The sequence below is a fragment of the Schistocerca americana genome, chromosome 2 (assembly GCF_021461395.2).
Source record: "Schistocerca americana isolate TAMUIC-IGC-003095 chromosome 2, iqSchAmer2.1, whole genome shotgun sequence".
Classification (NCBI taxonomy): Eukaryota; Metazoa; Arthropoda; class Insecta; order Orthoptera; family Acrididae; genus Schistocerca; species Schistocerca americana.
This window is the reverse complement of record NC_060120.1, coordinates 645,514,451-645,658,629: the sequence shown is the minus strand read 5'-3', so window position 1 is coordinate 645,658,629 and position 144,179 is coordinate 645,514,451. Positions and strand designations below refer to the sequence as shown.

General features: G+C 44.8%; 1 protein-coding gene across 1 annotated transcript; it reads right to left on the bottom strand.

The window, feature by feature from the left end:
• Nucleotides 1-39,293: 39,293 nt before the first annotated feature.
• Nucleotides 39,294-143,942, bottom strand: LOC124595270 (toll-like receptor 4). Its single transcript, XM_047133945.1, has 6 exons — nt 143,607-143,942; nt 102,043-102,374; nt 91,814-92,324; nt 64,021-64,545; nt 52,292-52,475; nt 39,294-42,619 (listed from the first exon to the last, which is right to left on the bottom strand). The coding sequence occupies exons 2-6, from the start codon at nt 102,329-102,331 to the stop codon at nt 42,371-42,373; spliced, it is 1,758 nt and encodes a 585-aa protein (XP_046989901.1). The 5' UTR covers nt 102,332-102,374; nt 143,607-143,942; the 3' UTR covers nt 39,294-42,370.
• Nucleotides 143,943-144,179: the final 237 nt, after the last annotated feature.

The window sequence follows — 144,179 nt, the reverse complement described above, 5'->3', positions numbered from 1 at the left end:
TGGTTTTCTAACCAATTTCTCAAGGTTGTATCTTGAGAGCGCTCCTAGGATAACTTCACACGAATCTTTGCTTCTGCCCCCTGTGATAAACGTGTAATTTTCCCAGTCAATGGATGCTAGATTAAAGTCTCCACCTATAACTAATGGATAATTTGGATATTTACTTCCTATGTACTCAAGACTTTCCTTGAAACGTTCTGCGATGTTTGTTGTGGATGCTGGTGGTATATAAAAACATCCTAATACAATGGTCAGTCCTTGCCTGATTGACAGCTTTATCCAGACTATTTCATAGTCCGACGCAGTATCAATCTCAACTGCGTTTAAACAGCTTTTAACTGCCCTCCCATAGCATCAGTCCTATCCTTCCTAAACATTATCCAATCAGAGTTCAAAATTTCACTGCTTTTTATGTCTGGTTTCAACTAGCTTTCGGTACCTAGCACAATATTGGCATTGCCACTGTTTATTTCGGAGATTAACTCGGGGATCTTGCTACAGACACTTCGACAATTTACTAACAAGAGATTAAGCATATTTAAATTCTTTGGAATGGCCTGTTTAGGCGAACTAACAATTTTTACAGTTGGCATACGCACACCAGGTAATCTCAAAAACCCTCATGTGCACGCTACAAGTACTGTGTTACCCCTTGTTGCTGCTTCCTGTGTGTGGTGCACCCCTGATCTATCGAGGGGCGTCCTACAACCTTCCACCCCATAGCTTAGGTCGAGGAATCTACAACCATTTTCGTCAAAGAGTCGACGTAGCCTCTGGTTTTTAGATTCTCCACTCGACTCCAAGCCAAAGGACCCTGGGTACGATGCTGCAGATTGTCAGCTTGGCTTCCACTTCTCGAGAGATGGAGGCCGCCTTCACCAGTTTAGCCAGCCGTCGAAAGGACCCAAGGATTTCCTCGGAGCCCCGACGACAGGCATCGTTGGTGCCGACATGCGCAACAAATTGCAGCTGGCTGCACCCCGCACACTCAATAGCCGCCGGAAGAGTCTCTTCCACATCCCGGACAAGGCCCCCCGGCAAGCACACCGAGTGAACATTGGGCGTCTTCCCCGCCCTAGCCGCTATGTTCCTGAACCTCGTCGGAAGAACGATTCTTGACAAGCCTCCGCATTAGCTCCAATTCTCGTTGTGGCCATTTCTTGAGACACATATGGGAGGAAGTAATATGTTGCCCTACTCTTCCCGAAACGTACTCTCTCGGATTTTCAACAGTAAACCTCTCCGTCTCTTGTAATATCTGCCACTGGCGTTCGTTGAGCATCTCTGTAACGCTCTCGCGCCGACTAAACGATCCCGTGACGAAACGCGCGGCTCTTCGTCGGATGTTATCTATCTCGTCCATTAATCCAGTCTGTTAGCGTCCCAGACAAGAATCGGTCCAAGTCACTTATTTCGTGTGCCAGTTTTAAAGTGAGCGATTTGTAATGGAGTAAGAGAAACTTTATTTATGAACGAAAATTGTGTCACAAACAACAATATGCACATTATTTCACTTTTCAACATTGTCACCTTGAATATTCAAACATTTGTCAAGGCGTGGCACCAGCTTTTGAGTTCCAACATCAAAGGATTGTGCCGCCTGAACGTTAAACCAGTTAGTAACAGTATCTTTCAACATGTTATTTTCCTAGCGCTTTCCACCAGAAAATTCCTGGTTTTGGAAACAGATGAAAATCTGATGGTGTTAAGTCGGGGCTGTATGCTGGATGATCCAGTAATTCCCAATGAAACTTGTCCAGTTGCGTGTTTGTTGTTGCCACAACGTTAGGCCGAGCGTTGTCGTGAAGCAGAACGCCGCCGCTAGAGAGCAGTCCCCGCCGGCGATTCTGAACAGCGCGCCTAAGCCTTAATAATGTTTCACACTACCTCCCAGCATTTATTGTCATTCCTCCTGGCAAAAAGTCTAACAGGAGAATGCCTTTCCGGTCTCAAAAAACCGTGGCCATGATTTTCCGTGTTGGATGTTCTTGTTTGAATTTTCGTGGTTTGGTCGGGGTGTTTGAATGATGCTATTCACTGGATTGAAGATTATTCTCTGGAGTGTAGAACTCAAACCAGTTTTCATCATCGGTCACAATGTCACCATCTTTGTGAGAGTGCTCGAAAACTGACCAGGAATGTGCAATTCGTTTTGTGTTGTGTTCTTCTGTCAACATTTTCGGCACCGTCTCGCACACATTTTTTTGTAGTGAAATTTACCAGTAAAAGTATGAAATACTGATCTTGAAACTTGTGGAAATTTCTGATGCAGCTCGTCAGTAGCGGAGCGCCTGTTTTGGGTAGTTATCACAGGAACTTTTTGTGTCATGTCTTCATTCATGAGAATAGGCCGTCCAGATCATTCTTCATCATGAACATTTGTCCTTCCTTCATTAAACAGCCTACACCATTTACGCACGTTTCCGTCATTCATTACACCTGCACCATAAACTACAACGAGCTGCCGGTGAATTTCCGTGGGACGAACTTGTTTTGCAGAAGCAGTATAACCCTACGACCAACACTGGCAGAGACGTGAAATTTAATGGCGGCGTAGTGAGACACTGGCCAAGAGTTATGGACCGTGAACGGACATAGCGTGACAGTATGCGCGGAACCGATGTGTTATCGATTCTTACTTTAAAAACGACTCTTGTACATTACCTTATGGGGTTCCATGCATCAGCCTGGCGTCTGCTTTTCCTACCACGAGGGCGAGTCAAATGAAAACCTTAAATATTTTTTAAAAATATTATTTATTGTGCACAAGTGGTACAAAGCTGTATCACTTTTCAACATAATCTCCCCCACGCTCAATGCAAGTCCTCCAGCGCTTACAAAGTGCATAAATTCCTTTAGAAAAAAAATTTTTTTGGTAGTCCGTGCAACCACTCATGTGTTTTATGTGTTAATTCCACTTAAAGTTGCTCCGGAGGGTTACTCCTAGAGATTTTACGGAACGTACTGTTTCCAACAATTTGTCATCAATAGTGTATCTGTGCAAAGTGGTGTGTTCCTTGTCCTGTACGCTCATTGTGTCATATTCATTTACGGTCAGGGTCAACTGCCAGTCCCTGCAACATTCATCAGTCCTCTTCAGGTCTTTCTGTAGTTTCCTACTGTCGTCCGACCTTGCTACCTTCTTGCAGACAACAGCATCGTTTGCAAACACCTCGGGGAACTTCTGACATAATCTACTAGATCATCATATGTAAAATCGGTAAGCGGATCTAAATCCCCTATTCAGTCACTCGTTGACCACGATGGCACCGAAACAGAGGACGACCGAAGAAAGGCAGAAATACTGAATTCAGTGTTCCGAAACTGTTTCACTGCGGAAAATCGTAACACGGTCCCTGACTTCAGCCGTCGCACGGACGCCAAAATGGAAAATATTGAAATAAACGATATCGGAATTGAAAAACAACTGCTATCACTTAGTAGCGGAAAAGCATCCGGACCAGACGAGATACCCTTAAGATTCTACAGTGATTATGCTAAAGAACTTGCCCCCTTTCTATCAGCAATTTATCGTAGATCGCTGGAAGAACGTAAAGTACCTAGCGACTGGAAGAAAGCGCAGGTCGTTCCCATTTTCAAGAAGGGTCATAAATCAGATGCGAATAATTATAGGCCTATTTCGCTTACGTCAATCTGTTGTAGAATAATGGAACATGTTTTGTGTTCTCGTATTATGACGTTCTTAGATAATACAAATCTCCTTCATCATAACCAACATGGATTCCACAAACAGAGATCATGTGAAACTCAGCTCGCCCTATTTGCCCAAGAAATTCACAGTGCCGTAGACACTGGCGAGCAGATTGATGCCGTATTCCTGGACTTCAGGAAGGCATTTGATACGGTTCCGCACTTACGTTTAGTGAAAAAAATACGAGCTTACGGAATATCGGACCAGGTTTGTGATTGGATTCAGGATTTCCTAGAAGAAAGAACACAACATGTCATTCTTAACGGTTCAAAATCTGCAGATGTAGAGGTAATTTCGGGAGTACCGCAGGGAAGCGTGATAGGACCTTTATTGTTTACAATATACATAAATGACTTAGTTGACAACATCGGTAGCTCCGTGAGGCTATTTGCAGATGACACGGTTGTCTACAAGAAAGTAGCAACATCAGAAGACTCGTACGTACTCCAGGAGGACCTGCAGAGGATTAATGCATGGTGCGACAGCTGGCAGCTTTCCCTAAACGTAGATAAATGTAATATAATGCGCATACATAGGGGCAGAAATCCATTCCAGTACGATTATGCCATAGGTGGTAAATCATTGGAAGCGGTAACGACCGTAAAATACTTAGGAGTTACTATCCGGAGCGATCTGAAGTGGAATGATCACATAAAACAAATAGTGGGGAAAGCAGGCGCCAGGTTGAGATTCATAGGAAGAATTCTAAGAAAATGTGACTCATCGACGAAAGAAGTAGCTTACAAAACGCTTGTTCGTCCGATTCTTGAGTATTGCTCATCAGTATGGGACCCTTACCAGGTTGGATTAATAGAAGAGATAGACATGATCCAGCGAAAAGCAGCGCGATTCGTCATGGGGACATTTAGTCAGCGCGAGAGCGTTACGGAGATGCTGAACAAGCTCCAGTGGCGGACACTTCAAGAAAGGCGTTACGCAATACGGAGAGGTTTATTATCGAAATTACGAGAGAGCACATTCCGGGAAGAGATGGGCAACATATTACTACCGCCCACATATATCTCGCGTAATGATCACAACGAAAAGATCCGAGAAATTAGAGCAAATACGGAGACTTACAAGCAGTCGTTCTTCCCACGCACAATTCGTGAATGGAACAGGGAAGGGGGGATCAGATAGTGGTACAATAAGTACCCTCCGCCACACACCGTAAGGTGGCTCGCGGAGTATAGATGTAGATGTAGCTGTAGATGTATGTATGTGTTATCAATGGTAGCGGTCCTACCACACTTAAGAGCGACGTGCTGAGAATTATCTGCAGGTTAATCCTGAACAGTCGCACAACTGACCCGATACTCCATAAGTTCCTATTTTTTCCCACTAAACTACAGTGCAGGATTGTATCAGATACTTTCCTGAAGTCAAGGAAAACGGCATCAACCTGAGCACCTATGTCTACGGTACTGTGGATCTCGTAGAGGAACAGAGCGAGCTGAGTTTCAAAAGATATCTGTTTGCGGAATCCGTGTTGATACTTATAGAGCAGATTTGCGTTCACCAAGAATGCAATACGTGAGCATAAAATATGCTCCATAATTCTACAGCACATTACGAGCATCTGCTCTATAACGCTCACTGAAAACAGGGACGACCTTTGCTTTTTTTCCATTCGCAAGATGCCCTAGTTTCTCCACCGGCCTACCACAAAAAGTACACCTCTGTAGGTACGCGGTCGGCGCGGCGGTTGTTAACGCAAGGGGTCCGTGTTCGATTCCTTGCCGGCTCGGAGATTTTCTCCGCTCGGGGACTGGATGTTGCGTTCTTCTTATGTTCGTATCGCCAGAAGTGACATTCCACCGTTGGAATGTCTGTACGGGCACGTCCTAAAAGCCAATAAAAATAAAAATAATAAAGAAAATAAGACTTTAAACAAACAATATTTGGAACTGGAGCGAGCTCTTTCGTATAATTTCTGTAGAACCTTGCGGGTATCTCATCTGCTCCATATGTCTTTCCACTTTTAAGCGATTGTATTTGTTTCTGTGTTACACACTCACTCACCTCAGTATCTGCTATTTCGACATTCGTGCGGTGATTGAAAGGAGGTGCCGTATTACGATCTTCTGCGGTTAAACAGTTTCGGAACACCGAACTGATTGTTTCGGCCTTCTCTCTTTGATTTTACGTTTCGGAGCCAGTATTTTCATTGAGTGAGTGTACAAATGATTTCGATACGTTTACCGATTTTACGTGAGTACAAAATTTCCTATGGGCTTTAGTCAGATCGGTTGGTAAAATTATATTTTCAAATACGTCGAACACTTCTCTCATTGCTCTCCTTATGCTCATTTTCGCTACGTTCTCCTTTTGTTTGCCAGCTATTTTTTGACCTCGCTTAAACCTCTTATTACGCTCACTTTGCTTACGTAGCAACTTTCTAACACGGCTGCTTCGTGCGTCTTTCCCACCCGTTAAAACCTCTCTTGGAAAATACTGCTTGTATAAGGCGTGTCGAACGATTCTTTTGAAAATCAGCTATTTATGCTCCACATCTGCATCCTGTGAACTGAATATTTGATGTTAGCTGCTCAGATACGGTGCCGGTTTAAGGCCCAAGCGACACATTCGCCCAAGCAGTTAGGGGCGCCAGAGGCACTACAGCTCTCGTAAGATCTCTACACACACAACGTATCACAAGCAGTAGCGGCTGCTTTGGGTGCCACTCTTGAGAAGTGTGCCAGAAGCGCTGTACTGCATGATGTGTGCACAGTGCATACCGCAGTTATGAAATGAAATGAAATGATCGTATGGCATTGTTGGCCGGGAGGCCCCATGCGGGGAAGTCCTTTTTAGCTGACGCCACTTCGGCGACTTGCAAGTCAATGATGATGAAAGGCACACAACACCCAGTCATCACGAGGCTGAGAAAAATACCTGACCCCGCCTGGAATCGAACCCAGGACCCAGCGCGCGGGAAGCGAGAATGCTACTGCAAGACCACGGGGTGCGGAAACTGTCAGGGGTAAAGGCGCGAGAGGGAAAAGGTGCGAGTAGGGGTTCGTCGAATGCTGAGTCGCTTGTATGCAAAATTATCTCGAACCTGCCCTGCTCAGATACTCTGAAAAGTAAAAATATTTCCTACCTTTCTGAACATTCCTTACAACACCCGTAGTCATTGGTGCTATCACAGCTTCATGGTGACTGATGCTCTCCTGTGCGTTACCTAATTCGAAAAGTTCAAGTCGTTTTGTTGCTAGGAGGTCCAAAGGATTACTCTCTCGATGATTCTCTATTTCCTAGATGTAACTTTCGGGTGAGACATTCGCAATAATGGCACCAGTTCCCCGTTCTATAACTAGTAAATTCATATGACCCCCTATCACAATAGCGTGATCAGAATACATACGGTATTTTCCAAGTTCTCTCTGAAGTGTTCTGCCAAGACATCTGATGGTTCAAATGGTTTGAGCACTATGGGACTTAACATCTGAGGTCATCAGTCCCCTAGAACTTAGAACTACTCAAACCTAAATAACCTAAGGACATCACACACATCCATGCCCGAGGCAGGATTCGAACCTGCGACCGTAGCAGTCGCGCGGCTCCGGACTGAAGCGCCTAGAACCGCTCGGCCACCGCGGCCCGCTAATACATCTGACGCAGGCGCTCTACATGTGCATTCAGCTGCCATGTTTGACCCACCTTTGACGCTTAAATTCACCCAAATAATTTCATATTCAGAATCTGTAATAAGCTCACAGATATTATGCACTTCTTCACTGCAATAAATACGCCGCCACCATCGTCAGTTGTTAAATGCTTCTGATATATAGGGTAATTCAAGAGGAATGTCACACAATTTGTGAGGTGATTCTGCATGAGAAAGTAACCCGAAAAAGTCTTGCGAACAAGTGTCGGTTTTTTCATCTTTACGGAACTGGAGCAGGTTGAAGACTACATACATCCATCAATCATTATGAAGACAAGTGTGAATATTACTTACCGAAATACTATGTTGGCGCTGTGGTGGGCAGAATAATAGTGGGACAGATGACTGATCCAACCAACAAGAGGCGTTCAAAAAGTCCCCCACCCGTCTCCTCACAAATTGTGGTCTCTCTGCATATTACAATGTGAAAATAGCATTTCGTTGCTGTTCACTTCCGTTTTCAACAAAATTTCTGTTCCTAATACTATCTGGACATTATTACCTTTAATAAGCAATACTGATTTTGGGATCTAATCATGGCTGCTCCTGCAGTTTACTAATATCATATTGTTTGTATTGTATTGTATGTTAACCGTGGGCCTAGAAACGACGCAGAGGCTCCGTCCCCACAGCAGCCGCAGTGGTCCACAACTCCATTACGAGCCGGCCTCTGTGGTCGACCGGTTCTAGGCGCTTCAGTCCGGAACCACGCGGCTGCTACGGTCGCAGGTTCGAATCCTGCCTCGGACATTGATGTGTGTAATGTCCTTAGGTTGGTTAGGTTTAAGTGGTCTAGGGGACTGATGACCTCAAATATTAAGTCCCATAGTGCTTAGAGCCATTTGAACCATTTGAACCCCACGACGACTACCGCAGTCCACTTCACCCTCCGTCGTCCCACACCGAACCACTCTTTCAGGGTTATTGTGCGGACTAGCCCCCGTAGGACACCCACCCCCCACCCGCCTCCCCCACCCCCCAGGAAACGTCTCACATCAGACGAGTGGTAGAGCCATGGTGGTATACGCGTACGTGTAGAACTTGTTTGCGCAGCTATCGCCGACATAATGTAACTGATGCGGAATAAGGGGAACCAGACCGTATTCGCCGAGGCAGATGGAAAACCGCCTAAAAAGCAGCCACAGATTGGCCGGCTCACTGGACTTCGACACAAGTCCGCCGGGCGGATTCGTGCAGGGCATCAGGCTCTCCTTCCCAATCCAGAAAGCCGTGCATTAGACCGCACGGCTAACCGGGCGGGCAATATCACATTAATCTCTTTTATTTGCGATGAGCGTGGACGATCGTTCTGTGAGAATAATGTAGTTGATTTATCTTCTATTTCGGATGGCAATTCATAACCTCAAGGGATTTCTGTAACTATAAAATCCCGTGCTCACACGAGACCTATCCGCTAACCCAGTAGCCGCTATTTGCATATAGTGGCTATTGAGGAGTCATTACAGTTCTCCACCTGACAGCGGACATCGAGAGATTCGCATTCGGTATCGTCGCAGAATAGCCTGAGTCTCTGGTGTCAACCTTATATTCCAAACCAGAGGACCACGATCGACTCTGGGTGCAAAGCTACAAATTGAAATAGAATAACTACAGTGTTGGACGGATCGCGAAACAACACAAAAGTAAAAACAAGTGTAATTTTATTTTAATTTAGGCTGGAATACATTTTTCCAGATTTTTCCAAACTTTCCAGTTTTTTTTTTTTTTTTTGGGACTGAAAACATTCAATAGATTTATTCCTATCCCGGGAGCACAACAAACAAAAATGAATAAACTAAATACGTCCTTCGTATCGTCAATTACGATCATGAATGCATACAAAAATTTTAATTTTTGCAGTTTGTCCGAATTTTCCGACTTTCCATTGTAACGGTCCTGCATTTTGTGCCCTGAGAACTTTCCCAGGACCTTAATGAACAGAACGGAAAAAGTATTACACAAATCCATGATTCAAATCTTAAGTTATGGTCTTGAGTTCATACAAAAATGCCACAGAAAAAAGCACTTTTGTGTTTTCCCGGATTTTCCAATTTTCTGGGTTTCTTTTCCAATTTTTCTTTCGCTAAAAACGTTACTCAGATTGTTACGAGTATTTTTTTTTTTAAATTAGCGATATCAGTACAGCCACTCTCAACTGATGCGCTTCCCATCGAACAGCATTTAATTTCTATTTATATGCAGGTTGTTTCACAATTTATGTTGCACAATTCTAAATCTTGTAGAGGGGACTTACTAGTTTTACACAGGAACCCATGTCCGGAAACGTTATCCAACGACGCTACAGATCGTCGAAGTTACGTATGTATGTACAGGGGAATTTATTGATGATGTTACAAACTTCCTAGGGTAATGGTGAAGGATAAATGTATCACATATTGTGAAAGCATGGTGTTTCTTCTTTTGGACATGTCCGAAAGAACAGATACCACACACTATCCACAGCTGTGATTCACATCATGCAGATTGAAGGTGGAGGGGAGGGAATGGAAAGGAAAGAGGAGGAACTAATGATATCAGCTGCATCAGGACTTTATGCAAAGTCAGCGGCGACCGGGGTTGGTATCCTGGATCTCGGCACGCCTCTCTACTGACCCACGTTCCCACTTAGCGCCACATATCCGGAATCCCCGTCCATGTCCTCCATGCTCGCTACTTGAGACTCGCGCTGGAGGTCGAAGGCACTTGTGCATCCGCACTGAAGGCACTGGATTCATTGCCCGTAGAGGCGAATCAGTTATATGAGTGTCCTTGTATATACATACATTTGCAGGTGCCGGCACCTATAACTTTGCCGCTCTATAGCGCCATTGAATGAAGTTTAGGAACATGGCTTCATAAAAACTTGATCTACTAAGTTCCCTCTACAACCTCTAGAAGCGTGTAACATGAATTGTTAAACACCCTGTAGATATTTCGACCGAGCCTTCTTCTCGCAGAACCTGAAAAAGATGACTGGGTCTATTTTAGAAGCACTGTGCATAAAAACTGAAACAATAACTCGGCCATAAAGCACACTATTAATCACTTCACAGTGGTTTGCCGTGTATTTATGTAGACGCAAATAATAAACAGTCGTTGGATCTGTGAACGTTTTCTTAGTAGCGAAACTGACGTTAGTTTCCGCCTTGCCCTCTCAGAAAAGATTGGTGCTTACCTGCACGGACGGATGAAGGCGGCCCAGCCCACGGTGAACTTCTCGAACGTAAGGCCATCCGTGCAGTGGCCGTAACAGAACCTTTCGAAGCCGACAAGCGAAGTGCAATAGCGTTCCGTCGTGGCGTTGCCCCAGTCGCCGTCCTCGTACTTCAGTTGCAGCGTGAGTACGCCGGGGGAAGGCGGAAACCCTTTGCATCGGATCCAGTCCCGCAGACCGAATGTGCAGCCCCGCAACTCTACCGTCTTCGCCCCTTCTGGCGTGCAGCTGGCGGCAACCACTGCGGCTTCTGTCGAATGCGGCTCCGTTCTAGTCCGGGCCGCCCCCATCAGCAACACTAGCCCTGCCAGCAGCCGAGCAGCCATCTCCGCGGGCTCAGGCAGCACTGTGCCCACGAGGAAAACCGCGCACTCCGCTGCTTATGAACAACGGCTTCTTCCCGGAACTGCCGGAACTTGGACTGAGGAGAGGCTCTTCACAAGGCGACACGTGGCGTCCCGGTAACCTTCTATTGTCTGCAACAAGCAAGGATATCAAGAGTCGGTTTTGAAGCTCATAACCAATATACCTTAATCACTTGAAAAAGGTGCACACTTCTCGCTGTATATGGTGGAGAACTGGTACCAAGATGTCATGGGAACCTCCACGTCTGACATTATAGTTGAATTCTTTTATCTTGGCGGCTCGCGCATGCCCGCCCAGACGCGGGAGATTGCTGCGTTGCCAGTTGCACACGACGCACGCGCCAAGAGAAACAGCGCCATAGCATAGTATAGTTCGCAAGCTTACGTTTAGGGGGGAGCGCGCAGTTTATGAAGTAAAGTCACCCCAGCCGCATTAACCCTTTCGCTGCTACAGAGACGTGCTCCCCGCATTCCGCGCTGTGCGCGATTTTGTCACTGCACTGCTCGCCTGTGCTGACACATGGTGTTTCCGACTGCTTTGACACACTTATCATTCGATTCCACAAAAACTATTTGGCCCAAAAATTAGATTTTTACACATCTTCTTGACTGATACCTTCCCCCGACTTCCTTTGACTGACTGAAGTGCTTTAAAATAAAGCCAAACGCGCCCGGTGTAAATAAAACTTTTATTACAGTCGCGAAAGACGGAATATTTCTCAATATTACATACGACACCTATGTGGTACTTAACTTAAATGAGATATTGTTATACAGTAAATTTTATATGAAATTTAGGTACCTTGTCCACATTTCATTCTCAACATTGTGGCAACTAAAATCGACCATACGGAAAGTATACGCTATGGACTTTTACCTCTGCAAACTCTTCAAAATTTCGTGCAATGGTTTACTACATTTAATGCTGCACAATAACTGGGTTGAACATCGAAACAAAATTAAGTCATTTATGGGGGGAAGGTATCAGTCAAGAAGATGTGTAAAAATCTAATTTTTGGGCCAAATAGTTTTTGTGAAATCGAATGATAAGTGTGTCAAAGCAGTGGGAACACCATGCGTCTGCACAGGCGAGGCGAGCAGTGCAGTGATGACAAAATCGCGCACAGCGCGGAATGCGGGGAGCACGTGACTGCAGCGGCGAAAGGGTTAATGAAGAGACAAAGCAATAGAAATTTCAAAAAATTGCATTCAAACGAATAAAATTCCTGAAGTAAGACACTTCCATATTGTTTTAAAATAAAAAAAAAAAAAATTAGCATCGCACAAGGTTTGAACTCTTGAACAATCACTTATTAACCCAACGCCTTAACCGTTTTTTTTATTTTTTATTTTTTTTTTTACATTCGGTGTAACAATAACAAACATAAACTGCTTCTAGCATTTTTTTTAATATATAAGACGATGACTTTATAAAATAAAATTTTTCTGGGAAACGTAAATAAGTGGACTTTTTTTCCACATAATAGTGAAAAAATAAATGAAAAAAATAAAATAAAATAAAATCCTGCTTCTGTCAGTACAAAACAATAACGTTCTACGTTCCTCTTTTGGGCGCGTACCTCCCTAATCCCGTCATGCCTCGCGTTGGTGTCGGGTACGTCTTCACGTGTGTTTGTGGATCCTCTCCACTGTCCTGGTCGTTTCTTGTTCTGATACTTATAGACAATAATTACATTCTCCTACCCGGGACACCCCAACTGGGTGGGGGATCGAGCAAGGCACTCCCTAAAAAATTTGCGTAATACGTTCGATATCTCGGATGTCTCATAAGCTGTGACTGATGTTCCTGTAGTAAGGCCCAAAAGTCAAGCACATTCTTACTGCCGTCTCGGAAAAGATAACGCACAGTCAAACCTCGAATCCAAGTCACTGCGTTTGTCTTCGTTCGGGGATAATATGTCCTATCTGGGAGAAGTAGTGTGCGTGGTTCTATTGTTTGCGGCCCCACCCGAAGGAGGAAGGCGATCATTTTTTTGACCAAACACCATACGTCCGCCGAAGGACCGCATATCAGGCGATGCTCCTCAGTGTCTATAACATTCCACTGCGGACACAGTGGCTCGTCCGCCATATGAATTGTATGCAACCTGGAACGAGTCACGTATTTCCCATTTACCACCTGATACCACAGTGCGCGCGTTCCCGTATCAAGGTGTGGGTGGTGCACTGTACGCCATTCCACTGACCACGTAACTGTTGGTTGGCGGCGCTCTACGGCATTATTCGGCCGTCGTCGAGTCAAGATGTGATATATATCACGTGCCGTTGCCGTCCTGGTAGTCGGTAGTTCCTATGTACATAACTGTGTTCCACAAGGAAGGTTCGCATATGGGCAAGCGATGGTGAGATGTGAGCCACCGCTACCGGAGCCGAACGAGAAGGTGGAGCGAGTTCGTCTATCAAGCTGCCCGTCAGACTTGTCTGGTGTCGTGTCCACATCTTTATCATTGTGGTTACATAAATAGCCACTGCTCGGTCGCGTACGTGGACGAGTCCAAGACCTCCACGACTACGAGGAAGGGTGAGGGTTTCGTATCCTACCTTAAAAAGCAGACCTGTGCTCACAAAATATCCTAGTGCCGCCAGGATTCGTCGGGCCAACACCACCGGCATAGGAAGAACTTGTGCCAGGTGGGGGATGCGAGAGGCTAGATAAGTGTTGGCAAAGGTGACCCGTTGTATCATATCCAGTGCCCTTAACCTGTGACTTCGGGCACTCGCACGAATTGTTTGCAGAAGATGTCTGTAACTCAGTGCCACAGTGCGTCGAACGTCTGTAGTGAAGATAATTCCTAGGCATTTCATCTTGTTGATCGGCTGTAATGGTGCTACACTTCCTGTCGGGAGTCCTCTCCCGATGTTCATCGCTCCCGACTTTGCCATGTTCAGGCGACTTCCCGTAGCCATACAATACAAATTAATCCAATGCAAGGCCACTCTTGCCTCGTCGCCTGACCGTGCTAAAAACACTAGGTCATCTGCGTAAGTTCGGCATATAAACTTGTTGTGCCTTATCGTCATTCCTTGGAGTCGATTCCGAGCCCGCAAAGCAGCGGTTCGACAGCGATGGCATACAATATCGTTGACAGCGGGCACCCTTGTCTGACCGATCGTGAGATGGTGATGGGCCCCACCAAGCGTCGATTGACGAGCACTTTGGATGCGGCTCCGTGGAGTAGTCTCATGACGACGGTGACAAAACATTCCGGAAACTTCATTTTCGTCATCACGTCCGTAAGATGAGCATGACTCAGCCTGTCAAATGCGCGATCGAAGTCTATCGATACCAATACACCCCGGAGACGACATGTTGAAGCCAGTGCGATAACATCGCGGTAGTCGCTGAATGCCGTTTGTATATTGCTAGCTCCTCCTAGCTGGGTTTGGTCGAGTGAAATCACTTGGTGTATCACGCGTTTAAAGCGTGCTGCAAGTATCCTGGCGTAGATCTTGTGGTCGCAATTAAGAAGGGTCAGTGGCCGGTAGGCCTGTATCCCTGTGCCGCCAGGTGGTTTGTGGATGGGGATGATCATTCCTTCCACGAAGGAGGGTGGAAGAGTCACGTTGGGAGACATCAATTCGCAGTACATGGCAGTCCATCGTGGAATCATGAGATCTTTAAATGTACGATAGAACTCTAACGGAAACCCGTCGGGCCCTGGCGATTTGCGCGGCGCTCCCTTATCAATCGCTTCCATTACGTCGTCAACTGTGATTTCACCTGTTAACTCCAGGTTGGCCGACTCGTTGAGACACGCGGAGAGCGTTCGTCGGACCTCATGAAAGGCTGCCTGATCGTGTTCCGCTTCTTCATAGAGATGACCGTAGTGGTCCACGAAAGCGTTGGCAATGTCCTTTTGGGTTGTCATGCGGCGACCATCTGGCAGTACGACCGTCTGTATTAAGGTTCTGCGGCTACGTTGTTTTTCTCTGATAACGTGATACATCGACGGGGATTCTCCACGGACTCGTTCAAAGGCCCGTGCACGGATTGCGACACCCTCCAGTCGGCGGCGCGTTATGGAAATTATTTGGGCCTGTGCTCGTTGTATACCGGCACGACGCTCCTGTGAAGGTGCTCGTACAGAAAGTTCGCGGAGCATCGTGAAATAAAATTCCGTCGTGTTTCGCCTCCACATCATCTGCTCTCTTCCGTATGCATTTAACGCTCGGCGCAATGCAGGCTTAACGCATTCCAGCCACCACTGCAACGTCGTCGGATATGTCGGGAAGCGTCGTTCACACACGTGCCAAGTGTCTTCGACTAAGCGTCTGCACTCAGGTTCCCTAAGGTGTGCTGTATTCAGTTTCCAAACACTGCGACTCCTCCACACTTGTTGACGACTCAGGGAGACCGTGCATATATATGCTATGTGATCTGAAAAGGCGACAGGCCACAATTCCGCATCGAGGATCGCAGGTTCGAGACGACGCGTTACGTAAATGCTATCGAGACGACTTGCAGAGTGACTCGTGACGTAGGTGTATCCACGTCTGTCGCCATGTATCTTCTCCCATGTATCAATGAGATTCATGTCCTGTATGAGTTGCCGCAGCTCCGGGCACGAAGTATAACGTGGGTGTTGATCTTTTGGTGCGAGCACGCAGTTGAAGTCGCCTCCAAATAAGACATGTTCATACCGACCTAAGAATAGTGTTGCAATCTCCTCCGCGTAAAATCGGGATCGGTCGCGCCGTCTGTCTGACCCCGCCGGTGCGTAAATGTTAACTACCCGTACTCCCAGCACTGTGAGCGCCAGTCCTCGCGCTGACGGCAGGTACACCACGTCCTCGGCTACTATGCCGCTACGTAGAAGTATCGCTGTTCCGCTGCCGCCGTCGATAGTAGGTGTAATGTACGTATCGTACTCATAGAGGTCGGGGAAGCTCTCAACACATACTTCCTGCAGCAGAACGATGTCGACGTCTGACGCATGCAACATGTCTCGTAATAATTGCAATTTGACGGGCGTTCTGATCGTATTAATATTAATAGAGGCTGTTCGATATGCCTGCCGCTGTTCCTCAGTGCGTAAAGCGCACATGAACGCTTATGTTAATTTGTGTGCTTCTGCCCGGTGCCATGCTGTCTGTGCGTCAGTCTGCATCTTCTGCGTGGTTAACATCCGGTGGACGCAGCACTCGCCATGGCGGGTGCGTCGTCGGTGTGGGGGTCAGTATCGGAGTCGTCGGCCCAGTTCCTGTGCTGGAGGTCCAGCTCCCGTCGTGTCTCTCCGGCCTGGCTGACCGAAGGCTGTGGCGTTGCTGCGGTGGGTGGAGGGACTCCTTCCGTCGGCTTTCCGTCCGGTGTGTCTGTATTTAACCACTGTGTAGCATGATTCGCGTCGTATTGCTGTGTGGGAGGTAGAACCTCCCGTTGCGCATCCGGATGCACTGTATCGACGTTACACGCAAGTCCGTCTGATGTGGACTGCAGTAAGCAGGTATCCGACGGCGCTAGCCGTCGTTTCTTGTGGCGCTTCGGCGATCGTTGTTTGCGCGTGTGCGCCTCCGTATCCGAGTGCGGAAGTGACTCCCGGTGCTCAGGAACGAAAGCAGCAGTCGGCACAACAGCAGGATCAATTTCCATTTCTCCTACCGACCCTTTCCGCTCGGTTAAGTGCGTCGTCGGCGCCGGAGCGGCAGAGGTGTGCGTCGTTTCGTCACTGGAGGCGGTCTCTGCCGCAGTCGGTTGCCGTAAACAGTCAGGATTCTCTAGCTGGTCATTCTTCGGGATGGGATCCGTTCGAAACGCGTCCGCATACGTTAGTGGCAGCGGCGTCAACGTGGACGGAGGTACGGGTTCGCCGTTTGGAACTTGCACTATCCTCCGCTGCATACATTCGGAACGGACGTGGCCCTCTTTTCCGCAGCCTGAGCATGTTTTGGGTTGTCCATCGTATATGACTATAGCTCTGCATCCGCCGATGAACAAGTACGAGGGTACATGTTGTGTCAGTTCTATTCTGATTTGACGCACCCCATTGAGAACGGGGTAAGTAGTGAAGTTGGACCATTTTTCCTCAACGTGGCTAAGCACTCTTCCATATGGGCGTAAGGCGTCAACGACCAAGTCAGACGGAACCTCGAAGGGAAGTTCGAAAATACGTATGTTTCGTAAGCCCAGTCCTGCATGATCAATAGTTACTTCTCCAACATGTCCATCAGAGTGACGAAATTTGAGTCCATGTTTAGTATCTCGGATGATTCTGTCACATACTGCATCGTTAATCAGCTTGACGTAAACGACACTGCTCACTATAGAGAGGTGGATTCCGATAAGTTCGTTGTAGTCAAGTTTAACTTCGTCTCGTAGGAACCTTTCTATTTCGTAGGCTTTCGGTCTCGCATATTCATTCGAAAAACTAATCTTGAGAGTCGACTTTCGGTATGCATGTGCCATTCTATATCGAGTCGTCTAAACGCACGAGTACGCCGAAGAGGTAAACAACTGCGCGAGCGCGAGCGCGAGCGTCTCCGGCAGGGACGTAAACAGACGTCCGTGCCGTAGCACCGCCGAAGGCAGACTGGCCGTTAGGCTACCGCAGCTCGTCCTGCAATTACTGTACATAAGGACTATACCAGATCACGCAAAATTCTGACAAACACTGTTGGTATGCCTATGAATTACTCGCACTTCGTCGAAGTACAATAGGAAATAAACAATTACCGCTGTTCTTTATTGCGAAAAAGCGGTTCGTGAAATTGATACAAACACCTTTCCTTGCTATCGCCTGAATTAAGAGTCTTATTGCTTGTTTGGTTTAATTAATTAATAGAAAATTAAGCAATTGGTATAAAGAATGGTTTTTCCAAACTTTCAAAAAACAAGGTCTGCTATCAAGACATTGCTTTTGTTCTATTACTTTATTTATGACTGAACGTTTCTAAAACTGAAGACACTCGTCCGTGCTCTGCTCTGCAGTCGAGATCTGGCAACGTCATTCTCTGTTCATTGGCTGACTGTATTTTTTGACGTCAGATGCGCAGAACGAACCTAAACTCGGCCGCCAACATAAATGACGCGCGCTTTAGTCGTGGCAGCGAAATAGTATGTGTGTGTTCCAGTATGCTGTATTGGAATCAGCACAGCCAGAATGACAAAAATGAACTACTGTGTTTGGACCTACCCATGACCACATCATGAATGAACTTACCCGAAATCGTTCGTCTGTCAGTGCGGAGTATCCAACATGTCTACATGTATCTTTCGCAGCCATCTAATAAGGCGGAAGAACCGCACTCCCAAAAACACTCTAAACTACCGGGTGATCAAAAAGTCAGTATAAATTTGAAAACTTAATAAACCACGGAATAATGTACATAGAGAGGTAAAAAATTGACTCACAGGCTTGGAATGACATGGGATTTTATTAGAACAAAAAAAACCTCATATTGCTAGATGCGTGAAAGATCTCTTCCGCGGGTCGTTTGGTGATCATCGTCATGCTTGGCCTCCAGGTCCCCAGACCTCAGTCCGTGCGATTATTGGCTTTGGGGTTACCTGAAGTCGCAAGTGTATCGTGATCGACCGACATCTCTAGGGATGCTGGATGACAACATCTGACGCCAATGCCTCACCATAACTCCGGACATGCTTTACAATGCTGTTCACAACATTATTCCTCGACTATAGCTGTTGTTGAGGAATGATGGTGGACATATTGAGCTTTTCCTGTAAAGAACATCATCTTTGCTTTGTCTTACTTTGTTATGCTAATTATTGCCATTCTGATCATATGAAGTACTATCTGTTGGTCATTTTTTGAACGTCTGTATTTTTTTGGTTCTAATAAAACCCCATGTCATTCCAAGTATGTGTGTCAATTTGTACCTCTCTATCTACATTATTCCGTGATTTATTCAGTTTTCAAATTTATACTGATTTTTGATCACCCGGTACATGGAGGGGAAGCGAGTGCCACGCAGAGTTACGCTAAAAAAAGGAGTGGGGAGAGCAGGACGTAGGAACTATCCGAACGGAGAGTGGAAATCGGTAAATTTGTTGTACATATGCAGAAAAACAAATAATTACAGTTTCATAGAAACTGAGTGATTTATTCAAGAGAAAGAGCTTCACAAATTGAGCAAGGCAGTATCTCTTTGGTCCACCTCTCGTCGTTGTGCAAACAGTTATTCGGCTTGGTGTTGATCAATATAGTTGTTGGACGTGCTCCTGAGGCGTACCGTGCCAAATTCTGTCCAATACCCGCGTTAGATCTTCAAAATCCCGAGCTGGTTTGAGGGCCATGTCCATAATGCTGCAAACGTTCTCAATTGAGGAGAGATCTGGAGACCTTGCTGGTCAAGGCAAGGTTTGGCAAGCACAAATACAAGCAGTAGAAACTCTCGGAGAGTGCAGGTGGGCACTACCTCGCTGAAATGTAAGCCCAGGATAGCTTGCCATGAAGGGAAACTAGACGGGGCTTAGAATATCGTCGACGTACCTCTGCACTGTAAGTCTGCCGCGGATGACAACCGAATGGTTCCTTCTGTTAAAAGAAATGGCATACCAGACCATCACTCCTGGTCGTCGGGTCACATGGCATATGACAATCAGGTCTCATTGACTGGAGTAGAAGTTTCTTTAGTGACGAGTCCAGTTTCGAGTTGTCCCCCGATGGCGACCGAAGCCATGTCTGGAGACGTCCCAGAGAGTGATGGTATCCCGACATGACTGTCGTCCTCCATACGGCCCTACAACCACTACCATTTCTTTTTATAGCAGGACCCATTTCGTTGTCATTCGCGGCACCCTTACAGCACAACGATACTTCGATGATATCCTACACCCTATTTTGTTGCTCTTCACCTGGCGCTTACATTTCAGCAAGATAATACCCGCCCGCTCACGGCGACTGTTTCTTCCGCTTGTCTCCCTGTTTGCCAAATCCTACTTTGGCCAGCAAGTTCGCCCGAACCCTCTCCAATTGAGAACGTTTGGAGCATTATGAGCAGGGCTTTCCAACCAGCTCGGGATTTTGACCATTTAACGCGCCATTTGCACAGAATTTGACACGATATCCCTCAGGAGGACATCCGACAATTCTGTCGGTCAATGCCGAGCCGAATAACTGCTTGCGTAATAGCCAGGGCATTACTGACGTGCTCAATTTGTGAAGCTCTTTCTCTTCAATAAATCACCCAGTTTTCCTGAAATTGCAGTCAGTTGTTTGTCTGTACATGATCATCACATCTACTGCTTTCCGTCCCATTCGGATAATTCCTTGGTGGAGCGTCGTTATTTTTTCGTCTCTCAGTGTATAAGCGAAAATCCTTCTGATGTCTGACAGTGGACTACATGTGCTGTAGCTGCTGTTGCTAAGTTTGTAGACTAGACAGCTCTCAAAACAAGAAAAAAAGTCCTGTAAAGAATTGCTCTAAAGTTCAGACCTGAAGAGCTACGACCACTTATTCAGCTCTGCTACTGCAGAACATATCTCGTCTACTCATTAAGTGCCCAGAGCTCTTAAGGTGTGAATTTCAGATCCAGTATTCGCTAAACGTTTTTTACTTGTTTTGATCGCACTATTACCTCTGAAACTCATTTACCGTACAATATTAGCAACAACAGTACTGATATATATTTTTCACTATAAGAGGTGTCAGAACGATTTTCGCTTATAGATTTACACCCGGTCGTTTCCAGACCACGGCCTTTACATCAAATTGATACTTCTAGTTCTGGAAACATTCAGGCAGCTTTTCACCAAGCCGAAATAGACGGTGTGGTCACACTCTGAAATAAAAAATTCTTTCTTAGCTTTCCACTCAACTTTGTCAATTTTTGAACCCTGCATTCGTCAGGTTAAAAAAACGCTTCATCTGTTTCGTATTTTTTAATAATTTTGTAGCTGTTGGAACACTAATTCCAATTGTTCAAAAATGAAAATAGTTCTTATTACCCACAAAGTATACGAGACATTTATTTACCTTCACATATTCCCTCTTCAGCGCGTTAAAAACCATTTCCCATGTTTCTGAAATTGTTTTGATTAATGTGCAGTGTGATATTCGAGTGCTGTGCTATAAACTAAAGCAGCTCTCCTGCATCAAGAAATCACAGTGTCACTGTCGCCTCCCTTCTGCACATATAGAAGTTCTCAAGAGAATATTGGTTGGGGTTGTTTTCCGGGGGGCAGACCAAACAGCGAGGTCATCGGTCCCATCGGATTAAGGAAGGATGCGGAAGGAAGTCGGCCGTGCCCTCTTCAAAGCAACCGTCCCGGGATTTGCCTGAAGAGATTTAAGAAATCACGGAAAACATAAATCAGGATGGACGGACGCGGGATTGAACCGTCGTACTCCCGAATGCGAGTCCAGTGTGCTAACCACTGCGCCACCTCGATCGGTCAAGAAAGTATTATATTTTGTAATATGAGAATGCACTTTACTGAGCAAATACTGAAATACACTCTTATCCACGCGTAAGTAATTTATGTATAAAACTTGACATCCTCCACTTGCGGCTCTCGTAAGAAATTTTCCTGAATGTTTTTACTATCTCGACGTAATACCTATGGCTTCATCCAAAGTATGTTTCCTTTTTTCCGCCGCTTTCCTTCCAAACACACACACAATACAATTGTGGTACCAGCAAGTGCAGCGCATAGTAACAAGTTGTTGTTCAGTATCTTGAAATTTGACGAAAAATATGACGACACAGTAATAACCCTTTTAAGGGCCAGGTCAAAGATCTTTGACAAAGAAATTTGACAAGTATTTGATCATATTTCTTTGTCAAAGAAATATGATAGTGTAATACCGGCCTTACGATATCAAAAGTACTTTTCGACAAATATTTAAAAGATGTTTTAAGTTACCCTAATTGCTTGTCATCTGGGATTGCCTAACTCATTGCCTTAGTTTCTTTTTATATTGTTTCTCGTGCTAACGTTAATAAATAATTCTTTTTCGCTGTGAATGTAATAGAACATTGCAACTGTTGAAACTGAAAATAACTTACAATGAATTAGCTGCAACCAATTGGTTTTATAGGCATTTAGGTTTATGATGACATTGCAAGATGCCACGCATCCCACCTTCAAATGTTTACATTTATTTACATGTTGTGAATATTGTTCCTTTCCTAACAGTATTGCAAAATATTGCAACAGAAATTTTGAAGACAGCTACCGTAAAATATCTTACATAAAGGAACAATGTTAAAGACGCGTAAATAAATGTAAACATTTGATGATGGGATGAACGTAAAATGAATGTACTCATAAAATGCATGTTTCGAGGCACAACTTGTCGGTATGATGCGTCGGAAAAGGGTGTCATTCATATCATCTACATCTACATCTACATTTATGCTCCGCAAGCCACCCAACAGTGTGTGGCGGAGGGCACTTTACGTGCCACTGTCATTACCCCCCTTTCCTGTTCCAGTCGCGTATGGTTCGCGGGAAGAACGACTGTCTGAAAGCCTCCGTGCGCGCTCTAATCTCTCTAATTTTACATTCGTGATCTCCTCGGGAGGTATAAGTAGGGGGAAGCAATATATTCGATACCTCATCCAGGAACGCACCCTCTCGAAACCTGGCGAGCAAGCTACACCGCGATGCAGAGCGCCTCTCTTGCAGAGTCTGCCACTTGAGTTTATTAAACATCTCCATAACGCTATCACGGTTACCAAATAACCCTGTGACGAAACGCGCCGCTCTTCTTTGGATCTTCTCTATCTCCTCCGTCAAACCGATCTGGTACGGATCCCACACTGATGAGCAATACTCAAGTATAGGCCGAACGAGTGTTTTGTAAGCCACCTCCTTTGTTGATGGACTACATTTTCTAAGCACTCTCCCAATGAATCTCAACCTGGTACCCGCCTTACCAACAATTAATTTTATATGATCATTCCACTTCAAATCGTTCCGCACGCATACTCCCAGATATTTTACAGAAGTAACTGCTACCAGTGTTTGTTCCGCTATCATATAATCATACAATAAAGGATCCTTCTTTCTATGTATTCGCAACACATTACATTTGTCTATGTTAAGGGTCAGTTGCCACGCCCTGCACCAAGTGCCTATCCGCTGCAGATCTTCCTGCATTTCGCTACAATTTTCTAATGCTGCAACTTCTCTGTATACTACAGCATCATCCGCGAAAAGCCGCATGGAACTTCCGACACTATCTACTAGATCATTTATATATATTGTGAAAAGCAATGGTCCTATAACACTCCCCTGCGGCACGCCAGAGGTTACTTTAACGTCTGTAGACGTCTCTCCATTGATAACAACATGCTGTGTTCTGTTTGCTAAAAACTCTTCAATCCAGCCACACAGCTGGTCTGATATTCCGTAGGCTCTTACTTTGTTTATCAGGCGACAGTGCGGAACTGTATCGAACGCCTTCCGGAAGTCAAGAAAAATAGCATCTACCTGGGAGCCTGTATCTAATATTTTCTGGGTCTCATGAACAAATAAAGCGAGTTGGGTCTCACACGATCGCTGTTTCCGGAATCCATGTTGATTCCTACATAGTAGATTCTGGGTTTCCAAAAACGACATGATACTCGAGCAAAAAACATGTTCTAAAATTCTACAACAGATCGACGTCAGAGATATAGGTCTATAGTTTTGCGCATCTGCTCGACGACCCTTCTTGAAGACTGGGACTATCTGTGCTCTTTTCCAATCATTTGGAACCCTCCGTTCCTCTAGAGACTTGCGGTACACGGCTGTTAGAAGGGGGGCAAGTTCTTTCGCGTACTCTGTGTAGAATCGAATTGGTATCCCGTCAGGTCCAGTGGACTTTCCTCTCTTGAGTGATTCCAGTTGCTTTTCTATTCCTTGGACACTTATTTCGATGTCAGCCATTTTTTCGTTTGTGCGAGGATTTAGAGAAGGAACTGCAGTGCGGTCTTCCTCTGTGAAACAGCTTTGGAAAAAGGTGTTTAGTATTTCAGCTTTACGCGTGTCATCCTCTGTTTCAATGCCATCATCATCCCGTAGTGTCTGGATATGCTGTTTCGAGCCACTTACTGATTTAACGTAAGACCTGAACTTCCTAGGATTTTCTGTCAAGTCGGTACATAGAATTTTACTTTCGATTACACTGAACGCTTCACGCATAGCCCTCCTTACGCTAACTTTCACATCGTTTAGCTTCTGTTTGTCGGAGAGGTTTTGGCTGCGTTTAAACTTGGAGTGGAGCTCTCTTTGCTTTCGCAGTAGTCTCCTAACTTTGTTGTTGTACCACGGTGGGTTTTTCCCGTCCCTCACAGTTTTACTCGGCACGTACTTGTCTAAAACGCATTTTACGATTGCCTTGAACTTTTTCCATAAACACTCAACATTGTCAGTGTCGGAACAGAAATTTTCGTTTTGATCTGTTAGGTAGTCTGAAATCTGCCTTCTATTACTCTTGCTAAACAGATAAACCTTCCTCCCTTTTTTTATATTCCTATTAACTTCCATATTCAGGGATGCTGCAACGGCCTTATGATCACTGATTCCCTGTTCTGTACATACAGAGTCGAAAAGTTCGGGTCTGTTTGTTATCAGTAGGTCCAAGATGTTATCTCCACGAGTCGGTTCTCTGTTTAATTGCTCGAGGTAATTTTCGGATAGTGCACTCAGTATAATGTCACTCGATGCTCTGTCCCTACCAACCGTCCTAAACATCTGAGTGTCCCAGTCTATATCTGGTAAATTGAAATCTCCACCTAAGACTATAACATGCTGAGAAAATTTATGTGAAATGTATTCCAAATTTTCTCTCAGTTGTTCTGCCACTAATGCTGCTGAGTCGGGAGGTCGGTAAAAGGAGCCAATTATTAACCTAGTTCGGTTGTTGAGTGTAACCTCCACCCATAATAATTCACATGAACTATCCACTTCTACTTCACTTCAGGATAAACTACTACTAACAGCGACGAACACTCCACCACCGGTTGCATGCAATCTATCCTTTCTAAACACTGTCTGTACCTTTGTAAAAATTTCGGCAGAATTTATCTCTGGCTTAAGCCAGCTTTCTGTACCTATAACGATTTCAGCTTCGGTGCTTTCTATCAGTGCTTGAAGTTCTGGTAGTTTACCAACGCAGCTTCGACAGTTGACAATTACAATACCGATTGCTGCTTGGTCCCCGCATGTCCTGACTTTGCCCCGCACCCGTTGAGGCTGTTGCCCTTTCTGTACTTGCCCAAGGCCATCTAACCCAAAAAACCGCCCAGCCCACGCCACACAACCCCTGCTACCCGTGTAGCCGCTTGTTGCGTGTAGTGGACTCCTGACCTATCCAGCGGATCCCGAAACCCCACCACCCCATGGCGAAAGTCGAGGAATCTGCAGCCCACACGGTCGCAGAACCGTCTCAGCCTCTGATTCAGACCCTCCACTCGGCTCTGTACCAAAGGCCCGCAGTCAGTCCTGTCGACGATGCTGCAGATGGTGAGCTCTGCTTTCATCCCGCTAGCGAGACTGGCAGTCTTCACCAAATCAGATAGCCGCCGGAAGCCAGAGAGGATTTCCTCCGATCCATAGCGACACACATCATTGGTGCCGACATGAGCGACCACCTGCAGATGGGTGCACCCTGTACCCTTCATGGCATCCGGAAGGACCCTTTCCACATCTGGAATGACTCCCCCCGGTACGCACACGGAGTGCACATTGGTTTTCTTCCCCTCTCTTGCTGCCATTTCCCTAAGGGGCCCCATTACGCGCCTGACATTGGAGCTCCCAACTGCCAGTAAGCCCACCCATCAGTGCGTTATCCCATAAAAATTAGCTTCACAGACGTTATATTTTCCACTTGGTGTGATGGAACCACTCAGTGGGGAGGCTTGATGTATTCGTAACTGTGATAGCTTTTAAAAATTATTAAAAGTAACAGTTTTGTCCTTGCGATTACTATTATTATTACTATTACTATTATTACTATTACTGCGATTTTCCAAGTACCTGCACTGTTGTAATTATTATTGTTACTGTAATTGTTATTATTATTATATTATTGTTTGCGATTATCTGTTATTGCGTGGCATCATACCCTACTATTACACTAAATAATGTAGTATGTCCTCTAATAAAGGAAGATAAAGTCTGGTTTGTGACTGTGTATTTCGAAGGTAAGTTTTGATTCTCTTCAACGCCGGAAATGATACTGCTGCTGAAGTAATGGCTAAAACTAGTTTCATTAGTTTTGATGCTTCAGGTAGCACTTTGCTGAGTTCACAGAAGGTGAAATATTAACTTTGTCCAAATACTGGTTGGTTCTGGAATTCATCTGAAGAATATACCACAGATAGGTCCGTCGTTAGTTGAGGAATAGCGAAATCTCCACCGTAGGAGATTAGATTAGATTAGATTAATACTTCTACCATAGATCATGAATACGACACTTCATAATGATGTGGAACGTGTCAGGTTAATAAAAGGTGTCTAAACAAGATATTACATAACACAAAATATTACATGACACTTAATATTTTTAATTTTTTTCGGGTGGGGTGATGAGAAAATTACCCACTTACTATATCCAAAAATTCATCTAATGAGTAGAAGGAGTTTCCATTCAGAAATTCTTTTAATTTCCTTTTAAATGCTGGATGGCTATCTGCCAGACTTTTGATGCTATTAGGTAAGTGACCAAAGACTTTTGTGGCAGCGTAATGTACCCCCTTCTGAGCCAAAGTTAGATTTAACCTTGAGTAGTGAAGATCATCCTTTCTCCTAGTGTTGTAGCCATGTACACTGCTATTACTTTTGAATTCGTTCGGATTGTTAATAACAAGTTTCATAAGTGAATATATATATATATATATATATATATATATATATATATATATATATATATTGTGAGGCTACAGTGAAGATCCCTAGCTCTTTAAATAAGTGTCTGCTCGATGATCTTGGATGAGCTCCAGCAATTATTCTGATTACATGCTTTTGTGCAATGAACACTCTTTTACTCAGTGATTAGTTACCCCAGAATAAGATGTCATACGAAAGCAGAGAATGAAAATAGGCGTGGTAAGCTAATTTACTGAGGTGTATATCGCCGAAATTTGCATAAGTAGCTGAACTCAAACGTTTCAGCAGATCCTCAGTGTGTTTTTTCCAGTTCAACCACTCATTAATGCATCTTCTTCTTCTTCTTCTTCTTCACGCGATCAGGCCCAGAGGACCGCGCGCCACCACAGTTAGAGCTCTCCATCCGTCTCTGTCTTCTGCTATCTGTCTCCAGTTTTCCGTGACTCCCAGCTGCAACAGGTCTTCTCTCACTCCATCGATCCACCTCTTTCTAGGTCTTCCCACTGGTCTGCTGCCTGACGGGATCCAGTCCATTGTGATTTTGGGCCATCTTATTGCCTCCATTCTAACAACATGTCCAGCCCATTGCAGTCTTTTGCTTCTCATCACTCCCAAGATGTTAGGCTCCTTGTACAGCTCTTCTAATTCAGTGTTATGGCGTCTTCTCCATTCTCCAGTAGTCTGATCTCTGACTGGTCCAAATATTTTCCTGAAGACTTTCCTTTCAAATGTTAGCAGTCGCTTAAGGTCTTGTTTTCGAGTGCTCCAGGTTTGAGAACCTTAAAGTACTACTGGCATTATTAATGTCTTATACAACCGTAGCTTCAGTTGTTGCGAGACACTTCTACATTTTAATATAGGGTCTAGAGAGTGATAGTATCTGTTTCCCGCCTGCAGTCGTGCTTTTATCTCTGCTTCAGTTGATGTTACTTCTGTAAAAAATGATCCAAGGTATTTGAACTCTTTCACATGTTTATACCTGGTGTTGTTCACAATTAAATCTTGAGAGTTCTGGAATTTTCTTCCTATGGTCATATACTCTGTCTTTTCAGAGCTAATTTGTAGACCGATCCTAGCTGCCAATAACTCCAAGGTCTGGATACTTCTCTTCAGATCTTCTTGTGTGCATGCTAATAGTGCAATGTCGTCTGCATAGGCCAGATATGTAATGTGTTCATTACCAATTTGAATGCCCTTGATGTTTTCTTTGTTGAAATCCCGCATTACCTTCTCAAGTGCCAGGTTGAAGAGGACAGGTGATAGCCCATCTCCTTGGCGTAATCCTGTTACAACTTGGAAGCTTTCTGTCATTTGATTGCCCACCTTAATCTTAAGTTTTGTGTCATTTAGGTATACCTCTCATTAATGCATACACCTAGAAATTTTGAATATTCTACCTTAGCTACCGATTTCTGATCGAAGTCTATATTTATTAATGGTGTCATTCCATTCACTGTGTGGAACTGTATATACAGTGTTTTGTCAAAGTTTAATGAGAGCCCATTTGCAGAGAACCACTTAATGATTTTGTGAAAAACATCGTTTACAATTTCATCAGTTAATTCTTGTCTGATGGGTGTGATAGCTATACTTGTATCATCGGCAACAAGTACCGGTTTTGCATCTTCGTGAGTATAGAATGGCAAGTCATTAATATATATTAAGAACAGCAGAGGACCAAAGACCGAACCTTGCGGCACCCCATTCTTGATTGTTCCCCAGTTTGAGAAATCACCAGTTTTTTGCATGTTATGTGAACTGCTTATTTTAACTTCCTGCACTTTTCCAGTTAGGTGTGATTTAAACCATTTGAGCGCTGTCCCATCCATAACACAGTACTTGAGCTTATCTAGAAGTATTCCATGATTTACACAATCAAAAGTCTTTGAGAGATCACAAAAAATCCCAATGGGTGACTACCAGTTACTCAGTGCATTTAATATTTCTTTAGTGAAAGTATATATAGCATTTTCCGTTGAAAAACCTTTCTGGAAACCAAACTGACATTTTGCTAAAATTTTATTTTTACAAAGGTGTGAAGCTACTGTACAATGCATTACTTCTTCAAGAATTTTGGATAAGGCAGTCAGAAGAGAGATTGGGCGGTAGTTGTTGACATCAGACGTATCCCCTTTTCTATGCAGTGGTTTAACAATGGCATACTGCAGTCTATCTGGGAAAATACCCTGCTTCAGAGAGCTGTTACATATGTGGCTAAGAATCCCACTTGTCTCTTTGGAACAAGCTTTTATTACCCTACGGGAAATGACATCAATTCCATGTGAGATTTTATTCTTGAGAGAGTTTATTATCTTCCTAATTTCAGAAGGAGAGGTGGGTGGAATTTCAATTGTATCAAATTGTGTGGGTAAGGCTTCTTCCATTAACTGACTTCATTCTTCTAATGGACATTTAGATCCTATTTTCTCTACAACATTTAAAAAATGATTATTGAAAATGTTTTCGACTTCCGGCTTATTGTTTGTCAAGTTTCCATTCGCTTTGATGGTAATGGCGTCATCCTGTACTCTTGGTTGCCCTGTCTCCCTTGTAATAATATTCCAAATTGTTTTAATTTTGTTATCAACACCTTCAAGGAATTAAATACAATCTCAAGGAAGTTATTCGTAATTCAAAAGTGTAAGAAATTCCAAATCGTCCAAGTCAGCATCAGTCACTTAACTGATTTGAACAAAACACGTGTCCAGTAGTACAATTTTTATGTCTCTTTACAGGGGAGGACCAAGAATCTCGAAAATGTCTGACATAATTTTTAGATACTGTATCTGAATGTGGAAGATTTGGTGTAGGCTGTCGCTGTTTGGTCATGTTGCTTTCCCTCTCAAAACTTAGTCCTACAAACGGATATATCCACAGACTTTCCGGTACACATTTACAATCTGATATTTTTTGAGGAGTCCGTTACTTTTTCCGTATTGTTTAAACAACCAAACTTTACGCTTCCGCAGAAGCTAATTGAAAACCGTTAACTATGTCCCCGTTCACTGAAACTATAGTGCATAAATAATAATATGTACTACGAAACAGTAAAATACGTAGCATGAACACCTTTAGCGGGGTAGCTTGCGAAAGAATAAGACCTTCAGAAGAGCTAGAGAACCGTAGGCGCTACACAATTATCAACTGCCTTCAACAGCTGCCCAGCCCTCCCACTCTCTCTCTAGAGGAAGCAAGAGAGGGGAAGGACTGTTAATCACTGTTGCCGGGAAGTTACAAGAGTGTAGTATGTAGCCGACGAGCCCCTGCGACCTTCCAAACTGGCGCCTGTCACACTGACAGCCTTTAAATGTCTTAAATGCACCTCGGTTAACAGCGCGTTTCCTAGTATGATGTATGTCCGCAGGAAATTGTAGAAAAAATATATACCGAGAATGTATAAACGTAAAAAAGTGCGTCTTACCTGAAACTGTAATAAGCGATTACGGCAGTTATTAGCACGCCTCGCCCCTGGGAGCACAGCTGTCAAATCACCAGACAAGACGGCACACGAGCTGAAGTAAGTATGTGAATCAGGAAACATTGCTGTGGTTGGGTAAGGTGCAAAAGCTTCACTTAGAGACTATAAATAAAATGAATTACTCGTTGGATCGCCACAAATCCTTTCTGATAAGGAATTGCAAGAAAGTGTGTGGTGACAGTTTATTGCAAGAAAAACACAGGAACACTTAATTATCAAAAATCAATATTAGTTTGTATACTTTATTAATTTCTGACCAAGTGACACTGGGAGTCAGCGTACACATTAAGGGTCACCCCATCTCGAGATGTAGCCAAGAAGTCCCCGAGAAGTTCAACCTGTGCCGAGTGAGCCGTTGACAGCCCGACAGCTCGCCAGGGCAGCTCACAAGGGAGACCCCCCATTGCAACCCCCTCAGATTTGGTAGTAAGGGAGCCCAGTGGGCAGACCATCAAAACCTGAACACAGATCAAGCATGAAAACAGGAAGAAGGTGTACCGAACTGTCAAGAAAAAAAAAGCGAAATAGAAACAGTGAACGGTCCAGCATAACAAGTGCAACCTTGAGGAAGAAGAGGAGAGACACCATGATGGTTAAGTGGTCCCCGTGTTGAACTGCTAAGCGGACGAGGCGTCTTCAAAGCTCGCTTGTGCCTTCTTTTTTATTTTATTGACTTTTTTTGCTGTTCACTGTATTCAAATTTGTGTCTGCGTCGCGGTGTAACGTCCGTTTGCAAACAGCGAGTTGTAAGGAAGATACCTGTAATGAAAGTTGGTTCTGCACAACTATTCTATTAGCAGCAGAAAGCAAGTGCCTTTCGAATGCCAACCGGAAACCTTTGATGACAAGGCAACCAGCTAGCCGCATCCTCTACTGGAAAACACGTGTCGTGTGTCACACACGGCATTAGTGACAGTACGTGTGCCATGTGATAGACCTAATTTGTACGCCTGGTAAGTGAGTGAGGTATGCCTCCTTGCCGGACGTATGTGTTCGTATGAATGTGAATGTGATCACTCCCAACGAAGTGATGAAAACATTTTAGTTTGTCACATAAGCTACAGTAAATGAACGCAACAATTTCCAATCATACAGTTTCTCTGTGCTCTATCAAAACAAAACGTTTTCGAAGTTGCGATCCGTTTTGGAAATTTAAACTCTTGAGTTCCTTTGTTGTAACATGGTTGACATCCGTTTATTTGTTTTCTCGTTTGTGTGAGACCTCTATGTGGTATCACGCCTGCTCTCACTACTCATCACACTTACTTGCGATGGTAATATATTCTTACCACCTGACTTATATTCGGTAGCCAACGCATAGTATGACAACTGCCAAGACTGCAGAAACAAAACAAATGTTTCAATGACCAGATGGACAGTTCGTAAAGTTGTGAAAAAAAAATGGGACGAGGTAGTTTAGTACCCGGCTCGCCCACTTTGGGGTCCAACGGTTTGACCACTTAACCACGACGCCATGGCTGGTGTACTCTGCTCAGTGTTACATTTGTTATTATTGGACCGTTCACTGTTCCTATTTTGCTTTTTTTTCATAGTTCAGTACACCCTTCGGTTCTTGGTTTATGTTCAGATTGCTGCGATATCTGCTGGGCCATAGTACCACTAAATCTGATAGGGGGGGGGGGGGGTGCGATGGGGAGGTTCTCTTGTCTGTAGAACAGAGCCCGCGAGCTCAGTCGTAGAGTGTACCATGGCAGCCCAGGCTGGGTTGTGTCCACTTGCTCTAGATGAGCCAGTCCGTTTGATGCACGCTAGCACGGGTTGGCAGCGGGCGATGCACGCCCCTGGTAAACAGTATGAATTGCGCTGTTAACACACAGCGCTACATACCTTCAGCGCTCCCTAACACCATGTGCTGAAAGGAATGTTCACTGTCAAGCTAATGTCAACATGGTTCCGCATAATGTATCATGAATGATTTTCTTGCCGTCTCTTTAAATCCGACTTCAGACACGTCATCCAGTGCCTCGTGTTTCATCGACGCAGCCTGTACTCAGTTTGTTGAGAGGGGATCCACTGCTGAAACACGCCATCAGTCTGTTACTCACCCATATTGGTCATATCACTGTGGGCTAGTATTTGTTTGGATGCCGCACCTCACTTATATTTTAACTTTAGTCAACTGATGAGCAGTTTCTTTTTTGGCTAATGGATACTTCTGCTTTCTACTGAAAATTAAGCGGGTGCAAAACCATATGATAGTAAAATTCATCTAGGTATCTGCAGTTCAGTTTGTGGAATGACTGCATTTAAATAAGGCAATTCGGCAGCTGCAGAGACCATTACAATATTGATTTCTAGTTCTGTGTGTGTTACTAATGTCTTACGTTTGCTTTCAGTACAGTACTGTACAGAAATCACTGTACGCATGCTTGGAAACAGACAACTATGTTATTCAGAATGAGATTTTCACTCTGCAGTGGAGTGTGCGCTGATATGAAACTTCCTGGCAGATTAAAACTGTGTGCCGGACCGAGACTCGAACTCGGGACCTTTGCCTATCGCGGGCAAGTGCTCTACCAACTGAACTTGCCCGCGAAAGGCAAAGGTCCCGTGTTCGAGTCTCGGTCCGGCACACAGTTTTAATCTGCCAGGAAGTTTCAACTATGTTATTTACTGGTAGTTTTACATCAGGCGCGGCCAACATTTTGGCTCGTGAGCCTTGCCCAGGCACGAGTGCCAAAGCGCTCAGCCTCGCTTCACATTTCCCCCATTGCCACGCCGTGCCGCCTGGAAGTGAGGAGGATGAAGAGTGAGAAAATGCGAATGCACCGCATTTAAATGACAGTGCAGTCGCACTGCATCCTATTTGGTTTTATATTTCACATTTCTCAAAAACAGGTAACAAACGAAACACATTGTCATTATTATTTCGTTATTTTGGCGTGCTGGAGACGTAATATAATTTTTGTCTGGTACAAACTGTCTACTTACGGACAGACACAGACAATTACAAGGAGTTTCGCACTCAAGTTGCCACGTCATCGTCACTTATTTAGTTTCACAATCGAAAAAAGATCTTTCGCGCAAATATGTCGATCGAAATATTATAACGCTTTTGCAACTTTACTATGGAGCTTGGAAAAGAAAAGTAAGCGTCCTTGACGGTTTTAACGTAAAAACATTTGTCATTAAAACTGGAATTACCTTGCAGATCAATCAATTACATTGGCATATGCACAGGAGGGCTTTTAACTGAAACGGCAAACGATCTCAAAAACAACACGGAAACAGATGTAAGATTGACACCGTCCTCAAAATCTTTATAAAATTATTCTTGTAATTCTTTCAAGGACGCAATGAATTCTTCAAGCCTCGTGTTTTCTTTAATAGCAGCGAGCTTAGGGAAGTGGACTGTCTCTATCAGAATGTGTCCCTTCTACAACTTGATTTTCTTTTTATATGCATCTCCATCAAGTCAGAAAGAAGTTATCTTGCTGTGTCTTACTGTGGACAGTGTGCAGTCTAGTGCACTTAAAATTTGAAGTCTGAAATCCAATCTGGATGTTCTAATTTTCGTTTGTGCGCTCTTTCTTCCTTCCTAAATTCTGCAGTAGCAATTTTTATATCGAAAAATCGTTCCAAACATGCCCCTTGACGTAACCATCGTACTTTATAGTAACATATGAAGTCTCCAAACTCTTCGTTCAGTTCCACTGAAAACGGTTGCAACTGTCAGTGAAATTTTAATTTTTTTACGACTAATTTCTTCACGTGCTACAGGCCTGCAAATTTAGCACATAGTGCTTTTTTATGTACTGTACAATGAAACCTATCTGTCGATCGTTGTGATTTTTTGCTCTTTCATTGTCATTTAAATCTTTAAATTCTTTCTGCATGGTACTGTAAAGTCGTTATGCGAACTGAGAATTCTCATCCTTCCCTTCTGTCATTACCATTCATTTTAGAGGATTGCGACGAGAGGTCACTAGACTGCCTCTTTTTGTGCAAACAGCCATTGGACCTGTGAATGTCCTTCATACCACGAACAGATAGCGAAGGTAAAACAGCGCTGACAGCATGATTCTGCTGAACTCCGCACCGCAATGCTAAATGAAATGTCGAGCTGTTCCAGGTACTTCCGGAAAAGAACATGCCGTGGCCCACCCTTGGCTCGCGCACGCTGCTCTATTTTACATCTTAACTGGAGATAAATAAATATTACTAGAAAGTATTGCTGAAGAAATAGTTACAGAATGATTTATCTTGTTGAGAATGTTTTCCTTATTACGCGCGTACGGAAATCTTGAAAATGGTTCAGGTATGCGTATCTGTCAAACAGGAACTAGATGGCTGTTTCACGATAACTGGGAGAGTTAAAGTTAGACATTATGCACTAAATGATTTGCCAGAACGTGGTTGTTGAAAAAATGTGTGCTTTTAGGGTTATCTTTATCGACAAAGGAGAAACAAGACTGGTCGCAATACTAAGCAACTCTTTGTCATGTGGAATTATTGTGTGACTGTTCACCTCAGACTCTGTTCTTAAGCTGAGAAACTTTCATCAAAATGTGTCAGCTGAGTACCAGTGTACGAGCCTGATGAGACTTTTAACTCACGGTGTGTGGAGTGGTAGTTCAGCACGAAGGTGGCTCTGTGTACTTTGAACTACTTTTTCGTGCCATGAATTTAACGTAAACCACGACGTTTATTTCAATAGTCTCGGTCACAAAGTGTTGCTCTTTCCGCTACGTGATGGAAATGGTGAAGACACTCCAATCTTCCACTGTGACGCCACTCATGTACAGAGGACTGCAGGCATACGTTTCTGGTTTGATGAACTCTCAGGCTCAGCTGATTTACTTCATCTTGTAGTCCGATTCGAAGTAACTGACATTAGGCAGCTAGCGTGCTGAGGAGCTCCCGCTCGCCAGTGAGAGCTTGATGGCTTCCACTGTGTTGCAGCTTCCGTTGCGTAGCGGTTTTTGCCTGCCAGTCCTTAGTGAGCTGCTGCAGCGAGACATGTAACGTCTGATTTTGCTTGCTTTTCAATGCGTGATCAAAGTAGACGCTATAGAGGTCTATGGGATATGTGTATATAATTTTGAGGGGCGCCAAGTGTAGATACCTCTTCATTGTCAGGGTGGTGATGTGGACCTGTAGACGTCTTTCAGCGCTAATGAAACGTGATTAGCGTGTTAACATTTGTTGGTTCAGATTTACAGTTCAGTGTATTCTTGTCGACCTCGGCTAACACCTTGTGTCAATGATACATTGGAATTCCGCTGACTCCTGTGGTCAGCGCGGCTGGTCATCAAGGCTGCAACCCCACCAGTTAGGCCCAAGTCTTGCAGACTGCCGTCTGGCTGTCTATTGGCAAAGTTGTGGTGCGGCCTCTGGGCTGCATCCAGCCCATGGCTGGCTTCAGTTCAACCCACTAAAGACATTCTGGGTGAACCTAAATTGGATATTTCCTCAAAAACACGAGTTTTGAGGCCTAATTTGTTGGCATGACATGCTGGGAAAGAGGTGGCATGTGTATTGGTATGTTACCTCATAAACATTAGCGCTAAAGACACTGCATTTTTGAGTTTATGCGGTAGTAGCATTGTTCTTGTGTTATATTTATGTGGCCTGTGAGCTTGGGTAAGTATGTGAATTAGGCCCTTGTGTCACTAAACATTGCCCATGCTTGGTTTAGAGCGTCCTTGATTCCCCTCTGGAAGATAAAGATGACCCACAGTGACCCATTAGGATGTCCATAGTCATGTAGTCAGATAATCTTAGTCTCACGTGACAGGTGGGTACCCAGAAGGGCCTGCAGCGATGATCAGGAGCAGAGGCACTGGATTGCCTGTGGTGTCACCGCCAGACACCACACTTGCTAGGTGGTAGCCTTTAAATCGGCCGCGGTCCATTAGTATACATCGGACCCGCGTGTCTCCACTATCAGTGATTGCAGACCGAGCGCCGCCACACGGCAGGTCTAGAGAGATTTCCTAGCACTCGCCCCAGTTGTACAGCCGACTTTGCTAGCGATGGTTCACTGACAAAATACGCTCTCATTTGCCGAGACGATAGTTAGCATAGCCTTCAGCTACGTTATTTGCTACGACCTAGCAAGGCGCCATTCCCGGTTACTATTGATGCTGTAAAACATGTACCGTCAAGAGCGATGTTCACCATTTATGGATTAAAGTTAAGTATTCCACAGCTACGTCCTTTTTTGCTAGTCTAATTTCCTTGACCTGTTCCAGACCTCACGCCAGCCTGCGTGAGCTAAAACGCGTGCCTTTCGGCTTCCTCTCATAGTGGGTTGGCTCTCTTGCCAATCCACAACATTGCCCTCTCACCAAGCAGTGACTAGGAAATTAGTGTCATAAGAGCCGCTGGAATTACTGATTTGGAGGATCCTCATTCTCGCCATTAACCATGTGGTAGGCCGTGACCAACCTAAATTCCTCTAGTGGCAGATCGTGGTTACTTGGACGTTGCCATCTTGGGAATAGCAACCAGCATGAGGAGTGCTGAAACGTCTAACATATGGGTGTCACCACACAGTAATAATAACTGAATTGAGTGCTATCAACACGAATGCCATCGGACCTAATGGCCAACTGAATTCAGAACTGGAGAACTGGGATGTTTATGAGGACTGGCTTGTGGTAATGACGTGGCAGCCTGTTCCTTATGACCAAATGTGGCCCGATTCTTTACCATCGTCAGCAGTTCTCGTTCGACCGTGTTAACTTAACAAATTGTTGCATGCTCTGAACTGCACTGTCTGGTCTGGCTCTGAGCATTATGCGACTCAACTTCTGAGGTCATCAGTCGCCTAGCACTTAGAACTAATTAAACCTTACTAACCTAAGGATATCACACACATCCATGCCCGAGGCAGGATTCAAACCTGCGACCGTAGCGGTCGCTCGGTTCCAGACTGTAGCGCCTAGAACCGCACGGCCACTCCGGCCTGCTTTCTGGTCTCTGAAATACGTTATAGTGTCTTGTTGCTTCATGTCACAAGACTAACAAATACGTGTGCATGCCTCTCTCTCAGCTGACTTTTTGCTCATTGTGTAACTTGTGGCGATTGGTGCTGAAGTAGCTGTGTGTGCTCATGTATGCGACTGACTTACAGTGTTCATTGCTTCTGCTTCATAGCTACAGGGTATGTTACCACCACTGCTTGGTGTTGCATGAGGCTGTCTTAGTGTGAACTTAAAAAAATTAGTTTCTTGTCCTTTTCTGTTCTGTGTCTTAACATTATGTTTCACGAGATTTTTTCGTTGGTAGAAACTTGAAAGCAATTTTCTAACACCTAGGATGGTGCGACTGTAAGGCGACTGCCTGTGGGCAGTACTTGTGATAAAGTACTTCTGGCCTTAAACGTGACGTGTTAACTAATTTACATCAGACTATAATACCAGTGAAAATGCCTGATAATATTTTGAACAACGGGAGAAATGTAACTCCAAGGGGTCTAGTCATCAATGATTTGCTTCAGCTGGATTGTGCATACCTGAAGTAACATGTGGACTGTTCTCTTCGCCGAGTTCACCTCATCAGCAAGGCTAGCGGCAGTGTTCCATGGCATTAGCGTGGTGACTGCTTAGCTGATTAATTTTTTATCCAGAACATTTTTGTACATGGTTCCTCAGAAATGCAAGTAGTTTCGCTTTTTTATTTTTTATTTATGTTCTTCTGACAGATATTGTACTTAAATAGTGTCAAATTTATACATGCAGTTAAGAGAAGACGACTATTTGGGATCAGTATCGTGTTCGTCTAGTAGACGCGCATAATTAGGAGCCAATCATTCTAAAATTAAACCTCCTGTTTCCATTGAGAGAATTCACAATTTTTTCCTTCAGCAGTTTGTAAACGTTTTCGTGAACAGATGTATACAAAGTTCTATAATGACTGAATTACAGTGAATGTGTAGTTTTCGCGGCTGAGGTCGAAAATTATTTCTATGACGACATATTGTTTCAAAGACGTAACTTTGTAGAGAATGTGTAATTTACATCTGCAAGTTCACTGTATAACCTCTAAAAGGATTTGCAAATGCTTGAGATTTTCTCAACTTACCTTTTACCAACAACATTTATAAGGAGCAGTCAGATGAAAAACATACTCGTGCGGTCTGAGGCATCTTGTCACGGTTCGCGCGGCTCCCCCCGTCAGAGGTTCGAGCCCTCCTTCGGGCATAAGTGTGTGTGTTGTCCTTTGCATAACTTCTAAGCTCCATAAATATGGAAACCACATGGCGTGAGATCGCGACTGTATGGAGATGTGTAAGGGCTTTCCAGCGATGCTTACAAAGCGCACTCTAAAAACCTTCGCAGTAAGTGGACGGACATCATCCTGCAACAGAATGATGCAGTCCGTCGGCATTCCTGGACGTTTGGCCTTGATGGTGCGTTTTTTGCAAGTTATTTTTAACGTATCGCTATGCGTTAATTGTGGCGCCGAGTTCCAGGAAGTCAATGAGCAGAGGGCTTTTTCAGTCAAAGAAAAAGCTCGTCATGACTTCCCCCGAGCTGGCGTGCCTATTTTTTCGACTGCGTTGCAGAAATTTTGTTGGGAAGCCCTTGCACGTCCCCTGTTCAGTCCCGATCTCTCCCCATGCAACTTTGATACTTTTGGAGCCCTGAAGAGGGCCGTTAATGGCTTCGCACTAAGCAGTGCACGCCTGTGTACAATCATGGCTCTGTAGGCTACCGCAAACAATTTTTCGTAAAGGCATTGACCGATTTGTCGCACGGTGGGATAACTGTACTAACAGTTATGGCGATTACTTTTGAAATAATATACAGTTTACATTCTTTCTTTTATGTGTCTCCTTTTCATTTGGCTACCTCTTACATTCTACTCTGTTTTTCATTTCTTCTCTGTCTTCCCACTTCTTCTTACCTTGACTGTTACACTTCCAAGTGCGTTTATTCGGGTTGAAGAATTTCTTATATTATCAGCAAAATACTGAAACGTTTCTTTTTAGAAAAACACACACTAATCTACTGTCCTAATTTATTAGGGGCAAAAAGGTTTCTCACAGGATTTATAATTTTAATACAATAATAAGTTGCTTTTAAAAAATTTACTGATCATACAAAAAGTTTAATCATTACAACAACGACATATCCATACAATGTTTGTGTAAAGAAACTGAGAGATCTTTTTGGGCTCTCTAAATCTCAAATTTAGAGAGCATCGCGTAGCAGGATAACAATTATTAGTAGGGGCGGACGACTCCAAGACCTTAAGCGCATGAACTAAAATCTTTCATGAGACTTGTGTAACTTAAGGTGGGAATTCAGTAGGATTTCCACAGGGAGTTAAAATATAAATATACTCTGAATACTGTGTACGCGCGCACATGTGCACGCGCACGCGCACACACACACACACACACACACACACACACACACACACACACACATCGAAATATTAAAATCACGTTCACTGTCAATTCTAAAACCGACCATAAAATTTTTTCATGGAATGAATCAAAAGCATGCCGGTTGCACAGGTAAGTGTAGCTGGCCGATCGCTGTACTAAAAATGGGTGAGCCGCTGCTCTGTATCACATTAAAATCCTCAACATGAAATCTTAGGTTAGAGTCTTCAAATATACAACATTTTAATAGCTTTATCAAACTCACGTCGTCGTTAACGAAAATAGACGACAGATCTGTATTTACATTTGCTTCTGCCATCTTGTCAAGGTTTAAAATGCACGCAATTAAACTGTGACGTACATTGATATTCGCAGCCACAAGCGTCACATACTGGAGGGTCCCCTCGTCAGTGTACGACGCCGTGTGTTAGTGGACAGCACCAAATTTGAAGACAGGTGAAGGTTAGCCGTGCGGTTAAAGGCGCTGCAGTCTGGAACCGCAAGACCGCTACGGTCGCAGGTTCGAATCCTGCCTCGGGCATGGATGTTTGTGATGTCCTTAGGTTAGTTAGGTTTGACTAGTTCTAAGTTCTAGGGGACTAATGACCTCAGCAGTTGAGTCCCATAGTGCTCAGAGCCATTTGAACCAGGTGAAGGTTACTTCCTGCTGTCTCAGAGACCAATATGAGGTACATCACGGCCGGACAGTTGGGTTCACCAAATCCAGTCCACACCCCCTCCTTTGCCATCCACTCCTCTTTCCATTATTGTAGGACTCTCTGACGTAAGAACGAGATGGCAGACTGCAGGGGAATGGCATACTGTTTTCCCTGCAGGTCTCCTTGATGCTTGATCTGCTTCCTCATTTTCTTAGAATTCCACGTCCCATGTGATACATGTCTCCCCTGCTGTTGTAGCATTTCTTTTTGCATTTTTTTGCGTCAGTTTCTTTGCTGGGTTGTAAGGCGCTAATACAATAGGAGCAGATGAGAATCTTCGTCCTTTAATGGTGCCCCATCTGCTTCATTGTTTTCAGGGTCGCCTCTGATTCTGTGCTAGATGCATTTCATTCAGTGGGAAGGCGAATTGAAAACGTAATCAGGGAACACATTTGAACAGTCGAGAGACTGACTCATCAGTGGATGCTATATAAAATCGTGACAAATATTTTAATGCTATAAAATAATGACTTAAAAGTTAGATATGGTGTGTAAGAAGTAGCACAAGCACCAGTGTTACGTTTCGCTCCTTGGGTCATTTGACACAAATGGTTACGTGCGTCAGATGTAAAATTTCACGAAAGAGATATCTCTAGCCCACCTTCAAAACACAGCAGCACCAATAGTACGTTTTATTCCTGGGAATCCGGAGCCTTTTTGTAGAAAGGGCCTAATGGGTACAAGACCTACGATTCCGTTATATAGAGAGATTGTGAATCTACTTGCGACGTTATGAATCGTATTTCAACACCACTGCGTCTTATCAGAACAGATAACATTAAAAGTTCTTAAGGGTTGACACTTGTATGTCATTACCCATAAATGGTTACGATCTATTAAAAGATAGAAATTGCCGAAAGAGAGACCATTTGCCTATTTTCAAAAACACCACAGAGTTTCGAAGCTGGATTTGTAGTGAAGATTTTGCAGCAGCTCCGAGAACACGAAAAGGCCGTAGTGATTGCGCTTGTACGGCGAAAGACATTTATTTATTTCGAGAACTGATAATGTGCGAGAACGAGTGCCATTGACACTTCCATTACAAGCATGGTTTTGTTGAATTAGAGATTAAGTATCGCTGGCAAGTGTCATAAAGAAGGAACAAATGCAGCGGCAGATAGATTTAAGAATATAAAGTTCAGATGGAGCTCAGTGAATATTAGGGCGGTTTAACAGGGCGACAATGCAAGGGAATCAAGAGAAAGAAAAGGAGCACACTAAGGAACGTCTTACTTTTGCTGCACTCGTGCAAACACCAGTTGCAAAACGTGTAACCGAACGCCTACGACGTAACAGCTGTGGAGCATGCCCAATGTCGAGACGGCGTAAGAAGATACCTGGCAGTACACAGCACTGTTGCCAGTTTTCAGCTTCAAAGCGCTAACGACTGCAGTAGCCATCTGAAGGGCTATGAGAACGCTGGGGCGTTGCCATAGAGATGTACACATAATCGCGTTACGTTATTGGTTGAGGCGGGCCCGTGAAAACGCCACGTGCAGCCCACTGCCACTGTCTGGGGTCTACTTAGGCCGATTGAACCGTAGCGCAACCTCCAGGGCGAATTTACACTTTTCAGTCTCAGCGTATCGCGCCATTGGTGAGAACTCAGCACTGGCGGCTGTCTGACATACGTCTGGATACGAGAAACCGTGATTAGTGGGCCATTGGGTTAGAATTTGGAAGGAGAGGTATTCTGTTGAATAAAAATTAATCTAGCTGTATATGATCGAGATGGCTTTTTTTCACCCCAGCTGGAGGTGATATGCCTCATAGTGAGGTTTTTACCACTGATGTAACGACACTACATACATATGTGGTATATAAATGACATAAAATTACATGGCGAGTGTTGTGAGATTTACCGACAGTTAATCAGTGCTGCGAAACGTCATTATTACTTGTGCAAACTGCTGTAGTGGCCGAAATGTGGGCGTGTTTGACACAGCGATGCAGCAGTACAGACCGGGGAATTTTATTGTAGCTAAATCTGGCGGCAAAACTTAGGGCCATTGGCGAGAGCCATTACTCAGACTTCAGTCTCTCGACGAATGTAGACATCAGCGAGGGTTGCGAGTGGGAGAGACAGGTGGGCCGAGCGCCTGCTGCAGCCTGTGGAACGCCTGCTCCGCGTACTGCGGGTCGCCCGGCTGGTGCCACTCCAGGTAGGTGCGGGTGTCCATTGTGAAGCGCAGCTGCCGCGGCAACGCCGAGCGTTCCAGCGGCTCCAGCTCCAGCAGGATGACGTAGTCACGCTGCGATGGATCCAGCGTGCGGTGGTTCGCCAAGGCCATCTCCCATAGGCACCACTGCAGCATACAGAAAAGTATAATTCTATATATCAAAACAGACTCTTTAAAAACTCTCATAACTGGCATAAATGAAAGTTACAGTGAGAATTTTATATATATATATATATATATATATATATATATATATATATATATATATATATATATATATATGTGTGTGTGTGTGTGTAATTTCATCATTACACTCAACATTCTCTATCTCTTCCCGGGCTCAGTGCAGGTCCGCCGACAATATTACGGATCTGGTTAATAAAAGAAATGCTATTATATTAGGTTGTTGCAGAAGTTCGTAGCATTTTTCCATAAATTTAATAAACACAACAGATACAAGTAGCTGAGGCTTTAGTCATCAATAGTATAGTCTCCTTCACTCTTTCGCAACAGCGGCTGTAGAAATTTTTTGGTTTTGAGGCGAAGAACTCGTCGAGCAATGTTCGGAGCGCATTTTCTTCAAAAAAAGGAAGTTCCTGGAAGGGTGTTCGATAGCGGAAAAGGTGAAAATGTGAGGACGCAGTATCAGGTGAATAAGGTGCGTGCAGTATGACTTCTCAACCCAACTCCTGTGTAATGTTTTTTGTCAGTCTGGCAGAATGCGGTTGGACGTTATCGTGGGATACCATCACTTCACGCAGTCTTACTGATTGTTGTTCTTGGACTACGTCTGGAAGACGTCTCGGTTGTTGACAATAAATGTCAGGAGTGATGATTAGACCTCCGGCAAGCAATTCGTAGTACACAACGCCGTCGCTGTTGCACCAGATGCATAACGTTATATTTTGTGGATGCGCGCAGCTCTTTGTACGAGGAGTTGCTGCTTTGCTTTTGCTCAGTCATTCATTTCTTTTCCTTATGTTAGCATCAAGACACCATTTATCGTGTCCAGCAACGACACAAGATAGGTATGGTCCGTGTTGTTCACCACCCAATTGATGAGGAGCAAGCAGAGATACAAACGCTGATTTTCGTGATTTTGGCTTAGAGCATGGGGTACCTTTACACCCCAGTCTGGAAACTTCTCAATTGTATGAAAATGTTGCACGATTGTAGAATAATCAGTTCATCACATTTACCATTTCTAGATTATACTGACTTGGATTATTTTGGATTAGTGCTTTTAAACGATCTTCATCAAATCCTGAAGGACTTCCTGAACGTGGAAAGTTACTAATGTCAAAACGATCCTCCTTAAAAGGAGCAATACATTTTCGTGCCATGCTCTGTCCAATGTTATTATTCCCATACACGGCGCAAATTTCATTGGCTGCCTGCACTGTTGTTACCCCTCTACTGAACTCAAGCAGAAGAATATGTCGGAAATGTTCCGATTTTCCCACTTGGCATCCCATTTTCTAGGGTCTACAGCGCCTCTCACTATCTCTAAATGACAAAATGTCAATATGTAAACTCAAATAGTAACAGTGAATCATAAATGAAAAATGACAATCGATAAATAAACCCATATCAACCGGACACCAACATACAAAACAAAAACGCTACGAATACATGCATCAAACTAATAAAAGAAACTGTATGATAGTTTAAAGCGAAACTATGACAATAAAGCCGTCTGTTTGAATGTTCATATTTTTGCACACCTATGAATTAAAATATGCTGCTAGGTGACATTCAAAGCCGCGTTGATGCACCCCACGCAAAGTAATACGCTCGGATTCTCCTTAAAGTGCTATCCACCAGGTAGTCGAAACGTTGCTCTTCAGGCCGGTCCCACTCTTCGACCGAAGCTCTCCAATGTATGAGAAGGGTTTCTGGGACTACTCACTGCAAATTTCGGCAGGTTCCAGACATTCTCAATCGAGTTCATATCAGCAGATAGTGCAGGCTATTTCATTCGATTTATTTCTACCTGCTGGAGGATGGCCTTCAATGTCGCGTTTTTCCTCTGTTATGTAATTTGAATATTATAAAAAACATAAAACATGATTTTTATTATAATCTTCCTACGTAAAAACCACAGATACTGACAAAGACTGCATCATCACAGACAAGTCTCTGTTTTCTGCTCTAGTTACCAGTCTTTGAAAACTTTCAGCAAATGTATTTTGGCAACTTTCCAGCATTCCCTAGGTGGGCACGGTGTTCTTGACAGTATTGTGGACAAGATGTTGCAGGATCCTGCCCCAATAAAATGGTTGCTTGATAAGTCTTGTAAAAAAGTAAGGAAAGATATTTGTTTCGTAAACAACTGACCTTACTTCTTGACGTAGTTTCCTTTATGGGATATATTATACACATGGTCCAGCTAGTCTCCAGCTTTTTCAAAACAATGGCTCTGAACACTATGGGACTTAACTTCTGAGGTCATCAGTCCCCTAGAACTTAGAACTACTTAAATCTAACTAACCTAAGGACATCACACACACCCATGCCCGAGGCAGGATTCGAACCAGCTTTTTCATCCCACTGGAAAAATAAGTTACATCAAGCTCTGCAAAATACTCGTTGAATACAACTATTACTTCCTCATTTGATGTCATTTCTACCCAGCAAGCAGAAGTTTCAAGTTAGGGAACATTAAGAAGTCACTAGGGGCTGCGTCTGGTGAACAGGTCGGACGAGGAATCAATTCAAAGCCCATTTCATGCACTTAAGCCATATTTATGATGTGTGGGATGGTATACTATCCTGATGAAAGAGCGATTTTTTTTGCGTACCAACCTTGGTCTTTTTTTAGCCGACGAAAGTTTCAAACGATCCAACAATGAAGAGTAACAGGATCCAGTTATGGTTCTGCCTCTTTTAGTAATGTAAGAGGATTATTCCTTAGGAACCCCATTCCAAAAAAAGGTGGCAATCATCTTACCAGCTGACAAAATGGTGTTTGTCTTCTCCAGTGCACTTTCACCAGCCTTTTTTCATTATTTTGACTCCCGTTTTGACTCTTAGTGCTTAATGATGAATCGAGGTTTCATAAACAGTCACAAATCGGTGAAAAAATTCTTGCGGATTACGATTAAACACCGCCAGACGTTGTGTTGAAATATTGTTCCGGGCGCGCTTTTGGTTGACGGTGTGCAATCGCGGCACACCCATGTTGGACACAGCTTCTTCACAGGTAATTCTCCATGCAGGGTATTATGCACTTGCTCATTTGAGATGCCTACAGACTCAGCAATATAATGAATTTTTATTCGGCGGTCTTGTATTACCACGTCATGGATTTTGTGAATGGTTTCCTTTGTGGTGATCTCAACTGATCTGGCGCAGCGCGCTTCTACTTCGCTGTTTACATTCATTGATCCAAACGCAAACGGTCTTCAACGATGCTGCACAATCCGCATCCAATTCGGTTTGGTTTGTGCGCCAGTCGAACCCATCGATGAAAATGATTAATAACAGCACGAAATTCCTTTTTTCTCCATTTTCAATCGCAGTCGACACACCGACCAAGTCAGACGGCTGTCAACTATGAACTGTACGTTGTACATTGTTGAAATTCTTTATGTTTTCCATGGAATAATCAAGCTTACCAACCATGAATGCGCAACAAAAATGTTTCATTCCTTCATGGAAATGCACCAAACTTATCAAACGCCACTCGTACTTCACAACCGTGAAATTACGGTTGACAGTGATTTTAGGCCTCTAATACTTACAAAGGATCCTTCCGCAAAACAAAGCTGACCCACATCCGTGCAGACCTGCATGCTTGAGGTGTGCATTGGTACCTGGCCGCCTCCATACTCTTCTAAGATGACCATCAGGAGTCATACATATCCTGTACTCATCAGTAACGAGTCATTACGCCATCAGTACAGATGCCATTCCATCTGTTCCCTTGGCTCTAACCTTCGCGCACCGTGGTACCGAGGAATCTATACTGATGTTCATAATGGACATCAAGAGGCCAGACTGATCATGTGGAGACAGTTGAGTACTATCTAGGTCAACACAGTAACAAGCTTGCAGAAGGCCAGCGCACAGTTGTGTTGCATCCTCCTCGGTTACCTGAGAGCCGTAATTTGTAAGTAGCGAGTCGGTCCCGCTAGTCTAGCGGGAGAGCACTTGCGCGGAAACCGAAAGGTCACGCCATCGCATCCCTGTTGAACTACTGATTTTTCAGTCTGGGTTTTAACCTAGCCTTCGCCTCTCAACGATGTGAGGAGTTGCCAGGAATGACTCATAGGACGGATTCCACGTTAAACTGTAGTTTCCTTTTCCCCAAGTGGATAATTAGGGTAGGTTAGGGACACGAAATTCGCCGAAGTGGCGTCCAATTGAAAGACTTACACGAGGCAACTGATCCACACGAATTATTATTTTATGTAGGTAGCTGTTATCCGCTGGAGTTGTAGAGCGTGTGCGTTCACTGAGAACCATAGGCCTCGTGATAACAGCTGAATGTTCGGGTGACGACGATGAGGTTTGTACCAATTCGGTAACAAACTTCCCGTGCTGAGAACTCTTCTTGCCGCGAAGTGACTGCCCGCATGGTCTAAGACTGCGTGAGGTGATTATGCCCGCACCGTCTAAGTCTGAAATGAGTTCTTTTCGCAGTTTAGAGACACAGCGGACTCCACTGAACTGCAATGGGAATGCAGGTTTACTTTTACCTGAACTACACACATAGCGACTCTCTGCTGTCAAAAGATTATTGAGAAAGGTAATTCTGATAAACAGACGCAAACTATGCAAGTGAGGCCGGTACAATATTTTTGACCAGTTTGTGTGAGGAAATAAGTCTCATCATTGGTGTCGAGATTCCACATTCGTCTGTATTAGTATGCCTTGTCCTGTAAGCGGCGAGAGCAAAAGTGTAGAATCAATTATCTCATATGTGACAGTGTAGATTTTTACAGTGCAGAAATGTGTGGTATGTTTGTCGAGTTTGCAGCCGGATCCTAAAATTACATCAAACTTCCGTAAAACTTCCCTACAGGTTTCACCATCTTCTCCCCATAGAGGTACTTGATGTGGGTGCGTAGGATTTCTCGACTAAGGTACAAGCATGGTTTGACAAGACTGGTAAATTTTCGTGAAATAATGGAACATTTTTGTTGCACCTTCATAGTTGGTAAGCCCGACTATTCCAAGGATCATATAAGGAATTTCAACAGCCCTCTGAATTGGCCAGCATCTCGACGCGATTCAAAATTGAGAAAACTGAGTTTAGTGCTGTTATTAAACATTTACATTTGAAGGGTTGGACTGCCGGACAAATTAAAACAGAATTGGAGGTAGTTCACACTGACTGGACACCATCATTGAATATGATTTTCTTTTGGATTAATGAATTTAAACGTCATCGCTGCAGCCGTCCAATTCACGTCAACATAAAGGAAACCACCGAAAAAATTCATAATATGATAATGAAAGACAGCCGAATAAAAATTCGCGACTTTGCTGAGACTGTAGGCATGTCAACTAAGTGAGTGCATGATATCCTGCGTGGACAATTGTCTATAAACAAACTGTTTGTGAGGTTGGTGCCGAGTTTGTTCCGGCACAAAATTTCAACACCATGTCTGATAATGTTTAATCACGATCTTAACACACTCTCTGCTGGAAGACTTCTACCGACGAACACAGCACTAGATTTCGTCAGGTCCACACGGCTGTCCGCAGCAGTCCCGTACTGGTTCATCCATGCCAGTGCCTCTCGCACTTCATCCTCAGCTAGAACCAAGAACACCACGTATCGGCATAGGCGCGGCAGATGAAAGCATGTCCCCTCATTGTTATCCCTGTCAGCCGGCTCCTCAGACGTGTAACAGTGGCTCAAGGGTGATGGCGGAAAGGAGCATCGACGGCGGAGATCCTTGACGGACCGGCCGCATGCCATTAACAGGGCCCGCCATACAGCCACTGACCAGCACTCGCGACGTGGCACATTGGAGGAGCCGTAAGACGATGAGTTTATAAACCTGTGGGGGCAGGCCATCCGTCGGAGTACGCTTTCTGGAAAGTCATGACTCACTTCATCGAAGGCGTGCTCGAAGTTCACTGTCACTATGGCACCACGACTGCGGCAGGTCGTGGCCAGGGGTATGATGTCACGGTAATCGCTGAGTGCCGTCTGAATGTTACTGTCACCACCAAAGCACTTTTGATCCAGAGAAATGACTTGAGGGATGACGCGCCGAAGGCGAGAGCCAAGAATCCGGATAAAAATCTTGGAGTCACGATTTAACATAGTCAACGGCCAATGATGTCCAACTCCCCGACCTCCCGATGGCTTGGAGACGGGGATAAGCAAGCCTTCTCCGAATTCGGGTGGGAGGGGAAGGTCAGAGTTCATCAGTTCTTCATACATCGCAGTCCAGCGTGAGCCCGTGGCGTCTTGGAATGTGCGGTAAAACTCCAGTGGAAACCCGTCGGGACCTGGGGCTTTGTTCGCCTCACCCTTATGAAGAGCATCAGCTACGTCATCAACCGTAGTTGTCGCTGTGAGAATCTCCGCAGCAGTCCCGTCAAGGGTACCTGTCAACGAACGGAGGACATCAGTCGTTACCGCCATGTTCTGGTCCTCTGCTGCATGGAATTCTTTGTAGTGATCCACACAGGTATTTGTGCTTTTATTCTGGGACGTCAACCGGCGACCATCTGGAATGTCGAGGGCGTTGACCAGCTTTCTCCGACACCACTGCTGCTGGATAATATGATGCATAGACGGGGGTTCGCCTAGTACACAGTTGTGACATCTTGCACATACTATTTTGCCTTCAAGGCGGTGAGGCATAATAGAAATTATCTTCGCCTTAATCCGTTGAATTTCACCCTTTCGTTGAACAGAGGGGGCATGACTTGAGAGTTTGCGGAGAACTGTGAAATAGTATTCCATGCTATGTCGTTGCCACAGCATTTTGTGGCGACCGTAATTCATCATCGAATGAAGTAAAGCAGGCTTGGTGCAGTCGAGGTACCGGCAGGATGTTGAAGGATACGCTGGGAGGCGTCTCATACAGTTGTTCCACGTCGTCTCTACGACCTGCCTGCATTCCGGATCCTTGAGATGGCCGACATTCAGCTTACTCAGGCCTCGACCGCGCCACACCTTCTGCCTCTAGAGCGTAACAGTGCAGATATAGGCGATATGGTCGGAGAAGGCGGTAGGCCATAACTCACCGTCAAACTTGGCAGTTACGATTCCTTGGGAAACGTAGACACGCTCAAGACGACTTGCTGAATGGCTGGTGACGTACGTATATCCAGGTCGATCATCATGCACACGTCCAAAGTATCGGTGAGGTTCAGTTCATGCACGAGCAACTTGAGTTCCTGGCATGTGGTGAAATGGGGATATTGTTCCTTCTGTGATAACACACAACTGAAGTCGCCGCCAAGAATAATATGGTCGTACCGGCCTACACACAAAGGAAAGACCTTTTCTGAATAGAATCACGGCCGTTCCCGTCGTTTGGCCGTGCCCGAAGGAGCGTAAACATTAATGATTCTGACACTGTGGAAGGTCACAGCAAGACCCTTAGCCGATGGTAGGTAAATCACGTCGTCTACTTCAATGCCTTCCTTTAAATGAATAGCTGTCTCACTGCCACCGTCAGCACATGGCGTGAGGTAAGAAACATAGCCATAGATATTAGGAAACGTCGCTAGGCGAACTTGTTGCAGAAGGGCAACATCGAGGTCCGACGCTCTCAACATTTCACGGAACAATTGTGATTTGTCATGGGTGCCAATGATGTTGACATTGTTGACATTGATGGAGCCAGTCCTGTAAGCTTGTCGCGGAATTGGGACTACTGGGAAGCTCATGACGGCACGAAGATCAGCAGCGAACACGAACGTTGCCCCAGTAGGCTGCACATTCCCATTCAGTAACCCTGTCGATTAGCAGTCGTGGGTTGGAGCAGCAGCATTCACTGCTGTCACAAAGGTGGATGTTTCGTCGTCAGACCACGCAAAGGTGCGTGAAAGGTGTGCGTCCAGTTGAGTCAGAAGGCGGCGTCACGTCGGCTGTGGAAGAGTGGAGCTGGCTCAGCTGCTGTTCAACGTCCATAGGTACAGCGCCTGGTGCATGCGAAGATGGTTGTACCTCCAACAGGGGGCAGAATGGTGCTTCTACCACGGAATCGTCCATTGGGGGAACATATTGATAGTTGTGATCCTCATCGCCTTGAGAATGCGTCCTGCATGTGTCTTCAGCGACCGTTGCTTGCGCACGTGATCTTCACTGTCTGCAGACGCCTGGGGATCCGGATGGTCAGGCACAAAATCATCGGTAGGCACAACCATGGAGTCAAGGGCCTTCCCCTGCACTAGAGACTGCTCACCACTGCCCATGACGGGAGGAGGCAAGGGCGTCGGTCCGTCCGCAACAGCCTGAAGCATTACCGGAGATGAAGCTATATCAGTAGTAGGAGCCAGTGGTGATCGCAGTCGGGGGTCGTTATGGGCAACTTCGACAAACGTCAGCCGTAGCGTCGTCGGTGCGGTCGTGGCCTGTAGGTCCCCAGGCGGCAACTGAGGGATTCTGCGTTGCAGGCAGCTGAAGCAGAGGTGTCCTTCTTTGCCACATCCCGAGCATGTCTTCGACTGGCCATCATAAATTATGATTGCACGGCAGCCACTAATATATAAGTAGGACTGGACATGTTTGGTTAGCTCTATGCGGCTCTGTCGTACTCCATTCAGAACTGAGTATGTAGTGAACTGAACCCACTTTTCAGTTGTATGACTAATCACCTTTCCATATAGGGGGAATGCAGATACCACTACCTCTGAAGGCACGTCGAAAGGGAGTTCAAATACACGTATCGTCCGCAGTCCAAGTCTCGCATATTCCACAGTTACGTCACCGATGTGTCCATCAGAGTGACGGAAAGTAAGACCAAACTTCGAGTTGCACTTAGAATTTTGTCACATATGTCTTCGTTAATCAATTTCACGTATGCCACACTGCTCACTACAGACAGGTGGATGCCAACAAGATAGTTGCAAACAATCTCGACTTCATCTCTGATAAGCTGTTCGATTTCAAGTGCTTTTGGTCGGGCATATTCAGGTGAAAATCTAATCTTCATTGTCGATTTTCTGTGGGCATAAGCCATTCTCTTTCGAAGGAAATATAGCGCGCTAAGACGGCAGAAATACGTAAACAACTCCGCGAGCGAGCTGCACGGCGAGGTCGTAAACAAGACGTCCGTGCCGCTAGCGTGCCGAAGTCGACTGAGCTACCCGAGCACGAGTCACGATCCGTCCTCACAGCCTCAGTTCTCTCAGTCCTCGACTCCTACCTTCCAAATTTCACAGAAGCTCTTCTGCGAAACTTGCAGAACCAGCACTCCTGGAAGAAAGGATATTGCGGAGACATGGCTTAGCCACAGCCAGTAAGTTTCATATCAGCGCACACTCCGCTGCAGCGTGAAAAATCCCATTCTGGACAAAAAATGTTATTTAAAGTCCCCATGGCCGGCCGGTGTGGCCACGCGGTTAAAGGCGCTTCAGTCTGGAACCGCGCGACCGCTACGGTCGCAGGTTCGAATCCTGCCTCGGGCATGGATGTGTGTGATGTCCTTAGGTTTAAGTAGTTCTAAGTCTAGGGGACTGATGACCTAAGATGTTAAGTCCCATAGTGCTCAGAGCCATTTGAACCATTTTTTGAAAGTCCCCATGGTTATGGCTGTAAAGTTTCAATCATTCTTGATGTGCACATCGCACTTGAAAGAAAAACAAGTGTGGATGTGAACTCACCCTGCTGCTGAGGAAGCTCTTGGACAGCACGATGATGACGTGGCGGCTGCAGTCCATCAGGTGAGATAAGCTGTGGTTGGCGGCGCCACTGTCGAGTCCTCGCTCATGCAGACAGACGCGGTAGTCCGGCTGGCCTTCGAGCAGGGGCACCAGAGTGCCCCCCACCCACGACTGATCGCTCCCGCTGCAACCAGGTAGCGTGCAGGCGTCAGGTACTTGCAAACAGAACGTCATCAGCATGTTATGCTCTTAGAGTGCTTCATCAGTGTGTAACAGCCATTTTCTTTCAGTTATACACTGCTCATATTGTAACGTTCCATTCGTCCTTTCGCCTCATGCGAAACCATAATCGTGATGCGGCCTAATCCACGCACTCTAGGCAATGTGCGGCGCGCGAGACAATTCGCACGTCGCACTGATCCACGGATTTAATCGGAGAGCTTTGTTGGCGGACCTGCATTAATTCTCTGCTCTGCTACACTATTAAATCAGTCTAAGTAATGCGCGCTTGCTTCGCTTTGACACGGGAGATGGGGCTAAATTTCTCACTACCCCAGTGTTAATAATCAGAGACCTACACTGGTGTCCAAAATTAAAGCAACAAACGGAAATTTTGCAAAGGTTGCATTTATTTTGCCACAAAAAATATAAACAGCTGATAGCAAAGTAGAGACAATGTAAAGAAACAAAATGTAAACAGCTGCAAAATGAAATGTCAAGTTGCGGCAATAACGCCCATTCTTCCTGCGGAGCTGCTCCCCGTGGAGAGTGGCTGGTCGATGTTGACTTGATGCAAACCAGTCTTAACAGTGCATCCCAGACATGGTCTATGGGATTCAAACAGGGATAGTGAGCAGGTTATTTCATGCCTGTAGTATCTTCCGTTTCCAAGAACACATCACCCACTCGGCTCTATGAGGTCGAGTATTATCGTCTATCAATACGAAGTCTGGGGGTACAGCACCTCGCAACATCCGTACATAGGTCCCAAGATCTAATCACGAGACCTGACAGCAGTTAAACCTCTCCAATTCACCCGTACAATTTCATGAAGAGGTGTTCGAATGGTCAACATAACCCTGCCCACACCATTAGCAATCCTCTTTGCAAAATGTTCGGGTCTCGAAATCGTGTTTCACATTCCCTTCCGATGCAGATCTGCCGAGAATCACTCTCGAGACCAAATCAGGACTCATCTGTGAGAAGAACATTGGCCTATTGTTCGACTGACCAGGTGGCATGTTGACGACTCCACTCTAAACGTTCCCTTCTGTGAAGTCGCGTCAGAGGTACGTATACAGCAGGTCTCCGACAATAAAGGCTACTCTACCGAAACCTTCTCTACACCGTTTGCCTCGATGCGGATGCTGCAAGGTCAGATGCCTGTTGCTATACTCAGGCGGTAGCGTCGTGCCCTTACAGCCAGATAACGGTCCCCTCTTTCTGATGTAACAAATGATCGGCCCTGCCATGATCTTCGGAATACAGTTTCGGTCTCTAGAAACTGTAGCCACATCTGAGAAACAACAGAACGATTCACATTAAGCCAACAGACGACATGCGTTTGCGACTGTCCTGCTTCCGTTCTTCCTATGGCCCTCCACCGCAGTGAGTATGATAGGCGTCTTCTTTGTGCTATACTACACCGTATGTGACTGGGTACACAGCGGTTATGGATGTGGGACTACCCGGCGAACACTAGTCCGTTTGACAGATGCCCTGACGTGATCGTTGGTGTGGTTTTCCGTTGACCGAAATGCCATCTTCGGTGCAGAACACGATCGTACGGACATCTGTTGACAGTTTGTATGATTATATCGTGAATTACACACAGGACGGGAAAATTGCGGTTTGTTGTTTTAATTTTGGACATCAGCGTACTTTCAAAAAGAGTCAGAGATCCGAACATTGGAATATGTAACTGATAACAGTTCATAAACCGCCTCCCACGGGTCTTTAACAATTTCGACTATAATCTCCGACCAGTAAAACAAAAACAAGGTCAAAATTCAAGGATGGAAAAGGTCTCACAAAAACAAAACATTCAAATTTCCACGGAAACAAATGGAATCTGTTTGCTTCAATTAAACCTAACCAAGTCTGTTTCGTTCAGTGAACGCTACTTCCAGCTACGTAAAGGCTCCACGCTCTGACACATTGTTTCTCTTTCTATAGTGCACTTGCGCGGTCACCAAATCGCAACGATCGCGGTGTATAACAGCAAAGTAGACCCTAAGAAGGCTTTACACGTCCACACATTCGATCGCATTTTCAAATGACTTTTAGGTGTACCGCACTGGAAAAGTAACCCCGTTGATGATGATGTCTCACTAACACCCGAATTGAGAATTTTACTAGCAAAACACCACCGCCGCCCAAGACGGCTCACGACACTCCACGAGCGCTGTCGACCGTCTCCCGATTTCGCAACATCGCAAACCGCTCCACGAGATTATTTAACATTTAGACATTACAACCAATCAGAACCAGGAGCAGGGCCCCCACTAATACTACTTCTCCAAGATGCTGATCCCTGGCAGGTCTTTTAGAAGATTCTCTTCAACACCTGTCGCAAAACACTGCCCATTTTGGAAAAATCACGAACCTTGAAGTTAGCCATCTACTCCCCGGCCACAATCCATTTATAAGGATTATAAGGGTTATGAAAAGACCAGCCGTCGCCTCCAGGCCGAAGAGCACCTTCGTCCCCCGGATACCGGTTCTGGTGCACACAATAGTCACCTGAGGAGCCCACAGCACGCTGCGAGGCGATGATGTGTTCCAGTATCTATATTCAGGTTTACCTATGGGTTTCCCTTCTGGGGATAAATACATAAAATACACTGAAGCGCCGAAGAAACTGATAGAGGCATCCTTATTCAAAGGCAGAGATATATAAACATGCATAATACGGCGCTGCCGTCGGCAACGGCTATATAAGACAACAAGTGTCTGGCGCAGTTGGTCATCTACATCTACATCATACACCGCAAGCCACCTAATGGTGTGTAGCGGAGGGTACTTTCAGTACCAACCATCTGATCCCTCCAACCCTGTTCCACTCGCGAATAGTGCGTGGGAAGAATGATTGTCGGTAAACCTCTCCATTGGCTCTAATTTCTCGAATATCCTCCTCGTGGTCAATACGCGAGATGTATGTAGCGGAAGTAATATGTTGTCTGACTCCTCCTGAAAAGAGCTGCCCCGAAATTTCAGTAGTAAATCTGTCCGTGATGCACAACGTCTCTCTTGTAACGTCTGCCAGTGGAGTTTGTTTAGCATCTCCGTAACGCTCTCTCGCCAGCTAAACGATACCGTGACGAAACGCGCCGCTCTTCGTTGGATCTTCTGTATCTCCTCTATCAGTCCTACCTGATACGGATCACAGATAGATGAACAGTACTCCAGAATAGGGCGAACAAGCGCCTTATAAGCCACTTCTTTCGTGGATGAGTTATATTTCCTTAAGATTCTTCCGATGAATCTGAGTCTTGTATCTGCTTTTCCCATTATCTGTTTTATATGGTCATTCCACTTACGGTCGCTCTGGATAGTTACGCCTAGATATTTTACGGCAGACGTTGTCTCCAGCTGTTTTTCATCATTAGGGAAGCTGTACAGTATGGATTTCTTTTCCTATGTATGCGCAATATCTTACATTTATTTACGTTCAGAGTCAACTGCCAGAGTCTGCACCATTCATCTGTTCTCTACAGGTCGTTCCGCAAATTCTTACTATCTTCTGGCGTTGCTACTTTGGTATAAACAACTGCATCATCTGCGAATAGCCTTAAAGACCATCCGACGCTTTCTACTAGATCATTTATATATATTGTGAACAGCAGCTGTCCTATCACACTTCACTGTGGCACTCCGGATATTACCTTTATCTCGGTCGATTTATTTTCTTTAAGAGCGACGTGTTGAGTTCCATCTGCTCCGATACTCCGTAAGCTCATATTTTTTTTCATTAAATGGCACAACGGGATGGTGTCAAATGTCTTACTGAAGTCAAGGAACATGGCATCAGCCTGGGCGCCGTTGTCCATTGCGCTGTGGATCTCATGGAGGAACAGAGCGAGCTGAGTTTCGCAGGATCTCTGTTTGTGGAATCTATGTTGATTTTTATAGAGGAGCTGTTCATTTTCCAAAAACGTCATAATTCTTGAGCATAAAACGTATTCCATAATTCTACAACAAATTGACGTCAACGATTTAGGTCTATAATTGAGTGGATCTGCCTTACGGCCTTTCTTAAAAACGGGAATGACCTGCGCTTTCTTCCAGTCGTTGGGTAGCTTTCGTTGCTCAAGCGATCTTCGATAAATTACTATTAGAAAGGGAGCAAGTTCTTTCGCGTAATCTTTATAGAATCTTACAGGTATCTCATTTGGTCTTAAAGCCTTTCCACTACTAAGCGATTGTAGTTGCTTTTAAGTTCCGCGATCGATTATCTCAGTATTTCCCATTTAGACGTTCGCACGACGATTGAAAGGAGGGACAGTGTTACGATCTTCCGCGGTGAAACAACTTCGGAAGACCGAATTCAGTATTTCGGTCTTCTCTCTGATATCTTCCGTTTCGGTGCCCGTGTGGTCGTTGAGAGAATAAATAGATGATTTTGACCCACTTACTGATTTTACATACGGATTTTACATCGGATACTGCTGCTACAGTGGCAAGTTATCAAGATTTAAGTGAGTTTGAATGTGGTGTTATAGTCGGTGCACGAGCTATGAGACAGCGTTTCCGTGGTAGCGATGAAGTGGAGATTTTCCCGTACTACCAGTTCACGAATTTACCGTGAATATCAGGAATCCGGTAAAACATCAAATCTCCGACATCGCTGCTGCCGGAGAAAGATCCTGCAAAAAACCAAAGACGACTGAATAAAATCGCTTAACGTGACATAAGTGCAACGCTTCCGCCAATTGCTGCATATTTCATTGCTGGGCTGTCAACAAGTGTCAGCGTGCGAACCATTCAACGAAACATCATCGATATGGGTTTACGCAACCGAAGATCCACTCGTGTACCCTCGATGACTGCACAACAAGCTTAACACCTCGCCTGGGCACGTCAGTACCGACATTGGACTGTTGATGACAGGAAACACGTTGCCTGGTCGGATGAGTCTCGTTTCAAATTGTATCGAGCGGATGGACGTATACGGCTATGGAGACAACCTCATGAATCCATGGATCCTGAATGTCAGCAGGGGACTGTTCAAGCAGGTGGAGGCTCTGTAATGGAGTGGGGCGGGTGCAGATGGTGTGATGTGGGGCCCGTGATACGTCTAGATACGGCGCTGACAGATGATGCGTACGTAAGCATCCTGTCTGATCACCTGCGTCCATTCATCTCCATTGTGCATTCCTACGGACTTGTGCAATTCCAGCAGGACAATGCGACACCCCACATGTCCAGAATTGCTACAGAGTGGCTCTAGAAACACTCTTCTGAGTTGAAACATTTCTGCTGGCCACCAAGCTCCCCAGACTGAACATTATTGAGCATATCTGGGATGCCTTGCTGCGTGCTGTTCAGAAGAGATCTGCACCCCCACGTACTCTTACGGATTTATGAATGTCAGTTCCCCCCAGCTCTACTCCAAACATTAGGAGAGTCCATGGCACGAAGTGTTGCAGCACTCCTGCGTCCTCGCGGGAGCCCTACACGATATTGGGCAGTTGTAGCATTTTCTTTGGCCCTTCAGTGTAACATCACAGTTTTCAAACTACAGAAAAAGGGCATAAGGAAAATGAGTAAAAACAGTAATCGGGGTCAGTGTAAGGATATAGGGAATTTATAATTACACCGTGTGAGTACATTTACCACGCTGTTATGCATACCCAAACTAACCTTGACAATTACTGCACATACATCTCTGTCCATGACCGTTGAAAACATCTAGACCGACTTTAAATTTACCAAGAATAAATAAATATAAATTCAAAATAGCTTTTCCCTCCAATGGCAAAAATTGTACACTAAATTACCCAAGGACGTTAAAGAGATTACTAAAGGAAACTTATTTAAAAACATAAGTAAAAAAGTATTTGTTGATGAATGCGTTCTATAGAATACATTATATGTGGGTTGCCTCTCCTAAGAGCCGTCAGGCGCAATTCATCTGCTGTTTCAGTAGATATTTGCAACTTTGTTTCCGCATTGTGCGGCTGAAGTCAGCTCAAACAAATAGTTCGCGTCACGTCTTTCATGCGACGCACAGGGTCGTCGGAAACTCTCGGTTTGTTTCTCGTTACAAACGAAATTATTTTTAAAGTGGAATGTTTCGTGCCCATTCGATAGAGCGCTCCCAGATTAGTCCAGTGCCATATTCGTTTTATCGATATGTGTTAACAGGGACAGTAAAGCACGAAGAATAAATAGAATCTAGCAGCGATTCAATAACGCTGTATGCTTGGCGTTAGTAGATACGTCAGGGCGGTAGTGTCGCTGCTTGATTCCTGATTTCGAGTTTTACTGCTCTTATTAATCCATATCGATAAAACGAATACTCTACTCTACTCTGGGACCGCTCCATCGAATGGGCACGTAACATATCGCTTTAAAAATAATTTTGTTTGTAACGGCAAACAAAACGCCGATTTCCGTCGACTGCTGGGAGTCGCGAGGAAGACATGATGAGCGTTATTTGTTTGGGCTGACTCCAGCTACGCAATGCGAAAACGAAGTTCCAAATACCTACTGAAACACCAGAGACACTGTGCCTGACGACTCTTCAGGAGTAGGCTCCCCATATATTCAACACAGATAGGGGTTTGGTAACAAACATAACTAAAGTAACTAATGATAATAATACATCTGTCAATTCATACAACACTATCGCACTATAATGCTTTTTCATTTTTTTTTCTAGAAAAGCAAATAACCAAAGCTCCAACTCGTTATAATCTTTCTGAGCTCAACGCTTCACTCATTATCATTGTTTCAGGCAAGTGAATGGCCAGTTATGGTACATAAATTGGAAACCCAACACCATTACTGTGGTCCTCATGTCAGATGATAATATGTGTAGCATTGCGTTACGAAATAATGTGTCTGTATAGTCTGTTGTGTGTTCAGTGGTGGGTATTGAGAACTGAATGGACAGCGTAGCACTATCTCTTTATCTTATTAAATAGACTCTACCATTGACCCATCCGCTACGCACCTGCTGCACGGCTTTACTTCGTTCACCTGATGTAGACACACACAATCCCGATGATTGGTCAGCAGCCGTAACACATGTACACTGCTGTTGTCACGCTCTTCGAAGTACACTGGTGTCCAAAATTAAAGCAACAAACGGAAATTTTTCAAAGCTGCACTTATTTTGCCACAAAACAGTATAAATAGGTGATAGTAAAGTAGAAACAATGTAAAGAACACATAACGTTAACAACTGCAACATGAATAACGGTAGACAAAAAACGATCTTCGTTTTTTCTAACTTAACGGATTTGCACACACATTCCGACAACTGGTTAATGTGCTCAGTATGGGGTATGGCCACCTACGGCAGCAGTACAGATCTGACAATGACGAGAAATGCTGTGAATGATGTCATCAATTTCATGATGAGGCAGTAACGCCCATTCTTCCTGCAGAGTTGCTCGCAAGTCTTGGAAAGTGGTTAGTGATTGCAACCCGTGTCCCTCGTAGATCCCAGACGTGCTCTGTGGGATTCAAATCGGAAGAGCGTGTAGATAACGCCATCCGTGCAGTATCTTCCGGCTCCAAGAGAACATCAACCACCTGTGCTCTATGCGGCCAAGTATCATCGTCCATCAATACGAAGTCTGGGCTCACAGTACCTAGAAACGACCGCACATGAGGTTCCAAGATCTCATCACGATACCTGTCATCCGGTAAACCTTGCCGATTCACCTGTAAATTTTCAAGAACAGGTGTTCGAGTGGTCCATATAATCCCTGCTGGGATCCTCCTCGATACTGGTTTCTATCCATAATGTTTGGATCCTGAAATCGTGTTCCAAGTTCCCTCCAGATGCGAATCCGTCGATAAGCACTGCCCGGACGAATTCGAGACTCATCTGCGAAAAGAACTTTTGTCCGCTGTTCGACCATACAGGTAACATATTGACGATTCCAATCTAGACGTTTCCTTCTGTGATCACGCGTCAGAGATACACATACAACAGGTCTTAGACAATAAAGGCTACTCTGCTGAAGCCTGCTATGCACCCTTTGTCTCTATACAACGTTTGCAGTGAATACTCCGAGATCAGTTGCCAGTTGCTGTGCAGTACTAAGAAGGTACCGCCCAGCCTTTACAGCCAAATAACGGTCCTCTCTTTCTGTGCCGCACGTGATCGACCCTAACCTGGCCTTCGGGATACAACCTCTATCTCTTTAAACTGTCGCCATACTCGAGAAACAACAGAACAAATGTGTGTGAAATCTTATGGGACTTAACTGCTAAGGTCGTCAGTCCCTAAGCTTACACACTGCTTAACCCAAAGTATCCTAAGGACAAACACACACACCCATGCCCAAGGGAGGACTCGAACCTCCACCGGGACCAGCCGCACAGTCCATGACTGTAGCGCCTTAGCCGGCCAGGGTGGCCGAGCGGTTCTAGGCACTACAGTCTGGAACCGCGCCACCGCTACGGTCGCAGGTTCGAATCCTGCCTCGTGCATGGATGTGTGTGATGTCCTTAGGTTAGTTAGGTTTAAGTAGTTCTAAGTTCTAGGCGACTGATGACCTCAGAAGTTAAGTCCCATAGTGCTCAGAGCCATTTGAATCATTTTTGTAGCGCCTTGGACCGCTCGGCTAATCCCGCGCGGCAAACAACAGAACGATTCACATGAAGCCAGTGCGGCACATTAGATGGTAGGGTCCTGCTTCCAACCTTCGTGAGCCCTCCAACACAGCGAGTCTGGTAGGTGTCTTCTCTGTACCATGCTGCACCCTCTGTGACTGTACACAGAGATTATGGCCATAGGTCTAACCGGCAAGCACTACCGTGTTTGATAGGTACCCTGACTTCATCGTTGGCGTTTTTGTCTGTTTCCCGAATGCCGTCTTCCGTGCAGACCATGATCGTACAGACATCTGTTGAGAGTCTGTTTGATTATATCGTTAATGAGACACTGGACGGGGTAATAGCACTTTGTTGCTTTAATTTTAGACACCAGTGTAGATCGCACTTACGTATTAGACATCTTGCTGCTAAGTAACAGTAAATGAACCTTTATATTAACTACCATCAAAGTTTCTCTTCATCATGCTTTAACAATGTAGCTTTTATATAAAAAACCGTTTACAGTAACATTCGTTGTACTGTTTTATTCTGGTTGTCGCGCTGTCAATTGGGCGTGTGAAAATGGCTGACGCTGCTTCCTGCTTCGTAGCGAAAAATTCCCATACAACACTCTTAAAAAGTGACTGTTTTTCACAAGTTTACAGAAAAAAACAGCTTTGAAGTTTTCCAAGGATTCATATTTACTGTAGTTAAGACGCAGCTCCTTTTTCGGCATCGTTATGATAAATCCGTGGATCGATGGCTCGAATCTTTTTTTCGTTCAGTTTGTAATACCTACATTTTTTAAATGTAAAGTTCATCAAATTTACACTACTTAACACGTACCTAATTATCATTCTGCTATGAAAAATGCACATCTTCTTGTTTCTAATTACATACTGCACACAAAGTCCAGTTTTCATTGCAAATATAAATTCTTAATTATCGATATTTTATGAAACATTGTTAATAAAGGTTGTTTAAAGGAAGAAAACAACAAATTAAATTTCCAGGACAAAAATGAAAAATCAAAGCCGGCCGGTGTGGCCGAGTGGTTCTAGGCGCTTCAGTCTGGAACCGCGTGACCGCTACGGTCGCAGGTTCGAATCCTGCCTAGGCCATGGATGTGTGTGATGTCCTTAGGTTAGTTAGGTTTAAGTAGTTCTAAGTTCTATGGGACTAATGACCTCACATGTTAAGTCCCATAGTGCTCAGAGCCATTTGAACAATCAAACCGTGAGCACGCAGAAGTGCCGCAACACGACGTGCCATGGACTCGAATAACGTCTGAAGTAGTGCTGGAGGGAACTGATACCATGAATCCTCCACGGATGTCCATAAATCCGTAGAAGTACGAGGGGGTGAAGATCCCTTCTGAACAGCACGTTGCAAGGCATCTCAGATATGCTCAATAATGTTCATGTCTGGGGAGTTTGGTGGCCAGTGGAAGTGTTTAAACTCAGAAGAAACTCTGTAGCAATTCTGGACGTGTGGAGTGTTGCATTGTCCTGCCAACTCCATCGGAATGCGCAATGGACATGAGTGGATGCAGGTGATCAGACAGGATTCTTACGTACGTCTCATCTGCCAGAGTCTTATCCAAACGTATCAGGGGTCCCATAACAATCCAAGTGCACACGCCCCACACCATTACAGAGCCTCCACCCGCTTGAACAGTCCCCTGCTGACATGCAGGGTCCATGGATTCATGAGGTTGTCTCCATACCCGTATACGTCCATCTACTCGATACAGTTTGAAATGAAACTCGTCCGACCAAGCAACGTATTTCCAGTCATCAACAGTCCAATGTCGGTGTTGACGGGTACAGGCGAGGCGTAAAGCTTTGTGTCGTGCAGTCATCAAGCCTTAGGCTCCTAAAGCCCATATCGATAATGTTTCGTTGAATGGTTCGCACGCTGACACTTGTTGATGGCCCAGAATTGAAATCTGGAGCAATCTGGCATAGGGTTTCTCTTCTGTCACGTTGAACGAGTCTCTTCAGTCGTCGTTGGTCCCGTTCTTGCAGGATCTTTTTCCGGCCGTAGTGATGGGGGAGACTTGCTGTTATACCAGATCCCTGATATTCTCGGTACATTCGGAAATGGTCGTACGGGAAAATCCCCACTTCATCGATCCCTCGGAGATGCTGTGTCCCATCGCTCGTGCGCCGTCTACAACAACACGTTCAAACTCAGTTAAATCTCGATAACCAGCCATTGTAGCAACAGTAACCGATCTAACAACTGCGCCCGACACTTGTTGTCTTATATAGGCATTGCCGACCGCAGAGCCGTATTGTGTCGGTTTACATATCTCTGTATTTGAATACGCATCCCTACGCCAGTTTCTTTTGAGCTTCAGTGTATTATTCTCTTTAAAAATTAAATTACTTTGGAAGCTGTATAGTTTCTCTGCTCGTCTCTTTTTTCGTCTTATCTGCAACTGCTTACGGCAGTGCAGGTTAGTTGCACCTTCTAGATGGCCAGTGCTGTCCAAGTTAAGTGCGCCAATAAAACTTTTGTCCACTATCATCACTTCGTCGATGTGCGCGTAACATACAGCTTAAAAATGTTCAAACGTGTGTGAAATCTTATGGGACTTAACTGCTAAGGTCATCAGTCCCTAAGCTTACACACTACATAAGCTAAATTACCCTAAGGACAAACACACACAGCCATGCCCGAGGGAGGACTCGAACCTCCGCCGGAACCAGCCGCACAGAATACGACTGCAGCGCCTAAGACCGCTCGACTAATCCCGCGCGGCATACGGCTTAAAACGTACCCTATTAATCATACTCTACAGTAATAGAGACAGCTTGGCTTCCGCTCCACTTCAAACGAAATTCAGTGAGATACCCGCAAACTCGGAAGAATGTCTTGTGTAATGTTTACATCAGGTTTACACTTATGATGAACACAGTATAGAGAGCCAAGCTATTTTATGCGCGCCCCACCTGTACAAGATGAAAGCGTCGAACAGGAAGACGTCGTCAGCAACGCCGCGCCCCTTGCGACGGCTGCTGCGGGCCCGGGCTCGCAGCCGCAGGAGGTGAGCGCTGTAGGCGAGCTCGAAGCGGTAACGGTAGCAGACGCCGACGGCGGCCGAGAGCAGCACCAGAAGCGCCGCCCCCAGCGAGAGGCCGACCGCTAGCAGCGGCTCGCGCCGCCTCGAATCGGCCGAGTAGTCGGCAGCACACTCGTCCAGGTCGCCGACCAGCGCCACCGCCTCCACAGACATGCCCCGGAAGGCTGGGGGTGTGGCGCAGCGCAGCGACGTCGCCGCCCCTGTGAGGACGCCCACCGCTCTCACCTCCACCTGCGTCGTCCGCAGCCACTCGCGAAACTGCTGAAACGCGCACCCGTCGCAGTGCAGGGGGTTCTCGCTCAGCCACACAGTTTTCAGAACGTCGAGGCTGGCGAGCATGTTCGCGTCGATATTCGCCAGCGAGTTGTTCGCCAGGTTCAGCGAGTCCACGCACCTGCAGAATTAATGAAGCTCCAGAATTTGTACTACATACGGAGTTCTGCATAACATATGTCAAGCTTCTGCATTTACATCAACATATGCAGTGAGGTGACGAGAATCATGGGATGCCTCCAAATATGTCGGACCACCTTCTGCAGGGCGTAGTGCAGCCACTCGACGTGGCATGGAGTCAACAAGTCTTTGGAAGTCCGCTGCAAAAAAATTGAGTCATGTCGCCTCTATAGCTGACCACAGTTTCGCAAGTGTTGCCGGTTATGTCCCAATCTGGGTGGCCAAATCACTCGCTCGAATTGTCCAAAATGTTCTTCAGATCAGTCGCGAACAATTGTGCCCCAGTGACCATAGTTGTTTGGCAACATGAAGTCCATGAATGGTTGCAGATGGTCTCAAAGTTGCCAAACACAACCATTTAAAATCAATGATCGGTTCAGTTCAGTTGGACCAGAAGAACCATTCCATTCCATGTTAACATAACCCACATCATTATGGAACCACCACAGCTTGTACCACTTGGATCATTGGCTTTGTGAGATTTGTGTCACACTGTAACCAACTGAAATTGGGATTCGTCTGAGCAGGCTACGGTTTTCCAGTCGTCTAGAGTCCAACCGATACGGTCTGGAGAGGCGATGCAGGCTATGTCGTACTGTTAGAAAAGGCACTAGCGCCGGTCGTCTCCTGCCATAGCCCATAAACGCTAAATTTCGCCGCACTGTCCTAAGGATACGTCCATCGTACGTCCCACATCGATTACTATTGATATTTCACGCATTGTTGATAATCTGTTGGCACTGACGACAACTCTAGACAAGTGCCTTTGCTGTGTTTCGTTAAGTGAAGACCGTCGGCTACTGCGTTGTCCATGAATTTCTTAACGAGTACCGAAATGAAATGTCCCATGCGTCAAGCTCCAACTACCATTTCGGCCTTCAAAGTCTGGTAATTCCCGTCGGTCGACCATCATCACTTCGGAAACCTTTTGACATGGATCACCCGAGTACAAATGACGGCTCTGCCAGTGCACAGCCCTTTCATACCTTGTGTACGCGATACTACTGCCAATTGTATAAGTGCATATCGCTATCTCGTGTGATCAGTGTATACGGTGTTTGGAGCTGTTTTCTTATAGATGATACGTGACTGCGTCCCTTTGTACTTCCAATTCGCAATCGGTGCGCATGAAGTAACCGGTTTCTCAATGCTCTAGGGTCCAACCGACTTGGTCACGAGCCCAAGAGAGGCGCTGCAGGCGACGTCATGCTGTTAGCAAAGGCTGCCACAGCCCTTTAACGCCAAATTTCGCCATATTGTCCTAACGAATACGTTCGTCGTACGTCCCATATTGATCTCTGCGGTTGTTTCTGGTAGTGTTTCTTTTCTCTTAGCACCGACTACTCTACACAAACCCCACTGCTTTCGGTCGTTAAGTGAAGGCCTTCGGCCATTGTGTTGTCCTTTGTGAGAGGTAATACCTGAAATTTGGTATTCCCAGCACGCTATTAACGCTGTGGATTGCGGAATACTGAATTCCCTAACGATTTCAGAAATGGACTGTCCCATGCCTCTAGCTCCAACTACTATTCCGCGTTGAAAGTCAGTTAATTGCCGTCGTGTGGTCATAATCACGTCCGAAATCTTTTCACATGAAAAATGAGTTCAAATGACAGCCCCACCAATGCACTGCCCTTTTTATACTTTGTCTACGCGATATTACCGCCATCTGTAATCGTGTACATCGCTATCCCATGACTTGTCACCTCAGTGTATCCTTCATTACTTAGGGCGTGTGGATGAGGTTACCTGTTACACGCTTGTCTATTTAATGTGATTAATGGTAGCTTGGTCTCAGTGAAGAAAAATGTAAGTCAATGCAGACGAGAAAGTAAAAAATGCTGTTATGTTCGAATTCAGTATTAGCGGTGAGCTGCTTGATACAGTCACGTCCACTAAATATTGTGGCGTAATGTAGCAAAGTGGAATGAGACGGTATGGGCAAGTAACGACTGTAGTCGGCAAGGCGAATGGTCGAGTTCGGTTACTGGGAGAATTTAGGCGCAGTGTGGCTCATCTGTAAAGGAGACCGCGTATACGACCCTAGTGTGACTGATTCTCGAGTAGTGCTCGACTGAGATGGATCCCCAGCATGTCGAATTAAAGGGAGACATCGAAGCAATTCAGGAGCGGGCTGCTGGGTTTGTTACCATTAGGTTCGGTCAACGCGCAAGTATTACAGTGATGCTCCATGAACTCAAATGGGAATCCGTGGAAGGTAGACGACGTTCTTTTCGGGAAACTGACTGAGAAAGTTTAGAGGACCGGAATTCGAAGCGGATTGCAGAATGATTTTACTGGTGCCAACGTTCACTTCGCGTAATAACCACAAGATAAGACAGGAGAAATTGGGACTTGTACGGAGGCGTACAGACAGCCGTATTTCCCTCTCTCTATTTGTGACTGAAACAGTATGGGAAATAACTAATAGTGGTAAAGGCTGGCTTGCACCATGCACCATACGGTGTCAAAATGGTTCAAATGGCTCTGAGCACTATGGGACTTAACAACTGTGGTCATCAGTCCCCTAGAACTTAGAACTACTTAAACCTAACTAACCTAAGGACATCACACACATCCATGCCCGAGGCAGGATTCGAACCTGCGACCGTAGCGGTCACGCGGTTCCAGACTATACGGTGTCTTGCAGAGTATGTATGCAGACGTAGCTGTCTTCCCTGTTCCGTTCCTGAATACTCTCTAGGGAAAACGACTGTCAATAAACTTCCATTTGGACTCTAATTTCTCTGATTTTCTGGTCGTGGTCATTTCGAGAGACACATGTGCGAGGCAGCAATATGATATGCGACTCTTTGAATGTACGTTTTTGAAATTTCAACTATAAGCCTCTCCGTCACACACAACGTCTCTGTTTCTACTGCCACTGGAGTCTATTGAGCATCTCAGTAATGCTGTCAAATGGCTCTGAGCACTATGCGACTTAACTGCTGAGGTCATCAGTCGCCTAGAACTTAGAACTAATTAAACCTAACTAACCTAAGGACATCACACACATCCATTCCCGAGGCAGGATTCGAACCTGCGACCGGAGCGGTCATGCGGTTCCAGACTGAAGCGCCTTTAACCGCACGGCCACACCGGCCGGCGTAATGCTGTCGCCCATACTATGCGACAGCATGACGAATCGTCTCTTCGTGAATGTTCTCTCTCTCTTCCCCTCTCTCTCTTCGCTCTCTCTTTCCCTCTCTCTCTGCTCTCTCTCTCTGTCTTTCTCTCTCTCCCCTGCTACTCCTACTTGGTAGGGGTCGCAGACCCATGCGCAGTAATCAACAGCCGTTCGATCGAGTGTGGACAAATCAGATTTCCTTAAGATTCTTCCAGTGACTCACAGGCTAGCCTTTGCTTTTCCTCCGATTAGTACCAAGTGGTCATTTCACTTCAGGTCGCTCTTTGCGCTTACTCTTAGGTATGTTACGGTTGTTAACTGTTTTTAGTAATCTATCGTCAGTAAATTAATTGAAAAGTAGTCGATCTCTCGCACATTTACGCGCAATATGTTACACTTCTTTACGTTTAGAATTATCTACCAGTTCTTGCAACACCCGAGACTCCTGCGTAGGTCTTTCTGCACTTCGCTGCAGTCTACTGACGTTGTAACCACGCTGTAGACAGTACCATAGTCTGCAAAAAGCCTCAAGGAGATATCAAACTCTTCGTTGGGGTACTCCAGAAATTCGTTTTACACGTGTCGATTTCGTCCCGTTAAGAATATCGCCGGCCGCTGTGGCCGAGCGGTTCTAGGCACTGCAGTCCAGAACCGCGCTGCTGCTACGGTCGCAGGTTCGAATCCTGCCTCGGGCATGGATGTGTGTGGTGTCCTTAGGTTAGTTAGGTTTAATTAGTTCTAAGTATAGCGTACTGATGACCTCAGATGTTAAGTCCCATAGTGCTTAGAGCCAAGAATAACGCCAGGCGTCTTCTTTGATTTGACTAAGGCGTTTGATTGTGTTGATCACAAAATATTACTGCGGAAGTTGGACCATTATGGAACTGGTTCACCTCTTACTCTAAGAACAGACAGCTGAAGGTTATTCTCCGCAATATTGAGAATGGCTACGACGTTGTGTCCCAGTGGGGCACAGTAAAGTGGAGGGTGCCCCAGGAGTCGATGCTGGGGCCGCTACTGTTTCCTATTTATATTATATGATATGCCTTCTAATATTACGGGGATTCTAAAATACTTGTTTGCTGGTGACACCAGATTAGTAGTGAAGAATGCCATGTGCAGTATTGACACAGTATCAGTTTAAGGCAAGGCTTATAGAAAATAATTTTATGCGAAATCACAGTAAGACTTATTTTTTAAGTTTCCGGCATACGATTCAACAAAAACTGACATTTTGACTACACAGAATGGACATATGATTATTGAGACTGAACAGTTCACATTCGTAGGTGTTCAAATAGATAGTAAGTTGTCGTGGAAAGCTCCTGTTCAGGGTCTTGTTGAAAAACAAAATGCTGATTTATTTACTATTAGAACAATATCTGAAGTAAGTGATAGATCAACACGAAAAGTAGTCTACTTTGGCTATTTTCGTACATTTATGATGTATGGTATTACTTTTTTGGGTAACTCTTTGGATTCAAAAAGCGTATTTTTGCCTCAGAAATGGCGGTTAGAGCAATATGTGGTGTACGTTCGCGAACCTCTTGTTAGTAGTCGGGAAATTCTGACGCTCAGAACGTATTTTCTTTACTGTTATTTGTTGTTAACAACATCAGCTTCTTCCCAAAAGTTATCAGCTTTCTCTCAGTTAGTACTAGGCAAAAATTCAGTCTGCTTTTGGGACGCACATCCTTGACTCTTGTGCAGAAAGGTGTGCAGTATTCTGCTGCATCCATTTTCAATAAGCTGCCACAAGAATTCAAGCATACCAGCAGTCCACGCACTTTCAGCTCTAAACTGAAGAGTTTCCTTATGGCTCACTCCTATACTGTCGAAGAACTCCTGGAAAAATTGAAGAAATTTACTAATTCCTGTATTGATTATGTTTGTTTGAACTTATGGCTTGTCGTCTGCATAGGATTCATATAAGTTTCATTTTATCATTATTACTCTGTTATAATTTCATGTACTGATTCGATCCATGACAATAGAGACTTGCTTCTCAATTTGGTCCTACGGAACATGACATGATGATGATGAGGTCCCATTTTCGGCGGATCGTAGGGGACGATGCGGGAGACCCGCACCGCCATACTAGGTAAGGTCCTAGAGGAGGTGGTTTGCCATTGCCTTCCTCCGACCGTAATGGGGATGAATGAAGATGATGAAGACGACACAACACCCTGTCATCTCAAGGCAGGGAAAATCCGTGACTCCGCCGGGAATCGAATGCGGGAACCCGTGCGCGGGAAGCGAGAACGCTACCGCAAGACCACGAGCTTCGGACGAACATAATATATAAAATGAAAAATAGTATTGAGTTCTACCTCTTATAAGGTACTCAGTGTAGTCATGAATCTGGTCCTATACTCGGTACGTTCATAATTTCTTTCACTTGTTTTATTAACTGCCCTTATGAGACCGTATCGAATGCCATCCGAAAGCCAACGAACGTGGCATCAACGTGGACGCCTTATCTACGAAGTGTGGATTTCATTGACGGACAGACCGAGCTGTGTTTCTAAAGATCTGTGCACAGTCTCACTGGTATCTTATGTAGTCCAAATGCCTTTTCGCTGTTGAGCATTTTGGTTGATTTTCTAATCCTCGATCACTTATCTCAATATCTGCCATTTCAGCATTCGTGCGAAGGTTAAAAGGAGGAATCGTGTTAACCATTTTTGAAGGGTGTAATAGTTTCACAGTACTGAATTCAGTATTTCGGCCTTTTCTCTCTCATTTTCCATTTCCCTACCAATCTGGTCAGCTTAATAGCTTACGGTGCTCTCCGAGAGAGCGTAACACGTAAGCGTGAGCCACGTTTTCGTGGGCTATGACCTTTGTGAACGAAGCATCGAGGAAAGTCCTATGACGTCACAGACAAGCGTGAAGGAATACGTCTCATATCAAACCTGTTAGTTTTTATTAGTCCTCAGTTTGCTACAGCGGTTTCTGGAATTTTGTGGAAATGAACCATTGTTGTCTGATGCAGGCATCGAACATTACAAAGACAGAAACCTAAGAATGGCAACCTCACAGAGAAAGTCCACTGCACTCGCAATTGATGGCTTCGTATCTCAAGAGTTGATGTCAAAATTTAAAAAGCTTAAGTCGTTGTTTCCAGGATTTAACAGCGACCAGTCACGGATGATATTTGCATATTAAAAGTCTTCTGATTCCACCAGATGAATGCTTTCACTGTCCCGTTTGCTTGACAAAGTCCCACACAATCCAGTTTTGAAAAAAAAGTACAGCTGTAGATAAGAGCTGTTCAAATGTCTTTTGGATAGCTTCGCAGGTGTCTGGTATCAATTTACTAACTGAATTTTTGGAACACGAAGTAAGTGCTCCAGATTCTTCAAAGAGTCTCCTGAGGCGAAGTAGCGCAACGTCAGTTGATGTTTTATTTTTGTTCTTACTGCCCGTCGCATGTTAGTATTAGATTTAGAAATCAGTGGCTAAACGCGTTCCAGAAGCAAATGAGATTGGTCTTGAGACACTCGTAGTAAGTTCTTGCAATCTTATAGGTCACAATTTTATATCGGCCAAATTATATAGTCCTGATACCCTATTTACAATCCATGTCCTAACTCACAATTGTATGTCCTCCAATTATTCGTTTTATTACACCAACCTGTTTCTTTATCTTTATTGTTATTTTATCTCCCTGCGCCCCTTGTGGGCAAGGGCTGGCCTGTCAACGGTACAGTCAACGCACTCCTCAGCGAAATGACCACAAGAACTAAATGAGAAGAAAAATAAGAAACAGAAAGGTGAAATATTCACAATGAATTTTTAACTTTCCGAAGGTGAACATAAAATGGAGGTTTTTATATACACAAGAGATATTACTTCTTGCACTTAAGTTAAAAACTGTAATAATAAAAGGTAAAAAGAAACATAGAAAGAGCGCATTAAAAACATTTAACCTGATGCCAAAACACGGATATTTAAAAAAAAGCGCTTTCCTGGCACTAAAACTGGAAGAAACTGTCCTGTGATAGGGAGTCTATTGTCGAACAGTAAAAGGTTGGTCAGTGAGGAGGGTAGGAGTCTGGTGGTATAAGGATGGAGGACTGGTGCGTAGTATCGATGGGGCTGGAGCGGCTGTTGTGACAGAAGACAAGGTGGAGTAGAGAGGGGATCGGTGAGGTTAAAAGTGGATGGGGTAAGGGGGACCGAGTGGGGAAGGAAAGGCAGATGGGAAAAAAAGGAGATAAAGAAGTATGGGGAAGGGAGAGTTCAAAAAATGGTTCAAATGGCTATGAGCACTATGGGACTTAACATCTATGGTCATCAGTCCACTAGAACTTAGAACTACTTAAACCTAACTAACCTAAGGACATCACACAACACCCAGTCATCACGAGGCAGAGAAAATCCCTGACCCCGCCGGGAATCGAACCCGGGAACGGGGCGCGGGAAAAGGGAGAGTGGTATGGTCTTAGAGCTGCTAGGATGGGTAAATGTCAGGGTGGATCTCGTGATGTGGGAGGGGCAGATGGTTGAAATTTCTTCGGGAGAGTATGTAGACGGTGTGTAGAGGCACAGGGTTGGTGGGATGTACTGATAAAGGCGCAGCAGCATACGAGATTTGGAAAATAGAGGGGAAAAATGGTTCAAATGGCTCTGAGCACTATGGGACTTAACATCTGAGGTCATCAATCCCCTAGAACTTAGAACTACTTAAACCTAACTAACCTAAGGACATCACACACCCATCCATGCCCGAGGCAGAATTCGAACCTGCTAGCGTAGCGGTCGCGCGGTTCCAGACTGAAGCGCGTAGAACCGCTCGGCCACACTGGCCGGCTAGAGGGGAAACTGAAGGGTTATTGGAGTCCAGTTAGTGGACGATCTAGATTGTTCAGAGGTGTTCAGTGTGAGTGAGGAGGGTTGGGAATTTGATGAGTTGGTAAAGGATCTTCGTGGGGGAGGATAAACCGATGAGGAAAGCGAGGCAGAGTTCACGGCATTCCAGGATTTGGGAGGATTTATACAACTTGAGTGGGGGCAGGAATCCATGCAATATTCACATAGCAAATGGTGGGTTGGATCAAGGTTTTGTGTGTTGGAGGACAGTGGAGGGATGCACTCTCCGAGTCCGGCCAGTTAGTAGTTTTAGAATATTGTGGGCTTTCTATTGGATGCTTAGTGCGCGAGGTTTCCGCGTTGATTGCTGGTCAATTGTTAGTCCAAGATGTTTTAGTGTGTTATGTGGAAAGGACAGTCGTAAATGGTAAGGTACACCATCTGACTCATTCTTTGTACTAACACAGCAGAAAAATGTGAAATCACCATATAAGGAGCTCGTTCACTGTCGGCGTTCTGAAATGTACGGACCCGTAAGTCCTTGTGAACCACCCACAGACTACAACTGGTGGAGTCGCGCCCGCAGGTGCACGAGAGGTGATACCATAGCGTGGCATGCTGTCATATGTGCGCCACACGGGTACATATCAGTAACTTAAACGCTGAGTAACATCTATGCCTCAGTCTCTCCCCTCTCAAAGCAGGCGTAACCATAGCGCCTGCGGATCCCGTGGTTTTGAAATAAATGTTGCAGTACGAACGTTACTCCTAAGCATTGGCGTATGGTGTCTACTATTTGCTTCCTGAACAAAAGGAAGATCTGCACGTTAACACGTCGCATTCTGTTCATTATAATGCAACAGCATACCATTTTAATGAGGTCGCCAGCACCGTCTCCTGATGGTAAGACTTGTATTGTGCACAACGGTCTTACCTTTCCCCACGTTGTGACGAATATATAGTTGGCAATCCCCTGTCCTATCGTTTTGAACAAGAGAACAGTGACCCTCAATGTAGCGTTTTAAACCACTAGAGCGCGAATTATTTTTCTTGGTCTTTTTTTTACATGGAACAATTTTGGCGGATATAATTTTCTCTCACAGTCCCGCTGCCACCAAAACATTGTTTTGTGAGAAAAATTACAACTACAGTAAACATATTACAACAGCAATAGACATAAATAAATGACATAAAAGTACTCCCTCAATAATCTTAGCCTTATTTTTATGTAAAGCTGAAAAATTTGCTTGTGCCCCTGTGACACAAATAATATTATATAAATTTAAATAAATTACACTGTTTTTGAGCTTAAATAAAAAATATTTTAATAGTCATACTTACCAAATCCATTGTATGATGAGTTTCAAAGTGCAGAAATAATGTTTAAAGTTCAATTGCCAATTTTCCCGGTAGTGGACTGCTTCTCAAACTGAAACACCGGAATGAAAGATGTTCAACGACCCTTAAGCAAGTATAACAAGATTAGATAATTCCACCGTTGTCCAAAAAATGAGTACAACTGCAGCCCTGTCATGCCTACCATTACTGTAACGCTGGACGCTAGTGGATTAAGTGTGACAGCAATATTACGGTAAGTGACCGCGTCCATATCTCCGTCATCTCCGTGTTCGTCTTCCAGTATTGCAAGTAGCGTATGCCATCTTTAAGTGACGTAAGATGGGGGAATAGGCAGATAAAATGGTTTTAGATTTTCGACTGAGAATTCATTATGTGTCGTTTTCAACCGCCCAAGCTTTGGTCTTAATTTGCCTGAACTGAGAATGAGGGAAACAATTATAAAATGTAAAGAATCGGTGGGGTATCGCCCTCACTTTTGTTGCAAAAGTGGCAGATTTGAAGACAAGGTATCCTAAACAGGGCTTGAATAGCAAATAGAAATTATTTGCTCTTGATTTTCCCAATCCTTTGAGTGATCTCTGCTCGACTGTCGTCGTATGATATATGGGTCAGATAAAGAATAATATTCAAAAATTTTTAATACCGACCACCAGAAACTATTCTCAAAATAACTTGCTGTGCACAGCCGTCCGAGACTACTTTTATAAAGGTTGTCATGGGGAGAAATGGTCAGTGTTCAGGCATGTAATAGGAACGATCATTCGAAGCAAAAAAGTGTAGTAAACATGGGGTTTAAAGTGTACGCCGTAAGAGTTATCAGCACTCGTTCAGTAGAAGAGATCAGTTACATACTAGCGAGGATGAAAAAGTGGCCACAGCTCTTAAGGTACACATTTTAGAGCCCATGTTTACTTGATTTTTTTCAGTTTTTTGTTTCGAATTATCGTTCCTGTCACATCCTTGAATACCGACCATTCCTCCTGAGACATCCTGTATAATACGACACTTGTGGAGGATCAACGTAATTTATGCAAGTTGCTGCTCGTCACCATAGAGGACAGTGGAGGAAATAAAAAAGTGACAGAGAGTGGTTGTTTAGATCATGGTAACTGAATTTCTGACTGCAGTGAGTAATCTTGTTTGAGGTTGACTGCAGTGCTATACGGAAGATAGCTAAATAGCCAAGTGTGCGACAGGCAAAAGAAAAAAAAAACGATGGTCTGCTAGTTAGCATTTGTTGTTCTGGTTTGTGCAGAATATAATTTGCAATTTTCTATTACTATTTAACAATGTGTAACTAAAAAGAAATTATATTCACTTATTACTGTTCAAAAATGTATATTTTACTTATTTAGAATATTTGAAAACCTTTACGAATTGTATTTGGAATGGTGGTCAGGCTCACAATTACTCTTTTGACTACACAGGTCCTACACATGAGGTAGTTATGGAGGAAACAGGCAGAGCATGTACCAGAGTCTTTTGGTCGCCGTTCTTGGTCGGGCAAAGTGATAAGAGCTGTTCAGTCCATGAACCACATGTCTGTTAAAATGTCAGTGTCAGGTGAAGCTAGACTGGATATTGTCTTTTCAGTGCACCACTTCGCAACTTGATAATGTGTATTCTTTGTGAATTAATAAAGACTTGTGATGCTGAACTTTGTTATTGGTGAAACGGCATTGAGACAGACTTGGGGGAAATGTTAAACGAGAGGAATTTGTTCAGGTTAACATTCTGGTGCGCTATACAATGCCGTTGGCACAAGTTAATCGTTGCCTGCGTTTACTCTGCTTGCTCTCACTACAATACTATATCAAGTGATATTCGTATCACAGCATAAAATATTAGCCCTGCAAGGCCATTAGTCAGTATATGGTGCTTCTTGAGAACAATAAAATTGTAATTGAACAATATACTATGTAAATTGAACGTGGAGGGCGGAGAAAAGAGAGGAAAGGGAAGAAAATATCAGCTGCATCGAGATTTTAAGTGGAATCAGTGACGATGAGTTAAAATTTGTGCCGGACTGGGACTCGACCCAGGATCTCCTGCTTACTAGACAACTGCATTAACTAGTGCGCCATCCAGTCACAGTGCTTATCGCAAATGTGTGGACTATCTCAACACGCTCTCCGGGCTACTCACAATCCTATCTAGCACCACCTGTTCACAATCCCTGTCCATGTGCTCCATGCTCGTTAATTTTAGATCCTACTGGAGGTCGAATGTCATTGGGCATCTGCTCTGGAGGTTGTGAGTTCATTACCCATCAAGGCAATGTTATACCGTTATCTGAATATGTCGTTGTCCTAATGGACTATTTTTATAACATCTTATTTAATATTTTACATTTATTTTTTGCAATTTATTCATTGTATATTACGTAGGATGGGCTTTTAAAATTCAAAAGAACACATGTAGGCACAATACAACAGTGCAGAATCAGACCCCAAGACTTATAGTCGAGCCATAAATTTAGTATATGGTTGTGTGTTCACCCATCCAATGCTCGGAAAGTAACAAATTAGGCCTTCTGACCATTAGTTTTACTTCATAATTTTGTTATTTGTTACCAATAAATCACTCTGGTACACTGAAATTCGTTCGGCTCAGGACTCTTACACTATGTGATTGAAAGTATCCGGATACCTGGCTGGAAGTGACTTACAAATTCGTAGCGCCCTCCATCGGTAATGCTGGAGTTCAATATGCTGTTGACCCACCCTTAACCTTGATGACAGCTTCCACTCTTGCATACGTTCAATCAGGTGTTGGAAGGTTTCTTGGGGAATGGCAGCCAACTGTTCACGGCGTGCTACGCTGAGGACAGCTATCGATGTCGGTTGGTGAGGCTTGGCACGAAGTCGGCTTTCCAAAACATCCCAAAGGTGTTCTATAGCATTCAGGTCAAGACTATGCGCAGGTAAGTCCATTACAGGGATGTTATTGTTGTGTAACCACTCCCCCAAAGGCCGTACATTATGAACATGTGCTCGATCGTGTTGAAACATGCATTCGGCATCCCCGAATTGCTCTTCAATAGCGGGAAGCAAAAAGGTGCTTAAAACATCGATGTAGGCCTGTGCTGTGACACGCAAAACAGCAAGGGGTGCAAGCCCCCTCGATGAAAAGCACGACAATCATAACACCACTACCTCTGAATTTTACTGTTGGCACTACACACGCCGGTAGATGACGTTCACTGGGCGGTCGCCATGCCCACTCCCTGCCGTCGGATCCCCACATTGTGTACCGTGACTCGTCACTCCACACAAAGTTTTTCCACTGTTCAATCGTCCAATGTTTACACTCCTTACACCAAGCAAGGTGTCGTGTAGCATTTACCGGCATGATGTGTGGCTTATGAGCAGCCGCTCGACCATGAAATCCAACTTTTCTCACTTCCCGCCTAACTGTCTTTGTACTTGCAATGGATCCTGATGCAGTTTGGAATTCCTGTGTGATGGTCTGGATAGATGTCTGCTTATTACACATTACGACCATCTTCAACTGTCGCCGGTCTCTGTAAGTCAACAAACAAGGTCGGCCTGTACGCTGTTGTGCTGTACGTGTCCCTTCACGTTTCCACTTCACTGTCACATCGGAAACAGAGAACGTAGGGATGTCTAGGAGTGTGAAAATCTCGCGTACAGACGTGTGACACAAGTGACACCCAATCATCTGACCACTTTCAAAGTGTGTGATTTCCGCAGACCACCCCATTCTGCTCTCTCACGATGTCTAATGGCTACTGAGGTCGCTGATATGGAGTACCTGGCAGTACGTGGCATTACAATGCACTTAATATGAAAAAAGTATGTTTTTGGGGGTGTCCGGGTACTTTTTATCACACCGGTCGTCTGCTTCCAAATCCCATTAACACCAGTTTTCGCCGCATTTTCTTAACGTATACGTCCGCCGTATGTCCCATATTGATTTCTACGGTTATTTCATGTACTTGTCTCTTACCACTGACTACGCAAACCCCACTGCTCTTGGTCGTTAAGTGAAGGCCGTCGGCCACTGCGTTGTCCTTCGTGAGAGGTAATACCTGAAATTTGGTATTCTCGGCACGCTCTTAACACCGTGGATTGCAGTATACTGAATTTCCTAACGATTTCAGAAATGGAGTGTCCCATGCGTCTAGCTACAAATACCATTACGCGTTGAAAGTCTGTTAATTGACATCGTGCGGAAATAATCACGTCGGAAATCTTTTCATATGAATCAACTGAGTACAAATGACACGAACGCCAATGCACAGTCTTAAAAACCTTGTGTAAGCGGCACTGCCGCCATCTATATATGTGCTCACTGTTGATGTAGATTGATGTGCATTTGGAAGCATGTAGACTATCATACTTACTTCGCTCACTAGACGATGATGGTGTTGATGGTGATACGATTGTTTAACGAATATCGTTTAAATGTCTGCAACAAAAGCTATACTCTACTGAAAATAAAATTTTCTTTTGCTTTGGTCCCACATCGGCGTAGGGTCGATATGGTTATTAACTAATTTAGCATGGTTAATTTAAGGGGTGAGTAGATGCCTCCCTGTTGCCACACCGCTACCCTCCACATGGAGTATGTGACCCCAACCATCTGTGCGTAGAGTTACTGATGTGCATGTGGGCAAAAGTTTTCTAAATGTTTGTGAATCGCGTAACTGAGGCAGGACATGGATACCAGCCCGGTATTCACCTAATGGAATGTGCGAAACCGCCTGGAAACCACATCCAGACTGGTCAGCATACCGGCCCTCGCCCTTAATTCGCCGGGCGGATTCGATCTGGGGCCGGCACGGTTTAGCGTCCCGGAGGCGTTATGCTGGCGGGTTGTAACGAAAATAAAGTAGTTTAAAGTTCTTCTGTGCAGATCCACGCACACACAAAGTAAATCTTTGCTGCATATTGGTTTGTAAAACATTAGCTGAAGATTTGATTAGACACATGTAATAAAAAATAATTATTGAGATTACAGCAGGTAAGTGTGGCTGACTAATAACTACTCAATACTAGTTTAAAGAGAGAGGACGTCTCCACGTAGCCTCTACCCTCTAGTCTGAATGTAAAATACACTCTAATAAAAGGTGGCTCATGATGTGTCATCCGCCACAGGCATCACTTATTGGGGCATCCTCACCCCAGAAGCTGTGCATTAATGGACAGTACCCACAATGGAGCTAGTATTGTGCAGACGATCGATACAACTGAAGCATACAAGTTCTGTCTGCTACACAAGCCCTGTGAGTAACGCATATTAAAGTATTAAGTGCTCTGAAACACTTTTCCTTGTGTGCCAAATGGGTTTTTCATCAACCTCACAACCTTACAAATCCTTTAAAATTTAAAAGGGGAAGTTAAAAATAGAGCACGAACGGTTAAAAAGAATACATATAGATATCTTTGCCAGCAATCTAAGACCAGTTTTCACTGCCCATTCCTTTACGGTCCTAATTGTCAATAGTAGATGGCACGTCCTAGAAGACGAGCCAAAAATAGAAAAGTCTTCCATGGATAGGGAGCACTATACCGAAGCCGTTACCGTGGACATAATGGCTTTAAAAGCAATTACAAACATTGCCACAGTTAAAACTACTTTGAGGGAGACTATATTTTTATTCAAGATAACTAGACAAGATTTTGTGGCTCTGTATTTAAAACAACATGGTATAAAGAAGAACTGTAGGAATACTGCTAAACGTCTCAGGATGTCCCATTCATTAGGCTGTCCAAGGATGTTATGCCTCCACGTAGTATCATACCCATTCTCAAGGTCGAAGGAAGTACCTATTTAAATGAAACCTGCATACGAAAGGCTTTTATAGATTCCCGTCCAGGAGGATCAGATTATCGATGATCGATCGATATCTCCTAAACCTATACTAAAAGCGACTAAGGAACTGTCTGGATTCTAAAATCCAAAAAGTACAGAGGCTGACCATGCGCTCCAATGTTTTTCTAACCCAGCTACTGAGGGTAAATCTACGGTAACTGCTCAGGCAGGTATAGTCCTTCCTAGGTTTCAAGAGAGGGATTAAAATGGTTTCCCCCCAGTAGTCGGGAAACTGTCCAGATGCCCACGTCAAAATGAAACTGGGCGGGGAGGATTTTATTGCTGTTGTTTGAGGTGCCGTAACCTGCTTTAGTGGATCATATCGTGAGCACAGGATGGGTCACGAGCCGCAGTCAATGCCAGACCTAGCTGTCACATAGAGAAGGGATCACGACACACTTCGTTACTAGTGGCAACGGCCTTGCCGCAGTGGATACGCCGGTTCCCGTGAGATCACCGAAGTTAAGCGCTGTCGGGCGTGGCCGGCACTTGGATGGGTGACCATCCAGCCGCCATGCGCTGTTGGCATTTTTCGGGATGCACTCAGCCTCGTGATGCCAATTGAGGAGCTACTCGACCGAATAGTAGCGGCTCCGGTCAAAGAAAACCATCATAACGACCGGGAGAGCGGTGTGCTGACCACACGCCCCTCCTATCCGCATCCTCAACCGAGGATGACACGGCGGTCGGATGGTCCCGATGGGCCTCTTGTGGCCTGAAGACGGAGTGCCTTCTGCCTTCTCGTTACTAGTGGAATTGATGTCCCAACATCTCTCTCAGTCACAGTTCTTTGGCACTGGAAAGCTGGACCCTGTCTGGAGATTACAAAACGGCCGTGGTGTGAGTTACATGGAATACCACGCCTGATTTCAATCCATCAGGCTGTACTCTACGTGACAGAGTCACCTTTCAGCAACACCACTACAAAACTAGACGCAACTGAGACCGGACTTTAACTACACTGAAATCGCAACACGAAAAATAATCAATGAAGATTAACGAAATTTCGGGAACACATTTGTCTAGGTAACATATTGAAGTTACTTACATTGCACGATCAGATGTTAATGTAAGCGCGAGGTAAGCCACTGCAAATGTGAAATGTGGTAGATTACCAACCGGTGTAACAGCCACAGTGTTGAATGGAAGGATACAAACGTTCATTCATTGTCTCGTACAGCTGCCGGATGTCAGTTTGTGGGATGGAGTTCCATGCCTACTGCGCGTCGTCGTCAATATAGGGACAGTTAATGCTGGTTGTGGATGAAGTTAGAGATGTCGTCCGATGATGCCCTACATGTGATGATTGACCGGGCCAAGGTATTATGCCGACGCTGCGTAGAGCATGTTGGGCTACAACATCTGTGTGCGGGAGGGCATTATCCTGATGGAAAACACCACGCTTTTGATGAAGCAACAGGTCAAATCATCAGACTGACATCAAATTTGCAGTCAGGGTGCGTGGGATAACTACGAGAGTGTTCCTGTTCTCATACGAAATAGCACCCTATACAATAACTCCAGGTGTATGTCCAGTATGTCTAACGCGCAAACAGATTGGTTGCTGGCCCTCAATTGGCCTTCTTCTCACCAACACTCAGCCATCACTAGCACCGAGGCACAACCGGCTTTCATCAGAAAACATAACAGACCTGCACCCAGTCCTTCAATGAGTTCTCGCTCCATTCCATTGAATTCGCAAATGGTGGTGGTTTGCAGTCACTAGAATGCATGCTACAGGGCATCTGGCTCGGAGCTGTTCTTGAAATAGCCGATTTGTAACAGATCGTTGTGCCACTGTGGTGCCAACTGCTGCTCGAATTGGTCCTGAAAATGCAGTACCATGCGCCAGAGCCGTACGCTGGACACGTTATTCTTCCCCCTCGGTAGTGTCACGTGGCCATTCGGAGCTCAGTATTCATTCTCATGACCGCCGCTGTCAGCAATCAAGTATAGTGGCTACATTCCTGCCAAGCCTTTCTGCAGTACTACAGAAGGAAAATTCAATTTCTTGTAGCCTTCTTACACGACCGCGTTCACACTCAATGAGGTGTTTATAATGGCGTCTTCGTCGCCATAAAGGCACTCTTGACTAACATCAACTCACCATGTCCAATCTCAAAGGTGCCTAACCCTCACTACAGCGTGTATTTAAAGCCACCCTGATTTGCATACTCATAGTAGTGCTACTAGAACCGCTCTTATGCGACTGGTGCGAGATTTGAATAATCATTTCTCAGATGTAGAAACACGCTTACCAAATTTCGTTCATGTCGCATAACTCCTGGCTGTCGCGAGTTTTTCTTTTTTTGACGTCATTGTAGCTAGACGCGGAGCTAAACAGTCTTTTCCCCTCCAAAACGCTGATTATTCTTTTAGCAATATAAGAAGAAGAGAAGAACAAGAACATCAATATTTTTATTAAAACCGAAATCATGAGATACGACTGGAAAAGTCTCTGCTGTTGATTATACTGTTGTATGTAAATCCTAAGTATAACTCCAAACTCCGTCCTTTTGAGCAGCACCATTCGGTTCTTACGCAGAAACGATGTTCTGCATCCCACTCCTCTAGAAAGTACGTCTCTTTAGTCGTCAGTAGATTTTCAGGAAAACTTTGCGCGCCTTTTCCACTAGCTCTCTTATCGGCTTCTCCAATCCAGCCTTGCACTCTGATAGTACTGCGATGTCATTTTCATGTGCTAACGGATGAGTTCTCTCATTCATCCTAGCAGCTTTCAAATTTCTGTTCATTTCTCTGAGACTTACTGAAGCATTCTTTCTAACATTTTTGACGAAACATTTCCGCCTTGTGCTCTTGTCACAGTTGTACCTGCTCTCACTGTGCAAATTAACTTCCTGTGTTCCATAATTCTATACTTATGCTGTACAGGTTGTGGATATTATCATACGACTTAGAAGAATCATTAGGTACTGTTAAAGTGTGTTTGGTAAGCTCATAAGACTTGGTAAAAAAATTGTAAATTTGTGTTCTTATGGCACTAGACAGCTTAGGTCATCGGTCCCATCACATTTGCAGTGGCTTACCTAACTTAAACTAAAAACTTACGCTATGGACAACATACACAGCCATGCCCGAGGATGGACCCGAACCCCCAACGTGGAGGGGGGGGGGGGGGGGGGGGAGCCGCGCGGAACGTGATAAGACGCCCAAGAAGGCGCGGCTACCCCGCGCGGCCATAGTACCAGGTAGCTGTAATTAAACTTTAGTTACTCACAGAAGTCCAGTGTGAGCTGTAACTACCATATGGTAGTGAAACTTGGTAGACATACTAGTACGTTTGAGAGGTGGCATGAGCCCCATCTCATATTTCTATCTTACTCTGAGTAATTCGATTTTCCTCTCTAATTGCATGCAGTGAAAAGTCGCTATTCCTTCACACGCGGACTTCCCACGCAGCGTCTCTCGTCACCTGGGTGGTCTGGTGACAGGCGGGTTCTGCTGTTTCTTGAAAGGGTTAAGCCGACAGGTGTGAGGGAGTCGAGTGGATGCTTTCCAGACGCCGACATTGTCATAAGAGCTGCGACGACACCCCCAGAGGGGCCAGAAGGAGCGGCTGGGCTAGAGATTCCGTTACTTCGCAGAAACTTAGTGAAAACCGTTTCTGGCGGGCTACCAGCGAGGCGTGGGAAAGACTTGCGTTCCCAGGCAGTCTTGGCGGGCAGATTCCCGCGTTTTCTGCAAAATCATAACTGGGATTGGCTTGCTCAGGGAATAGCTCCGTGACGTAGCAAAATCGGCGCAGAAATTGGCGCCAAGTATATCCATTGGTGGAGTAATACTGCGTCGGCAACAGAGGGGAATTTTCCCCCGGTTTTCGAGTTGCTGATTGGAACGTTTAACCATGACCACTGTCGTGGGGGCGGGAATGTTCTGGGTTCGGCTTGTATGGGTGCTCTTGAAGAGAGTCGGCTCTCGCCTTCCGGTCGGAGTAGGTTACAAGTCTGAGCTCTCGCTGCTCTGGACAGCCTGCCTTTCGTTGGCTGTCTAATATACTTTTATTTAATTGTAACTGTTTGACGAAGTTGTTGAAGTTTCGACTTCAACGTAACTTTCCGAGTACAGTTGGCAATTGAGCGTTCTGCGTACAAGCGGCCTATGTTGTCTGTCTTGAGCAGTTTTGGCTAAAGTTGACTGTATCGGAGTTCCTTTGTGATTTTGCTTGTTAAAATCAATCACTGTACCATCAGTGATTGTGTGGCGGGCCTTCTTCGTCTCCCTCAGAGGCTCATTTGTATTGCTAGGAAGTCTTTAGTCTGGAACATCCAGACCAGGGTAATTTGTTTCGGGCTATACTACTTAAAGTAGTAAAGGAGTTTTGCTATTTAGGGAGCAAAATAACTGATGACGGTCGAAGTAGAGAGGATATAAAATGTAGACTGGCAATGGCAAGGAAAGCGTTTCTGAAGAAGAAAAATTTGTTAACATCGAGTGTAGATGTAAGTGTCCGGAAGTCGTTTCTGAAAGTATTTGTATGAAGTGTAACCATGTATGGAAGTGAAACGTGGACGATAAATAGTTTAGACAAGAAGAGAATAGAAGCTTTCGAAATGTGGTGCTACAGAAGAATGCTGAAGATTAGATGGGTAGATCACATAACTAATGAGGAGGTATTGAATAGAATTGGAGAGAAGAGGAGCTTGTGGCACAACTTGAATAGAAAAAGGGATCGGTTGGTAGGACATGTTCTGAGACATCGAGGGATCACCAATTTAGTATTGGAGGGCAGCGTGGAGGGTAAAAATCGTAGAGGGAGACCAAGAGATGAATACACTAAGCAGATTCAGAAGCATGTAGGCTGCAGTAGGTACTGGGAGATGAAGAAGCTTGCACAGGATAGAGTATCGGGGAGAGCTGCATCAAACCAGTCTCAGGACTGAAGACCACAACAACAACATACCCGCGACATTATCATTACCACGACGGGACGTCGAAGCAACCAGCCATCGCCTTCGGTGCGCCAGGTCGTGTTCTACATCTACATTTATACTCCGCAAGCCACCCAACGGTGTGTGGCGGAGGGCCCTTTCCTGTTCCAGTCGCGTATGGTTCGCGGGAAGAACGACTGTCTGAAAGCCTCCGTGCACGCTCTAATCTCTCTAATTTTACATTCGTGATCTCCTCGGGAGGTATAAGTAGGGGGAAGCAATATATTCGATACCTCATCCAGAAACGCACCCTCTCGAAATCTGGACAGCAAGCTACACCGCGATGCAGAGCGCCTCTCTTGCAGAGTCTGCCACTTGAGTTTGTTAAACATCTCCGTAACGCTATCACGGTTACCAAATAACCCTGTGACGAAACGCGCCGCTCTTCTTTGGATCTTCTCTATCTCCTCCGTCAACCCGATCTGGTACGGATCCCACACTGATGAGCAATACTCAAGTATAGGTCGAACGAGTGTTTTGTAAGCCACCTCCTTTGTTGATGGACTACATTTTCTAAGGACTCTCCCAATGAATCTCAACCTGGTACCCGCGTTACCAACAATTAATTTTATATGATCATTCCACTTCAAATCGTTCCGCATGGTACTCCCAGATATTTTACTGAAGTAACTGCTACCAGTGTTTGTTCCGCTATCATATAATCATACAATAAAGGATCCTTCTTTCTATGTATTCGCAATACATTACATTTGTCTATGTTAAGGGTCAGTTGCCACTCCCTGCACCAAGTGTCTATCCGCTGCAGATCTTCCTGCATTTCGCTACAATTTTCTAATGCTGCAACTTCTCTGTATACTACAGCATCATCCGCGAAAAGCCGCATGGAGCTTCCGACACACACTATCTACTAGGTCATTTATATATATTGTGAAAAGCAATGGTCCCACAACACTCCCCTGTGGCACGCCAGAGGTTACTTTAACGTCTGTAGACGTCTCTCCATTGATAACAACATGATGTGTTCTGTTTGCTAAAAACTCTTCAATCCAGCTACACAGCTGGTCTGATATTCCGTAGGCTCTTACTTTGTTTATCAGGCGACAGTGCGGAACTGTATCGAACGCCTTCCGGAAGTCAAGGAAAATAGCATCTACCTGGGAGCCTGTATCTAATATTTTCTGGGTCTCATGAACAAATAAAGCGAGTTGGGTCTCACAAGATCGCTGTTTCCGGAATCCATGTTGATTCCTACATAGTAGATTCTGGGTTTCCAAAAACGACATGATACTCGAGCAAAAAACATGTTCTAAAATTCTACAACAGATCGACGTCAGAGATATAGGTCCATAGTTTTGCGCATCTGCTCGACGACCCTTCTTGAAGACTGGGACTACCTGTGCTCTTTTCCAATCATTTGGAACCTTCCGTTCCTCTAGAGACTTGCGGAACACGGCTGTTAGAAGGGGGGCAAGTTCTTTCGCGTACTCTGTGTAGAATCGAATTGGTATCCCTTCAGGTCTAGTGGACTTTCCTGTGTTGAGTGATTCCAGTTGCTTTTCTATTCCTTGGACACTTATTTCGATATGAGCCATTTTTTCGTTTGTGCGGGGATTTAGAGAAGGAACAGCAGTGCGGTCTTCCTCTGTGAAACAGCTTTGGAAAAAGGTGTTTAGTATTTCAGCTTTACGCGGGTCATCCTCTGTTTCAATGCCATCATCATCCCGGAGTGTCTGGATATGCTGTTTCGAGCCACCTACTGATTTAACGTAAGACCAGAACTTCCTAGGATTTTCTGTCAAGTCGGTACATAGAATTTTACTTTCGAATTCACTGAACGCTTCACGCATAGCCCTCCTTACGCTAACTTTGACATCGTTTAGCTTCTGTTTGTCTGAGAGGTTTTGGCTGCGGTTAGAGCATCATTTACATATGAAAATTCTAAAAGAATTTTCTTGCAGTTAAGAAGACAGCTTGGTAATGTATGTCCGCTGCACCGACAGCTTAGGGAATTTTGCTAGGTGATAATCAGAGCTCAGCAGAGCGCGCCTGTTCGTCTTTTCTAACTTTGTTCTGTCTTGGGTGTTCATTGTCTGACTTCCCACTACTGTAGCAGCAATTAATGTTGGTTTGGCTGTGTGTTTCTCTTAAGATTTGAGCTGCAAGGAATTGGCTCCACATACCACTTCGTCATAAATGTCACAATCTAGTTTATGGATAACTTCACCTTCACAGCATTTATTTGAGTATCCAATTTGATCCAATTTGATGTATTGTAAATGTTTCATGTGTTTTGTTTATTATTTTGAGTTTAGTCATAATAAATGAAATTGTTATTTTGGACAGAACTTTCATTCTGTTAATCGGTAGAGCAACCCTTTCATTTCCCACTACATTAATGAAACTTTCCTTTATTTAATTAATTTCTATCAAATTAAATTATTGCAGGTGCCAAACTCTTTTCTACTCCACTTGCAGGGTCGATTACAGTCAGTTCGCGTTTCTTCTTAATCCATGTGCAACAGCAAAAGTCGAAGTTAGAATAGGGGGGGAGGGGGCTTAGAGCATCATTTACATATGAACATTCTAAAAGAATTTAGTGTTAAATACACTGCTAACCCCGGCACCTCGCACGTTAACGGGAAATCGAGTTGCGCTGGAAAAAACTTTGTTACAGTTTTGGTCACCATGTGCAAATCTGTACACTGTTGGTACAACGGTATGACATCCACGCTGTTATTGGACAAGCCATAACGTTAGTGAACAATATGACTATCGAGAAGAGAGACAGCGCGCTGTTAGTGAAACTGTTTTATGTAAACCGTAGCATTTACATTGCTACACTGAGAGAGTATCGCCGACTGAAAGGCTTGAGGAGAGGCCCAATGCCATTAAAATGTTTAAAGGAGATGATATGAAATTCGAAAACACGGATGAGCTTGGTGTGACACCTGGAACAGGAAGGCGCCCTATCCTGGTGGAAGTTGTTGACGAGGTCGCTGTTGCTATAACTGACCATGCAGCACGTGCCCCAGGCAGTGCTCGAGAATTGTTCATCCCATGGTTAACAGTACGGGAAGTTTTGCGGTCCGTTTCACTTTGATGTCCGCACAAGATTCAGACGCTGCAGCAACTGAAACCTCAGCAGCAACGTTCTGAATTCGGTCTTCGATTTCTGGCACAGATCTAAGTTATTATGTGCTTGGACAATATTCTGTGGAGTGACGAGACACATTTTACACCACAGAGTGCAGTGAATACACAAAACTGCTGAATTTGGGGCGCAACTAAACCAGGCGTTGTGCACCAAGGGTCATTACACTCGCCATATGGGACTGTAAGGTGTGGATTCACAAGCACCTATATTCTCGGTCCGTTCCTCTTTCAAGAGAATACACACAAATTCCCTGTCAGGTGAACCGTGACGTCTGCACGTTATCGAAGTCTCCTTGTACGGTATGTGATTCCTGCCTTGAAAGAGCGCAACTGTATGGAAACCACTGTTTTCACGTAGGATGGGGCAACACCTCACGTCGCTCGCCCAGTGAAAGATCTGCTTAATGCAACCTCCCACGAACGTGTTATCTCCAGAGAATTTCCAGGTGTAGAGCCTACAAGGTCACCTGATCTGAATCCAAGTGACTTTTGGCTCTAGGAGTACCTAAAACAACGTGTTTACAGCGACACATTCGGTCTCTACCTGATCTGAAAGCCAGTGTACAGCAGGGGTCTCCAAACTTTTTAGTCCGCGGGCCACATTGACTCCTCCACGAAAACATAACGGCCAAGATCTACCTAGTGGGATTAAAGCACCCTAGCACTCCATGATCACCGAAATGTAAGGCTAAAGGAAAGATCAAATCGCAAAAATCTAAGGTTGTGGGAATAACTAGCACTGAAACGAACTACGATTTATATTTAATTACATAATTTTGATTGTTGGACGTACCTGACCGAAATTCTGGCGTATTTTATTCTGGCGAATTTCACCGATAAAAAAGTATGTCACTGCACATTCTTCACGAAAGCGTCCTGCAAAGTTAACAAAGTTAACGAACTCTCAAAACCATTGTTAACAACACTATTACTGCAAGACGTAACAGAGGTAGAGTATGTCAACGCATTGTTATTTCAAGCGGCGCAACAATAATTTTTGTTATGTAGTCTTGTAGCGAGTATCAGAGCCAATGTCAGGTGTATTGGTCGCGATAGGCCTCGAAACTCACTTGTTGGCAGTATAGGTACCACCACAAATATTTGGCGGGCCGGATACCGGGGATGTCTGGCCAGCTAACGCGGGCCGGTTTGCCGGCTCTCGCTGGCCGGTTTCGGCCCGCGGGCCGTAGTTTGGAGACCCCTGGTATACAGTAACACGTTGCTCAGAGTCCACCAGAACCGCTGCGAGCAACTCTTGGTCACGTCGTTTTACGGATGCAGCATCTCGTCGACGTCTCCGGTGCTTATATTGAACCTATTGTGTAAGCGGCAGTTAATAATAAGATTAACATTATGCCTTTCCCACTTGTCTGAGCTTTTCTGTCTTCGTCCTGTTCCTAATCCAACATATAGGGACACATTTCTATACGTTTTTCTTGGATTCACAGCGGCAGAAGTGCACCTTTTGGCCAAAATTTAAACAAAAATTTTTTCAGCGTAAATCAGCTCCGTGTTAACGCATTAGAGTATCTACCAAGTTTCGTTGCCATTTGATGAGTGGAGCCCACAACGGACCTTTGTGAGTAGCTGCACTCTAATTATAGCCACCCGGTACTTATTCATAAATAACTGAGTGTAAAAGCAGCTTACTGATAGCATATATTAAAATCTTCATAAAGTTATCGGCTACATGTGACAAGTCAAACTAACACTTCATCCCGGACACCTGAGTTTCGCTAGTGATGTGATATCAATCAGAACACTTAGCAAAGAATGGGTGAATACTATCGCACCAACAACAGGCAGGCAATAGGTAATCAGACACAAAGTGTGACGCATTTTCTTCCGGATGACATAGAATCACAGCATCGCAGTAGGACTTCTATGGAGTTGAAGCTTCGAGTCTGCTCATGGCGTACACACACACTGTTACCGTACAAGTGAAAGGACAGCATCAAGCGCTGGCAACACATTTGTCGCATCGCATACTGTCAAGGTGTTTACGATACACAAAACGCAGAAAAACTCGATCTCAGTAATATATTTTATGTATATAGACTGAAGCGGCGAGTGAAATCTTGTACCAAGGCTGGGAATCGAACCCAGGTCTCCTGCTTGCTAGGCAGGTACGTGAGCCACTAAGCCACCACCGGTTCACACAACTGCACGGATTACCCTGCCATGCCTCCCTCCTCCATCCAAATTCTCACTGCCGCACCAGTAAACTTTAAATTCCCCTTTAAACACGAACAGAATTGCCGACTCTCTCCATGTGCTGGAACAGCATCGAACGAAAATGGGCATCCAGCCTGAAATCAGGTGTAAGTACTTATACAAATGAAATGACACAATTTCAGAGACTTTACTGGTCTCACACAGATATCATGTTATGTATGTAGATTGAAGAGGGGAGTGAAAACGTGTATCAAGGCTGGGAATCGCGGGAGACCCAAGTTCGGCACTCGTGGTGTAAGTTTTCGCTCGCCGCTTCAGTCTATATACACACATCAAAAAAAGTTTTGCATCTCCCCGGTTCCCAGAACTCCTGAAGATAGACGTTGACTGTGGAAATTGTATCACAGATACAGTCCCTTTGACTGTTCAGAGATGTCACTAAACCCGCCCAAAGATATAAATAACCATGCATGAGCAGCGCGTATTAGACGGATGGGGTCCGACAGCCGATCAGTTCCAGTCATTCCACTAGGAAGGAGGTATACGGCTCGTGTTGTCTGTAGTTCATCCATTCCTAGACGGTCAATACCGCGGTTCGCTCGCGTCCGCATTGTTTATTTGTACCAGGAAGGGCTCTCAACAAGGGAAGTGTCCAGGCGTCTCGGAGTGAACAAAAGCGATGTTGCTCGGACGTGAAGGAGATACAGAGAGACAGGAACTATCGATAACATGCCTCGCTCAGGCCGCCCAAGGGCTACTACTGCAGTGGATGACCGCTACCTACAGATTATTGCTCGGAGGAACCCTGACAACAACGTCACCACGTTGAATAATGCTTTTCATGCAGCCACAGGACGTCGTGTTACGACTCAAACTGGCGCAATAGGCTTCATGATGCGCAACTTCACTCCCGACGTCCATGGCGAGGTCCATCTTTGCAACAACGACACCATGCAGCGCGGTACGGATGGGCCCAACAACATGCCGAATGGACCGCTTAGGATTGGCATCACATTCTCTTCACCGATGAGTGCCGCATATGCCTTCAACCAGGTAGCCAGGTCTGGCTGAACGCCGTAGACACTGTCCAGCGAGTGCAGCAAGGTGGAGGTTCCCTGCTGTTTTTGGGTGGCATTATGTGGGGCCGATGTACGCCTCTGGTGGTCATGTAAGACGCCGTAACGGCTGTACGATACGTGAATGCTATCCTCTGTCTGATAGTGCAACCATATCGGCAGCATATTGGTGAGGCATTCGTCCTCATGGACGACAGTTCGCGCCCCCATCTTGCACATCTTGTGAATGACTTCCTTCAGGATAACGACATCGCTCGATTAGAGTGGCCAGCCTGTTCTCCTGATATGAACTCCATCGAACATGCCTGGCATAGATTGAGAAGGGCTGTTTATGGACGACGTGACCCACCAACCACTGTGAGGGATCTACGCCGAATCGCCGTTAAGGAGTGGGACCAATAGTGCCTTGATGAACTTGTGGATGGTATGCCACGACGAATACAGGTATGCATCAGTGTAAGAGGATGTGCTACTGGGTATTAGAGGTACCGGTGTGTATAGCAATCTGGACCACCACCTCTGAAGGTCTCGCTGTATGGTGGTACAACATCCAATGTGTGGTTTTCATGAACAATAAAAGTGGGAGAAATGATGTTTATGTTGATCTCTATTCCAGTTTTCTGTACAGGTTCCGGAACTCTAACCGAGGTGATGCAAAACGTTTTTTGATGTGTTTACATAAAACCATTATGTAAGAGAACAGTAAAATCTCTGAAATAGTGTCATTTCATTTCAGTAATGTGTATTTCTCATTACCTCAGGATGTTAGGACCTCCATCCCAGTGAGATATTTGGTTGTCGTGTAGGTCCAACGCCAGATGGCTGCTGCTACTTCCAAACTGGCTGCAGTGTGGTATAGTGCTAAGGCGGTTGTGAGCAAAAGTCAGCGCCGCCTGGCTCTGGAGCTGCAGCTCCGGGTATTCGGTCAGCTGGTTGTCTGAGGCGTCGAGGACTTGCAGCTGGTGGAGTCCACGCAGTGCCGCTCCCAGGGAGGTCAGCTGGTTCTGCGAGATGTCAAGGAACACCAGATTCGGGACCCCCTGGAAGGCGTCCTGCTCTTGGTGCAGGCAGCACAGGAACGTGTTGCGGAGCGTGAGTTCCTCCAGCTGCGGAAGATGCGGCAGCTGGCCCGCGAGCCGCTGCACGCGCGACCTGGACAGGTTCAGCGTTTTCAGCTTCTTCATACCCGCAATGGCCGCCGGTACCGTCAACAGCGTGTTGTCTGCCAGGTCCAGTTCTTCCAGCGCCGGCATCTGGATGTGCGCATCTGCCACAGTTTACGTTACAGACTATCAATGGAAGCTCTGCTAAGACTTATGTGTAATGTTACCACACTCAGTAACTCTTAAAATTTCAATAAGGAATTTTCGGTTTATTAAGCTCTTTTGGTTTTTTGTACCCTACACCTCCTTCTCGGTTCATTACGTCTGCTCTGCTCTCAAAACCGAAGGAAATATTTCATGCCCTGTCGACGACGAGTTCATTAGATAACGAGCACAAGATGGGGAAGGAAACTGACGCTGTACTTTTCAAAGGAGCCAGTCCAGCAGTTGGTTGGTTGGTTGATTTGGGGGAGGGACCGGACAGCGAGGTCATCGGTCTCATAGAATTAGGGAAGAAAGTCGGCTGCGCCCTTCCAAGGGAACCATCTCGGCATTTTCTTGAAGCGATTTAGGGAAATCACGGAAAACCTAAATCAGGATGGCCAGACGTGGGTTTGAATCGTCGTTCTCCAACAGTTGCCGTAAGCGATGTAGAAAACATGGAAAACCTAAACCTGGATAGCCTGACTGGGATATGAACTGCCATGCTCCCACCTGCGAATCCAGTGTATCTCTTTTTACCTTCGTTGTCCTTACGCTAAATGTACAGGGGATAGGCAAAATAATGTGAACAGTGGTAGTAATGGGATGGTTGTGTTTGATGAACAACAACGCAGGTGAGGCACATGTCCCACTGGACTGTGTGTGTTCAGTACGGACTGGGCATCAGTGCAGGTTGTTTACGAGTAGTTCACACTTCGTATTTGCATTCAGAGGCCGAGGTCGACGTTCAATGAAAGACCTAATAAAGTTCCAAAGAGGGCAGATTGTGGGGGCCCGATTAACTGGAGCATCAGTAACCAGGACAGCCAACTTATTGAATGTTTCAAGAGCAACTGTTTCAGTCGTGGCAACCTACACAAAACATGGAAAGACATCATCGTGTAAACGTAATAGTGGGCGCAAATCAAAACTGAATGAGAGAGACCGCTGTACACTAACACGAATTGTGTAAAAACAACACAAAACTGCGGCAGCTAAAGTGACTTTAGAGATCAATAGCTATTTTCATGACCGCGTATTTGTCGACACTGTCCGCCGAGAACTCCATAAAGGGAATATTCATGGAAGAGCTGCTATACCGAAACCATTAGTGACGATAACCAACGCAAAGAAGCGTAAAACATGGTGTCAGGAGCATAAATCCTGGACAGCTCAGCAGTTGAAATACATCATATGGTCCGACGAGTCAATGTTTGCGTTATTTCAAACCTCGGGCCGGTTTACGTCTGGAGGACGCCAAAAGAAGCCTACAATCCTGACTGCTTAATTCCAACGGTTAAGCATGGAGGTGGAGCCGGCCGCCATGGACGAGTGATTCTAGGCGCTTCAATCTGGAACCGCGCGACCGCTACGGGCGCAGGTTCGAATCCTGCCTCGAGCATGGATGTGTGTGATGTCCTTAGGTTAGTTAGGTTTAAGTAGTTCTAAGTTCTAGGGGACTGATGACCTCAATAGTTAAGTCCCATAGTGCTCAGAGCCATTTGAACCATTTGAACAAAAACAGAGTGGTCGCGGTGCATCAGAACAAATGAAGACCATAGAATCGACTATCTCTTTCTGAAGAACATCCCACCAACCATTCAGAATCAAAAAATCTACCACAACAAGAGTAAATGTAGGGGTATTCGTCGACTTCTTTGGAGAGAAGACCCAAAAACTGGCAATGCTTGTGGCCTATCATTTCCAATGCATCACATTAAAACGAACTTCATTTTACTACACACAAGACGATACGGCAAAACCTTTGTTATTAAACGGATAACCCGGTTCGTGGTATCCAGTCTCAGTTGCACGTTGCCTATCTGAAAGATTCCAGGGACAACAAAACTTTGATTTTCAGTACTTCATAAAATTTCCAGAATGAGATTTTCACTCTGCAGCGGAGTGTGCGCTGATATGAAACTTCCTAGCAGATTAAAACTGTGAGCCGGACCGAGACTCGAACTCGGGACCTTTCACTTCATATAATTATTCATGGAATTACAAAATTAAAAATGCTCTCATAATCTACTCGTTGAGAGGTATAATCTTATGTTAAAGATCGAACACGTTAAGACATGAACTATAGTCAGAAACTGTGTACACTGAGATGACAGAAGTCATGGGAGACCGATATCACATACGCAGATGCCGGTAGTATCGCGTGGACAAGGTATGAAAGGGAAATCGATTGATGGTGCTGTCATTTGCATTCAGGTCATTCATGTAAAAATATGTGCTACGTGCTTACGGCCGCACGACGGGAATTAACAGAATTTGATCGCGGAATGGTAGTTGGAGCTAGACGCTTGGGACATTCCATTTCCGAAATCCTTAGGGAATTCAGAACCATGATATCCAGAAGGTTAAGAGTGTTCCGAGAATACCTCTCACCATGGACAACGCAGTAGCTGACGGCCTCCCCTGAAAGACCAAGAGCAGCGGCGTCCGTGTAGAGTTGTCGGTGCTAAAAGACAAGCAGCACTACCTGAAATAACCGCAGAAGTCAATGTGGGATGTACGAGGAAAGTAGCCATCAGGCCAGTACAGCGAAATTTGGCGTTAACGGGCCATGGCAGCAGATGACCGACGCGAGTGCCTTTGCTATCAGCACGACATCGGCTCCAGCGCCTTTTCTGGGTTCGTGACCATGTCGGTTGGACCCTAGACGACTGGATAACCATAGCCTGGTCAGATGAGTCCCGATTTCTGTTGGTAAGAGCTGATGGATTCGCGTGTGGCGCAGACCCCACAAAGCCATGGAGCCAAGTTGTCAACAAGGCACTGCGCAAACTGGTGGTAGATCCATGATAGTGTGGTCTGTGTTTACATGGAATGGACTGGGTCCTCTCGTCCAATTACAGTGACCACTGGCTGGAAGTGGTTATCTTCGCCTACTTCGAAACCATTTGCAGATATTTATGAACTTCATTTTCCCAAACAACCATTTGTTTGCGATTGGTTTGAAGAACATTCTGGACAATTCGAGCGAATTATTTTCCCACCTAGATGGCCCAGCATGAATCCCATCGAACGTTTATGAAAGAGAGATCAGTGCATGCACAAAACCCTGCACCGTCAAGACTTTCGCAATTACGGACGCCTATTGAGGCTACATTGCTCAATATTGTTGCAGGGGACTTCCAACGACTTGTTGAGTCCATTCCACGTCGAGATCCTGCACTACGCAGGGCAAAAGGAGACCTGACACTATATTCGGTGGTATGCCATCACTTTTGTAATTTCGGTGTATATTTCTTGATGCAGTGTAAGCCACCGCATGCAAAAGACCCAGACTATATCATCCAGCATTTGAGAATGAGGGCGCTTAGCTACTCGCAACGAAACTTACACATACAGGTAATTTCAAATGTTTATGAAACTTTTCTCTCTGACATCCCCACAGAATGACGAAAAGAATAACGCTTATCGCTTCCGGCAGTCTCGCTGTTCATGCAGTCGAACTTCACCATCAAGCATGACGTTTTAATTTATTACTACTTTGTGGCTAACACTATTCGTACCACATATTTCAGACAATATTTACATATACCACTGAAAGTACCTTCAAATTTATATCATTGTACGACACATATTTTAGAAGATATGACGTCATATACGAGCGTCATTCAATAATTATAGAGACAAATTGGTCTGGGGAAAAGACTGTTGGTAGAGCAAGTTTGGTACTTTTATGGCTTGAAGTTGGCATCGCTGGGATGATCCCTGATCAGCTGATGTATCAACCTTGTTTTACTTATAACCTCGAAAATACATTTCAAGATGGCGAGTCCGCTTGAAACGTCCACATTAGTTGAACAACGTTCTGTTATTCGTTTTTTACTTGTTGAAGGCCAGAAACCAGTGAATATATACTGTACACTGTCTAAAGTTGGTCGTGAAGGATGTATGAGTTGTGAAAATTTTTACAAGTGGGTAGAGAAGTTCAAAAATGGTCGCGACTCAGTGACTGACCAACACCGTTCTGGCCGACCAGTTGCAGTTTCAACTCCCTCACTTGAAAGTCGAATTGATGATATCATTCGTGCCGACCGCCGTATGACTGTGGAAATGATAGTTGATAAGGTTCAAGTTAGTACTGGTATAGTTCATAACATTATCTTTAACAAGATGGAGTGCCGCAAAGCACGTGCAAGATGGGTCCCAAAGGAGCAGACGCGGCTACACAAGGAAACAACGTTGAGAGTGTGCACATAGCTTACGGAACGTTATGAAAGTGATGGTGAGCACTTCCTAAACAAAATTTTAATTTGTGATGAAACTTGGGTTCACTATTATGAGCCAGAATCAAAAACACAAAGCATGGAGCGGAAGCACCCCAACTCACCTGTCAAGAAAAAAATTCAAAACCCAAGCATCAGCGGGAAAAGTCATGCTGACGAGGTTTTGGCATGCTGGAGGTCCAGTTTTATGTGATTATCTCGAAGAACAGCGTGCAATGAATAGCCAGTACTACTTGGATTTACTTTTAAACAAGGTGAAGCCAGCCATGAGAGAGAGACGTCGTGGATCTCAGAGTAGAGGTGTGATTCTCCAGCAAGACAACGCACGTCCTCATATTGCTCAACTAACCCGTGAAACCATCGACAAAATTGGCTGGGAAGTACTGCCTCATCCCCTTACAGTTCTGATTTAGCACCTAGTGATTTTCATTTGTGAAAGGCATTACGTGGGAAGAGGTTCCTGGACAACGAAGACGTGAAAAAGTTTGTGGTAAATTGGATCCAATGTCAAGATAAAGAGTTCTTTCCAGCCGGAATACAAAAGCTTCTAGCCCGTTGGAACAAGTTCATAAATGTTCAAGGGGATTATGTTGAAAAGTAGAAAAAGTATTGGTTTTTAAAAATAAACGCTTTTTTCTCCAGACCAATTTGTCTCTTTAATTATTGAATGACCCTCGTTTATTGTGATGCACGAAAGACTAGCTTCTGCTTAAAACGGAGAGCAAATATCTAAGACTATGCTCATCCAGTGTTAGCGACTTCCAACAAACTTTAAACATAATTGTAAACATTTTCTGAACATTTTTTCTCTTACCTGCTTAACGTCAAATATTGGACTCGTTTACTCACTTGAAAAGCAACTAGAAGATTATTGCAGTTTTACACATGAAAGCTCGAGTCTTTAAACAATCGGCGGTTTACTGGTTTCCTCCATTTTAGGTGGCAACGTGGTGATTATTGAGCAAAATATATTTTGTTTAGCGTCATGAGTTATTCCTAAAATGAAACTTAGTTATCATAGGATAGAGTCGGCCAAACATTTTCTGTTACAGATCAGCCACAACACATTTTTTTTAAAAATTGTGGCGTTTGTTATTTCCTCCTTCTTCTCCTCCTCCTCCTTCTTCTTCTTCGGAAATGATTTTTCTCTTTAGTTTTTTGTTACTTACAGTTTTGTGCACGCTGCTTATGGGTGCGTGAAGACTTTAACAGCAATTTTCTCTACCCGTTTTATGGAATGTTGGTGAAGACCAAGTCGTTGTCACTCCCGCAAACATTACAACAAACCAAATCTCCGTTAGAAACAGAGCTAAAAGCCCTCTTGCCTTCTCGCGCTGACTGAGCTTGTGTACCGTACAGTCGCGTCACTGGTTTCTAGCACAGCTTCGTTTCGTAAATTCACTTTTCGTGGAGAAGCATATCGACGACTGCAATGTTTGTAGATGCCGTCGAGCATAGACACACACACACATACATAGTCTATAGGATCTCAACTTAAACAGTTAACAGTTTGTAACGGATATATCATTAGCGTTGGGAAGTTTTTGCGTGGGAGTAATATCTTACGTCTGATAGATAGGACGTTGGGAAAAGTCTCTTGTGTCAGGGTTTGAAATACATTTTTACACTGGAAGTCAACGAGCAAAGACCATCTTTGTGTATGTCTTTCATTACTTACTGTTATTGTTCGATCCCTATATTTAAGATTCAACTTCTTTTTGAAGGTACAACAATTAACCGAAATACAAAAGTATTAAAAATTTTGACACCATCTTGAGTAACCGATACGTACGAGGTGCAACTGAGGCGTTCGATTACTAGTTCGATGACGACGGGTGTTAAAATTGCATGATCTTACGTGAAGAAGGAGATACGTGTCACGAAGCAGTACGTATTCTATTTGCAGACTCGTGTCATAATCTAGTGAAAAACGCATAAATTTCGGGTTTCGTTACAGACTGCCAATCGAAAAGGAGGCCATAAAGCTACAGAAACTGAACCATAAATTACATTTACAACAGTTATTTTTTACACTGATTCAGAGTCGCAATAAATTTTTTGGAAATTCAGAACAGACTGGACAGTTATTCTGAGGGCTTCCGAGATATGTTCAAGACAATATTAACTGAATAATCGCTATTGAGGGAGTAGTTTGAAAGAAGCCTTATTTCTACGTCTACATACATACTCCGCAATCCACCATACGGTGCGTGGTGGAGGGTACCTCGCACCGCAACTAGCATCTTCTCTCCCTGTTCCACTCCCAAACAGAACGAGGGAAAAATGACCGCCTATATGCCTCTGTACGAGACCTAATCTCTCTTATCTTATCTTTGTGGTCTTTCCGCGAAATGTAAGTTGGCGGCAGTAAAATTGTACTGCAGTCAGCCTCAAATGCTGGTTCTCTAAATTTCCTCAGTAGCGATTCACGGAAAGAACGCCTCCTTTCCTCTAGAGACTCCCACCCGAGTTCCTGAAGCATTTCCATAACACTCGCGTGATGATCAAACCTACCAGTAACAAATATAGCAGCCCGCCTCTGAATTGCTTCTATGTCCTCCCTCAATCCGACCTGATAGGGATCCCAAACGCTCGAGCAGTACTCAAGAATAGGTCGTATTAGTGTTTTATAAGCGGCCTCCTTTACAGATGAACTACATCTTCCCAAAATTCTACCAATGAACCAAAGACGACTATCCGCCTTCCCCACAACTGCCATTACATGCTTGTCCCACTTCATATCGCTCTGCCATATTACGCCCAAATATTTAATCGACGTGACTGTGTCGAGCGCTATACTACTAATGGAGTATTCAGACATTACAGGATTCTTTTTCCTATTCATCTGGATTAATTTACATTTATCTATATTTAGAGTTAGCTGTCATTCTTTACACCAATCACAAATCCTGTCCAAGTCATCTTGTATCCTCCTACCGTCACTCAACGACGACACCTTCCCGTAAACCACAGCATCATCAGCAAACATCCGCATATTGCTATCCACCCTATCCAATAGATCATTTATGTAGATAGAAAACAACAGCGGACCTACCACACTTCCCTGGGGCACTCCAGATTATACCCTCACCTCCGATGAACACTCACCATCGAGGACAACGTACTGGGTTATTTATTAATTTATTCACTGCTTTATTTCAATTGGGAAGATTAGGGCCTCCAGGCCTCCTTTACGTCTAATCAGACGTCGCTAGTGAGGTATAATATAAAGTGGTTGGGGCAAAATATGGAACCACCGCGAGAAAAGCGTGCTTGAGCATATATGCAGATGCGAGCTAAGCCTGCAGGATACGCTGTTGTATCTGACCACGAACGGCAACCTTGCAATGTGCTCAATACAGTCAGTCGTGGTCAGAATAGTGTTCTGTGCAGTTATGAGTGCGTTATGGCGGAACTAAGTGAATTCGAACGTGGGCAGCTCGTTGGCGCTCGTATGGTGGATGCTTCCTTAATCAATGTACCCAAAGCGTTTGGTGTTTCGAGAGGCATCGTATCTAAGATTTATACCGCATACAAGGAAAGCGGAACAGTATTATCCGTTAAGTCATAACACCGACGAATGAGTCTGTTGAGTGATGAACTATGAAGCAATGGAAGAAAGTCATTTGGTCGTATAAGTCTTGTTTCACTCTGTTTCCAATTTCTGACCAAGTTTACGTCCCAAGAGTGAAACATGGTGGGGGTTCGGGGATGATTTGGAAAGCAATAGCGTGGTATTCCATGCGCCCCATAGTTACTCTGCAAGGTTGTTACTGCCAAGGTTTATGTGAGTATTTTGGTTTACCAGGTCAGTCCCATAGAACAATGTTTGTTCCCCATTGGTGATGAGACGTTCCAAGACGACAGTATCCCCGTTCACACGATCCGATCGTCCAGGACTAGTTTTGTGAACATGAGGATGCAGTGTCGCATCACCTTTAGTCACTGCTGTCACCAGATCTCAATATTAGTGAGCCTTTGTGGTCTACTCTGGAGAGAAATGTGCGCATCGCTGTTTACCTCCATCACCGTTACCAAAACTTGCCCCTATTTTGCAGGCAGAATGGTATAAAATCCCCTTGAAAAGCACGCAGGTCCTTTATTTACCCATTCCGAGACGAATGAAAGCTGTTTTGAAAGCCAATGGATTTCCTGCAATGTATTAGTCGTGGTAGTGTGTTGCATTTTCGGTTTTCCCATATTTTTGTACACCTCTGTATAATGATAACTGTAATGAAATACTGCAGGTAGTAACGTTATTAATAATGATACAATGACAATATGTATAATAATGCATATATGGATTTTAAGAAATATCTGCGTTATTAACAATCCCTTCCGTTCATGTAGAACGTGGGTAATGACATTTAACAGAAATGCATGGCAGCAGTACAAAAAGAAAAAAAAATTGTGGAGAAAAGGTTGACTGTTGAGATGAAGATGGAGAACAAATATGGTAATTGTAGCAGCTGAGATAGACGAAAGAAAATGAAAATTGATGAGAACGAGAAAAACATGAATACTTTACATTGTGGCCGAAATCCTGGTTCATTGTCGAACAAAACTGCTGGAATATGCCAAGTAGGAGGCTACGTCGGTGGTAACAGATAAAGCTTCAATGTCCTTTTGAATACAGAGCGCTTTTGGATGAGACGCAGGCTGTTGGGTGGTTTGTTCCAGGGTGCTGTAGCTGAAACTAAGAAAGGAGTGGAAATGATTTAGTGTTATGTACAGCTACAGCCTAGGTAATCTACGTATCCAATGCGATACGAGTCATGGAATCATGAATGGCATATGATACGCGAATAGAGCTACTTAGGACAACAGTGACTAAGAAAGCAATGAAAACACAGAAGCAAGTGAAAATCGCGTCGCCTATCTGACCGCATCCAGCTGAGAACAGGAATGACTAACATCCTCACACAACTGAATATTACGCACATATTCCAGAAGCATTCATAGCAACCTCGTATTGTGTGGTGGTTTAATTATTTGTGCCATGTTGAGATAAATCACAGCAGTAAAGATTTCACAGGACAGAAGACTGAACTAATTTTTTTTACATTCAAGTGGAAATTTTTTTCTAAACCTTTGGAATGCATGCACGCAGAGGAGAGGTATGCGCACGTTGCAACACTTTATTCTTGTCAGTTTAGATGCTCACCCAAGATTATGGCGAGATAGTTAACTGTTTCCTGGTAAGGCAATTGGAAACCATCAAGTGTGACAATCTCGAAAGTGTACTCCTCTTCGCTGCAAGCCTTTCAGTGCTTTGTGGGATTGGGAGGAGTGCGTTGACTTGTTGGTATGTGTTGACTTATGAGAATGCACATGTCAATAAGAGATAGAACAGAAAGACTGAGAGACAGAGAGATATATTAATGTAGAACTTTCAAGGAAAATTATTGTCAAACGTATAGGCGGGGTATATACGTACCATCCGGAAAATCCAATAAAGAACAGTGGACAAGACGCAGTATCCTTAGCTTTGGCATTGGTCCAAACGTGAGATTTGTGGGGCTGACCTTGTTGTTATAAAGACTCAGTTCCTCGACACTGGTACCGCCCAAATTGTGGATGTTACCCAGCGATATGAGACAGGGCCGCGGCTTGACCACCTTTTCATTGAAAGTGACTGCGGTCAGGAAGCCACTCTCAGCACTGAACTCTGCGTTTGTGAAATTCCAGAACTTATCGAATGAGCTGTCGTATTCCAGTTGTTTCATGGCCCCAATAATAGACAACAGGTTTACGTCGACCACGAGGTTCCTGCAAAAAGGAAATTGGAAATTAAAATTTTATATCCCAAAATGATTTTCATTAAGTATGGTATGCTTTTGCCGCAAGCGGTTTCATAAAAGCAAATGATATTTAAAAGTGAGTTATACATAAGGATTTTAGTTTAACATGCATCAGTTTCTTAAAATTTTTGTTTGAAGACATGACATCGATTTTGAACTAAAACAAAATTCGAGCGACTGTTACTGAATTATTTTGTGAAACTTGTGTTGCCTCCTTTTAATGCCCTAAGATTAGCAGGTAAAATCCAACGACGTTATTCATGTTCGTATTAAGAATTCTGTAGTGGGTAACTTAACAGAACTGAGTGACGAAATTAATGTAAACAGCTGAAAGAAGTTTCGCACAACCTGCATATTTTCGAATGTATGCGAACTTAGATTCGAGGTGCGCTGTCCCGACACGCTCCTGATGTCAAATACAGGATTCCTACGACGAATTAATTAATGGATAAGGACATTTTGTTCTTATATAGTCGATGAGACCTTGTGTAGCTACGCCGCAGGTGCGTAACTGTAGTCTGACCAGCAAAAGGGGAACATGCATTAAATCTTCGTGCAGTTAATTATCCCCTTATTAAGTCCACTTCTTCAGTGTCAGATCCTGAACGTAGAATGCTGAATTCCATTCGTGTGTAGAAATTTTTCAATACTGTGAAACAAACTAAGTTTCAAAAAATCGATGTTCAAACCGTTCATTAATATCTGGTTGCAGTTTCTTCTTTCATGAATATGTATGACGATAATTAATTCCGATAAGCCTTTCCAGGGTACAGAAGCGTTTAAGTAACTGTCTCCATTTGATATCACTCTCCAAACTTCGTCAATATACGTTAACTATAAATGTTCAGTCCATATACGAAGCACCATCAGAGATGACACGCTCACCAAGAATCTTGAAAACGCGAACTAGAATATCACTGCGATATTCGTTATAGATGGCGCAAAAGATCACAGCAGACATACAAGATTCAGAATTCGATTTTACAATTTCTTTACCAGAGTATAATCGCTGTTAATAAGTTAATTCAGATTATCTGGCCTAAATTCACCTGAACTGAGTTCATAAACTTTCGTATTCATTAGTCTCAATTATTCACTAAACAACTTTAGGCCTTACTGATAAGATGATATTTTTTATATTTCAGAGTTTAGCGATAATACCACAAAAAATGTCTTGTCCTATTCTGCCCTGTTGATGGGGTAGAGCGGGTAATATGCAAGCATTTCTTTAAAAAAAATGTAAGGAATATATAACACACAGGTTTAAGTGAATTGCAAGTAAGGTATGTTGCGTTATACAACAAGGTGATCTCTAATATCTTTAAGAACTGTTTTCGAGTGATTCTCTGTTTTACGAAAATTATAGCTCTGTGTGCTACAGGAAACATGTGCTAGAGATGACCAGTTGGTGGTTCGACTTGAGAATAGGCAGTACTAGACCAAGGAGAATGAATTAGCAAAGAAAACTGTTCATGTCGAAACAGATTAATAAGCCTGAAATACGCCAAAAAGGAAAAAGGGATAAATAAAATAAAAACTATTCCGTCGCGTTGTGGCAGAGGCTACAGCAACCAGTTTCGAATTATTTCAGAATATAAACAGGCATGGTTGCGAAATTATTTGATATCCATGACGCGTTTCACCCTTTCGGGGCATCATAAGACTATATAATAGTAGCTGGATATGTAACCCCTCTTTGATAAAGCCATATAATGTGGAAAATTTTGCGTGGCTTTATGACGGGTGGATTACACATCTAGCTACTTTACACAATCTGATAATGCCTCGAAACGGTGAAACGCGTCGTTGATATTAAACAATTCGCAATAAAGACAATTTTTTTCTGGGCCAAATAAAATGCACCTTTTTCTGGCCCACAATGACCAAAATGAATGTATATTTAATTGACCCTCGTCTTGTGATGCTCGAGTGAAAAAATACTTTTCATCAATTTCCGAACCCTCCTCATGACACAACAGTGAAGTGTACACTACAAACTGCTACCCATCGTAGCACTACGGGAAGACGGGCAGGCAAGCAAGACTTCTTTAGCCTCTTTGGTTTATGCACAGCTCGGCTTGGATGGGAACACAGCAGCCTACCTGTGCTGCTAATAACGTGCGCCAGCTTGCCTGCCTGGTTAACAGGCAAGCATGGGCAGGTTAAAAGCGGAATGTGTACACCTCTGATGCAGTGAGGGGCCTCTCTGTATACAATGAAATGTCAATCTGTGTGTGGTATTCTGCAGTTAATCTACTTTGTAATAATCTCCTATGCAAGGTTAATGAATTATGTATAAAAAAAAGAAAAGAAAACTAGAAATGGAGCTACTATAAAGGAACGAAAAGTGATGCCATGGTCACGGGACCAGCTTATAAGTTTTTAATAGGTAATGCGGAAAGTCTGCTTGACACATCGACCTCTTTTAGATATCTACACTCCTGGAAATGGAAAAAAGAACACATTGACACCGGTGTGTCAGACCCACCATACTTGCTCCGGACACTGCGAGAGGGCTGTACAAGCAATGATCACACGCACGGCACAGCGGACACACCAGGAACCGCGGTGTTGGCCGTCGAATGGCGCTAGCTGCGTAGCATTTGTACACCGCCGCCGTCAGTGTCAGCCAGTTTGCCGTGGCATACGGAGCTCCATCGCAGTCTTTAACACTGGTAGCATGCCGCGACAGTGTGGACGTGAACCGTATGTGCAGTTGACGGACTTTGAGCGAGGGCGTATAGTGGGCATGCGGGAGGCCGGGTGGACGTACCGCCGAATTGCTCAACACGTGGGGCGTGAGGTCTCCACAGTACATCGATGTTGTCGCCAGTGGTCGGCGGAAGGTGCACGTGCCCGTCGACCTGGGACCGGACCGCAGCGACGCACGGATGCACGCCAAGACCGTAGGATCCTACGCAGTGCCATAGGGGACCGCACCGCCACTTCCCAGCGAATTAGGGACACTGTTGCTCCTGGGGTATCGGCGAGGACCATTCGCAACCGTCTCCATGAAGCTGGGCTACGGTCCCGCACACCGTTAGGCCGTCTTCCGCTCACGCCCCAACATCGTGCAGCCCGCCTCCAGTGGTGTCGCGACAGGCGTGAATGGAGGGACGAATGGAGACGTGTCGTCTTCAGCGATGAGAGTCGCTTCTGCCTTGGTGCCAATGATGGTCGTATGCGTGTTTGGCGCCGTGCAGGTGAGCGCCACAATCAGGACTGCATACGACCGAGGCACACAGGGCCAACACCCGGCATCATGGTGTGGGGAGCGATCTCCTACACTGGCCGTACACCACTGGTGATCGTCGAGGGGACACTGAATAGTGCACGGTACATCCAAACCGTCATCGAACCCATCGTTCTACCATTCCTAGACCGGCAAGGGAACTTGCTGTTCCAACAGGACAATGCACGTCCGCATGTATCCCGTGCCACCCAACGTGCTATAGAAGGTGTAAGTCAACTACCCTGGCCAGCAAGATCTCCGGATCTGTCCCCCATTGAGCATGTTTGGGACTGTATGAAGCGTCGTCTCACGCGGTCTGCACGTCCAGCACGAACGCTGGTCCAACTGAGGCGCCAGGTCGAAATGGCATGGCAAGCCGTTCCACAAGACTACATCCAGCATCTCTACGATCGTCTCCATGGGAGAATAGCAGCCTGCATTGCTGCGAAAGGTGGATATACACTGTACTAGTGCCGACATTGTGCATGCTGTGTTGCCTGTGTCTATGTGCCTGTGGTTCTGTCAGTGTGATCATGTGATGTATCTGACCCCAGGAATGTGTCAATAAAGTTTCCCCTTCCTGGGACAATGAATTCACGGTGTTCTTATTTCAATTTCCAGGAGTGTAACTTAAGAACAGCTACTGTGTGGTGTTTGAACAGTGTTCTTCAGTTTGTCTACTGAGTTAACAAACCGCTAAAGAAGGTTAATGTGTTATGTATACGAAAAAAGAAAACTGGAAATGGAAGACATCGAAGTCAGGAAACGGGAATAGGAGTATATGGCTTAGACAACTGTCAGAAACAGATAGTATACGAAACACAATTGGGAAAAAGAATAAGCTATTGCAAAATGCACAAACAAGCTTTACATAATGCTTTAAACACAGGGAGGTATTTGCATTTACAGTAAAATAGTAGTGGTAGGTAGCGATACATTGGAGTACTGAGAATGCAGCGATCGGGATGCACACACCTCGCTACAAAACGGCCGTGTTTGTTTTTGCAGAGCCTGAAAGGTACACACACATAATGTCGGGAACTCGATCACGCCACTGTGTTCGCTTCTGAGTTCTCGCAACATAAGCTGTATCGCGCTTGGAAGCTGCGTCCCGGGAACATAGCCAGTCATCAGACTCCACGCTAAATACGAGGGTTGGAACTTAAATAGTGGCAACTATTTATTCACAGACGATACAAAAGAGTTACATGTTTATACCTGTTACTGTCGTTCGAAGTAGTCACCAGCGTTATGTAGAAGCACTTGTCAGCGATGTGAAAGGCGTAGTATAACGTTAGCAGAGCCTGTTCTGTTGATGGAGCGGTCTACTGCCTGTCGAATCTCTGGAACAGTTCTGATGCGAATGCCACGAAGTGGTTCCTTCATCTTCGGAATCAAATCTAAGTCACAAGGACTTAAGTCCGGGGTGGATGGTGGATGGTATAGCGCACTTCCCAGTCCCATCGACTGAACAGAGCAGCCACAGCTTGCGCTGTGTGCGCCCACGCATTGTCGTGTAAAATGATGGGTGGGTTGCTCAGAAAGTGTCGCTGCTTCTATCGTAAAGCTGGTCGCAGGTGATGCTCCAAAAACGAACAGTAATACTGTGCATTGACGGACTGCCGTGGAGGAACGCAATGCGTTAGGATAACAGCATCACAGTCGTGCGCGGGAATCACCATTAACGTTCACCATACTGGGGCTCTGACACACTTTCGACTTTCGCGGCGACCCATAATGACGCCATTCGTTGGATTGGCTTTTCATTTTTGGCTCGTACGATGCGGCTCATGTCTCATCCAATGTTACGATACGGCGTAAGAAAGCCTCTCCCTCGCGCTCATAGCGCTCCTAGTGCGTCTGAGCAGCGTCGTAACGCATCCATTTCAGCATTTCCGTCAAGTCATGCGGAGCCCATCGTGATGCAATTTTTCGCATGCCCAGGCGTTCCTTCAGATGGTTCAAATGGCTCTGAGCACTATGGCACTTAACATCTGTGGTCATCAGTCCCCTAGAACTCAGAACTACTTAAACCTAACTAACCTAAGGGCATCACACACATCCATGCCCGAGGCAGGATTCGAACCTGCGACCGTAGCAGTCGCGCGGTTCCGGACTGAGCGCCTTAACCGCGAGACCACCGCGGCCGGCGTTCCTTCAGGATGCGAAGCATAGTCGTATGCGCTCATCCGGTTTCGTGGACGCGCTCACGAATCGTATGGCATCGATCACTGTCCACTAACGCGGCTACAGCGTGCACTTCGTCTTCAGAGACGAGAGGACGACCTGCCCGATGCATGTCTGCCACAGTTTGCCGACCATCGTTGAAGACTTTTACCCAACATGCCACTGTTCTGTACGGCACTGCCAATTCCCCGCACGCCTCTTGAAGACCTTGAAGACACTGTCATGCTGTACGACCTCTGTCACATTTAATCTTGATCCACCTCCGTTGTTCCTGTTTCGAAAACATAGTAACACCGTTACGTTAGACGCTCGCTCACAAGTGACTGTGTTTCCCTCGATTGTGCGCACGCCGGTGACTTGGGACGGGCGAGTCCATTTGCTCGGAGGTAAGGTAGGTATGTCAACAACGTGTGCTGTCTGTCCAGTTGATCACAGATTTTACCTAGCATAATGTTATATCAAAATTTTTCGGTAATGGGTGTAAGCACATTTAAATTCTTTTTGCCTAAGAAGTGTACCTCTCTGTGTAACTTATGTCGCCAACGTTTGTAACAAGATCGTCCAGGTTCTCCAGTAATGACCACAGACCAAACATTCGTCGGCTGGTCTCGTCTTCCTCTCTAATACCTGAGGGATATTTAGCACTTTTGAGGAATCCGTATTGACACTTTCCTCTACCACAGAAGACATCGATTGCGGCCGTCATACCTCCTTTTATACTCGAAAGAACTAAGATGGCGGCACTCTGGCGAATTATCACAGCACAGCAGTTGTTCATACGTTATTCGTTAATTGATACTACGAGGAAGTGACTGGCGCTGAGTACAATGGTACACATTGTTAATACGGTTTATTGGGTTCTAAAACACTTAAACAGTCTTGCACAAGGTTAAAACACGCGATCCATTCTGTTATCAACTACATGGTTCTATTTTAGTGTAAATTGGTAGACATCCATAGGAATCTAGAGAGGAAAGAAAAACTCGCTGTCATGCTCTATGTCCCCATAAGTCGAGTTGTTTTATTAATAGTGTAATGCGATTTGTGAGATTCTATTTATTTGAATTCCAAGTGCTGTGGTTTCCTACATATGAGCTGCATTTCTGACGATAGTTAACTGAGGCTCCGAGCGTGTCTGTACTAGTGGCGTGGGTGCCTTCTTCGTGAAATACCACATAGCGATTTGGCAATGCCGCTTCCATTTGCTCAAACAACCTAACAATGAAACTGGATACTATTAAAACTATACTGGATAAGAATAAAGAAAGAATTGTTTTCTGTACGTAAAAGTATGCGTAGAATGTGATAAAGCTTTTGTACAAGAATATTCGCTTTCCCGTTCGCTATGCTGCCAAAACTCATACAGAAGTCTCCAATTTACAATGATGTACATGTATGGGAAGTGGGTAGGTAGGTGGCCTTGAAAAATTTTCGAAATAAAGTAGCTAAAAGCACAGTAAACCGCATTTAGTATCTGTATGAAAGTACAGTACTTCTCGTTTGGCACCTGTATGATAAATAATTCAGATCATTCGGATATTTTTTAGTAGACAGAGGCTACATTATGACATTGCTATCTGCTCTTGCGCGAGTGCTGCTGGGCTAAGACCTTCACTTAACTTTTATGCAGCTAATTACTAATATTGCAAGCATCTTTTTCTGTAAGAATGGGTACATCTACAGAGTAGGCAGATACATATCCACATAATGTATTTAACTTTTTTCTTGCATGTCCTGCAAGTTTTACCAATTTCCCTCTTTTTCCTCGTAATTAAAAAAAAGTGTACAGCTGACAGTTGTAAGACTGCTCCTGTTGCAAGATTAACTGCATGTTGTTACTTACTGCTATGGTAAAAAAGTAAAAATCAATGTTTATGGGATATATTTATTTACCTACATGTATATATTGTAAACTGCCTGTAGCTATTACTTCTTTCCTCCTCTTCGAAGAGCCAACCACGTGCATTTGTGGCAATCGCTCGTCATATGTACTGATGGCAGTACAGTTCACGGAGGCCACTTAGATTATAAAGTGTGCATCTTATGAGTTACAGCCCACTGTGCACCCGTCTCGTATTATCACTAAATTCAGCACTGGATCAGGGTGTGTAAGAGTGATGACAAAACCTAAGCATGGACAGAGAATGTCATGATGTTTTTAGTTTATCCGTAAAAAAATACACTTGTAGTCGTGCAGGGAAACAGAATAACGTTAGCTGCTGCCCTCACCCAAATTGATGTATCTACTAGCGTGCTATGGACCATGTTTTCTTTTATCAGGCATTTAGAGTCTACGAATCCACAGAGAAACAAAAAAATTAATAACCGTATTGTTACTGCAAAATCAGTTACAAAACAATAGTCTTTTTCTTCCCAGCTGATCGCTAACGAAGCTGCTGAAGGCGCTTCACACTAGAGAATATGCAGATGGCAAATGATAACGGACACTGAAACACATTATAAAGATTGCTCAGCTGAGCTTGCTCGCCGTTAATGATAACATCAACAAGTGTGGGTGCTGGGAGCTTGTGGTCAGGGGGCGGGAGGGCTCTGGGAGAGGGGGAGTGGCCTTCACAGGGAAATGCCACAATGATATCAGATTTTTGGGAGCTATGATGTCATGGCCTTGATGCATCAGATGTGTTTATGTCAGAATTCCATGAATGCTGATGGAAAAAAGAGTTCTGATGTCAGTATTTTTGCTTAGAATGCTCGTTGACTCTCTACTTATACCTGTATTATTTACATTTTCACACAATAATATTCATATCTACACTAAAGTCACAGTTAACTTGTCAGCACAAATTTTCAATTGTTTTGCAGATAAATTTTATTATTTTCACAAGCAAACACTCTGTTTCTTCCATTCTTCAAGAAGAAGGTCCACTCTGCCCATTGGTGCCACAAAGGAAATTTTGCAGGTGGCAATCCAGCCACCACAGTCCCAACAACATCACATTTAACCAGTCACAGTTTTGTGTTCGGCCACATGTATTTTCGATCAGAGTGGAGAAAGTGAGGGACAACCTTTGTCAGCAATATTATGCACGTCATATTCTGGCAATAGGCCTCATTCATTTCACTTTCTCCTACCTCTTGACATAGGCATGTGATTCAGACAGAATAACTACACACATATACCAATCAGTGCCACCTCCAGTAGTACGCCAGCTTTGTCTATAATGTGATGGTAGTGATTTTCCATTCACCATTTTGCAGAAGTTGTGTGCCACTCATAACATGGCGTTGCCCACTGTAGAATGAGAGCATCAGGAGCGACCACACTACTTTGAGCACCACCCAAAATGCGAAATGCAAGTTCCTTTAGAAGAAATCGATAGTCTGTGGTGCAGAATTCTTGACAATCAAAGAATACGGTACAGGAAAAATGAAAATATAACAAAAAGCATCCTAACCCGTATTATAACAAACAAAACATATAGACTCAATTAGTAATATGAGGTGCCTCTTGTACTTACACTTTGCAATGACATTGACTACAGAGATGATTGTAATGATACTTGTGATGTCCCTGATGATGCAGCAAGAATGACTAAGCTAGCACACCACCAATGTTGAATCATCGGGCAAAAATGACGTTAATAACAAAAAATGTGATTACCAAGCATTGTCAACCAGTTTTCTGTATTGTTGTTGACAGACGTTTCATATTTCCGTGTCCACATATCCGAGGAACATGATTCAAGGTCCGATATATCCCAGAACCTCATTCTTCAATGCAGACATTGAATCTCTACAATAGGGAATAAATAATTGGACCTCGCGTCTCTGTGGCACAGTTTTCATAATATTTTTTTCTGATTTTTCAGGTGTGTGCATAATAATTCAACACGCTGTGCATCTACAAGCTTCAACACTCCTACCAGGAGTTGCTCACAGCCTCTAGCGATAATGTAACTGGGCCACTTGATTGTATGCGCCAATCTACAGCCGTAACACAGACTGTCTGATTTGTGACATATTTTCAGTTCTTCTGTGGAATCAAATATGGTCTCTCACCGAACCAAATATCCAGTGCTTTCTGCAAAATCTTTTGCAGTAATTACATGAACTGTTTGTGAATCTGCAAAATGCATTGTTTGCGCATATTTCTCAATCAGTTGAACGTCCTCAGACGCCAGTTTGCAGGTTTTTGCTTTATTTTCGAGAACAGTCGTAAAGAGGCTTTGCGAAGTTCCTTTTCAGTAGACATTGTTCCATTACCATGTGTATCGTTACCTACCACTTTCAAAGCTAGCAAGAATACTAATAACATTACCAATTTATCCTGGTTGACATTTGCTAACGATTTGTTGGAGACCGTCTTCCTCTTGAAGAAAATGATGATGATTATTGCGAAGTTCTCATCTTCTTCTTCTTTTTCTTTTTCTCCCAATCGTAATTATCATTATCTTCCTCATCGTAATCATTTTCTTCTTTTTTTTCTCCACCCGCTGTTTACGTAAATATATTGTTTTCCATGTCTTCGTTTAGCTCTGTCTGCTTTCAGTATGGCTGCCTTCTTGAATCAGTCTCTGAGAACCGGGAATGATGGGCAGCTGAAGTGCGTGATTCCTGAGTCGCATTGTTTCCTCTGACAAAACATGGCGAGATTTTCAGTATCCAAGATTAGGCACAGCTGGATTAAGATCGGAAATGTCCTTCTTCCATATAGACATGTATGTCATCAACTCTCAACGATGATCCACCAATTTCGTCTAATGCAGTCTTAAAAATGTGCCTATATTTATCATCTGTGTTGGAAGTTATTGTCTGTAGGCGAGATATCTTTGCTTTTGAGCACTGCTAGCCAAGGTTATTTTACCATGATTTTGAAGACATCGTGTTTCGTAGCTGTTTTCAGGAGGTTTAATTCTAAACAATATATCGTATAATACTATTGTTTACGTGTTTCTTATATTGTGAATTATTAAATCATCTCCATTGTCATCTACTGGTGAAGTAACAACCCTCTTACGTTGTGAATTGTGAAATCATTTCCATTGAATTCCACATTGAATTACTAACCATCACTACTTTTGCTAATGGATCAAGCTAATTTCGTACACAGTATCGCCAGTTTTGTATATTTGGTCAACAAAAATGATCCTACCAGTTCCCCTGTGTCTATTCCATAATTTTGTTTCGTGACTGTTCTTCAATACCATCATCATCATCCCCAGCCACTATTTTCCACATATTCGTCGTCATTATCATCATCATCTGCTTCTTCTTCTTCTTCTGATTTCATAAATACATTGTTTTATTTGACTTCATCTTGTTTGCGTTGGTCTATCTTCTTTCAGAAAAGCTGTCCTAATTTCTGTAGCGGTAGAGAAATGTGCTTAAATACATTTTCCAGTACAGAGGCAGCTTCAGCTTGCCCTTTTTGCGACAATGCCAGTTTACTGCAGATATTTTGGTCAAAATTTCAATACCTGAATACTCTTCCATCCAGTGGCAAAGTAGGCATGTTGGCAAATGCAGTGCTCATTCAACTGACTGTATCCAAATATCTCAGTTTATACCACTGCTCACATGGGTTAACGGTAAATGGTAACTAAGTAAACAGGTAATATGGGTAAATGGCAAATTGTAAACAGGTAATATAGGTGAAATGTAAATGGTAACAGTAATCAGTGAACAGGTGTTGATAAACAGTAAATGGTTAAACAGTACATGGTGGTTGTTTACCATCTAGTGAAGTCGTCAGAAGACCAAATCGAATTAGAAACTGCATTCCCAATTTCTTCTTATCACTGACATTATAAAATGATAATATCAGGCATACTATTGTCCTCTCCCACTTTTTGCATCATCTTGTAGACGACCATAGTCTCATAAATCTTTAAATGAATTAGTAAGAGTTTCGGAAATCTACGAGTACAGAATTACCTATTTCCCTGCATCTACTATTTGCAAGATATCACACCTGAAAAACACAATCCGTTGTGTTTCCTCCACAATTTTGGAACTTCAGTGCGCCACAGGATCCTGTACCAGATGCACACCACTATTATTGGAGAGCATATGTGCTTTAACGCCAGGAATGGTGTGCGGTGTAATCCAGGATTATTCAATACATGTTAGATTCTCAAGCTAGGAATTGAGGCCAAACCTCCCAAGAAATCCAAAATCGTCTGATGCTTTGTGTGATCTTTGGGTGTTGTGAAGGCATTGCTAATTACGCATATAAAATTTTTTTTTCGTGATTTTCTTTAGATTTCTATTCTTTTTCTTTTGTTCATATGGGCATTTCTAATTGTGATTACGTAACATTCTACTGTGGTTTTTAAATGTAAAGATGTAATTGTGATTATTTCGTTTGCCAATGGATAAATATGTTTCTTGTTTTGTACCTGTGGTAAAGTTTGTAAAGTTCTCTTTTGGAATATTATTAATTGTGAAAAATGCAGTCAATAACGTTTATAAAGGTTTATGTAATTTACGATAACGATATAACATCTATAGACAGGGGACAGCGATAGTGATATCGAGAGTCGAAAGGTGGTTGCGTAGTAGAGGGGATGGTGGATGGTGAGTCTGTGAAGCGTGCGCGGGAAAAATAGTACTGTGTTTCATGAAAAGCATACGTAATTGTATGGACAGTGATACCGAACTATCACATTGTTAATTCTCTTTACCACTGCGGTATGTAATGCCATCGCCAGCGAACTTTAAGAGCAAATAAACCGGACTGTGAAAGTGCCGCTAACATTACTTTGTTGTGGCCGACACGAACTGTGCTTTTATGCGAATGAACTTTGCTGGTATTGGTTTTGGGTGGTGGAACTGTTGTATATCGCATTCTATCAAGCCGTGAAAGTGAAGACTAATTAACTGTGCAATATAAATGGCTTTCAGTGATGTTGTCGAAGTTTGAAATGCGAGAACAGAGTGGACATTGTTTACGGTTTGCTTTACACACAAGAACAATTCTATGAACTGTGTATTTGTGGCTAAGACTATATGAATGTGACGAACCGTGTAATTGTGGACGATAGCGTCACGGACAGTGCATAAAGTGTAAAAACGAGCGATGTCTACGTCATGTACTTTGAAAGGAAGGACATGTCAACAACGTTCGTATACTGGCGTCTTGTGGTTTGTTAATCACCACGGGGTTAATGATACAGCTGTGCCGGAACTTTATTTGCGTTTCGCCGGAGAAGATTAACCAGCAGAACTGTCTGTATCCTGCTCTCATCATCGTAACCGGCCGACATCGTGCCGCCTAACGCAACGCTTCGTATGCAACAAAAAGTGAAGAGATTTCGCCGAACGCTATCCCCTGACCTTGAAACTTTCTTTCTCTATTAAAAGTATAAGAATTACAAACTCTATTTAATTAAATTCTTTGTTTAGTTTGTTTGCTTTCTGCTAACGAAAATAAAATTACAATCAGTGAATTAAAAGTTGCCTGGTAGTCATTGTTGAAACACCAGTAAATATAAACTTCTTCCTCTCATTAGGACTAATTCTCTTTGCATGTCAAAATTATTGTAGTTATTTTACGTAGTTCTATGTATTGTTATGAGACTAGATATATGACAGTGACTAATAAGAGTATTTTGTCGCGAAATATGGCTTCGCGCGAAAATTACTGCGAACGCTATAATTGCTTGCGTTCTGACCAATAACGTAAAAGCTGCTATTCCCGTATTGGTGCTTTTCCTGACGTGAGCGGGAATTATAAATGTCAGCTGTCAAATCACGTAGTGACTGTTTACCCAGTAATAAAAGTTTTTGATATTGTATTGCTGCGAGTCGTAGTATTAAGAGACACTGGTTATACTCAAAAGTGGGTAGATGTATGGTGAAACCCCCCCGTGTTCATGCGATTGTTAACAGTATTGTGTGTGATTCACGAAATTTTGTCACTTTTTCTAATTCCTTTAAGATATTGTCTTAGATGGCTTTGAAGTTTCAGAGAATATATACACAATTTTGTTGGTTCAAGTTAATTTCAGAGCAGTTTGTCGTGAATATTAGAGTTTTCAGTTCATAAACAAAGTGGGATCGTGACCAATTGAGAAGTATAACAAAGAGTGTGGTTTTCCAACTAGAATTTTGGATGACATCACAGTTGAGATTTTGATAATTATTTTTCCTGTGGGTTGAGGTCACCACAGTGTTTTGATAAAGTGAAAATGTTATGTTGACTCCCACCTGTTTATAGTTTGGCAAGGGAACCAGTTGATAAAGTAGCAGTCATGAAAGATCGCGAGTGTTTGGGGATGGAGGAATGCAACAAGAAGTGTGGGCCGCAGAAGCCAACTGAGGGCTGTGACAGTGACCCAGTCACAAGGCCTGTGTCTGATATGACACTCTTATCAGAGCTTACCAGAGATGCTTACGATAATGTGTTGTCTTACACTGCCAGCCATAGTTTATTTCGCTACAAAATTATATTACTGGCAGCCAATGTAACTATGAAGTGAGGAAGCATTGCGTGTTTCCTGTTGCTTTAAGGCGGAAGCCAAATATGAGGTGAAAAGGTTATACATTCCTTGAAATGTGGAAAATGAAATATGAAGCATGTGTCAATAGCAAGATGAAAAACTTGCTGCCCAATGCTTAGTAATCATATTTATGCTCAGTAATCAAGTTTTCCTGTTGAATCAGCATTGATGGCGTGTTATCAACAGTAGCTTATTTGTTGCTGCTGCACCATCAGAGACACCGTCATCATAATGATACCGTCATCATAATGATAATTGTAGTTACCCTTATTGCACTACTTCTGATATATATATATATATATATATATATATATATATATGTATATATATATTGTTGCAATAAAAGAACACAGGGATCGCATGTTATGGAAAGCAAATAATCTGGTTAAGGGTGGAAGAGGAGTATGCACTGTGAGATTGTCAGCACTGGAGAAGGGGCGCCACGTTCTGATACTGAGCTCATAACTCATCAACACTAAATCTAGAGTGGCGAAAGACTGCAAGATATATCTACCGCCAAAATTATAGACCATTAGTCCTGCTGAACTCGACTTTCTTAATAGTGGTAGAATGTGCATGATATATCATGAAAGAGTGAATAATACGGACACAGTCGATTTCGAAAAATTAATTCATAACTCTTTGTGTGTACTGTGTATATAAAAACTGTTTCCTTTCACATATTATCATCGTGTGAAACAATAAAACATATTGGAAGGAAAATCAGCATTGACCGTATTTTGTTGTTTTATTGTCTGCAAAATCGATTTTCGGTCACTTAGTGACCATCCTCAGTGCTGTAATATACAATTAAGATTGGTAGGCACTGGTATTAAGCTATAACCACAAGCTATGTGATCGCTCTAAGCTTGTGGTTATAGCTTGATACCAGTGCCTACCAATTTTAATTGTATATTACAGCACTGAGGATGGTCACCAAGTGACCGAAAATCGATTTTTCTGACAATAAAACAACAGAATACGGCCAGTGCTGATTTTCCTTCCAATTCTATCCAATATTTGGTCGTGGTGCACACAACACGCCATGGAGTCGCCAATCAATAAAACATATTATATTAGATCTCTAAAAGAAGATTGTCATGCCTCCTCGTTTAATTTGCAGTGGCCTATAGTTCTCATCTATGAAGTCATTGATAATCTAAATGTTCTTTCAGAAGTGAATGCTTCAGAAGGAGTGCTTTACACAATCTGAACACTTTCTTGTTTTTGAAGTATTTATTTCACTGAATAGTTTCTGTACCATGAAAGAAAATGGCTGATAAAAAATCATTCCATTTTTTTGGCTGTTAAGCTCTGTGGCCGTGAATTGTATTATTTTAATTAATACAGAGATCAGCCACATTCTTATGTATTTTAATTTGCACCAGGATGCTGAAATGTTTCAAATATTAACTCAATTTCTAACAACACACTGCCTGCAAAGGAAGATATTCTAGACTGTGTTGAAGATGAAGTAGAATGTGCACTAAATTCACATGTTTCCACAGTGTGTGATAGCATAACATATCAAAGTCAACTGTTACAATTTTTTCTAATAAAATTTATGCCTATAACATTTTTCTCCTTTCATTCCCTCTGTAATATATTGTCATGAGGTGACAGATGTGAGAACGTTTTGTGCACAAACACCCCTATATTGAATGAAATGAGGCTGAAGTGAAAAGAGAGAGGAAAATGTTTTATTAGATGAAATTTAAATGTTGGGCCAATACAGAGGGTAGTTTGATACAATATTGCTCGGCAGTTTGTTATATCTTTGGGTCAATATGTTTAAGTTTTGAGGCAATATGGTACAGTTTTGAGGTAAGTTGTTGCAGTTTTTGGTCAAGCTCCCCAATTTTGAGACCACTTTGTTGCAGTTTTGTGGTCAACAACTGTTCAACCTTTTGTCATATATCATTTACTATTTGCCATTTAGCATTTGTCATTTTCTGCAAGATAGGGGATGGGGAGGGGAGGGCCAGGCCAGAGGAGAGCTTTTCAAGTGGTAGATAAAAGGGGGCATCACTGCTGCTATCTCGGATTTGAAGTAAGTAACTTGAATCATGTGATGTAGACAAATTTAAAGTTTTCAAAAATCGCTCAAATGGCTCCGAGCATTATGGGATGGACATAACTTCTGATGTCATTAGTCCCCTATAACTTAGAACTACTTAAACCTAACTAACCTAAGGACATCACACACATCCATGCCCTAGGCAGGTTTCGAACCTGCGACCGTAGCGGTCACGCGGTTCCTAGAACCGCACGGCCACACCGACCGGCTTAAAGTTTTCGACATGCAAACAAAGTGCACCAGAATAGGCATATATAACTCCTGATAACTAATGAAAATAAACCATCGTATTGATGCTTCTTCCACATGCTTTTCCCTACAGTAGGTGTAATATATACAGGGTTATTACAAATGATTGAAGCGATTTCACAGCTCTACAATAACTTTATTATTTGAGATATTTTCACAATGCTTTGCACACACATACAAAAACTCAAAGTTTTTTTAGGCATTCACAGATGTTCGATATGTGCCCCTTTAGTGATTCGGCAGACATCAAGCCGATAATCAAGTTCCTCCCACACTCGGCGCACCATGTCCCCATCAATGAGTTCGAAAGCATCGTTCATGCGAGCTCCCGGTTCTGACACGTTTCTTGGTAGAGGAGGTTTAAACACTGAATCTTTCACATACCCCCACAGAAAGAAATCGCATGGGGTTAAGTCGGGAGAGCGTGGAGGCCATGACATGAATTGCTGATCATGATCTCCACCACGACCGATCCATCGGTTTTCCAATCTCCTGTTTAAGAAATGCCGTACATCATGATGGAAGTGCGGTGGAGCACCATCCTGTTGAAAGATGAAGTCGGCGCTGTCGGTCTCCAGTTGTGGCATGAGCCAATTTTCTAGCATGTCCAGATACACGTGTCCTGTAATGTTTTTTTCGCAGAAGAAAAAGGGGCCGTAAACTTTAAACCGTGAGATTGCACAAAACACGTTAAATTTTGGGGAATTGCGAATTTGCTGCACGAATGCGTGAGGATTCTCTACCGCCCAGATTCGCACATTGTGTCTGTTCACTTCACCATTAAGAAAAAATGTTGCTTCATCACTGAAAACAAGTTTCGCACTGAACGCATCCTCTTGCATGGGCTGTTGCAACCGCGCCGAAAATTCAAAGCGTTTGACGTTGTCATCGGGTGTCAGGGCTTGTAGCAATTGTAAACGGTAAGGCTTCTGCTTTAGCCTTTTCCGTAAGACTTTCCAAACCGTCGGCTGTGGTACGTTTAGCTCCCTGCTTGCTTTATTCGTCGACTTCCGCGGGCTACGCGTGAAACTTGCCCGCACGCGTTCAACCGTTTCTTCGCTCACTGCAGGCCGACCCGTTGATTTCCCCTTACAGAGGCATCCAGAAGCTTTAAACTGCGCATACCATCGCCGAATGGAGTTAGCAGTTGGTGGATCTTTGTTGAACTTCGTCCTGAAGTGTCGTTGCACTGTTATGACTGACTGATGTGAGTGCATTTCAAGCACGACATACGCTTTCTCGGCTCCTGTCGCCATTTTGTTTCACTGCACTCTCGAGCGCTCTGGCGGCAGAAACCTGAAGTGCGGCTTCAGCCGAACAAAACTTTATGAGTTTTTGTACATATCTGTAGTGTGTCGTGACCATATGTCAATGAATGGAGCTACAGTGAATTTATGAAATCGCTTCAATCATTTGTAATAGCCCTGTAATATCAACGAGACTTTTATTCTGCTTCTGCATTATTGCAAACGAGTGTTACTGATGGACATTCAAAAATGCTTTTTTTTTTTCAACTGAATGCAAATACGCTTTAGTTTTGCCTGAAACTGAAAGAAAACAGATATTTTCTTAATGTCCTAAATCTATTAGAAATTACAAATATAGTTATAACAAAATGAGTTTTTCAAAAATTCCAGTATTTCTTCTTACTTTGCAGAAACTGAATTTTACTAGATCTTTTGCCCATCAATCTATGTACTGCAGATTCAAAACTGGTACTGCCTGTGAAGATAGTCTCTCACATGGAAGAGATGTGCTGACCATTGTTAAAAATTTAAATGTAATTTTATAGAAATGTGGAAATTGTATTTTATAATCGTTCCCAATTGCAAGTGAACTTTTTCTCGTCTCACTGCAGGAGTTCTCAGCTGAACTGAAAGTAGAATGTAAGGACATACATGAGTTCAGCTTTCTACTGCTAATACTTGGATAAACCGTACTGGTTCGAACGCATGAGCAGTGCATATCGATTATTAATCGACTTTTTAACAATATTTCAGTATATTTTCCGTGGTTGATTTTCAACTTACTATGAATTATAGAGCATTGAAACCTTCTTTTTTCGCATATGCCCATTAATAAAAAGAAAACACTACATTTAAGTTCTATGTGTGCATTGAAGAAACAATACTTTTTTCGACATCTTGGGTTGTCGGGTGTTCTGCCGGATATCAGCGTCGTTCTTGCACGATATTTCGGTAACGTAGCTCGTAACCTTCATCAGGTTGGACATGGGACTGCTCCTCGAGTGGACCTGGTCCAGTATTTATGTCTGTGGCCTTCTCCCTCCACCAGTAGTTGCAGGCATTCCCTCTGTGGTCCGCGCCGCTCGCTGCGACCTGCTGGACCGCTGCTGTTCCGTTTTCCGTCCGCTGCTGTTCTGGGCGTTCCCTCACACACGCGGCACACGCTGGCTGTTTAGCGCGCTTTTTAGCATCACTTGCCGCGGCAAGCAACTTTGTCATGTTCCAGCGCTTGTTGGTTGCGCAGTGCTTTAATCAAGAATAAAACACTGCGCACATAGAGACCGATAGTGAGGGATTTCGCGAGTCAGGGCCCCCTTCGCATGGGAGAAGCCCGCGTTCGCAGAGGCCAAGGCTAGCTTTCCTACTTCTATGTCCAAATCTCGTCGCTTCCACTGGCGCTATGTCTGACACACGAAACTCACCTCGCTCGTCCGAGGTTACGAAGAAGAAGCAAGAACTCAATGCCAAGAGGAACACTTACCTGCATCAGACAGGCACTCCAACGCCCAAAATGCCAAGCAGGATCCAAGTGAAAGCCTGAAGCTTCTTACTGCCTTAATACCAACCACTACCACGTGTTCAACGCCAACAGAAGAACCTCATGGGCTTGCCAAGAGGAAAAAGACGGACGAGACAAACCCGAACTCGTCAGCTAGCGAAAAGCGCCACACGAAGTCCCGCCCCATCTCTGATGAGGAGGGATTCATCCCAGCCACTCGGACGGCTCCTGCCCGCAAGATCACGAGTGCTGCCCCGATATCAACAAACAATTCTTTCGCGACTATGGGCGCCAACCCAACCGACCAAAACGACACCTTGGCCACCACGGCCCAGACTACTAAAAAAGCACAGAAACCTCCTCCCATCATCATAGAATTCAAGGAGGCATATAAAATCCTTCTGCAAACTATGAAGGGCCTTCTCAGTAACCCTTTCCACTTCAGAATAGCTGGTAACGATCTCTACAAGCTTCAAACCATAACTACCGCGGATTTTATGAAAGTCACGGAGGAACTCTCGAAAAGGCAATGGGGATTCTATACCTATTCGCCTGACAAACCCATCAAAAAATCATTCGAGGGTTCCCCTTCAGTTTCTCGTGCGATGATCTGAGGGAAGAACTCGAAGCCATTGGAATTGTCCCGAGGTCACTCTCCAGAGTACAATCGCCTAGAACACACAAAGACACCCCCCTCTTTATGGTAGTGCTTATCAACACACCAGACAATCGAAAATTGCTGACACTGAAGACCATAGCCAACACGGACGTCGCAATTGAGGAACCTCGGGTGAAAAGTGACCCCACCATTTGTTATCGATGCCAAGGCATCGGCCATGTGGTCAGACACTGTGCAATGCCCTTCAAGTGTGTGAAGTGCGGCCAAGAACATACCTCCAAAGATTGCCCCAAGGATAAAGATACTCTCCCCACATGTGTCCGTTGCAACAAAGCTCATCCTGCCAGTTACCTTGGCTGTGAAGTCACCAAGGCCTATAGGACTAGACAAAAGGCAACCATTCACCAGGGTCTCACCTATGCTGCTATTGCAGCTACCAGAAGAAACATAGATGTAGCAGCAACCAATACCAATAATGCTTCATCCTCTAAGGCCAATGTCCCCACTGCAGGCATACAGAGAACCAACCTTCACCACCATAGGCGTACTCAGTTTGTTCCCCATCGCCCAGCTCCACCCCCACCGACTATTTCTGCGCCTCAGCAGCACATAATCAGTGCCAGATCCCAAACAACTCAGGCACAGCACAACACTCCCCTGCAAGGGTTCAATCTGACCTCAGTCATGCAAGTCATGACGAAAGCTATCACTGATGCCCTTCGGGCTATCATGGCCACCATTCCGCAACAGATTTCTGCTGCAGTTCAAGTTGCCCTACAGGCCATTCCAAAGTCAACCTCCACCACTCAATATGGCAGCTAGATTTGGACTAACTGTGTGCACGTGGAACGCTAATGGAATTCGTAAGTCAAGTAGGAGAGTTCCGTCAATTCCTTCAAGATGAAAGAATCGACGTGTGCCTTGTCACCGAGACACACTTGAAACCCGACATCCATGTACGAGTCGCCATGGCAGCCGGAGCGAGCAGGCCAGCGTAGCACGCAGCCGTGGTGCTCCTGAGGGGGAGAGTTTGTTCAGAAGACAGCACTGTACACGAGATGGCAAATTGTAGTGCTGCTGTTTTAACAGCAAAAAGAAAATTGTCGTAAAGATGAGCAGCTTAGGAAGGAATGTCGTGAGAGGCGGCAGTTCGGAGGCAGAAGATGAAAGTTCCCCACTCCCGCCCTGTACATCAAGTGCAGGGAGGACAAATGGCTGGAGATCTTCGATGAGATGAGGCAGCGATGCGAGGAGGGGGTCGTTGTCGAGTCAGTCGACTCCGACACAATCGTCATTCTCCAGGCAGCGAGTTAGAACGACCACAGGGCCCTGAAGGACCTTGTGGCCGCCCATATAGTGGACGCCCCACAGAAGAAGACGATGGAACCCGAAATTCGTAGCGGGAAGATAACCAATGCGCTCCTAAGGGACCTACCCTGGGTCTTGACGCAGCACGCAGTCAGAGATGAGCTGCGCCATCAAGGCTTCATCAATGCAGCCATTGGGCTGCATAATAGGACCAATAAGAAGAAACCGCCACTTTTCATCATCACTACACCAGTGGCAGACAACAGTGGCGATATTTTTGGCATATGAAAGCTGTTGAGTTTTTGCATGGAGCCAGAAACTTTCCCCACCCACCTGGACACGAAGCCCCAGTGCTTCAAGTGCCAGGAAGAAGGCTGCGTGGCGAAGCACTGCCACAGCGCGGCGAGGTGCGTCAAGTGCGGCGGTCAGCATGACAGTCGCACATGTGCCAGCACTAGGGACGACCAGCCGACCTGTGCCCGCTGCGGCGGAGAGCACGTCGCCAACTGGCGCGGATGCCAGACCTTCATAGGCCAAAATCCCGCCAAAGCGCCGAAAACCGCGGCCCAGGGTAAGAAGAAACGCCGTAGGAGAAGAAGAAGACAACACTCGGATGCCGCTGCAAACATCATCGACAGGAGGGCAGAGGCCTCCACAGAGGAGTGGGGCAACGCCGCGGAGTCAACTGCGGCATCTGGTGGAGAGACGACGGCAGCTCCCACTCACATGCGACCGCCGGCCCCAACTGCCGGTGGCAGAGGCGACGGCCCGGAGCAGTGAGGGGGCAGACGGCGACGTCTGGTCCCGACGTCAACACAGCCCTCAGGGAGGCGGAAATAAGATTCCGCCTGGTGCTCCATGCGGAGACGGAGGCCGCCTGCCTCACTCTTCGAGAGGCCTATAGCCGACGTCCACATACAGAGACGCGGGCAGTACAGGCCTGTGAGCAGCGAAATGACGATGGGCCTGCCGGGAAGAAGCCCGCCCAGGCCAAGATCAGGCCACCCAAACGCCACGGCAGTAGAAGATAACGGCGAGCCGAGCCACGTAAGTTGCAGTGGCCGCCAGTGCAGCTCCCACGAAGCGTAAGGACGCGGAGGTCAAAACCAGGGAGTTCGCTAACCACAGAGGAAACCTGGTGAACAGAGAGATCCTGGACCAGGCAATCCCGAACACGGCCGAACGAGACGAATATCTGATGACTTTTCTACAAAGTCGGGAACTCATAAGAAGAAAGGCCGAAGCCCGTGAAGAACAATTCAGAAGAGAGAGAGAAGAGAAGAAAGAAGGCAGGAAGAGGACCGTAATTCAAGGCACGAAGTCGCTCTTGCCCGCCGTGAACGCCAACGCCAACGCTGCCAAGACTGAAAATAAAAGTGAAGCCCAAACACAAGCAGTTCTGGCCGGGTTTTGCAGGTTTTCCTTTGCCGCTAAGGTGAATAAACTGTCCCCAACAATCTCCTGAAAATAAATCCCCAATTGGTAGAATACCCTCCGCATCCCCTCCCCCCCCCCCTTGCAAGAAAAATAAGCAGAGTCCCAACAGAATAATCTTAAACTTAAACCCCATGGCTGAATAGAGCAAAATGTACGCTCTCAAGGAGCTCGCCCACCCTCTCAGGGTTAAAAAAAAAAAAAAAAGAAAATCTCGAGCAGCAGTCCCTGGTCGCACCTGACGAAGGTTACGAGCTACGTTACCGAAATATCGCGCAAGAACGACGCTGATATCTGGCAGAACACTCAACAACCCAAGATGTAATTAGATCGCCCGGAAAACCCGAAGAGTTAAATCTTTTTTTAACCAAGTCACAGTTTCTAATTGACAATGCAGATTAATATCTATGTTGTTTTGCTATTATAATAGTAAAATAAGACAAGGAATATGGATTAGGTGTCCACTTCATCGTTAATTGATTTCCAGAACCATAAACGTTATTCTGTCGTTCAGGGTATTTCACAATTATTACTACAGCCTTCTATGTGTTGTAGATGGAACTCAGTAGGTGAAGTTTTCATCAGGAACTCATTGCTGAGAACGTACCGTTTGGATATTAAGTAAGTTTTGAAAATCGGATCCTTTCAGATCTTCCATTTCATGGTAGGCTTCTGTACATAATGGGACTGCACAATGCATCTGTCAAGCACATATACCGGATTGTCTCAACCCATCACATATCATTTTCGACCAACTACGATAACTGCTGTGAGAATCTGATACGTTTACAACCAGGAGGCCTGACTGCGGTTCTCCACAGACGCCGATCAGGTTTTTCCAGCAGTGTGTATAAAAGCATGGGTCGCAGATACACGAATAATAGCGTCGTCGCTGCGCTGGTTAGCTGTGCGGTCTTGGGCGTCTTGTCACGGTTCGCGCGGCTTCCCCTGTCGGATGTTCGAGTCCTCCCTCGGGCATGGGCGTGTCTGTGCTGTCCTTAGCGTAAGTTAGTTTAAGTTTGATTAAGTAGTGTGTAAGCTTAGCGACTGATGATCTCAGCAGTTTGGTCCCATAGAACTTACCACAATTTTTTTCCAACAGCGTTGTCATGTCGAGCAGCTCCCGTAGAGCACGCGTCAGAGCTCGTGGTATTTGCTGTGTGTACCTTGCGGCTGAAGATTTGAGTGTGATCCGATCTCCAAACTTACTTCATATCCAAATGCTACATTTCTGGACACGATTTCCTTATCCAGACTTTATCTATAAAGTCCCCTCTACAACCCCTAGAAACCTATAATGGGAATTCTGAAACACCATGTGTTTGTTTACACATATCTGATTTTTCAAGGAAGGGTTTAGTTTTCGAAACAAATACAAACGAACTATAATGTTTGTAATATCTGTATGCTATAATGAGTTTGAGCGCGTCACTTGACAGTGTGCCGAAAGGCAGCGTGCCGCATTGTTGTAGCTACTACAACCGTATCAAGTACTAGGGTGTGCACAAAATAAGGGGGCCCGTTTTCTGTCCTATTCTAGAGCAGCGAGACTCGCTTTGCAGGAACAACCGTTTATGACAACAGCTAACAAGGGGTGGCCTCGACGCTGGAGTCACGGATTTACGTCAAACTACGTACACCTTTAGCAGGCCATGAAAACAATATAATGTGCAAGTAGTATGGTGCACTAATCTGGCAAATCCGAGAAAAGCGCAAGAGAAGTCCTGCACGTCTGTTACGCACCTCATGTGTCTCTGCGAGGCTTCCAGCCGTAAGGAGTAGTTATGATCAAATGATTGCTGGCACGGTAGTTCAGCGTGTTCGGTCAGAGGGTTAGCTGCTCCTTGTATTAAAAAAAACTGAGTGATTGGATCAACGATGAACACGAACGGGTGTGATGGGACGGCCACACCAAACAAATCCAAACAACATTAACGAACAAAATGAGATTTTAAAAAATTGTTAGCTTTGGCTCTTAGCAAGAGGGCCGTGGACAAAGCGATGATTCGAATCCCGCTAACATTTTTTTATCTATATTTTTTCATCACTTGTCTCATTATTTAATTAATATGACATTTGAGAGGTAATATAATTAAAAAACACGTGCATTTTCATGAAGCTGTTGTGAATTTCATATGTTATTTGAATATTTACTATTTGTAATTAAATTTTCAAAGACGAGGAACAGGCTTGGAAAGCCCAAGTCGAATATCGGTAAATAAGAATGTGAACGACGTTATTCACAATCAGTAACATAGTAAGTCACAATGTGCCAGACCACAACAGTAATGTACGATTACTCGTCGGATGTGCTCTCGACATCATACGTTGCACGGTGGTGTATGTCATGCAGACATGGAAAATATAAATTAACACTTCATGTAGATACACGTGTTGTTTTTCGTTACGCTACGTCTCTAATGTCATATAAATTAACTAATGTGACCAATGATGAAAAATATATATTAAAAAATAAATGTTAGCAGGAGTCGAACCGGTACTTCAAAATGGTTCAAATGGCTCTGAGTACTATGGGACTTAACATCTGAGGTCATCACCCCCCTAGAACTTAGAACTACGTAACCCTCACTAACCTAAGGACATCACACACATCCACGCACAAGGCAGGATTCGAACCTGCGACCGTAGCAGTCGCGCGGTTCCGGACTGGAGCGCCTAGAACCACTCGGCCACCAGCGGCCGGCACCGGTGCTTCGTCTAAGACCCTCCAGCAAAGCGCGAACGCTAACCATTTGACCACAATGACTTCTACGGTTGGCACCTTCGCACAGATAAGTAAGTTACATAATGGAAGGGGAAACTTCTCTTGTGATTATCTAGGAATTGCCAGAATAATGCACCTTACTACTTGCAAATTATGTTGTTCTAATGGCCTACTAAAGGTTCAAATGGCTCTGAGCACTATGGGACCTGACATCTGAGGTCAGCAGTCCCCTAGACTTAAAACTAAGTAAACGTAACTAACCTAAGGACATCCACACACATCCATGACCGAGGCAGGATTCGAACTTGCGACCGTAGCAGCAGCGCGGTTCCATTCTGAAGCGCCTAGAACCGCTTGGCCACACCGGCCAGCCCTACTAAAGGTGTACAAAGTTTAGAGTAAATCTGTGATCCCAACGTCGTGACCTTCCCTTGTAAATACAACCTCTGAGAATAACGTCTATGAAACTTGAGAACAGCCAGTGTATTGAGGAGCAGGGAAGATAAACGACGACACAGTCCCATGAGGCTGCTGCAGTCTTTTGATGAGCAGCAGGTTTTGGACGACGCGGTCCTATCAGGCTGAGAGCTCCTAGGCAGTCTGCTGGTAACGATACAGCCGCACGAGGCTGGGGTCTCGTAAGCAGTCAACTTGTGAGTAGCAAGGTACACGGTCCCACGAGGTGGCGGGAGCAGTCACAACGAACAACACGCAGCGGTGTCCTCGGAGCGGCTGGCGGGAGCGCGTTGGACGTGTCTCGGGACATGGGGAGGGCGGCACGCCACCTTAGCGGGCAGCGACGTGGCAGCTACAGGCGGTGTCCGTAGCGGAGACTCGAGACGGCTATTGGCTGCTCGGAGCTCGAGACCTAACTGTCTCTCTGTGGGCGGAGCGCCGACTCATGTGCACGCCTGCAAAAGGCTGCATGCGTCGTATTACGTGAGCACGCGGATGTAAATTAATGCCCGCGACTGCAGCGCTGTGTGATTCCGAGCTGCGATGTCACTTGCGACTGATGCGTGTTCTGGAGCTGAGGGTGTGGCGGATCGCCGCCTGGCGGAGCTAGCTTCGTCAGCGGCCCCATCCGGCCCCACACCAACGACAACCCGGCCCATTCAACCGGATTCTGAGATGGCTCGTTCCTTGGACTCTTGACCTTCGCCTGAGAGTGCTGCCTCTTCCGCTGGCGGCTTGCCGCCGACGCCGTCCTCTACTGCTGACACTTCTGGGCGATGTGGCATCGATTCAGGAATCGATGCCGCCGCCCTTAGGCGAGTAGATAGGGCACATGGCGCGTCAGGGCCCCCTTCACGTGGGACCAGCCCGCGCGCGCCGAGGCAAAGGCAGGATTGCTTGATGGCTTCATGGACGACAGCGACATCGCGGAGGGCCTGGAGGAACATCTCAGCGCCCTCCGTGACGCTGCGGAGGAGGGGGAGTACCAGTTTGACCCCACTTTGGGAGCTCGGCGGTTTCTGTACCCTCACGCCGCTGCCACCGACGACGCAGACGCCACCATGCAGGTCGAGCAGGAGTCCCGCAAGAGGAAACCTGCTGCGGCCTCTTCCGACTCCGAAGCCGCCCCCACCGCCGCTGCACGGGGCAAGAAGCAGAAGGCAGCATCTGACGCGGAGGGATTCACCGTTCCCCGCAAGACAGCGCCCTGCCGCCGCATTACCGCGCCGCCGACCGTCCCGGTGCAAAACCAGTTTGCACCGATTTCTGACGGCGCGGCAGACACTCCTCCCCCCCCCCCCCCTTCCCAGCCCTCCCGCCCCAAACCTCCGCCGCCCCCTCCCATTCTGGTAGAATATTCTGAACCCTACACTAATCTCCGTAACCTCACCACCCATATCACTGAATCTGACTTCCGCGTGAAGCATACTGGTGAAGACCTCTACAGCCTTTACCTACAATCCCCCTCCGACCTCGTGAAGGTCCTCCATGTCTTTAGTGCCCAGAACATCGGCTGCTCCACCTCCCCACAAAGGTTGAGGCGGCTCCGGGTTGTTGTCTGCGGCCTCCCTTTCTAACATGCCGCCGCCGACCTCCGGGAGGCTTTGCTTGCCCTCAATATCACCCCTGCTGTCATCTCCCATGTCGTCTCTCCCCGCACCGACGACACACCGGCAAATAGTGTCCTCCTCACTCTAACCACCATCGACCATTGTTCGGTCACCATGGAGAAACCCCGTTCCCGGCGCCTCATCCTCATTTGCTACCGGTGCCAGGGCCTGGCGCACTATGCAAGTGATTGCACTCGAGTGGTATGCTGTGTCAAGTGTGCCGGTGGCCATGAATCCACCTCCTGTTCTAAGCCTCGAGATGTCCCCCCCACCTGTGCTCGCTGTGGCGGCGCCCACACAGGCAACTACCAGGGCTGTCCCAAAATTAAGGCGTTTTGCGTCCATCAGCGACGCTCTGCGGCCCCTTCCACTGTGGAGCGCCACAGGGTTGGTTCTGCAGGTCCACCTGCATGGTCCAGTCCTCATGGCCCATCTTCCCTCCCGCCCCCCCATCTCCCGCCAACTTCCCACCCCTCCCCATCCCCCCTCCTCGCCGCCCCCATTCCCCCTCCTGACCACCTCCCCCCTTCTCCCGACCCCCCGCAAGCCCCGTTCGCCCCTGCTCCTTATCTACAGTGTCGTGGATGCTTTGACCTCTGCGATCACTGGGGCCCTTGACGCCCTCCTACATTCCATTCCCCAACAAATTGCAGCCGCCCTTTCCCACTCCCTCTCCCCCATCACCGCCACCCTCCCCCACCCCCTGTCATGGCTGTTAGACTCCATGGCCTCACCATCCTCGTCTGGAATGCCAATGGCATCCACCGCCGCCGTAGCTGCTGCTGTTGCTGCCACCCCTCCCCATCCCCCTCATCCGCCATCCCACTTGTGCCCTCTACCCCCGGCCATCCATGCCCTCATCACTGCTAAAACCGGGCCATCCGTGACTGGCAACGCACCTGCGACCCTGCCACCAAGCGCCACATGAACCGCATGCAACGCGAGATATGGGCCGCTATTCAAGCCCATCGCAACGAAGCCTGGGAGGCAAAGCTTTCCACCCTCAACCTCCGTGAAGCATCTGCCTGGCGCCTGGTCTCCCAGTTCCTCTGTAAGCGTCCCCATATTCCCCCCCTCCTGGTCGGTGCTGAGGCTGTGTGCGATCCTGATGGTAAGGTCAACGCCTTGGCTGATGTTTTTGCATGTAGCTTCACGACAGTCGATGACCCCATCGACCCCACCCATGTCCGCATGGTCACAACCCGAATCCACCAGTTCCTTGGCACCCATGACCCTGACGACGTAATCACCCCCATCACGGATGAGGAGGTTGCCCAGGAGCTTCGGTACCTCCATCCTCGGGAAGCTGGCGGCCCTGACACCATGACCAACCAGCTTCTCAAACAGTTTCCCCCACCCTCCTTATCTCCGCCTTCAATTCCATCCTCTCCACCGGGCAATTCCCTTCCACTTGGAAACATGCGGAGGTAATCGCCATCCCTAAACCTGGTAAAGACCCTCGCTCCCCTTCCAGTTATCGTCCCATCAGCCTCCTTCCCGCCCTCTCCAAGCTGTTTGAGTGGCTGTATCTAAAGCGAGTCCTTATCCATGTCGTCCGGGAGCGCGTGCTCCTCATGTTCAATTTGGCTTCCGCCGTGGCCATGCCACCATGCACCAGCTCCTCCACCTCATCGAGGAGGCACTGGATGCCATCGAGCGTCAGGAGTACTTCGGGGCCATCTTCCTCGACGTCTCCCGGGCCTTCGACTCAGTCTGGTATGAGGGTCTGCTGTATAAGCTCTTTGACCACGACTTCTCCACCTCCCATGCCCGTTTCATCGCCACCTACCTTGAAGGCCACACTTTCCATGTCCAGATTCCGGGAGGTACCTCCACCAAGAGGCGCATCAGGGCAGGTGTCCTGCAAGGGAGTGTGCTTGGCCCTGTCCTCTACAGCCTTTTCACAGCCGACACGCCCACCGTTCCGTGGGTTCATCTTGCCCTGTATGCCGATGATACAGTGGTCTATGCTCGCTCCCGGAGCAAGGCCCTCCTCCGACAAAATCTTCAATCTGCCATCGACACTCTCGTGGAGTATGCCAGAAAATGGCGCCTCGCCTTTAACCCTGTCAAAACACAGGCGCTCATCATGTGTCAGCGCTGGTAGCCCATCAATTACCCCCCCCCCCCCCCGTCACTGTCCTTGGTACGCACGCCACATGGGCAGGGACCACCAAATATCTGGGGGTCACCCTGGACAGGGCCGTCACCTGGCGTCCCCACATTGAGGACATACGGCGCAAGGCCTTGGGGCGCCTCGGTCAGCTCTATCCTTTCATCAGTCCATCTTCCTCCCTTCCCCAGCATCTTGGCGTCCTCCTCTACACGTCCCTGATCCGCCCCATCCTCGAATATGCTTCAGTTGTGTGGGGCAATGCCGCCCCTACACATCTCCACCATCTCCAGACGATGCAGAACCGTGCTCTCCGGCTTGCCCTCCGCCTCCCGTACCGTTTCCCAACCTGCTAACTTCATTTGCTTGCTGGTATCCCCCTCCTTCACGACCGTGTATGCTCCTCTGCCGTTTCCTTTCACCACCACTCCTGCCAATCTGCCAATCCTCTCATCCTTTCCCTTGGCACCCGCCTCCATCACCTGGCCACCACCCGATGGCCTGACCTCCTTGCCCACTGATCCCTGTTCGCTCCTTCTCCCCTCCCCTCCTCACTCCCCATGTTCCCTTCCTTTCTTTCTCCCCCCCTCCCTGCCAGCTGCTCCACGCCTCTTCCACGTTCTCTCGTCCTTCTTTCCCTCCTTGTTCTAGTCCTCCACTCCCTCCATAGACTCTCCCCCTCCCGGGACCGCTCCCCTCCCCCTTATTGGTTCTCCCACCCCTCATTCTACTCGTGTCTGCCTCACCGTCCGTGTCAGCGACTGGCTAGGTTGGCCTTCATTTTTCTGATCTTCTTTTCCTCTCATTCTCTCTTCTGCTTCTTCTCTCCAATCCCATTAAAAGACCGGCTCGTCAATTGAGCCTTTCGTTTTCCTGCTTGTCTTACTGCCCCTTCTACTATTCTTTTCTCTTTCAAAAAAAAAAAAAAAAAAATACCCACCATCGCGCTAGCCACATGAGGCCTTTCGTTTTCCTCCACTTCTACTGTCTCTCTCTCTCACTCTCCTGTCTTCTTTGGATATTTTAAAAAAAAAGCATATGCACACCGTCATGTCATTCCCTACCGCCACCACTCCACTCGCCACACCGCCACGAGGAAGGCGAAGCGCACCAGCGCTAGAGCTTCCTGATCAAGCCGAGGGTCCACCCTCGCTTGTGCAGCGTCAGCCTAAGTACATACATAAGAAAAATAAGAATTCCGATTTTCTTGCTGTAAAAAATACTGTATGTTAATGCAACAAAGTTACATCGGCTCCCAGAGTTAGTTTTTCGATACAGATTCTCCTTTTACTTTAAAAAATTGAAAAGTATCTCTTCCGGTTTTGCGTGTTTTTTTCGCTGTATATTACTTCTCAATCAATTGTGAGGAAAGTAAAAGGCACAAAAAATTGATGTTTGCGTATCTTACAGTTTCACATCACAGCTTGATAATGAGGTGTCTATTTTTCCGATATTCGCCACAGATATCCCGATACTTAATTTACAAGTAACCTACTGCATAAAATTTGAATTGTGTACAGTGAAAAATGTGGTCGCTGGCTACTTTACGTATGGTTCACGTTAGGTCATACATCTTTGCCGATGAAAAGAAGCTAACATATCGAAATTATTTTTTAAGTTGAGATCAGATTGATATCGATCTCCGTTTCCGAGATTTGGGCTCATATATCTCAGTGAGCGTCGCGACTAGCCGCCAGTTCTGTCGACGCGCAACGAGAATCGTGTGGTCATCACACGATAGAGAATGCATTTGTTTTGTTTCGCTGACACATTTGGACCTAATGAAACCATTTTATGTCATATTCCTCCGGTATGAGTTACTAATATTTCTCCATATGCTCTTGACAATTTCATTTAAAATGCCACGAAACGTAGGTTTCTTAAAGCCAAGTGATCAAGCAGAACCCATTTTCTTGGTTTTGCTGAGGCATCTGAACCTGTTCCAAGCTTTCTTTCTCGTTTATTTCTCTGATACGAGTCCCGAATATTCCTCCATCTGTTTTTGCACATTTCACCTAAAATTCCAATGAAAGGTAAGTTTATTAACAATAAGCGCACGCTAGCTTCATTGCATTGTTTCAAGTTCTTGACAACAAGATAGGGTTACACCTTAAACATCTCTAGAATTTTGATTCTGAACGTCTACAGTATACACTGGCAGAAATGTGGAAGAAATAATGTCCGCGCTTGTTCACAAAATTTCCTCAAATTATACTTGTCAGTTTCTCCCATGCAGAAACTTTTGGAACAAGCTAAGGCAACTTTCATAGCCGACTGAATCTTTATTCCCATCGAAATGAACTTCCATATTCTTGTATTCTGACAGCATACATCGTTATGGATGGCATCAACATTTAATCCATTTAATCTTGCCAAGCTGCACTCAAAAGATGACTCCAGGATTTACAAAAGACGAATTTCAATTGTGAACTGTGTCAGACCAGAAGGGCCTTGTAAAACAGTAGTGCACTTTTGGCACAAGTTTTTTGAGCACCATCTTCTACCAATGAATTGAAGTGAATGTGACAAATTACTTATTGCAGCATACTGTTTGCGCAATCTGTTGAGAAACGCCTTCCTCAAAAACGAACATCTATTGATTACAGAAAGCTGTACAACAATCTGGTGGTGGTTTTTCACAACTAGAAGGTATCATCAAGACACCAATCTACCGTTTACTTTCAAAGTGAAGGTATTGTAAAATGTAACTTTCTCGTTGTACGTTAGATTGTTCATTTTATAATGTATTTGCCGTTTTCAATTTTTATCGTCACAAAAAAGAGTAATGCGAAAAGGTACCTTAAAGGTACGTTGTCCAAGACGCGACGCACACTAGCGACTGCGACGGGTCGCTACGTGACGTCAGAAGTTGTCCGCTGGCGCATGCGCAGTTCGAGTTTGGGATGCGACGCGCGACTGTTGCGGCAGCTGTCGCAGCACTGCACCAGTGAGCAGTGTTGCGACAGAAGTCGCACGACACAAAGACGTACGGCTGCGAGAAAGATGTCGAGCCAGTCAAGGAAAACTGAAATGAGCCACTCACAGGATGTGATGCTCTGTGAGCTGGTCTCGCAACAGCCTTGCCTTTACGATTTGAAGAACCCTAAATATAGAGACACTATGTTCAGAGACAGAATTTGGGAAGAAATTGGTGCACAGTTGAAACTGGCAGGTGAGTGAAATATATAATATTTTCCCATTAATGCAAATTTTTCAGGCCTGTTATGAAAATCAGTATAATCCATGCAGATGTAGAATTAGAATGATGAAAATGAACTTGAAGGTCAATTTTCGCATTACTCTTTTTTGTGACGATAAAAATTGAAAACGGCAAATACATTATAAAATGAACAATCTAACGTACAACGAGAAAGTTACATTTTACAATACCTTCACTTTGAAAGTAAACGGTAGATTGGTGTCTTGATGATACCTTCTAGTTGTGAAAAACCACCACCAGATTGTTGTACAGCTTTCTGTAATCAATAGATGTTCGTTTTTGAGGAAGGCGTTTCTCAACAGATTGCGCAAACAGTATGCTGCAATAAGTAATTTGTCACATTCACTTCAATTCATTGGTAGAAGATGGTGCTCAAAAAACTTGTGCCAAAAGTGCACTACTGTTTTACAAGGCCCTTCTGGTCTGACACAGTTCACAATTGAAATTCGTCTTTTGTAAATCCTGGAGTCATCTTTTGAGTGCAGCTTGGCAAGATTAAATGGATTAAATGTTGATGCCATCCATAACGATGTATGCTGTCAGAATACAAGAATATGGAAGTTCATTTCGATGGGAATAAAGATTCAGTCGGCTATGAAAGTTGCCTTAGCTTGTTCCAAAAGTTTCTGCATGGGAGAAACTGACAAGTATAATTTGAGGAAATTTTGTGAACAAGCGCGGACATTATTTCTTCCACATTTCTGCCAGTGTATACTGTAGACGTTCAGAATCAAAATTCTAGAGATGTTTAAGGTGTAACCCTATCTTGTTGTCAAGAACTTGAAACAATGCAATGAAGCTAGCGTGCGCTTATTGTTAATAAACTTACCTTTCATTGGAATTTTAGGTGAAATGTGCAAAAACAGATGGAGGAATATTCGGGACTCGTATCAGAGAAATAAACGAGAAAGAAAGCTTGGAACAGGTTCAGATGCCTCAGCAAAACCAAGAAAATGGGTTCTGCTTGATCACTTGGCTTTAAGAAACCTACGTTTCGTGGCATTTTAAATGAAATTGTCAAGAGCATATGGAGAAATATTAGTAACTCATACCGGAGGAATATGACATAAAATGGTTTCATTAGGTCCAAATGTGTCAGCGAAACAAAACAAATGCATTCTCTATCGTGTGATGACCACACGATTCTCGTTGCGCGTCGACAGAACTGGCGGCTAGTCGCGACGCTCCCGGAGATATATGAGCTCAAATCTCGGAAACGGAGATCGATATCAATCTGATCTCAACTTAAAAAATAATTTCGATATGTTAGCTTCTTTTCATCGGCAAAGATGTATGACCTAACGTGAACCATACGTAAAGTATCCAGCGACCACATTTTTCACTGTACACAATTCAAATTTTATGCAGTAGGTTACTTGTAAATTAAGTATCGGGATAACTGTGACGAATATCGGAAAAATAGACACCTCATTCTCAAGCTGTGATGTGAAACTGTAAGATACGCAAACATCAATTTTTTGTGCCTTTTACTTTCCTCACAATTGATAGAGAAGTAATATACAGCGAAAAAAACACGCAAAACCGGAAGAGATACTTTTCAATTTTTTAAAGTAAAAGGAGAATCTGTATCGAAAAACTAACTCTGGGAGCCGATGTAACTTTGTTGCATTAACATACAGTATTTTTTACAGCAAGAAAATCGGAATTCTCATTTTTCTTATGTATTTGAATCCGCCGCCGCCGACCGGAGCTTGGGAAACGGCGACGACTCCAGTCGTGTTGCGGCCGTGTCGCCGTCTGCCAGGGTGGGAAAAGAGGAGGGGGCAGCGTCGCAGTCGCAGCCAACTGTCGCGTCTTGCACAACGTAACTTTAGCGTCAGCAGCGCTGTGTGCTGCGACCCGCACGCCACATGGTGGCGAGACTGGCTCCCCTGTACGCTGTGGCGACCGTTGGCGGCTTGACGGTACATCGTACCTCGTCTCTTTTGTTTACACAACTACGTCCTAGGTGAAGCAGGGGCCATACCTGGCCTGCGAAACATACAAGTTAATGTGGTTCAAAATGGTTCAAATGGCTCTGAGCACTATGGGACTTAACTTCTAAGGTCATCAGTCCCCTAGAACCTAACTAACCTAAAGACATCACACACATCCATGCCCGAGGCAGGATTCGAACCTGCGACCGTAGCGGTCGTGCGGTTCCAGACTGTAGCGCCTAGAAACGCTCGGCCACCCCGGCCGGCTGAATGTGTTGGCCGTAACATGCAGATGGCAGCCGTACATTCTCAACAGCCTATACCTACACGGATTGCGTGGTTGGGGAGGGCCCAACAGTAGTGGAGGGTGGAGGGCAGTGGGGGGTTTCGTTGTGAACACATTGTTGTGTCGTCTGAACAAGACAGAACCAGGGCAAAAGCACTACAGGCGCAAAGATGCGAGCTGATGCCAGTGCCATAGAAACTCGCCACTTGCGCGACATCCACCAGCGCCAAGGGCGGCGCTGAGGATAAAGATATCAACTTCGCCTCGGCCAATTGCCGGCCGAGTACAATCCGCCAATGACCGGATGACAACTTACTGAAGCCTACTCGGAAGATAGAAAAGTAGCTATCGCCCACTTGGTTATAGATCATCGTCCAGGGCTTACTTGGCTGGCAACGTCGTTTAGTGAACTCTTAGATGTGAATAGACAGTTGTTGTAAATTGCATTTGCTTTGTACTGTGGAGTTTACCTATTTGCACTGAGTCATTGAGGGCCTTTTATTTGTGTTATATTACAATCATGGTTGCAGACTTCATTATTCGACAAGTCACGGTGATAAGTAAAGATTTTAACTCATTGTGTGACTTTGTTAAAATTGTTGGAGTGTAGTAGAACCTATGCTAGTCTGACCGAGAGGCACAACTGTGTACCGAGCGAGGTGGCGCAGTGGTTAGCACATTGGACTCGCATTCGGGAGGACGACGGTTCAATCCCGTCTCCGGCCATCCTGATTTAGGTTTTCCGTGATTTCCCTAAATCGCTTCAGGCAAATGCCGGGATGGTTCCTTTGAAAGGGCACGGCCGATTTCCTACCCCATCCTTCCCTCACCCGAGCTTGCGCTCCGTCTCTAACGACCTCGTTGTCGACGGGACGTTAAACACTAATATCCTCCTCCTCCACAATTGTGTAATAGTGGCAAGGAGAAATTGTCTTAGCAGTGTACTGTACCAGAAGCCGTTTCATGAACTGACAAACTGGGCCTACCGTAACAACACTGGCAACTCGGCCTCCACAGCAGTAGCGACGAGGCCTTTACAAAACTGGCGACGAGGGTTTACAAAAATCATGACTTATAAGCCAGGCTTAGCGAGTTTGTAAGCGACTATATTAACAGATTACGTCAGTATAACCATTTAATTCGAAAAATACAGGCGTTCAAAAGCGACAGTTTGTCACTAGAGTACTCAAAAGTGGTCACAAAAGAAATGATCAGCCAAAGTAAAATACGTCCTTCCGCATCGTTCTGGAAGTAGCACAGCCTTTCAGTGTTATGTTTGCTTCCGTGTTTTCCTCTTTCGACATACGTTTGATGGCAACGCATATGATAACTGATTCCTGATAATGAACGATTTTGCCAGCAACTAAGCTGCGCGAAGACAGCGGCGCCACACCATGTACAGAAGAAAATTCAAATGGCTCTGAGCACTATGGGACTTAACATCTATGGTCATCAGTCCCCTAGAACTTAGAACTACTTGAACCTAACTAACCTAAGGACAGCACACAACACCCAGCAATCACGAGACAGAGAAAATCCCTGACCCCGCCGGGAATCGAACCCGGGAACCCGGGCGTGGGAAGCGAGAACGCTACCGCACGACCACGAGATGCGGGCTGTACAGAAGAGACAGCAATGAGAAGAGTCCACGTTCTCAGGTGGGCAGGTGTTAGTCAACCATCGCCCCCCCCCCCCCCCCCTCAAGACCAGAATGTCGAAAGACTTCGGATCCAGAAATGGAAGGGTTAAGAAACTACAGGCTGTTGCCTGTAAGTTATGCCTTTAGCGTACGTATAAGAGGAACTCAGGTCAAAACGAGAGCGTCCACATGTTGCTAAGTTTGTTTAGAGTACTCTGGGAAACACACATACTGCATATAGTCCCGATCTCTCCCCATGCGATTTCCATACTTTGGAGCCCTGAAAATGACATTCGTGGCTGCCGACTTGCTACGGACGAAGATGTGCACGCCTGGGTACCATAGTGGTTGCAGAGGCAATCGCAAACACTTTTCCACGAGAGCATCGACCGTCCATTGTCTTTTCCGTGTGTCTCCTATTCATTTGACTGCTTCTTATTACACTGTGGTAATGATTAATAAGCTCCTTCCTGCACTGAATATGGGTGTTGTGTGTTGTCCTTAGGTTAGTTGGGTTTAAGTAGTTCTAAGTTCTAGGGGACTGATGACCATAGCTGTTAAGTCCCATAGTGCTCAGAGCCATTTGAACCTGCACTGAATACCTACTGCATAAGAATTGCACTGTGTTTGCCACAAGTTTTTTGTTCTGAGTGCTGTCAGTTTGGGTGTATTATTTCGTCTGGTCGCATGCGAAACGTAATGACGGAGTTTTACTGTGTTACTTCCGTTTTATAAGTAATACTGAAAAACGCCTGTAGAATTTTTATTTGTCTGTCGTTCATCGTGTTTACGAATTACGCATAAATTTCATTTGATGTACAGCTGTTACAGCTGCAAGTGACTGTACACAATGGATCGTGGTTATTTAAAGCTCTGAATTATGCGAAATGTTTGATGCGATCACGTAAATGACACTGGGGAAGGGTATGTGGTGTAATGTTTACACCTACGTTAGTTTTACAACGAACAAAGTGTACCTCAACAACTTTTCAAAACGAATTACTTAGAACTAAACGTTTGCGACTTAAAAACAGTTTGTACTTTAGAGTAAAGATACCGGAACGAGAAGTAGGTGAAAGAAGTACCAAAATTCAGCACCTATGTATCCTTCACGATTTTGCGTCTCACCTTCTTCCTGGCCTGACGCATGAAGATTTGGCCACTAGTGTCTGTTCAAGTGATAGTTACGCTCCGATTCATGAAACGAACGAATATCCGTGCGACCTTTCAGAAGACGAAAATGATTTAAGACAAAACAACAAATAATCTAGTAGGTTCACCACCTCGATGCATCGAATAAAATGCTTCGATGCTTCGAATATATCGAAGCTGTAACAATACAATGGCTCAGTTCGATGCATAGATACTATACATCGTGCGTGTTTAATACACGAATGTGTAGTATCGTCCATCCCTAATCCAAACATTGTTTATGAAATGACCCTCGTAAAAACCTGATTTACGCAGACACACGAGATCCCGGAACTCGTTTCTTGAAAACAGAGTTGTGACAGTAATTTCTTAAACCCGGTGCCGTCAGTGTACGCTTCCGTTCCGACATGTGTGTCACGCCGCGCCATCGTTATTTCATAAATGAAACCTGGGCAGTTAAATTAGTAGTGGCGGACTTCATGCTTGTATACTTGAAACCGGTACGAAAGAAAAGGAACTAACATCTTGGAATACGTGACTCGACAAAGGGGAGACATCAGCTCTGGTGTTCAGCGAATTTGTTGAAAGAAACTATTGTGCAAGACTCCAGAAGCTACTTAATCCAACTAAGAATGACGTCAGAACAATTCAATGATCTCTATTTTAAATGCGTTAAGAATAAAAATACTGAACGGGAAAAGCATTAACATGGAAACTGAAACTGTGGATCACATTGCGTTTCTTTTCCTAAGTGGAGATTCTCATTCGTTACCACAGTACCCATGTCGTGAACCAAACTCCACAATCGGTAAATCTGCGCCAAATATTTGTTATGACACCTATTTCGGAACTTGCTTTTCTCCGCCTTTCAGACATTAATTTTTGTACTTTATATTTTCAACATTAACTCCACCTGTGGGCAACGTCCGTAATTGTACAATCTGTTTTACTCAAGCTGTCTATTTCGTCAGTATCTTCGGATGATTTCGTACTGATCTGAGGACAACTACACAATTTTTAATTGCAAATATGGACCTTTATTGATCTTAGATGGCTTGTTGTTTCTTCCAGTATCTCTTTTGCTCAATGACGCCAACAACTTGAATCTTTCTATCATCATATTACGAAGAACTTTCTCAGGTACAGTACAGCGTCACACTGTATTCTTGTAATGATCATGAATACCGTCCCGCAAGCATCTATGCATAGTGTAACTGCCCATAAGCGAACAATTTTCTCTCTTTCCTAGTTTATGTCGCATTTATTGACACGCCACCTAACCCAAAAACGAATGCAAAATGGTTCAAATGGCTCTGAGCACTATGGGACTTAACTGCTGAGGTCATCAGTCCCCTAGAACTTATAACTAATTAAACCTAACTAACCTAAGGACATCACACATCCATGGCCGAGGAAGGATTCGAACCTGCAACCGTAGCGGTCGCGCGGTTCCAGACTGTAGCGCCTAGAACCGCTCGGCCACTCTGGCCGGCCTAAAAACACATGCAACTGACGGTTTCATGTCGCGATAGTTGGAAGGTCGCGAAACTGAATAGTGTCGTCAACGGTTTTCGCCACGGCGCGCCGCGCATGGGCAGTGGCCGGCAGCACAGTTTCGAAACTTAACAAGGAAGCCCTTGAGTACGACGTCACAAAAGGCTGATGATGTTCACGGCATTCGACGCCCCACATATTGTCTACCAAGCAGCCACAATATTGGCTGCTAATGGCAAAAGGGGGCGGGGCTGGCGGTGTTCCAAGTGTGAGCACAGTATGAGGCTCCGCAGCGTAGTTGAACTTCTTAGTCGACGAGTAACTCACAGCAGTGCTACGGCGCTAGTGGTGTTGATACAAAGCAGAATAGTGGAAACGATAAAGAAAGTAGACATTACATTATATCTACAACAGTTGCCGACGTTGACATTTCGTCAGAAAGAAACCGAAGAATTACGCAGAGTGAGAAAGAAGTGGCAGATGAAATGTTAGCGTTTCTGCAAGATGAGTCAGTGGAATGTGTGCTGTCCTATACGACCGGCTGTGTAGGCATCCTACATCAGTAGTTACAGATGATGATACGTGCTTATCAAGTGGGATTGCTGTAGAAACAGATGGCGAGCCACGTAGTTCAACGTCCTTGTCGGAGAGGGAGACACAAACACCTTCTCCAGTAAAACGTAGTAAATGACAGTCGCTGTTCAAGGATCTGGTACGAAACATAATTACATACATTGAAGATCATCTGCTCCATAGTTAAAAAGCAATTATGAACATGTATCGAATATGTGCGCAGCAATATGACGGCGTTGTGCATAAGAAAAATTACGGATATCCAAGAGACGACGAGGCGCACTTGTTCCAAAAACTAGTATTTGCATGATTCAAAGATATTCGATGCAATTTACGGGATGTGCATGACAGTTTCCTACTACGTCATGCACACCAGTTTGCGCTCGATAAAGATTACAGCAATTTCAAGGAAGCAGTGGATGGTTGCATAGCTGTAAACTACAGAATTGAAAAACATAAGATAAAATTTCAAACAAAGCATCAGCTTGACGATGTACAGCAAACTGTGGAATCGGCCCGAAAATTTATATATGAGATAAACAAACTTATCCCATTATTCGGTAAGGAATCTGTTTTCAACTCCGACCAATCGATATTTGAAGAGGAAATGCATTTGAAAGGAACCCTGGAAATTAGAGATACCAAACGAGTTGTTTCATGATTGATTAACATCAGTGCCTTTACGCATTTGTTTACAATTATGGCGACTGTTAATCTGGATGGCAAATTGGATACAAAGTTATTTATTACGGTGTGAGAAGTTGGAGGTGCTGTGCCCCTTACGATTCTTTCTCGTGTGCGTGGCCTTGCAAGAGCAGTAGGGAATAATTACGTCACAGCAAGGAAGAGTGGGAAAATGGGCGTAAGAGAACTGTAAATATGGTATGAGCACTGCTTTTGGTCAATAGCTGATCTAAATAACTTGGTTTTCCTGGATTCCTGGTCTGCGCATAAAAATCATATTTCCTTAGAGCAAACTATCCCTCCTGAAAATGTGTGACAATGCAATTCATACTACCTGGAAGCACAAGACCAATTCAACCTCTGGATGTTTGTTTTCCCTTGTCTAGACAGCATGTTGTCGCACTATCTGCGGCTACGCCTTTAAGGATAGCCAGTCACGATAAGCTCCACGACAGAATGTTTCTCATTCCGTTGCTTGCCATACCATTCCATCATTTTCATCACCTCGTCACACTGACATGGTGCTATATGCATCCGTTAAGAGTGGATACCTAGCTGAACCTCATACGCGGTTTGTGATTCCCCAGGAGTTCGCTTTAAATTTTGATGGTGCGAACATTTGCGACTACTGTGGCGTGCCATTTTTCGTTCGGTGTTCATAGTGCAAGTTAAAGCTTTGTTTTGAAAATTTCTTGAATGTCGACGATGTCCATTTTGGGAAGTGTAATACATACAGCCCATAAGAAGGTTGATCTCTGCACTTTCCGGGCAACTATTTTCTGTCGCTCTCCTGATCCACATGGTGAGTCATTAGCAGCTAATGTTTTTCCTGTCATAATTATTAACACATCACTTTCAGACGAATCTTACTTAATACTGAACTTACGACCTCGCACTCAGGGTGTCCCTTGTTAGTTTCAACGTGTAAAATGCCCTTGAGGAGTAGCTGACAATACAGAAATGAAGGCATGCGATACATCAGAGACGGCAGCACTCACCAGTCCTCTGAAGTGTCATCAGAGTAAATTTCAGCCCAGCCAACGGTGAAGTTGCGGAAGCTGAGACGCTCGTAACAGATTGGGTAGCTGCCCCTCTCGATTGTCAACAGAGAGGCGCAGGAGACGACACCGGCGTCGCGAAGGCCTATGCGCAGCGTCGGAACGTCGTCTGATTCCTCCCAGTCTCGACCGCGGCACACGGCCACGCTATCGTCTTCTAACTTGCACCGAATCTCCACCGTGCGGGAGCCTAACGGCACGCAGTTCTGATGCTGCGACACGTCGTAGTCGTAGTCAGCCTCCTGAGCAGCCGCCGCGGCCAGCCGCAGCAGGAGCAGCTGCAGAAGCAGCGCCCAGCTCGCGGCGCGCATCTCCGCACACTGCGGCCGCTCAAGGCCGTGTGAGCTGTCGTTGCGTCGCCACAGCCACCAGGAAAATCTGCCTCTATCGCGCCGCGCAGGGCCGCGCCTATCCCTTACATCCGCCTTATCTCCGCTTCGCTGACCAGCCTCTCGCAGACTGTGAGTAGCTACGCCGCCTCGTACTACGAGTATTGCGGGAACGAGCACGGCT

Coding starts and splice junctions, on each gene's coding strand:
- LOC124595270 (XM_047133945.1), bottom strand. CDS start 102,331: ATGAAACAACTGGAATACGACAGCTCATTCGATAAGTTCTGGAATTTC. Junction 92,325..102,042: donor TTTATTGGATTTTCCGGATG/GTACGTATATAC, acceptor AAACTGTGGCAG/ATGCGCACATCCAGATGCCG. Junction 42,620..52,291: donor AGAGCTTCCTCAGCAGCAGG/GTGAGTTCACAT, acceptor TGTATGCTGCAG/TGGTGCCTATGGGAGATGGC.